At 46.6% G+C, this 128,580-nt stretch overlaps 9 protein-coding genes across 15 annotated transcripts in view; 1 reads left to right on the top strand and 8 right to left on the bottom strand.

The window, feature by feature from the left end:
- Positions 1–736: 736 nt before the first annotated feature.
- ndufb7 (NADH:ubiquinone oxidoreductase subunit B7) lies at positions 737–3,898 on the bottom strand. Its single transcript, XM_080518603.1, has 3 exons — positions 3,647–3,898; positions 1,765–1,933; positions 737–934 (listed from the first exon to the last, which is right to left on the bottom strand). The coding sequence occupies exons 1-3, from the start codon at positions 3,756–3,758 to the stop codon at positions 847–849; spliced, it is 369 nt and encodes a 122-aa protein (XP_080374729.1). The 5' UTR covers positions 3,759–3,898; the 3' UTR covers positions 737–846.
- Positions 3,899–10,494: 6,596 nt separating this feature from the next.
- LOC308147751 (transitional endoplasmic reticulum ATPase-like) lies at positions 10,495–20,247 on the bottom strand. Of its 2 annotated transcripts, XM_080520081.1 has the most exons (19): positions 20,107–20,220; positions 19,893–20,039; positions 19,439–19,550; positions 18,768–18,940; positions 18,276–18,418; positions 18,031–18,161; positions 17,035–17,166; positions 16,853–16,955; positions 15,885–16,016; positions 15,663–15,800; positions 15,475–15,587; positions 14,446–14,610; positions 14,114–14,236; positions 13,827–14,039; positions 13,384–13,565; positions 13,160–13,289; positions 12,898–13,056; positions 11,677–11,828; positions 10,495–11,593 (listed from the first exon to the last, which is right to left on the bottom strand). In XM_080520081.1, exons 2-19 carry the CDS (start codon positions 19,907–19,909, stop codon positions 11,509–11,511), a joined length of 2,403 nt encoding a protein of 800 aa, XP_080376207.1. In that variant the 5' UTR covers positions 19,910–20,039; positions 20,107–20,220; the 3' UTR covers positions 10,495–11,508. The 2 variants fall into 2 exon arrangements, with proteins under 2 accessions (XP_080376207.1, XP_080376206.1); XM_080520080.1 differs by having other exon boundaries at positions 19,893–20,247.
- A 3,744-nt stretch (positions 20,248–23,991) lies between these two features.
- On the bottom strand, positions 23,992–35,630 carry samd1b (sterile alpha motif domain containing 1b; the record flags this gene model as incomplete). The annotated part of the gene is made up of 7 exons (XM_080516662.1): positions 23,992–24,135; positions 24,236–24,350; positions 25,615–25,732; positions 25,814–25,850; positions 31,697–31,809; positions 32,250–32,478; positions 34,437–35,630. 7 exons carry the CDS (start codon positions 35,628–35,630, stop codon positions 23,992–23,994), a joined length of 1,950 nt encoding a protein of 649 aa, XP_080372788.1.
- Positions 35,631–39,412: 3,782 nt separating this feature from the next.
- Positions 39,413–56,390, bottom strand: LOC308147259 (cAMP-dependent protein kinase catalytic subunit alpha-like). Its single transcript, XM_080519365.1, has 11 exons — positions 56,018–56,390; positions 53,974–54,035; positions 52,138–52,266; positions 50,450–50,548; positions 47,275–47,357; positions 46,980–47,106; positions 45,894–45,989; positions 44,342–44,464; positions 42,218–42,277; positions 42,018–42,122; positions 39,413–39,668 (listed from the first exon to the last, which is right to left on the bottom strand). Exons 1-11 carry the CDS (start codon positions 56,061–56,063, stop codon positions 39,543–39,545), a joined length of 1,056 nt encoding a protein of 351 aa, XP_080375491.1. The 5' UTR covers positions 56,064–56,390; the 3' UTR covers positions 39,413–39,542.
- Positions 56,391–57,935: 1,545 nt separating this feature from the next.
- Positions 57,936–62,563, bottom strand: LOC308145621 (histone chaperone asf1b-B-like). The gene is made up of 4 exons (XM_080517093.1): positions 62,339–62,563; positions 60,992–61,107; positions 60,673–60,849; positions 57,936–58,880 (listed from the first exon to the last, which is right to left on the bottom strand). The coding sequence occupies exons 1-4, from the start codon at positions 62,445–62,447 to the stop codon at positions 58,683–58,685; spliced, it is 600 nt and encodes a 199-aa protein (XP_080373219.1). The 5' UTR covers positions 62,448–62,563; the 3' UTR covers positions 57,936–58,682.
- A 23,447-nt stretch (positions 62,564–86,010) lies between these two features.
- Positions 86,011–100,112, bottom strand: LOC308149342 (sodium/calcium exchanger 1-like; the record flags this gene model as incomplete). 5 transcript variants are annotated; one of them, XM_080521043.1, is made up of 7 exons in its annotated part: positions 86,011–86,387; positions 86,634–86,909; positions 86,987–87,092; positions 87,951–88,075; positions 88,923–88,991; positions 91,819–91,967; positions 98,455–100,112. In XM_080521043.1, the coding sequence occupies 7 exons, from the start codon at positions 99,969–99,971 to the stop codon at positions 86,011–86,013; spliced, it is 2,619 nt and encodes an 872-aa protein (XP_080377169.1). The 5 variants fall into 5 exon arrangements, with proteins under 5 accessions (XP_080377169.1, XP_080377170.1, XP_080377171.1 ...); XM_080521044.1 differs by having other exon boundaries at positions 86,993–87,092; XM_080521045.1 differs by lacking the exon at positions 88,923–88,991 and having other exon boundaries at positions 86,993–87,092.
- Positions 100,113–103,849: 3,737 nt separating this feature from the next.
- Positions 103,850–115,032, bottom strand: aftpha (aftiphilin a). The gene is made up of 11 exons (XM_080516647.1): positions 114,854–115,032; positions 111,402–112,019; positions 110,398–111,347; positions 109,808–109,956; positions 109,561–109,690; positions 109,157–109,213; positions 108,176–108,316; positions 107,791–107,854; positions 105,277–105,360; positions 104,920–105,043; positions 103,850–104,774 (listed from the first exon to the last, which is right to left on the bottom strand). Exons 2-11 carry the CDS (start codon positions 111,985–111,987, stop codon positions 104,603–104,605), a joined length of 2,457 nt encoding a protein of 818 aa, XP_080372773.1. The 5' UTR covers positions 111,988–112,019; positions 114,854–115,032; the 3' UTR covers positions 103,850–104,602.
- A 1,712-nt stretch (positions 115,033–116,744) lies between these two features.
- Positions 116,745–119,408, bottom strand: LOC308144324 (ras-related protein ORAB-1). 2 transcript variants are annotated; one of them, XM_080515417.1, is made up of 6 exons: positions 119,264–119,408; positions 118,617–118,689; positions 118,434–118,529; positions 118,260–118,355; positions 117,819–117,950; positions 116,745–117,703 (listed from the first exon to the last, which is right to left on the bottom strand). In XM_080515417.1, exons 1-6 carry the CDS (start codon positions 119,275–119,277, stop codon positions 117,506–117,508), a joined length of 609 nt encoding a protein of 202 aa, XP_080371543.1. In that variant the 5' UTR covers positions 119,278–119,408; the 3' UTR covers positions 116,745–117,505. The 2 variants fall into 2 exon arrangements, with proteins under 2 accessions (XP_080371543.1, XP_080371542.1); XM_080515416.1 differs by having other exon boundaries at positions 118,260–118,529.
- Positions 119,409–120,009: 601 nt separating this feature from the next.
- Positions 120,010–128,580, top strand: part of spred2a (sprouty related EVH1 domain containing 2a) — a gene marked incomplete at its 3' end in the record, with an annotated part of 9,421 nt that continues 850 nt past the window's right edge. Inside the window, exons 1-5 of the mRNA XM_080494252.1 lie at positions 120,010–120,098; positions 120,430–120,604; positions 120,725–120,914; positions 121,061–121,125; positions 121,269–121,421. Of these exons, the coding sequence (XP_080350378.1) occupies positions 120,073–120,098; positions 120,430–120,604; positions 120,725–120,914; positions 121,061–121,125; positions 121,269–121,421 (609 nt within the window). The 5' untranslated portion in view covers positions 120,010–120,072. The remainder of the gene's footprint in view (positions 120,099–120,429; positions 120,605–120,724; positions 120,915–121,060; positions 121,126–121,268; positions 121,422–128,580) is intronic.

Here is a 128,580-nt window from a genome sequence, read left to right as displayed (position 1 = left end):
CCAGCCTCATTTGTTCTCATTGATTCGGGGGAGTTGCTCCCCCTGGTGGCGCCACTTCGTGTTCCTCCAGTGTAATTAACATTCTGCAGCCTCCCGATACTGTCGGCCTGGAATGAACCAGTCGGCCTGAGTGATGGAGTGGTGGATGGAGTGGTGGATGAAGGAGTGTGGTCTTGTGTTGCAGCTGGGCTCCTGGCTGGGCTTCACCCTGATGACCCAGTGTCTGCCAGTGGCCTTCTTCACGCTGGTGGGCTTCATCCAGATGACGGTTTGGGCCAAAGGGAAGCACCGCAGCTACCTGAAGGAGTTCCGCGACTACCCGCCGCTCCGCTCGCCCATCCTGCCCTTCGTCCTGTAGGACGGCCCGGCCGCCGCCCCCCGCTAGCCCCTCCCCCAACCCAACCCACACTGGAACTTATAGACTGAAGAGTTTGAGGCGTCTCCCAGTTTCTCCTGCTAGCAAAGCTTCCCGTCCTGCTCCTCTATAGTGAAAATCTCAAACGCTTACAACAGCTCTAATTCTTCCTTCTTTTTTTTTTTTTTTTTAATGGCAGAAAAACTCATTCTGGCTGGTTTCTTGATATTTGTGTCCCACCGCCATCAAAACAAACCACCGGACCCTGATGTTCAGAGTTTACTCCTCTTAAACTGATCGGTCATGAATATTTATCTGAAACCAGAAGTGTGTTGATGTCTGAAGTAATTTATTAAAAAAAAAAAAAATTTAAACCGACTGTCTTGTGTCTATTAAGCAGAATCCGTCACATTGAAGCGACTCGAGGTTTTTAGAGTTTTTAACATTATTGTTTATTGGTTATGTACAACGCAGGATGGCAGGATGTTGCTTCACGCAGCTTCAGCCTGAGTTTGGATTCTCTTCTTCCTCAGCTGCAGCCTCCTCTCCCTCTCGTACTCCTTCATGCGCATCACGTAGCTGCAGGCACAAACACATGGTTGTGATAATGATAATGAATGAACCATTATTTGAGCAGGTTTAGTACGACAGGAGTGTGACTGTGTCACTCTGAGCTTCACATTAACACGCAGTGTTCAGCAGGCTGACCGACAGCTGAAGCAAGTCCAACAACACACATGCTTTTATTGTGAAGTGGTTTTCCTAGACAGGGACATTTAAATATATTAGTTCCACTTGTCTTTCTTTAAACCTGCAGCTCTTTGGATCTTCTGTAGTGTAGTTTTCACTAAATTATACATAAATACATTTTATTTACACACCAGTTACTCTCAAAATGTTTAAAAAAAAAAAAACAACTAAAATGAGGGGGAAAAGCTCAAATAAAAAAAAGCCAAATTGCTTTAAAAAGGGATAAAGTTAGTTAAATGTCTTTCCGCCATCAGACTAAATCTCCCCCTGCAAATAATTTTTACTGTTTTGGTTCATTTCATCCTTCCTGTGCCGACATCGGTCACTGTTGAGCCTTGTAAATATGATTACATAATTGTATTCTTTTATTTGGTATTCCACTATATTTCTATTCTGTGTGGAGCGTAAACAACTTTCCCTCTCAGATTAATTATTTATTTCTGTTCTAAAATGTCACAATTGTCCAAAAATACAAGAAAAGGATGAAATCTGCAAAATCGGTTAAAAAATGATTCACAAAATGTTGATCACACTAAATTGTAACTGAAACTTCACAATACAGTTTTTTTTAACGTGTTTCAGTCTCATTTTAAAAGGTTAAATATGTTTTGTGGCTCCAGGGAAGTTTGATTTGATGGAAAGTCCCAGCAGACACTCACTCCTGGTGTTGGCAGTAGTCCCAGCCGTGTCTCTCGTGTTTGCAGGCCAGGAAGTTGGGCCAGTTGTCTCTCTTGCACTTCATGAGCTTCAGCAGGTAGTGAGCGCAGTAATCTCTCTGCTCCACCGGCAGCTGGGCCAAGTTCATCTGCTCCTGGGACGCAACCATCGCTGACAACGGCAGGAAACACAAAACAACAGGCTCAACCGGGGTGGAATGTGGCGCGTCTCATCACGACACCAGGTCGGCTGCGGGGCATCAAAATCTGCCGGCACATTTCAAATTCAATTTTGTAGGAATTCACACACGGAGCCGGTTTCAGGACTAAAGTTTGCTTCAAATATTCTCTAAAGCAGGAGTGTCAAACTGATTTCAGTTGAGGGGCCACATCAACCTGATCTGACCTCTGGAGGCCCAACAAGTCAAACATCACATGTTAAACTGCAGATATGGACAAATGCAAAGTTTTTCCTTCTTTTGATTCTTTTGTAACGGCAAGAATTTGCCCGTCTATTCTGAAATATACATATTAAAGAAAATCAGATACTATTATATTTGCAAAAAAAAAACCCTCAGTCACCTTTATCTGGAAATTGTATTTTTATTCAGGATTAAAACAATTTGTCATCATCTGGAAGTTGTTTTGAGTTTACGTGTCTAAAGTATCACTTCACATAAGTTGGACTCATTCTTTTATTGTGAAAGGGGTTGCGTTATGTGACCTCCACAGATGCTTTAATGTTGGGAGTCAAATTCTGACCGAGGGCGGTTTTCAATGTCATTTTTGCCAATCTGGTGTTTTTAGATCAGCCTCTGTCAGTTTTCATTTTTCATTTTCGTTTCATTTTTCGGATTAGATGATCTGGTGGGCCGGTTCTGGCCCCCGGGCCGCATGTTTGGCACCCCTGCTCTAAATCCGTCAGCCAACACTCCTCTGGGTTGCTGGATGTGCCAGACCCACAATCTAAAACTTTAAACCAGTGTCTGCAAGGAACATCCGTTTGCTGTAAACCGTATTTATACACCAAACAAACCATTTTCTTAACACAATATTAAAATACAAAGCAGATTCATCGTGTTTAAAGTCCCATTTTTTTTGCAATTGATTTAACGAGCAGTTTCCTCCAGAGAGATTCCTCTGCAGTGTTTGTTAATGCAGCTCACCGTTTATAACATTATATATATTTATATCATTTCGATAAAACCTGCAGAGGTGTGGCCTCCTATCAAAACTGTGTTTTTAATGCTTTTAAACAGCGCCGTGCTCTTCATCATAAAGACAAAACTTATAATAACACACCATATATATGAGTGAAATCCATATTTTATTAAACTCTCGTTACAGCTGCACACACAATGAATAGAAGTTGAAATAAACAAGTGTTTTGTGAAATTAAATAATTCATATTACATAAAGGGTTGAGGTCAGGTGGAAATTGCAGAATGATATTAACAACACTATTTACTAGTTAAATGGACATATTGGTCCTTATTGTGAATTCGTATTAAATGTTTTTGCATTATTTTGACCAATACATTGATTAGAAAGGCAAAACTAATACATTTGTACATGATAATGTCATAAATCTCTATAAACGTTGTTTATCTGCCGAATGTGACAGATTAACCTTAAAATGTTCGCTGCAGAAAATACTGATTGAATGTGATTAAAAATGTATATTTCCAGGACCTTTTAGAAGAGAGTCCTTTATGATTTACTGCAGTGTTTTTAACATTTGTACAAACTCAATGCTAAGCTAACGTTAGCTGAACCCGACTGGAGCAACCGAATCTGCATCTTGTCAACTTTTGTTCATAAAGACTGAACCAGAAACATAAAATCCGTCCCTGAAGTCTGAATTCAAGCCGTTTTGCGGACTAACCTCTCTCCTTTCGGTCCTCGAAGCCGAGCTGTGGGTCGAATTCGAACTTTTTGTCCGGGTCCGGCTCCGTGTCCCTCTCGGTGACATAGCGCCTGACCAGGTGAGCTCCCATCGTGGGCCACAAGCTCCGGACCGAAAACTAAACTCTGTATGAATTCAACTGTTTTCTAAATGTTTCTGCTTTCTGCAATTCGGTCACCTCCACAGAACCCTGCACCACTTCCGTGTGTCGCCGCGCTTCGCTCCCCAACGGACGCAACTTCCGGTTTGAAGCACAAACGTTCCGCTTGTCGGTGAGCGGTGAGCGGAGATACAACAGAGTGGATCAATAAAGCATTTCACTCTCTCCAACTCATTAAGTGGTTGATAACGACTATTAAGAATAAAATAATATATTGTATATATTATGATATAGAATTTTATATATATATAGGTCTTAATAAAGTAATAAAAGTTGTATATATATCCAGGGCCGCCCCTGGCCAAGTGGGGGCCCTAAGCAGGATTTTATTTTGGGGGCCCCCTTCCAAAAACATAATAATAATAATAATTATTATTATTACTAGTATTATTGTATTGACGTTTGGAAGCCATCTCTCTCTCTCTCCTCTCTACCTGTAAACAACTGCCTGCCGGCCCATCTGACCGCTGATTGGTCAGATGGTGACGCTTCGCACTTTCGTCTCTTTTCTTTTTCTCTCTCTCCTGCCTCGGGCTGACTTGGTGGCGGTGCTCTATGCGCCTCTCGGCAAAATGCACGCGCATCCTTTGCGCATTTGCAGATTATGATGATACTTTATTGATCCCGAGCGAAATTCAATTCACTTGCGCAAAATGGGGACCCCATGGATCGCGGGGCCCTACGCACAGCGTGTGTTCTGCGTGTAGGGAGGGGCGGGCCTGTATATATCCATCCATCCATCCATCCATCCATTGACTACCGCTTATCCGGGGCCGGGTCACGGAGGCAGCAGTCCCAGCAGAGTTGCCCAGACTTCCCTCACCCCAGACACTTCCTCCAGCTCCTCTGGTGGCACCCCAAGGCGTTCCCAGGCCAGCCGAGAGACATAATCCCTCCAGCGTGTCCTGGGTCTGCCCCGAGGCCTCCTACCGGAGGGACATGCCCAGAACACCTCCCTGGGGAGGCGTCCGGGGGGCATCAGAAACTGGTGCCCGAGCCCCCTGAGCTGGCTCCTCTGGATGTGGAGGAGCAGCGGCTCTACTCCGAGCTCCTCCCTGGTGACTGAGCTCCTCACCCTATCTCTAAGGGTGACGGAGCTCCTCACCCTATCTCTAAGGGTGACGGAGCTCCTCACCCTATCTCTAAGGGTACGCCCAGCCACCCTACGGAGGAAGCTCATTTCAGCCGCTTGTATCCGGGATCTCGTTCTTTCGGTCATGACCCATAGTTCATGACCATAGGTGAGGGGAGGAACGAAGATGGACCGGTAAATCGAGAGCTTGGTCTTTTGGCTCAGCTCCTTCTTCACCACGACGGACCGATACAACGTCCGCATAACTGCAGACGCTGCACCGATCCGCCTGTCGATCTCACGCTCCGTCTTCCCCCCACTCGTGAACAAGACCCCAAGATACTTGAACTCCTCCACTTGGGACAAGGGCACTCCACCGACCTGGAGGGGGCAAGACACCTTTTTCTGGTCGAGAACCATGGCCTCGGATTTAGAGGTGCTGATCTTCATCCCAGTTGCTTCACACTCGGTTGCGAACCGTGTCAGTGCACGCTGAAGGTCCAGGTTTGATGGGGCCAACAGAACCACATCATCCGCAAATAGCAGAGATGAGATCCTGTGGTCCCCAAACTGGACCCCCTCCGGCCCCCGGCTGTGCCTAGAAATTCTGTCCATATATGTGATGAACAGAACCGGTGATAAAGGACACCCCTGCCGGAGGCCAACGTGCACTGGGAACAGGTCTGACTTACTGCCGACAATGCGAACCAAGCTCCTGCTCCGGGAATACAAAGACCGAACAGCCCTCAACAAGGGACCCCGGACTCCATACTCCCGGAGCACCCCCCACAGGACATCTCGGGGGACGCGGTCGAACGCCTTCTCCAGATCCACAAAACACATGTGGACTGGTTGGGCGAACTCCCACGAACCCTCAAGCACCTGGTGGAGGGTATAGAGCTGGTCCAGTGTTCCACCACCAGGAGAACCTGGTGGAGGGTATAGAGCTGGTCCAGTGTTCCACCATCAGGAGAACCTGGTGGAGGGTATAGAGCTGGTCCAGTGTTCCACCATCAGGAGAACCTGGTGGAGGGTATAGAGCTGGTCCAGTGTTCCACGACCAGGACGAAAACCGCCTTGTTCCTCTTGGATCCGAGGTTCGATTAACGGCCGGACCCTCCTCTCCAGTACCCTGGAGTAGACTTTCCCGGGGAGGATGAGGAGTGTGATCCCTCTGTAGTTGGAACACACCCTCCGATCCCCCTTCTTGAAGAGAGGGACCACCACCCCGGTCTGCCAGTCCAGAGGTACTGTCCCCGCCCGCCACGCGATGTTGCAGAGACGAGTCAGCCACGACAGTCCCTGCACATCCAGAGACTTAAGGAACTCTGGGCGAATCTCATCCACTCCCGGTGCCTTGCCACCGAGGAGCTTCACAACAACCTCGGTGACTTCAGCTTGGGTAATGGACGAGTCCACCTCTGAGAACCCAGCCTCTGCTTCCTCAATGGAAGACATGGTGGCGGGATTGAGGAGGTCCTCGAAGTATTCCTTCCACCGCCCAACAATGTCCCCAGTTGAGGTCAACAGCTCCCCACTTCCACTGTAAACAGTGTTGGTGGAGAACTGCTTCCCCCGCCTGAGGCGCCGGACGGTTTGCTAGAATTTCCTCGAGGCCGACCGAAAGTCCTCCTCCATGGCCTCTCCGAACTCCTCCCAGACCCGAGTTTTTGCCTCCACCACAGCCCGGGCTGTGGCTTGTTTGTCCTGCCGGTACCGTCGATTGCCTCGGGAGTCCTGTGAGCTAACAGTTCCCGGTAGGACTCCTTCTTCAGCTTGACAGCATCCCTTACTTCCGGTGTCCACCACCGGGTTCGGGGGTTGCCGCCACGACAGGCGCCAGAGACCCTGCGGCCACAGCTCCGAGCAGCAGCTTCAACAATGGAAGTGGAGAACATGGTCCACTCGGACTCAATGTCTCCAACCTCCCTCGGGATCTGTGAGAAGCTCTCCCGGAGGTGGGAGTTGAAGGCTGCGCGGACGGAGGGCTCGGCCAGGTGTTCCCAGCAGACCCTCACAACACGTTTGGGCCTGCCGAGTCTATCTGGCCTCCTCCCAGTCCAGCGCATCCAACTCACCACCAGGTGGTGATCAGTTGACAGCTCTGCCCCTCTCTTTACCCGAGTGTCCAAGACACGCGGCCGGAGATCAGATGACACGACCACAAAGTCTATCATTGACCTCCGGCCTAGGGTGTCCTGGTGCCATGTGCACTTATGGGTGTCCATAAGTGCACATGGCACCGATGTGCTCGAACATGGTGTTCGTTATCGTCAAACTGTGACTAGCACAGAAGTCCAATAACAGAACACCACTCGGGTTCAGATCGGGGAGGCTGTTCCTCCCAATCACCCCCTTCCAAGTCTCGCTGTCATTGCCCACGTGGGCGTTGAAGTCCCCCAGGAGAACAATGGAGTCCCCAGTTGGGGCACTATCCAGCACCCCTCCCAGGGACTCCAAGAAGGTTGGGTACTCTGACCTGCTGTTCGGTGCATAGGCCGAGACAACAGTCAGAGACCTGTCCCCTACTTGAAGGCGTAGGGACGCAACCCTCTCGTTCACCGGGGTGAACTCCAACACATGGTGGCTGAGCTGCGGGGCAATAAGCAAGCCCACTCCAGCCCGCCGCCTTACACCGTGGGCAACTCCAGAGAAGTGGAGTGTCCAGCCCCTGTCGAGGAGCTGGGTTCCAGAGTCCAAGCTGTGAGTGGAGGTGAGCCCGACTATATCTAGACGGTATCTCTCAACCTCCCTCACAAGCTCGGGCTCCTTCCCCCCCAGCGAGGTCACGTTCCATGTTCCAAAAGCGAGAGTCTGTGTCCGGGGATCGGGTCGTCGAGGCCCCTGCCGTCGACTGCCACCCAATCCACACTGCACCCGACCCCTACGGAAGCCTCTGTAGGTGGTGGGCCCACAGGAGGATGAGGAGGAGGGGCCCGCGTCGTCCCTTCGGGCTGAGCCCGGCCGAGTCCCGCGGGCAAGAACGCGGCCACCAGGCGTTCGCGTGCGAGCCTCCACCCCGGGCCTGGCTCCAGGGTGTGGCCCCGGCTGCGCCAAACCGGGCAACGTCACTTCTCATATATATATATATATGTATATATATATATATATATATATATATATATATATATATATATATTAACTTTTATCACTTTATTAAGACCTCCCCTCCAGCCCTGTGCCATCCTCTCCTCCTCCTCCTCCTTCCTGCTGCTAAACAAACAGAATGTCTTCTAATGTGCAGCATAAATGTAAACCATTTTAAAACTAATCATGAAGAAGATCCCTCATTGGTCATGATGGAGCATCTCACCATAGAAATATTCCGAACACTGGTGGAGTATTGCTGATGACACATAATCAAAAACCTGACCCAAATATTTATAGTACTGGGAAATAAAGAAATATTATTGGAAATGTATCTTTAAATAAAAATCAACATGACATCAGTCCTCACCTGCTCTTCTTTCTGGATCTATTATAATCAATCATATGGTTTTCAAAGTTCACCACACACCCTGAAGCTCCTCTCCTGTCTCTTCCCTGGATGGATTACACTTCATCTCATCATAAAATGATTTATGTTTAAAAGCTATTAGGAGCCAATCCACATTTCACTGATCAATTTAAGAGCTGAACTGAGCGTCCTCAGTCTCTCCACCTGCTTCACTCCTCCATGTTCTATCCTTCTCCTGATGACACATTTTACACTTGATATCTAATATAAAGTCATACATGTTGATAAATGTTGGAGTGATGAGGTTGTTCTCCCTGTGAAGTATAACATTACTCACACTGACATTATTCTTAAAGAAAAAACAACTCTTGTTGCAGTTTCAGTCTTTTATTCCGTGCTGTACTGAAATAAGATGTGAAACTATTGTGTCCATTGTGGATGATACTCAGGGACACTGACAAAGTTAGCAGTTAAAGGACCAATGACTGTCCCAGGATTAAGACTTCATTCAACACATTTTGTTCATAAATATTAATGTAAAGGAACAACATGATAAATATAAATAAAAATGAACCATATTATTTGCAGCGTTCCCTACAAATTGATTTACCTGGTTCAATAGAAGTCCTGTAATTGAAATGCTGTTGTCCACTCAGAGCGGCTGAGGGAGGGGGCGGGGTTTAGACAGGAAGCTGCGCTGCATCGTCAAAAGTAAAAAATTTCAACATCAAATATTTTTCTCCTCCGCGGTTCTATGATTATTGTGGAGGACAAATGCGCAAGTCTCCAATATTGGGAAGGACATGCTCCCCGGTTCCAACGCCTATGAGAATCACGGATTTGATTGGTGCAATGCATTATGGGAGTTGGGCTGGCAGCGTTTCAGATGTCTTTGTCACCTCATTGCTGTCAGATATTGTATGTTGCCCGAAAATAACCAATTGTACCAAACAACATTGAAAATTCAAACCAAACATTGAAGTTATTGATACATTTGACCAACACATCTTGAAATCAATTCAATTTCGAGGCATTAAACTTCAGGTTCCTCAGAAAGAACCTTCCTACCTGGTGTTGACACAAAAATCTCAGTCCTACCATAGACTTCCAACATTTTTCTTTTTGACTATAAAGAAGTGCTCTCGGCCCTAAATGTATGTCCCCTATGAAGGGGACATAAATAAAACGTGTCTCTTTCTCTCTTGATTTAATTCCAACGTAAAAGCCCAGATTAATATGTTTGTGATTGTTAACCTGTATTAGTTTGTTTACACACATTTGACTGCTTTGTTCTATGTTCTCTTTGTGATTGATGATTGCATCCTTAGCCACCACTGCAGTTTGTAAATGATGTTGTTCAATAAAAATAAAAAATTAAAATAAAAAATGTCCATGTTGACTCTCCTCACCGACACGCCCACTTCTATTAGACCAGGTAATAAAACTCCGTCCTTCCTTCAGGCTTTCCAATAAACAATAGATTTTGCATATTTTATTACTTTTATCTTATAAATCCTTTATTTCTTATTTATACTCCTTTGAAGCCATTCTTAAAAATAGCAGAATAGAATAGAATAAAATGCTTTATTAATCCCAGAAGTGACTACTTTTTCATGAATTGCCTTGTTTTAATGTATGACCTGTTTTCCCAAAAATTCACTGTGAATTGCTTTGTGTCAGACTGGCACTATATGAATACCCTTACCTTGCCGTGCCTTGCCTTACCTTGCCTTGTGAGTAGCAGACTTACTGTAGCACTGAGCTGAGAATGTCTGTGTGTCAGGTGACTTGGTAAAAACAGACTAGGTTGTAGTTCACATCATTCAACTTGGCTTCGTGTGGAGATAGCAGTGTTTACTGGCACTGATGATTCAGATTTGGGAAAAATCGAGACTTTTCCAAAATGTATAATCTGGGTCACGACAAATAAGTGTAGATTTTCAAGGTATTAGTCACTATTTCACTGGTCGGGCTCAAGATGAACCTGGAATGTTTATGGACCCTGAACCAAAACGAGTTTCACTACTGTCATGTTAAATGTACCTTTTCACTACTTTACATGTCAAGAAATTAAGTGAAGAATAATGTTATTTTAAATAAACATTTTAAAAAAATGTAATAAAAAAAAAAGAAAGACATTCAGGTAAATTCTTTATTGTCAGTTAAAAACAAATACATTGTAAGACAATATCAGACAAAAGCAACACTGATTAAAACATTATGGTGAATATTACTGGTTAATTCATCACTTAATCATCATTTTCATTGTTAAGATTCATTAAAATACAATGAAAACAAATAACATCTGGAGCTGTTGTTTTAACATCAACACCTAAATTAACTTTTTGCCTGTTCTTCATGTTTTAGTGATAGAGAGAGAGAGAGAGAGAGAGAGAGAGAGAGAGAGAGAGAGAGAGAGAGATTCATTCATGATGAGAGAGGTGTTTTTTATTTATGTCAAACTATAAATTTATTACTGACTAGGATTTCAGACACAAACATCTTTTAAAAACAAACAAATGGACACGACACAGAAATAAAGAGGTTGAAGATTAAAACTGCGAGAAAAGATCTTTTTTTACAGACGAACACAAAACCATCATCGATAGATGCACCGTCAGTGAAAGAAGAAAAAAGTAAGAAATGATATGAAACAGCCACAGAGACGATCACAGAACCTCTCAGACACAAAAACACTTCCAGAGCAGCGGAACACAATTGACACATTTGGACATTTATTGTTGACGTATTTGCTTTTAGTTCTTTGATTTGTCTAAATGTTTTCCATCCAAACAGTGGAGAAGTTTGTACAGATTACTGGAAACACAACTTGACAATATATAATAGTAACTGCTTACTATAACTTATATTAGTTATTTTATGTAGATTTGTGTTGTAAATAAAACTGACAGCATCCAAATATTCAGCATTCCATAATTTGTAAAGTGATTAGAAATGAAGACAAATAAATAGACTTATTACATGTTGAACTCATCCATACACACACCAGAAAGGACTTTTATCATTTGAAGCTTGATGTTTGACTGAAACCTCAAAAAAAAACTTCCCTATTCACACATTTCAATTTCTTCTTCTTCTAAACAAAACAACAACAACACAGCACAGTAATTGACGTCTCTGTGGAGTTTGGGTCACTGATAGAGGTCGTCGTCGGCCCTCGGCCTCCCGGCTCCAGACCCCTGGTCCCCAGACTGACCGCCACTGGCCGACGGGAACCTGCAGAGTCACACCTCACAGGTAAGTGAAGACTGCAGCGCAGACCAAGACTGACGTTGTTTACGGCGAGTCTTTGTTTGTACCTGAAGTTTCCAAAACCTCGGCTCTGCTGCAGAGTCTGAGCAAACATCTCGTATTTGCGGATGTCGTTGTCGCTGACGGAGCGTCGGGCGAATCTCATGGCCTCCTCGAAGTGGTCCTTCCTGATCTCTGGGACTGGATCCAAGTCCTCGTCCTGGAGACCCAACAGAGAGCAACACTGTGTGTGTGTGTGTGTGTGTGTGTGTGTGTGTGTGTGTGTGTGTGTGTTCCCAGTCCAAAAGCCATAAGTTAGAAAACACACAGCCGCCCTGTACTCCCTCAGTACGGAGCCCAGGCAGCCTGGCACCCCACTGAGATGTGATTCTGGGTATCGAATACAAAGAGTAATCCTCCTTTATACTTGTAACTGTGGTTCCAACTCTTCCTCCAGAGCTCCGGTCTGGACCGCCTCTGAGAAAGGTCCAACTGTGATCTGTGATTTACCAAAACGTCCCAGTGAAGGCAAACGCTGTAGGACACTCCTGCCACTAACATATTGAGTCTGATCTTTCACAATAAAAGCTTGGGGCAGTTTAACAGATCAGATCTACATACGTGTCTCGGTGGTTTTGTTTGGCAGTTGGAGAAGAAATCCTGAGAGCCTCTGGCCCCGTTTCAAGTGAAAATGTTTTGTTTTCTTTCAGAAAATAATTCTCATTTACGACTCGGCAACGTTTTGAAAACGATGTCTGTTTGCATGTGAAGGACAGAAACCCTGAAAACACTGTAGTTTACATGTCGGTCCACTCATTGGTGCTGTTAGTTTTAGTAACGACGGCACACACATTAACAATGAGAGAACACCCACACGCCAGTGGACAGGTTTTATTTTGACAGCCACTTACAGTGACTGTCAAAATAAAACCACCAGGGTGGTATGTTATTACAGTGACTGTCAAAATAAAACCACCAAGTTGATTGCAGATAGGTGCATCAGTGTGACTGTCAAAATAAAACCACCAAGTTGGTATGTTATTACAGTGACTGTCAAAATAAAACTACCAAGTTGGATTGTTATAACCCCTTTATTACAGACTTCCTGCTGCTAACTCAACTCAAAGCACTTTTGTACTTTCAGACAAACGTCCTGCTGGTTGTTCATTTCCAATGTGATTATTTCTTATTGCTGCTGTGTCGTGGCACTTTTACTGTTGTGTGTTTTACTGGTGTGTGTGTGTGTGTGTGTGTGTGTGTGTGTGTGTGTGTGGGGGGGGGGGGCTGACCATGGGGATACCAGGTCTGCGTTGCCTCTGGCGCTCGGCCTTGATCTCGGCCTCGATGGCTTCGCGGATCGCCAGCTTACAGGCCCGCTGGCAGATCTCCGTCAGGTCGGCTCCGGAGAAACCCTCCGTGATGCGAGACAGGTAATCCAGATCCACGTCCTGCAGGCGGAAGAGAAGACGAAGCACAAGAGACAGAAACTGGGGCTGAACACTCGTTCTGTCTTTACGTGTGCAGAGCTGGTCAGGCATGTCTTCCACTGACTCGTGCAACAGGAGACTTGCGCAGGTTGGCGTTGAGGATGGCTCTGCGAGACGGTTTGTCAGGCAGCGGGATGTAGATGAGCTGATCCAGCCGACCCGGCCGCAGGATGGCCGAGTCGATGATGTCTGGTCTGACGGGGGGAGAAATCAGCAACTTAACATTCTCCATGATCGAGACCAGAATGAAACGAGGCGCTGTTCAGAGACACGGGGAGCGCTGAACACCTGTTGGTGGCACCGATGATGAAAACGTTCTTCTTGTCAGACATGCCGTCCATCTCCGTGAGGATCTGGTTGATCACTCTGTCAGCGGCGCCGCCTGCGTCCCCGCCGCCGCCGCCGCCTCTGGATTTGGCGATGGAGTCCAGCTCATCAAAGAAGAGGATACAGGGAGCTGCCTGTCTGGCCTGACCAACCACAGAATTAGTTTTAGTGACCAACAACTTTACACCAAACTCATGAATGACTCACACTCTCATTTTTCTCCACTCAGTCAGTCCACCTGTGTGGAGGAAGAGACTGATGACGACACGAGGAAGAACGAGACAGAATGAGGTTCTGACGGTTCGTGACAGTTTTTGTGTCTGTTGGAGTACTGTCATTTTAAAGGCGTTGACCAGACTGTGACTTGGCCAACACTGAGCTTCTTCCACTTCCTCCACTCTCACCTTATCAAACACGTCTCTGACGTTGGCCTCCGACTCTCCGAACCACATGGTGAGCATCTCCGGCCCTTTGATGGAGACAAAGTTGGCCTGGCACTCGTTGGCAATGGCCTTGGCCAGCAGGGTTTTCCCACAGCCGGGGGGACCATAGAACAAGACTCCCCGAGACGGAGTCATGCCAAACTTCAGGAACTTGTCCGGATACTCGACCGGGTACTGAGGAGAGCGAGGGCGGCGTTGGTAAAGAGCGTGGCCGTGTGCAGAGCGGCTTCAGGCTCAAGTTCCTCTACCTGGACCAGCTCCTGGAGCTCCCTCTTGACCTCGTCCAGCCCGCCGACGTCCTCCCAGCTGACCTGAGGAACCTCCGCCGTCGTCTCCCTCAGAGCCGAGGGGTTGCTCTGGCTCAACGCCCACTGACGGAGGACAACATTGCTTCAGGGAGCGGAATCGCATGGATATTCATTCATGAACTGTTATTGATGTTTTGTCTGAGCATCATGAAGTTCTCCCAGTCCGACTCTAAACACACACACACACACACACACACACACACACACACACGGTCTGGACGAGCCGAAGTTATTCCGCCTGAACGTTTGCAGTATGTGGGAGGGTTTCGTACTTGGAAGTCGTCCATGGTAACGGCCAGGGAGTTGAGCAGGTCGGCGTCGATGGTCTCGTCCTCCAGATCGATGAGGGTCATCTTCTTGCGGATGGCTTGTAGAGCGGCTTCAGAGCACAGAGCCGCCATGTCGGCTCCAACGTGGCCGTGGGTCTCCGTGGCAACCTGATGGGTTTTGGTTGTTTTAATGCAACTTTGGAATAGATGCCAACAAAACATGTTTAGTTTCTCTTCAGAATAAAAATGTTTTAAATAAAGAAACTATTGAGCTGAGCTAAAACATTTTTAAAGTTTATGGCTTCGACTTATATACAGTAACAAGATGTTGCTTCTGAAAGAAATTGCTAACCAGTGTTAAATTGATGATAAATTATGGTTTCCTGTCTATGTTAATCATTTGAATTAGACTTGGCAAGATGCAGCGAGACGTCAAGGTACTCGTCTGGCACAGCCTGGGTCTCCATTCACCTGGGGGTGTGTGTGTGTGTGTGTGTGTGTGTGTCTGTGTGTGTGTGTGTGTGTGTGTGTGTGTGTGTGTGTGTGTGTGTGTGTGTGTGTGTGTGTGTGTGTGTGTGTGTGATAAAATGTGAATTTTTAATAACTCATACAAATTCAGATTTTAACATTTCTTTTTTTTCTTCCTTGAGTCAAGATTTGATTTACAAAAGCTTTTTGTAAGAACTGTCCATCCTTTAATGAAACTGATATTAATCTTTTCAATTCCTTGTTTTCTGATCTTCATGTGTCTCACATATTGAAAGTCCTTTAATATTTAAAGTTTACAGTTGAGGATTCAGAAGACGAGAGATGAGACTGAAAATCCTCACAGTCGAAGAACAAACTGAGGATTATGGCTTTGTCATCAAAACAAATATTCTATTTGCTTTTGAAACGTCATATTAGCTTCTAACCATGTTTGCTTGTAGTATTTATGTTTTTTTAATGTGTACTTGATGAAATGTGTCTGTGAAGCCAATTCTCTGAATAAAACTGCAGTTTTCAGTGTCAGTATTAATTAGTGGGACTCGCCCTCTCCAGGTCAACATCTTCTGCCAGTTTCATGTTCTTGGTGTGGATCTGCAGGATCTCCAGTCGACCGGTAGAGTCTGGGATCCCGATGTCGATCTCGCGGTCGAACCTGCCTGGAGAGAGAAACAGCGGCTCCCTGTCAGTGTGTGGGTTTCAGGCCGTGTGAGCAGCAGCAGGGCCGTCCTGACCGAAGCGCCTCAGAGCGGCGTCCACGCTGTTGGGCCGGTTCGTTGCTGCCATGACGACCACATGAGCTCGCTGCTTCAGGCCGTCCATCAGGGTCAGGAGCTGGGAGACGATGCGCCGCTCCACTTCTCCATGAGTCTGCACGTGTGGGGGGGGGGAAAAACAACAACAATGGAAGTTGTTGCATATATTGACAAAAAAAGGAAAGACAGTGCAGTTTCACCTTTCTCTCTTGGGAGCGATGGCGTCCAGCTCGTCGATGAAGATGATGGCGGGAGCGTTGTTCTCCGCCTCCTCGAAGGCCTTTCTCAGGTTGCTCTCCGACTCTCCTGCCAGTTTGCTCATGATCTCCGGGCCTGGAGGCACAACAAGCTCACTTCTATGTTCCAGAACACTTCTGTGACCTACCAAACTCATTTACCCGACATCAGTGAGCAACCGAAAGACAATAGAATCAAGTTTTAATAGGAACAACATCATCATTATTAAAGTCTGTGTTTTATTGAATCTATGTTCCAAATCCATAACTAAAAATTGAAGTCACACAGTAATTATCTTGGTTGTCTCTATTTCATTACCAGTCTTTCACTTTTTCACCACCTCCACACACGTCGCACATCAATGTAAATAAGAGAAGTTAAACAAAGAGATCTGTAGAAAAATGCAAATGTACAAGTTTTAAATTGTTAGTCACACAGAATAAAACTAAACAATAGGAAAATATAATGCATCTATTTTTCTTTTGTCACATTGTTTGAGATTCAATTACAAGTAAAAATATGCTAGAATTAATAGCTGCTAAAATGAATCAAGTACAAAACATACCATTAAGTACTACTTTCTGTTGATTATTGCATATCCTACTGCTGGGCATTAATGTGCATTTGGGGGATGAGGGGCAGACGTGGTTATGTGGGTTCATGAAACACTTTTCTCTGCCACTTGCAATTAAACCAAAATCACTGGAGGATTTGAAAGGCAGAGAAACAGGCTGTCCAACAGACCTGCTGCTCATCCCACACATGAATTTCCTTACAAATGTGGTTCCATGTAAATGGGAAATAGAACAATACAACATTCATTGTCTTTAAGAAGTGTTAGAAAAATAAATCAATTCACCAGTTATAGTTAGCTTTATTTCTGAACGGTCAGTGAGGGTCTCGCTGGCTCTACGAATAAAAGAAGGTCTCACCATTAATGAGGAAAAAGAAAGCGCCGGTCTCGTTGGCGACGGCTCGGGCCACCAGGGTCTTCCCGGTCCCTGCGGGGCCGTACAGGAGGATTCCTCTGGGGGGCTGCGGGAGGGAGGGGGGAGGAAACAGGTCAGGGTGCAGTGGAACAAAGCCACGTCATGAGGGGACGGGTGCATCCTACCTTCACCCCGATCGCTTTGAACAGTCCGGGGTGCCGGAGAGGAAGCTCCACCATCTCTTTGATCTGCGCCAGCTGCTTCCGGCAGCCTCCGATGTCGTCGTAGCTGATGTCATGAAGAGTCTCCTCTTCATCCTGGCACCGGGCGCAAACCAACACCATCACAATGGGTCGTCTCACAACTGCATTAGTCTGGTGTTCTGAAAAGTGTTTTTAGTTTGGTGAAGGTTGAGCATGAATCTCTGGCGGTGCCTTCCTAACCCGAACCCTTTGATGTTTTCCTCACATCACTTGAAGCCACAGGTCCACTGCCCTCCACATGGAAACTACTTCTCTGTACTACAACAAGGGTTGTCCTGATTCTGGAAATGCCACTGAGGTTTTGATCAACTGGAGCTGTGGTCTGACGAGTTGAGTTACAATGAATGAATGAATGAATGTGTCAGCGTTACTACATGAAGTAATCTTGTTTCCATTCATAAAAGTTACTTTACAAGCTTTGGAATACTAACAAGGACACTGACTTTTAGATATTATTCAATTGGATTATGATGGATGGAGAGAAGAAATGTGTCATTACTCACAATACTCATTACTACAACGTGTCATGTGTCAGCACCACACCAGACCTGACGGGACCCAATACCAGCCCAAAGAACCCCCCACCCCACCCCCCACCCCACCCCAGCTTATGGAGGCACCACAGGAAAAAGGAAGAGAAGCCCCCCCCCCCCCCCCCCCCCCCCCCCCCCCCGCCAGAGAAGGAGAAGGGACACAGAGCCCCAGGGGCCAAGAGAGGAACACTTTTCGAAAGTTAGAAATTTCAGGTAAATTCAGTCATCTATTCATTTGTGAGATCTATCGTGGGTTTTTGTGCATGAATATCCATATTTCTGCTAAATCAAATAGTTCTGGGAACACTGACCCCACATGGGGCACCAATATGATGATGATAGCTCTCTCGCTCTCTCACTCTCTCTCTCTCTCTCTCTCTCTCACCTCTCTCTTGATTGGCTCGCCCTCACAGTAGATGACAGTGTCTGGGGCCACGATGCAGTGAGGGCTGGGATCCGTCTCCACCACCTTGAACTCCACGGCCCTCATGCTCCCCCTGATCAAGAAAACATCGCCTGATGGCACAGAACAAATCCCGTCTTACCTTTACAGCAATATTCATCATGTGAGGTTTTCGGTTTGTTTGTTTGACTGTGATCACAGGATCTGTTTCCATGTCGGTCAGACACCTTTGTGGATGGGCCGATAAGCCTCCAGAAAGTAGGGCTTGAGGAAAACCTCAAAAAGGTTTCCTGTGAGGCCCTGGATGGTGTCATCAATGGGCAGGACGTGGATCTTCTTCCCATACTTGATATCAGGACAGGCGTGAACACTGTGATCACACACACACACAACACAGCACACATTGGGTGGAAGCAACAAACCACAAATATTCTTTAGATACCTGAGTAAGTTTTGAAGTATAGCTTGACCGTGACATTTTCACTGAATTCCAGTCAAAAATGGCTTAAAATATTTCAGTGTACATAGAAAGAAGGTGTTGGTTTTCTCTGAATTAGATGTCCTGCTGCAACAAGTCAACTTACACTGTAGATACTATTCAGATTAACTTTCTGCTACAACTTTGAAACCTGTTACAAAAAGCGAGGTTTGAATTGAAATTGGAAACGTATAAAGTAGGAAAGACATCATATGAGATATTTCCTAATGCCTGGATCTACCTGACGATGTCTCCGAGTCGCACACGCAGGTTGCTGCGCGTCACGCGGTTGATCCGGATCTTTCCGTCTCCGCAGGTTTCATCGGTCAGGACGATGCAGATCGTCTGCCGCCGCTGGCGTCCTCTCAGCACCGCCGTGTCTCCTCTGAAGAGCTGCAGCTCCTCCGTCTTGCTCTGGGACAGACCAGGTCACACTCAGACCTGTTACATCTTCACTGCTAAAATAGAGGCACGAGAACCTTTTTAAATTTCAACTTTTTTTTTTTTTTTTATTGTGGCGCTAAATTTTACTTTAAAAAGTCTTTGTTTTCACTCAACTATACCAAAAAAAAAAATAACCCTAAAATTTTTTTTAATTTCAACATAAAGACAGTTTTCATGATACCTTCTGGTGCAAAATACAGAGAAACGTCCAAAAATATTCTCCTGTGTTCATCCTCAGTCTCGTGTTATCTTATGTCCGCTGCTCTTCAGGAGACTTTAATAAAACATTACAAAATGTACAATTCGCTTAGTCATATTCTGGAATTGCAGCATCTTGCAGGCTGGTTTTGCTCCACAGACCTGATGTGTGAGACACATCATGGTTCTGTTGCTTTGACTTGCATCTGTCACTGGTAACCTGACGGGAAGGAACTGTACACACACACACACACACACACACACACACACCTGTGACAGGGTGACGATGCTGCTGTCCTCGTTGAGGGATTCGTCCACGATCAGCCTGTTGGGTCTGTGTTTCTGCTTCAGGATGGCGGTGGAGAGATCTTCTCCCTTCAGGCTTCCAGAGAAGAGGAACGTTATGACGGCCACACGCAGGCTCTGGACACACAGCTCCAGTTTCCCCATGTGACACCGGGCCGTATTTAGACCGTCTGTTGCTCTCCACGCAGCGACAATTGGACTCTACCAACAGTTGAGAGTCTCTCGTTCTCACTCAGCCGTTGGTTTGAAATGTTTGCGTCCGTTTGCAGAATGGATCTGCTCCGATTCATCATATGAACTGCTTTCACACAAACAACTGCAACTACTATGATCTGAGAACTGTTTGCATATGCATGAGCACACACACACACACACACACACACACGCACACACACACACACACAGTAGTTCTACTCACTCTGTGCTTTCTGGCATGACGGCTCCTTTTGGTCTTCCAAGAGTTCAGGCGTCGTCACTTCTTCTCCCGTCAGCCTGAGAGATTCAGAGGTCGACCTCACGTCTCATCACCACCAGAGATTTCACATCCGAGTCCGTCCGACCCGTCCTGGTGAGGTTTTGAAGCCCAGAGGTTTGACAATGCAGGTTTTTTGATTGTTTTTTTTTTTTTTTACCTTTCTTCTGTTGCTTTAAAGTTCAAACCTGCCACTTTTTATATTCCAAGCTGCGGACTCCTGTTTATCAGAGGCAGTGCGTTGCGCTCATCTGTTTCCCTGTCTTATTATAACTCCATCATGGTGGCACATGCTCATGTACAGAGATCAGCACCACTTATGCTGGAGACAGTCCCAGAACAGATATAGTTTAATATTCACTCCTCCCCCAACACTCACCGACAGCGAGGGCCAGGAGCCATCAAGTCCAGAGAGGCACTGAGCAAAACACTCACACATACATTCCTTGTTTTATCTCCACCAGTGAAAAGTGCCAAAGTAGTAAAACAGTATTTCTAATTTCTTGATACACGATATGCCTTTTCTTAAGGCCAGATTGTTTCTCTTGCTTTGACCTTCTGACTGTAAACATAAATCTTCCCCCAGGTTGAGACGAGCGTAGTGGACAATGTGAGTAAAGTAGAGAACTCTGTTCAGTTGTAGGGATTGGATGTTAAAAGTTGTGATTTGGCAGCACAGAGACATTAAAAATGGAGAAACACACAACATTTCTACGTTTATCTGGAAAGTAACTGTATTCTGGAAGACTTGTTGCTGAAATCACATTTAAGGAAATAGTTGCAAGAGACAGTATTTATTAGCAAACATGCACCCATTAAAGTCCGAGTGAAATGAAAAGTCGACCTCCAAAACACTCAGGTGTCGCTTCTAGGGACATTTTTATGCTAACTGGCTGAAGGGTAAAATGTTAAAACAGGCAATCTGCCAGAAAATAGCTGATAAACGTTGGTATTTCCTCTGCTGGGCGGAGCTTCTGACAATAATAGAGTGACATCACTGGTTGTGCACACGCCCAAGTTGTGTTTACATTATGGAGGATCAGAGTTTTGACCACGAAGAGGCTGAATTTAACCATATTTCATCATCATCATCATTTCAAACCCAGTGATTGATGAAGGAGACACAGAAGGTGGTTCTGCCATCGGTGACTCCGTCTGGAACATGTTTGAGGAAGCAGAAGACGCTTCGTCCTCCATTCGTCCTCGTCTCCTCAGCAGCCGCCAGTTTTCACCTTTGAGGCTTTGAGGCTCCTGACTTTTGGCAGAACGACTTCCTGGATCATGTCGAAGAGCTTTTCCCACTGCGCGGAATCACCGAAGATGAGTCCAGGTATTACTTGGTCGCCTACTAGCCGCCCGAGCTAGCGGCTCCCGCTAGCTGCTAGCTGCGCGAGCTAGCGGCTCCCACCGCCCGTGCTCCTTTTCTCCTCTCTCAGTCTCTTCCAGGCTCAATCTTTCGTCAAGGCTCATAAAACGCAGACTATAACTTCAAAACACTGTTAAAACTTGGATATTTAAGAGGGAAACAAGCCGATATAAACACAACAGATGGAGATCTGCACAACTCTTGACGTCACGCCCACGAAGAAGGATTCCCCCGACTTCCTCAGCTGGAGATTCAAAATTCAAATAACTTTGTTATGCGACAACAGTGGTGGGGCAGAGTCGGAGAAACCTTAGAAGTAGAACCCCAACTATCGTTTTTTGTAAAGTCGTGTATTACATTTCACTAGGACTTTAAGTCTTTAAAGTCATTTATTAACTTTGGTTTCATTAGTGTCCAGTAAAGTTGAGGTGAATTTTACACGGGTCTAAAGCCCATTGAGAGATTTTCTTTAAGTAAATAGAGAAATGTGTGTGATTTTTGACAGCTTTATGAAAGTAATCAGATTGAACAGCTTGTTACAACTGAAGGGAAAGTGTAAATAACTGATTGTAGTATGTTGTATGAGTGTGTATTGTTGCTTTTTGTCTTTAATGCATTTCATTGTTCCATTTTAAATGTCCGACTTTATTTATGTGGCATATCTACAGACGGCACTTACAATCTTGTTTTTAACAATGACAAAAAAGACAATTCTGATTCTAAATTCCTGAAGTTTATAAATATCCTTCAAGAATATTAATATATTTTAGGAAGTAACCTAGAAAGAATACATGGACACACCCAAACACAAAACACTCTCCAGGCAACAAGAACAGCAACAACAACATACTGGTATTTCAATGTAAACTTTTATTACTCAAATTGTCCTTTAATAAAAAAAACAAACAAAAACAAGAGAAAAGGCTTCAGACGTACTGTACATTCTGCTAGTGAGAAACGGGAAGTTCAGATTTTACAAATGGGACTGAAATGGTGTTGAAAACAGAGAGGCGAGAGGTAGAGGAGGTTTGAAATCAGACCGTGGATCTGATCTGAACATAAACACAATAAAAACAATGTGTTGGAAAATGCACAGATGTGTCAAATTAACAGTAACCCAAGAGTTGGAATGTCTGCAGTGATAGTTGAGATGAAATGACTGCTTTTGGTTTCTGGTGATGGCCATTAAAAACGTGTTAAAAAAAAAAAAAGCGCTGGTGGTGAGAGATTCACTGATTTCCTCTGCGACGACATCGTCTCTCAGTCGGAAAATGTAATCCCCATAATTCATAAACAAACAATGCATTAAAATTAACACAATTTCAATATATTTACATTCGACCGAGCAGCTGAGTTGATTGTTCTGCTGATTTGGTTCAGTTCGCTGGTGTAAGTTTGATCAACATTCCTGCTGGTTTCACAAAGACACTCTGGCTTTTAGTGCCTGAGCAGATTGAAATTCACACTCATGATCTTCAGACTGGCCTCCTCAAAGCTCAACGCCTCAGAGAACACGAGCCACAGAGCATAGTAACGACTGCTGACACCAGATATCTCTTTCAGGAAACACAGTAAATGTATGGGTTTAAGTGACAGACAAAAAGAAAGCGGGGGTCTATAGGCAGAAAAATGTCAAACATCCTGGTTCTGCAGAGCATCAGAGTTCTCATCTAATTACATGTTTCAGCTGTTCTATCTTCATAATACAATACATGACTTTGCTGCCAGCAGTTAGTTTTTGGTCATTTTGCACCAACTCGTCTTTATTTGTTGATCGTCGTTTCGCTTCGTAACTTCTTACTCTTCCTTCAGCAAAATAATCCAGATCATGTTTATAAAAGATGAAGAAGTCCCAACAGACGACTCCCAGTTTATTCAGATGGTTGGTTTTCAAAGCTCAAGTCTATACGTTCCGTTCACGTGACTTCAGGCTACAAACATTCCGTCAGTAAGTCTGTCCTCAGGACATGAAACACAAACGGGTCCAATTCCCGAGAAGAACCTCCAAACTGTTGGTTTTATACATATTGCATCTCTTTAGACGGCTTGAAGAAGCACCTTGCCGATCGGTCAGTTGATCTTTGTGAAACCAGCCCCGGTGAGGACCAGGAAACACGCGTGTTCAACACGTCAGGCTGCAAAACAACAACAAGCAGCCGTCAGGTGCAACAACCTCAACGGCACCAATGATCACTTTATTGCTTGAACAAGCAACTGTGTGCAGGAGGTCACAAAGCTCAGCGCGGGAACAGGATGGACGCCGACCACTGAAGGTAACTGGGAATGTGTTTGACCTTCTGGACCTCCAGCTGGTAGCAGCTTCACCCAACATGTTGTGCAGACAGACGGAGCGACGCAGGACCAGCGGCACAAAGACATCAAGTCTCATCGACCCAAACCAATTCAACCTCCGAGAAGAAAAAAAACCTCCATCGCTGAATGGAAGGTGCATGAAGGTTAACTCAACACAAACCTGTACAAACCAGTCAGTAGAAAAATGCAAAGTGCTTCGATTTTGGTTTAAAAAAAAAAAAATAAAAAGTAAAAAGTGTACTTGCATGATTGTTTTGCATCTCTGCTGCTTTAATGAGTTTATTTCCTCCATCAGTTTGTGCTCCATTTAGTAGAAATGTGTGTGTGTGCTTGTGCGTGTGCGTGTGCGTGTGTGCGTGTGTGTGGTTAGCAGTCTTCGTCCTCGAAGTGTGTTTTCTGCAGCAGCTTGACGTGGCGCTCGTAGATCTTGAGGGCGGGGCCGAGCCTGATGGACAGGCCGGTCAGAACGTCGTGACGCTGCATGAGCAGGAGAGACTTCCCGTCGATTTCCTGACCAAGAGAGAGAAGCAGAGCCTGGTGAGGGTCGACTCTCCTGAGGAGCCCGCCTGTGGCGCCCCCTGTGGGTGCCGAGTGAGGACTGCAGGCTCACCTGGGTCCTGAAGGCCACAGCCTGCTCGGGGAAACCTGCTGCTGTGAAGTAACTGACCACGTCCGACACCGTCCAGTCCACCGGGCTGCCGCTGCCGCCCTCCGTCTTCATCAGCCTGGAAGCAGGACGAACAGGGAAGACTTTTATTGTGGAAATCTGCTGTTTATTTCTACGATTTCTTCCATGTGTCCAGGCCGTCAGACCCAGTCCTGCTCGTCTCCACGTCTCCTGCCCCACCAGGCTGGTCCTCAGTGACCTTCAGGACCTTACGCTGGCCAGGAAGGAGACGTGGGGACATGCGGGGCTGCCGCCTCCAGGACCTGACCTTACACCCTCATACACTTTAGTTTATGTTGGTGTTGTTCATCCTGTTTGGTCCTCTGGCCTTCTGTTGTAATCTATTACTGTACATGTTGCCATTACTGTTGTCACGCTTATATTCAACAAAAGAAAAAGTACTCAGTTCTACTCTGAAGGAATTTAGAAAATCATGAGAAATGGTTTACTTAAATAACTAATTGAAGCCTTGAGATGAAGCAAAATACAAACATGCAAAAAAAGGAAAAAAAAATATTTAAACCTATATATATATATATATATATATATATATATATATATATATACACACACACACACACACACACACACACACACACACACACACACACACACACACACACACACACACAGAGGTTTAAGACAAAGATACTCAGAAATAAAATTGCATTGTCACTCTTTGTGATTAATAATAGTAATTATTAACTGACACTTAATCATAAAGTCAAATACAGTAACTCCTAATTTTAGACAAACACATTCATACAACACTTTGATAAGTAGGACAACATGATTATTATAGTAGACAGGAAGAAAAATAATTCTATCAATAAGTTTATGATTACTTTGTCCTTTTATTCAAATTACACAAGTGACAAAAGTCCAAGGTGGACCAGAGACGACAGCAGAAGGACCGTGAGAGGAGACGAGTCTGAGGGAGGAAGTAAGATTGTGAGTGCAGCTGTAGTCCAAGTTGTAAGTGTGTGAAATGTTTCATTTGTGGACAGATTCATGTGGTGTGGAACAGAATGAGGAACGTGTTGTGTGTTCGTCCCAACCAGGGCCTGTCAGCCTCTCAGGCTCCCCTGAAGCTCCGCCCACTCCCCCAGCTCGTCACAGCCTCCAGAGAGACCAGTGAGCAGGGTGGCACAACTAACTTGTAAAAGAAAGCAACTGAAATCCAGATTTGTCAGCGAGTACCAAGACAAACACAACATGTTTGTTCAGGACTGTGTTCTAGCAGACGTGCTGGTGAGATTAAACTGTGGAGGAAGTAAGAGTGACTCTTCAACTGGTGCAGCCAGCGTCAGGTGTGAACTCACCCTCCGCCTCCTCCGCCTCCTCCGCCGCCTCGCTCCTCAAGCAGGCCCGAGTCTCTGGGCGAGGCGGTGGGAGTGAGCAGGCACGACGACACGCCCACCTCCATCTTAAACGCCGAGCCTGTTGGAGGCACAATCAGACGATTGTGAATGAAACCACCAAACTCTCCTGAGCCGACATGTTGAGAAGAGCAAGACTCACTGCTGGAGGACGAGGAACCTCGGCCGTCCTGCTGCTCCTGAAACACAACAACCACATGACGCCGTCAGAGAAGAGAGGGAAGATGTACAACCTCCGTCTGGAACGAAGGGCGAGAAGAGCTGGAGCACAACTGCACCGGGACAGAAGCTTATCTGCTGTGTGGAAGTGACGGAGTTCAACCATGGAAGTGACGGAGTTCAACCATGGTAGAGAGGTAGTTAAACCATGGAAGAGAAGTAGTTAAACCATGGTAGAGAGATAGTTAAACCATGGTAGAGAAGTAGTTAAACCATGGTAGAGAGGTAGTTAAACCATGGAAGACAAGTAGCTAAACCATGGAAGAGAGGTAGTTAAACCATGGTAGAGAAGTAGTTAAACCATGGTAGAGAGGTAGTTAAACCATGGTAGAGAAGTAGTTAAACCATGGTAGAGAGGTAGTTAAACCATGGAAGAGAAGTAGTTAAACCATGGTAGAGAGGTAGTTAAACCATGGAAGAGAAGTAGTTAAACCATGGTAGAGAGGTAGTTAAACCATGGTAGAGAAGTAGTTAAACCATGGAAGAGAGGTAGTTAAACCATGGAAGAGAGGTAGTTAAACCATGGTAGAGAGGTAGTTAAACCATGGAAGAGAAGTAGTTAAACCATGGAAGAGAGGTAGTTAAACCATGGTAGAGAAGTAGTTAAACCATGGAAGAGAGGTAGTTAAACCATGGTAGAGAGGTAGTTAAACCATGGAAGAGAAGTAGTTAAACCATGGTAGAGATGTAGTTAAACCATGGTAGAGAGGTAGTTAAACCATGGTAGAGAAGTAGTTAAACCATGGTAGAGAGGTAGTTAAACCATGGAAGAGAAGTAGCTAAACCATGGAAGAGAGGTAGTTAAACCATGGTAGAGAGGTAGTTAAACCATGGTAGAGAGGTAGTTAAACCATGGTAGAGAAGTAGTTAAACCATGGTAGAGAGGTAGTTAAACCATGGAAGAGAAGTAGTTAAACCATGGTAGAGAGGTAGTTAAACCATGGAAGAGAGGTAGTTAAACCATGGTAGAGAAGTAGTTAAACCATGGTCGAGAAGTAGTTAAACCATGGAAGAGAAGTAGTTAAACCATGGAAGAGAGGTAGTTAAACCATGGTAGAGAGGTAGTTAAACCATGGTAGAGAGGTAGTTAAACCATGGTAGAGAGGTAGTTAAACCATGGTCGAGAAGTAGTTAAACCATGGAAGAGAAGTAGTTAAACCATGGAAGAGAGGTAGTTAAACCATGGTAGAGAGGTAGTTAAACCATGGTAGAGAAGTAGTTAAACCATGGTAGAGAGGTAGTTAAACCATGGAAGAGAAGTAGTTAAACCATGGTAGAGAGGTAGTTAAACCATGGAAGAGAGGTAGTTAAACCATGGTAGAGAAGTAGTTAAACCATGGTCGAGAGGTAGTTAAACCATGGAAGAGAAGTAGTTAAACCATGGTAGAGAAGTAGTTAAACCATGGTAGAGAGGTAGTTAAACCATGGTAGATAAGTAGTTAAACCATGGTAGATAAGTAGTTAAACCATGGTCGAGAGGTAGTTAAACCATGGAAGAGAAGTAGTTAAACCATGGAAGAGAAGTAGTTAAACCATGGAAGAGAAGTAGTTAAACCATGGTAGAGAGGTAGTTAAACCATGGAAGAGAAGTAGTTAAACCATGGTAGAGAGGTAGTTAAACCATGGAAGAGAAGTAGTTAAACCATGGTAGAGAGGTAGTTAAACCATGGAAGAGAAGTAGTTAAACCATGGTAGAGAGGTAGTTAAACCATGGTAGAGAAGTAGTTAAACCATGGTAGAGAGGTAGTTAAACCATGGAAGAGAAGTAGCTAAACCATGGAAGAGAGGTAATTAAACCATGGTAGAGAGGTAGTTAAACCATGGTAGAGAGGTAGTTAAACCATGGTAGAGAAGTAGTTAAACCATGGTAGAGAGGTAGTTAAACCATGGAAGAGAAGTAGTTAAACCATGGTAGAGAGGTAGTTAAACCATGGAAGAGAAGTAGTTAAACCATGGTAGAGAAGTAGTTAAACCATGGTAGATAAGTAGTTAAACCATGGTAGAGAGGTAGTTAAACCATGGTAGAGAAGTAGTTAAACCATGGTCGAGAGGTAGTTAAACCATGGAAGAGAAGTAGTTAAACCATGGTAGAGAGGTAGTTAAACCATGGTAGAGAAGTAGTTAAACCATGGTAGAGAGGTAGTTAAACCATGGTAGAGAAGCAGTTAAACCATGGTAGAGAAGTAGCTAAACCATGGAAGAGAGGTAGTTAAACCATGGTAGAGAGGTAGTTAAACCATGGTAGAGAGGTAGTTAAACCATGGTAGAGAAGTAGTTAAACCATGGTAGAGAGGTAGTTAAACCATGGAAGAGAAGTAGTTAAACCATGGTAGAGAAGTAGTTAAACCATGGTAGAGAAGTAGTTAAACCATGGAAGAGAAGTAGTTAAACCATGGTAGAGAAGTAGTTAAACCATGGTAGAGAGGTAGTTAAACCATGGTAGAGAAGTAGTTAAACCATGGTAGAGAGATAGTTAAACCATGGTAGAGAAGTAGTTAAACCATGGTAGAGAGGTAGTTAAACCATGGAAGAGAAGTAGTTAAACCATGGTAGAGAGGTAGTTAAACCATGGTAGAGAAGTAGTTAAACCATGGTAGAGAGGTAGTTAAACCATGGTAGAGAAGTAGTTAAACCATGGTAGAGAGGTAGTTAAACCATGGTAGATAAGTAGTTAAACCATGGTCGAGAGGTAGTTAAACCATGGAAGAGAAGTAGTTAAACCATGGAAGAGAGGTAGTTAAACCATGGTAGAGAGGTAGTTAAACCATGGAAGAGAAGTAGTTAAACCATGGTAGAGAGGTAGTTAAACCATGGAAGAGGGGTAGTTAAACCATGGTCGAGAGGTAGTTAAACCATGGTAGAGAGGTAGTTAAACCATGGTCGAGAGGTAGTTAAACCATGGTCGAGAAGTAGTTAAACCATGGTAGAGAGGTAGTTAAGCCATGGAAGAGAAGTAGCTAAACCATGGAAGAGAGGTAGTTAAACCATGGTAGAGAAGTAGTTAAACCATGGTAGAGAGGTAGTTAAACCATGGTAGAGAAGTAGTTAAACCATGGTAGAGAGGTAGTTAAACCATGGAAGAGAAGTAGTTAAACCATGGTAGAGAGGTAGTTAAACCATAGAAGAGAAGTAGCTAAACCATGGAAGAGAGGTAGTTAAACCATGGAAGAGAAGTAGTTAAACCATGGTAGAGAGGTAGTTAAACCATGGTAGAGAAGTAGTTAAACCATGGTAGAGAGGTAGTTAAACCATGGAAGAGAAGTAGTTAAACCATGGAAGAGAGGTAGTTAAACCATGGTAGAGAAGTAGTTAAACCATGGTAGAGAGGTAGTTAAACCATGGTAGAGAAGTAGTTAAACCATGGAAGAGAGGTAGTTAAACCATGGAAGAGAGGTAGTTAAACCATGGTAGAGAGGTAGTCAAACCATGGAAGAGAAGTAGCTAAACCATGGTAGAGAGGTAGTTAAACCATGGTAGAGAGGTAGTTAAACCATGGAAGAGAAGTAGCTAAACCATGGAAGAGAGGTAGTTAAACCATGGTAGAGAGGTAGTTAAACCATGGTAGAGAGGTAGTTAAACCATGGTAGAGAAGTAGTTAAACCATGGTAGAGAGGTAGTTAAACCATGGAAGAGAAGTAGTTAAACCATGGTAGAGAGGTAGTTAAACCATGGAAGAGAAGTAGTTAAACCATGGTAGAGAAGTAGTTAAACCATGGTAGATAGGTAGTTAAACCATGGTAGAGAAGTAGTTAAACCATGGTAGAGAGGTAGTTAAACCATGGAAGAGGGGTAGTTAAACCATGGTCGAGAGGTAGTTAAACCATGGTAGAGAAGTAGTTAAACCATGGTAGAGAGGTAGTTAAACCATGGAAGAGAAGTAGTTAAACCATGGTAGAGAGGTAGTTAAACCATGGAAGAGAAGTAATTAAACCATGGTAGAGAGGTAGTTAAACCATGGTAGAGAAGTAGTTAAACCATGGTAGAGAGGTATTTAAACCATGGTAGAGAAGTAGTTAAACCATGGAAGAGAGGTAGTTAAACCATGGTAGAGAGGTAGTTAAACCATGGAAGAGAAGTAGTTAAACCATGGTAGAGAGGTAGTTAAACCATGGAAGAGGGGTAGTTAAACCATGGTCGAGAGGTAGTTAAACCATGGAAGAGAGGTAGTTAAACCATGGAAGAGAGGTAGTTAAACCATGGTAGAGAGGTAGTTAAACCATGGAAGAGAGGTAGTTAAACCATGGTAGAGAAGTAGTTAAACCATGGAAGAGAAGTAGTTAAACCATGGAAGAGAGGTAGTTAAACCATGGTAGAGAGGTAGTTAAACCATGGTAGAGAGGTAGTTAAACCATGGAAGAGAGGTAGTTAAACCATGGAAGAGAAGTAGTTAAACCATGGAAGAGAGGTAGTTAAACCATGGTAGAGAGGTAGTTAAACCATGGTAGAGAAGTAGTTAAACCATGGAAGAGAGGTAGTTAAACCATGGTAGAGAAGTAGTTAAACCATGGAAGAGAGGTAGTTAAACCATGGTAGAGAGGTAGTTAAACCATGGTAGAGAAGTAGTTAAACCATGGAAGAGAGGTAGTTAAACCATGGAAGAGAGGTAGTTAAACCATGGTAGAGAGGTAGTTAAACCATGGAAGAGAGGTAGTTAAACCATGGAAGAGAAGTAGTTAAACCATGGTAGAGAGGTAGTTAAACCATGGAAGAGAGGTAGTTAAACCATGGTAGAGAGGTAGTTAAACCATGGAAGAGAGGTAGTTAAACCATGGAAGAGAAGTAGTTAAACCATGGTAGAGAGGTAGTTAAACCATGGTAGAGAGGTAGTTAAACCATGGAAGAGAGGTAGTTAAACCATGGAAGAGATGTAGTTAAACCATGGTAGAGAGGTAGTTAAACCATGGAAGAGAAGTAGTTAAACCATGGAAGAGAGGTAGTTAAACCATGGTAGAGAGGTAGTTAAACCATGGTAGAGAAGTAGTTAAACCATGGAAGAGAGGTAGTTAAACCATGGTAGAGAAGTAGTTAAACCATGGAAGAGAGGTAGTTAAACCATGGTAGAGAGGTAGTTAAACCATGGTAGAGAAGTAGTTAAACCATGGAAGAGAGGTAGTTAAACCATGGAAGAGAGGTAGTTAAACCATGGTAGAGAGGTAGTTAAACCATGGAAGAGAGGTAGTTAAACCATGGAAGAGAAGTAGTTAAACCATGGTAGAGAGGTAGTTAAACCATGGAAGAGAGGTAGTTAAACCATGGTAGAGAGGTAGTTAAACCATGGAAGAGAGGTAGTTAAACCATGGAAGAGAAGTAGTTAAACCATGGTAGAGAGGTAGTTAAACCATGGTAGAGAGGTAGTTAAACCGGAACCCTATATGCACCGTGTGTAAAACTTTGTGGTGTGGGAAAAAAACCTCAAAGCCTCGGCTGTTGTCTCTGTACGCACCCAACCGTGGACGAGTTCTCCGTTAAGACCCCCCCCCACCCCCACCCCCACCCCCACCCCAACCCCCCGACGTTTACGTTTTGTGGACGAGTTCTCCATTAAACCTTTTCAACTACAAATAGTGTCTTTAATCCCATCATTTTATTTTTACCTTTCCCCTCAATCTATCTTGCATTATATGTTGTTCACCTGTTATTTTACTTTACTAAGTTCTGCAGGGAAGAAAATACAAGTAAATGTTTCATTCTTCACCTGTTATGCAGTAGGAGTAGCAGTAGAAGTCACAGTGTTGATAATATATGTAAAAACAAAATACTAGAAACAACTAGAAACAAAAAGAACAGATGCACGTGGTTTACTGACCTGTGTGTCCGTATGGAGCCGCTCGTCCTCCATACTACCGTTACACTGAGACGGCGACGCTCCCTGAGCCGGCGGAGACTCCGTCCTGGGGCGGAGGTCAAGCGTGGACGACCCTGAAAAACCAGCAAGTGACAGGAATGAGTCCTTCACAGTATGACAGCAACCGTCATTCACCTAGTTAAGATCAAACCAAAACTGATGACACATGACTAAAATGAACATACACACAAGAGCATTTTAAATTATATTAGAAAGCATTTCTAGTGTCTCTTCTCCTTGGTGTGTGTGTGTGTGTGTGTGTGTGTGCGTGTGTGTGTGTGTGTGTGTGTGTGTGTGTGTGTGTGTGTGTGTGTGTGTGTGTGTGTGTGTGTGTGTGTGTGTTAAGGCTTTAACAATGAAACATCCTGCAGTTACAGTCTAATGATGAAGATTATATATGATATAAACAACAACGGTTGCCTGTTCAATTAGTGTTTCACACACACACACACACACACACACACACACACACACACACACACACACACACACACACACACACACACACACACACCTTTGCCACTCTGCTGCTGGGGACTCTCCTGCTTTGATGAAGTCTGGATCTCAGCATCTTCTTTGGATTTCTCAATGAGCCCTGATTCGGTTGCCATGGTTACCAGGGATAGTCCTCCCTCCATATCAGAACTCCGGGGATCCTCCTCCTCCTCCTCCTCCTCCTCCTCCTCTTCCTCCTCTTCTTCATTCTCTCTCAGCTCATTGTCTCGGACGGAGGGCGACGGCTGCTGCAACGACAAAGTTCAACAAGGAATCAGTTTCCGTTATTGAAAAACGGCAGGAGGGCGAGTGGAGCGGAGGAGCGGCAGTGATTTCATTCCACTTCAATCCAAGTTCGGTTCAGTGTGGCTCTTTGTGATTTGGTGTTATTCGCTCTGCCGCACGTCTGTAGGGCGGATAATGTTTCCCAATAACACCAACCGCTTAGGAGAGACAATATCAATAATAACAAAAACCCTCTCAAGTTTACACCACCAGGGAGGAGAGAGAAGAGGAGAGAGGGATGGGGGAGGAGAGAGGGGGAGGAGAGAAATGAGGGAAGAGAGAGGGGAGAAAGGAGAGGAGGGAAGTGAGAGAGGAGAGAGGAGGGTGAGTGGAGCGAGAGAAGAGAGGAGGGATGAGAGAGAGGAGAGAGACAGGAGAGAGGAGGGAGGAGAGAGATGAGAGAAGAGAGAGGAGAGGGAGAAGAGAGGAGAGGGAGGAGAGGGAGGAAGGAGAGGGAGGAGAGAGGAGGGAGAAGAGAGGAGGGGGAGGAGAGGAAAGAGAGAAAGAGATGAGAGAAGAGAGAGGAGAGAGAGGAGGGAGGGGAGAGGAGGGAGGAGAGAGATGAGGGAAGAGATAGAGGAAAGAAGAGAGGAGGGGAGATAGAAAGAGGAGAGAGGAGGGTGGAGAGAGGAGAGAGATGAGAGGAGAGGGAGGAGAGAGGAGGGAGGAGTGATGAGAGGAGGGAGAGTTGAGGGAGAGGGAGCGAGGAGATGATACAAAAGACTGAAGGAGGCAGGACGGAGGGATGGAGGTGAAGCTCCGCTGTCCCCAAGAAACACACTGTATATTTTGACAGCGGTTTCTTATTCTTCCTTTGCAGTGTTTTCTTCCTGCTGCTCTCGAGGCTCCATCAGTGACAAACTTGTGTTAAAGTTTCCATTCAGAGCGTGTTTCACTGGCCGCTTGTAAACCTTCATCATCACTTTGGATAAATATCTGGTGTCGCATCGTAACGTTTGAAACAGCGGAGCTTTTAATATGCGTGCTCGACTGTTACGTGCACGGTGCGGTGCGCGCACATTGTTGGCGCTCCAGTAGAAAATAAACTAGATAAATAAATAAATAGGAAATAAATAAACCAGAGATCCCCAGAGCACCGGCAGAAAAAAATCTGGCGCCGCCACTGGGGATGCGGGATGAGAAGTGGGGGGATCTTAAAAACCAAGCGGAGACTGCGTGACCGTGCGTGATGCCAGGCGGGTTTTGGTGCGAGGGTTTTCCGCCGCTCTGCGCGGGGAGCGCGGCAGCGACACGTCTCAAGTTTAGACAGACACAGTCTACCGCGACAAGCCCGACAACCCGCGCCCTGCGAAAGTTCCTCCTCGCGCGGTAACGACCCCCCGAGACAACACTGATCCGGAGTCAGACGGGACTCGTGCACGCGCAGTGCAGAGACGCTCTTTATGGTGCGCGCGCTCGTCCCGGGAGCCGCCTGCTCTATGTAACCCGCACCTTTTGTGCAGGAAGCAGAGACAGAGAGAGAGAGAGAGAGACAGAGAGAGACAGAGAGAGAGAGAGAGAGAGAGAGACAGAGAGAGACAGAGAGAGACAGAGAGAGAGAGAGAGAGAGAGAGAGAGAGAGAGAGAGAGAGAGAGAGAGAGAGAGAGAGAGAGAGAGAGAGAGAGAGAGAGAGAGAGAGAGAGAGAGAGAGAGAGAGAGAGAGAGAGAGAGAGAGAGAGAGAGCAGACACAGTGGCATCCCGCTGACAATAAAGCGTCTCTGTCACTTTTGCGCCGCAAACCTCGAAGGTTCAATAAGCAAAAATAAAATCACGCAAAAGACAAATAATGCAAAAGCAAAAACGCGTCCGGGTGCGGGGCGTGCGGCTTTAAAGCAGTGGTCGTTAATGTACCGGGGAGCCGCTCTTCACCGTCCCCTATTAAAAACGACGGGACGTGTTGGAAATGTTAAGGTACCCACCTTCGTGGCCGTGTGTCTGTCCTGCACTGCGCTCTTTGCAAGTGTGTCGGCGGCGGCGCTCCTCGGCGGCGGCTCCTCCAGCTGCGTCCCCCTCAGGGGGAGAGTGATGTTCCCGCAGCGCGTCCTGCGCAGTCTGCCCCTCGCCACTTCTCTCTCCATCACCACTTTGACTTTGCCTCGGGTCAGCTTCTCCTCCGCCAGGCGCTCCTGGCTGCTCAGGTAGCCCAGGATCTCCTTCAAGCCGAGCGGCTTCATGTGGCCTCTGGCTGCCGGGGGGGCGGCGGCGGAGCCCCCCCGGAGGCTCCTCTCGGACAGTCTGCGGACGGAAGCCACCAGTCGGTCGCCCAGGTCGGAGTTGGCGCGGTTCCCCGCTGCTCCGCCGCCTCCTCCTCCACAGGCTCGAAGTTTGGGCTTGAGGGGCGCAGTGTGCTGGAGCCCGTGAGGCGGAGCCGCGAGGCTGCCGCCGCTGCCGCGGACGCTCCCAGAACAACTTTTGTTCCCGCTGTCCGCTGCGGGCGCGCCGGGCTCCCCCCCTCCGCCGGCGGCGGCACCGTCCGCGCTCGGTGTCGTCCTGCCCACTGCAGCCGCCTCCCGTGCGCTCGGACCGGGCGATGGGCATTCCGCTACTCCCTCCGCTCCTGACCTCCGTTCTCCCGGTGCACTTGCTTTCTCCTCCTCACAGCCGCTCCCGGCAGAGCAGCCCGGTGTTGCGCCACAACCGAGGCGCCCGTTTCCGCTACTCGGGCTGGAAGCTGCAGCGGGCTTCAGCTTCTGGCCGGCTGATGTTCGTGCGTCTGGGCTGGGCGCGGAGTCCTCCTCTCCCTCCTCCTGGTCGCTGAAGCTGTGCGCACTGTCGCCGTTGTTGTTGTTGTTGTTGAGGTGGTCGTGTTCGGTCCGCTCCCTCGCCTCCTCCGCTCCGCCGCCGCTTCCAGCGGCCGTAAACTCACTCTTCTTTCGGCTTTTCCTCTGCACCTTCGCCGCGTTCCGGTACGAGATGGAGCCCTTGTAGCTAACTTTGAGCACCGTCTGCTCCTGGATCAGTTTTTCCAGTTCTGTCCTGGTTCGGTCCGGGTCTGACCCGTGTCGCCTCCGGACCATTCGACAGATCCGCTCCAGGTCCGGACGGGCTTTCCTCGAGCGCAGGGAGTCGATCGTCTCCAGGATCCACTCTCGGTACTTATTGGGCTCGGACATCTTCCCTCCTCCGGGGCTGCGGATGCGGCTTGGCCCGAGTGCGTCTGTTGTTCCACGAGTGACGCGGAGTCGAAAGCTGGAAGCCAAAGTGCGATCCCCGGCCGGAGGACGAGGACGGAAGCCTCGCTGGTAAAACGCCACAAATGTGCGCTTAAGGTGGACTGAAGATGGCGCCTCGTCTCCGCCACAGACGCAAAAATTGCATTTAAGGTGGAATTGAAACGCTTGCGGAGCCCCGAGCCGCGTTCTTTGTTCACAATCTTTAATCTGAGCGCCTCCGCGGCCGCCAAACGAGCCGCTTTCCGCCACAAAGAAACACCGATGCGCAGTTTTCTGACGCGCGTTCTGGCGCATGAGGCTGATCCGGGGCGGGTGGCGGCTCCGCATCAGGCGGCCGTGATGGATGTCCGACCTCGAGGCTAAAACATCCCCGTGAAAACATCTGGAACACCTCTAGTCACACACTTAGGCGTGAACTTGGCGACCAGAACGGCGGCGGAGCCACGAAGCGCGCGCACGCACACACGCACACGTCACAAGGAATTTTACAAGTAAAACTTTATTGGAATGATACTCATGTTGCAAAATATTACACTTCGTGTTTTTATGTCACTGTTCCCGTGACTTTAGACGCTTCCCTTTGCAGTGTGTGTGTGTGTGTGTGTGTGTGTGTGTGTGTGTGTGTGTGTGTGTGTGTGTGTGTGTGTGTGTGTGTGTGTGTGTGTGTGTGTGTGTGTGTGTGTGTGTGTCATGGTTTACGTTAGGGTCTCGTTTCCCTAAAAAGTGCGACAGTATGTACCAGCATCGTGCCTGCATTGAGAGGAAGTTGTATCACTGCAAGAAACATCGAGGAGACACGCAGTTATAGTTTTTTTTTGTTGTTGTTTTTTTTTTTTCCAGAACATTTTGATGATTTGTCAACATTAAACCCGACATGGAGGAAATACAGCGGGTGGGAAGTCTCAATAAACGATGCAAAATGACATAAATAAACATAATAAATTGTAAATTAATTCATCACAGCCAGCCGATCAGCTTGTAGTTTTCTATCAATACGGGGTTTTTGTGGTTTCATTTATCGGGAAAAAAATTTTTTTGTGCAATACCTATTTTTTTCATTAAAAAAAAACAATTAAGACTATGATTAAAAACAAACAAACACAATCCTTTTGGTTGTAAGTGAAAATGTGACCACCAGAAACAAACGTTTGTCCCATTTTTATCAGAATTTCTGGGAATTAGTTTGTGAATTAGTATAACTTTTGTTTCTGGAGAATATGCAAAACACAAGCACAATATCATAAAGGTTTTAAGGTGTGAGCCATACATTATATATATATATATATATATATATATATATATATATATATATATATATATACACACACACACACACAGACACACATATATACTGTATATATATACATACATACACTTGTTTTATAGAATGTCACATTTCTTGTCGATATCAACCGTCATATGAACTCTGCTCCGTAGATCCATGAACCTTTTAATCAAAACCAATAAATTCATGTGCAGCTCAAACTTAGTCAACTACAACCTGCACTGGGCTGCTCTTAACTTAAAGATACGGCTGGAGCAAATGAAGAGGCAGCCTTCACCTCAGCATTCGTCTCAGCCTTCACCTCAGCGGTCATCTCAGCCTTCACCTCAGCTGTCATCTAAGTCTTCATCCTCAGCCTTCATCTCAGCCTTCACCTCAGCGGTCATCTCAGCCTTCACCTCAGGCTTCACCTGAGCTGTCTTCTCAGCCTTCACCTCAGGCTTCACCTCAGCCTTCACCTCAGGCTTCACCTCAGGCTTCACCTCAGCCTTCACCTCAGCTGTCTTCTCAGCCTTGACCTCAGGCTTCACCTCAGCGTTCGCGTCTGTTTCTAACTGTTTGTAACGAAGCGTTAGTGAAGCCGTGGCGTTGAGACGGTCCCAGCCTCAGTGACACTGTGCTTGTGTAATTCATACTCTTTAGTTATTTTCAGAATAAAAGAACCGATCCGGTCTGTGGTTTTGCACCGACAATGGCAGTTGTGCGTGGACGGGCTCTGGACCGCCACGAGCAGACGAGGGGGTCCGAGGACTAAAACAACTCAACGCTGCAAATCCCCTCATGTTGGGCCGTTTCAAACATCATTCCATTTTACAAATGAGACACAAACAATTTCACGTCACAAAAGTGTAAATCTGACAGAAGGCTTGTTGTGTTTTTCTGTCGGAACCAGTTTGGATGAGGAACGTGAGGAAAACCAGAGCGCCTGCAGGAACCAATCAGAACCTCTTAGCGAAGAAGGCATGGTGACGTCTGGAGCCGACCGGGGGTCACTCAGTTTCTACGTCTTACGATAAACTCTGCTTTCAGCGTTTTGCCGTCACACCGCACGGACGCCTGAACTCTGCACTTCAGATGAGTCGATGTGGCGATAAACACTGAGACTGATCGGTTTCTCCTCAACAGAAGCTCCATCAACGTCCGGCAGCTGCACTTCATCCTAACCTCTTGTCGGAGGTTCCGTCCTCTTTGCATCGTGACGTCAAAGATCGTCACAGGAACATCTCAACGTGGCCGCCGTGGCCTGCCGAACCGTCACGCGGAGCGCGGTTGTGGTTGGTAGTGTGTGAAGAGGAAGCGGCGGTGGAGACGGACGCAGAGGTGAAGCTACGCAGACTGACGTCAGTGACTGATGCTGGCTCGCCTTCGGGGGGGCGCCATCGAGGGGCGGGGAAAAAAACATCGGCTCAGCACTTCAGAATGGACCCGGGCGCAGCGAGACAGGAAGTGCTCTCATGAAGACGGGAGTTCACAAAATCAAATCTACTGGAAAGGCAAACAGTGGAAGACGAGAAACCAAAAGCGGAACTCTCCCCCGTTCCCTCCCGACTGAATCCGGAACCGGAAAAAGAAATTCCACCCTAAGCGTGCCGTCACTCGGTGCAGCTGCTCGCCTCGCGCTGATCAAATGTTAGTGATATGTTCAGACCTGAGATACCGTTACGTCACGGTGTTTCTTCACCATTAACACTGAGATAGTTTCACTCCCTTATTCATGTTTCCTTGTTTGTTAGCAGTGTCTGATAACACGTAGGAATGGAGTGTGGCTCAGACGACCAGAGAGACACACAACGGTTCTCTACCAAGTGATTGAAACCTCAATCTACTGTTTTTCTCCTCACGGCCCAATGTGTCTGAAGCGTCGGCGATGTGAGAGGGTGAACGCTCAAATGTTTGCGTAAAAACAAATCAACACCTAAATGATGTCATCATGACGTGTGTCTGCGTCACGACTTCAGTCTCCTGCTGTTTGCTGAGCGACTCCACCTTCAACCTGCACTAGACTCTGGGACGAAAGACTGACGGGGATCTGATCTGTTGTTTATGTGGTGGAGGGGAGAAATAAAGACAACAAAAAAAGATTTAAAAAAAAAAAGGGGGGGGGGTGTTGTGGATAAAAATGTGTCGAGGCAACTGTATGTCTGGGATCTCGCCACCTCGGACTCTGGAGCAAACCTTCGTTATAAAGGGATCAATAAATAAGACGGAATCATAAATAAAAGACAACAAAAATGCAACTGAAAAGGCAACACTGCTGGTTATCAGTCTCCTTCCTCTCCTCTCCTCCTCTCCTCCTCCTCCTCCTCCTCCTCTCCCCCTCCTCCTCTCCTCTCCTCCTCTCCTCCTCCTCCTCCTCTCCTCTCCTCTCCTCTCCTCTCCTCTCCTCTCCTCTCCTCTCCTCTCCTCTCCTCTCCTCTCCTCCTCACTGTGTCGCTGGTGCTGGTTTGGACGGGAGACGGCGTCTCTCCTCACGTCTCCCCCTCGACCAGCCTCTCGGTGACTCTCCCTACCTCCAACCCCTCTTCCTCTCTTCCTCTCTTCCTCTCTTCCTCTCTTCCTCTCTCGCTCTAGAATTCAGCAAACTCCTTGGCACATTTCTCAGTGAAGGAGACGCGGATGTCCTCCTCTTCGTAGTCGTCAAAGTTGCTGGTGTCGCCTGGACCTTTGAACTTGGGGACGAATGGAGCCTCCACCTGTGTCCACATGGAGACATGATGGTTAAAGCTCATGATGGACAGACGACACACACACTGTGGACACACACACACACTGTAGAGACACACACACACACACACACTGTGGACACACACACACACACAATGTAGACACACACACACACAATGTGGACACACACACACACACACACACACACACACACTGTGGACACACACTGTGGACACACACACTGTAGACACACACACTGTGAACACACACACACACACACAATGTGGACACACACACAATGTAGACACACACACACAATGTAGACACACACACACACACACAATGTAGACACACACACACACTGTGGACACACACACACACACACAATGTAGACACACACACACACAATGTGGACACACACACACACACAATGTGGACACACACTGGACACACACACAATGTAGACACACACACACCCACACACTGTGAACACACACACAATGTGGACACACACACTGTGGACACACACACACACACACTATGGACACACACACTGTGGACACACACACACACTGTGGACACACACACACACACACACACACACACACACACAATGTGGACACACACACAATGTAGACACACACACACCCACACACTGTGAACACACACACAATGTGGACACACACACTGTGAACACACACACACACACTGTGAACACACACACACACACACACACACACACACACACACACACACACACACACACACACACAATGTAGACACACACACACACTGTGGACACACACACACACAATGTAGACACACACACAATGTAGACACACACACAATGTACACACACACGCACACACTGTGGACACACACACAATGTAGACACACTCACACACACAATGTGGACACACACACACACTGTGGACACACACACACACTGTGGACACACACACACACTGTGGACACACACACACAATGTGGACACACACTGTGGACACACACACAATGTAGACACACACACAATGTAGACACACACACAATGTACACACACACGCACACACTGTGGACACACACACAATGTAGACACACTCACACACACAATGTGGACACACACACACACTGTGGACACACACACACACTGTGGACACACACACACAATGTGGACACACACTGTGGACACACACACAATGTAGACACACACACACACAATGTAGACACACACACAATGTACACACACACACACACACACACACACACAATGTAGACACACACGCACACACTGTGGACACACACACAATGTGGACACACACACAATGTAGACACACACACACAAACACACACAATGTAGACACATACGCACACAATGTGGACACAGACACACAATGTGGACACACACATTGTGGACACACACACACATACTGTGGACACCCACACACAATGTGGACACACACACATTGTGGACACACACACACACAATGTGGACACAGACACACAATGTGGACACACACACATTGTGGACACACACACACACTGTGGACACACACAATGTGGACACACACACACACAATGTAGACACACACACAATGTGGGTACACACACACAATGTGGACACACACACACTGTGGACACACACACAATGTGGACACACACCCACAATGTAGACACGCACACAATGTGGACACAGACACACAATGTGGACACACACACATAATGTGGACACACACACTATGGACACACACACTCTGTGGACACACACACACACTATGGACACACACACACACACACACTATGGACACACACACTGTGGATACACACACACTGTGGACACACACACACACTGGACACACACACTGTGGAAACACACACACACACTGGACATACACACACTGTGGAAACACACACACACTGTGGACACACACACTATGGACACACACACACACACACTATGGACACACACACTGTGGATACACACACACTGTGGACACACACACACACTGGACACACACACTGTGGAAACACACACACACACTGGACATACACACACTGTGGAAACACACACACACTGTGGACACACACACTATGGACATACACACGCTGTGGACACACACACACTGGATACACACACACACTGTGGAAACACACACACTGGACACACACACTGTGGACACACACACAATGTGGACACACACACTGTGGATACACACACACACTGTGGAAACACACACACACTGGACACACACACACTCTGGAAACACACACACACACTGGACACACACACACTGTGGAAACACACACACACTGGACACACACACACTGTGGAAACACACACACACACTGTGGAAACACACACACACTGGACACACACAGACCTTCTTCTGGTAGATGGCGATCCAGTCGGTTGTAGCGAACCACTTGTGTCCCTTGATGTCGTTGACGCCGTTCTTCAGGTTGCCGTAGCGTTTGGTGAGGTCCACCTGAAGACAACACCGAGGCGTTTGAGACAAAGAGACATAGAAGCAGAGGCGAATGGAGGCACCGTGGCAGATCTACTGAGACGCCTGTTGTTCACCTGCAGCAGATTCCTCAGGAGGTCCTTCAGGTCTGAGCTGAAGTGAGACGGGAAACGTACCTGAGGACAGACAGAGGGAGGTCAGGTCCCTCTGGAGAAGACAGAGGACGTGACTGGAAGAACTCCTGAGGCTAAAGCTCCCGTCTGACGGAGCGACCACAGGGAAGTTTTGGTTTTGGGCAAAATATCAAAGTTGTCAACGTGTTAATTCTGCGTCACAACAAAGAAAAAAGCATAAAGTTTAAATGTAAAGGTTATTATTCCCGGGGTTAGCCGGCCCAGGCCCTCCGGAAGAACCGGAACCACAATGTGTCAAATGTACAAGTTAGAAGGTTAATCCCTCCCTCCCTCCCTCTCTTCTCATATCTATTCATTTCTATTTTACTTTTCTATTATTTATCTATTTATATATAATGATAATTAAATAATGATCATTATTTATTTATGTTATATAATTTTTAATTTTATAAATATGGATATGTAATTTATTTATGCTTTAAGTTTAGATTTTAGTGGATGGGTCACTTACTTCTGAATTTGGGGATTGGGGGGGTGAAACAAAAAAAAGTTCTTTCTCAAGTTCCTGCAATAATAATAATATGCATTGTGTTTAATGACCTCCGTTTAAATCTGTTACCTGTCATTTGCTATAATAATAATAATAATAATAATAATGATAATGATAATGATAATGATAATGATAATGATAATGATAATGTTAGTGCAGGCCTTTTAGACTTTCTTCATGTGGTGATATTTCATGTGAAAACCGTCTTTTTTCTACTTTTATGTCCACTTTGCACAAAAAGTGAGGACAATTCAGTCCAGTGGATTGTCCCCACCTTTTTAAAATGTTTCCTGTGGTTGGCACCTGGAGCTCCAATCAATAATCAATAGTGACGATGAAGTACAGGATTCTGTTTGGCATTGGCAGGGAAGATTCTGAAAGTTCTTCATGGGTGGAACCCACGTAAAAAAAAAACTGCCCGTCCCACAAATGCAAGTTGTTTACAAAAGTGTCACCACTGAGGAGGGACACAGTCCGGCGTCCCCACCCTGGATCAGTACTGAGAAGCATCGTGAGAGTCCAGGGCTTCCAGGACCTTCCTGGGAGGCCGGCCAAGGCTCCCTTGGCACACGCGGGCCTGGTTTTACGTTATTTGATCAGAGAGGAGGAAACCAAACCACTGCAACCTTAAATTAGGGGGGGTGGATAAATGACCTTTTTTCCCAAAACCTTCGTGTAACAGGTTTATTTTGACCTTATTTATATATAAAACACACAAGTAACCTGCATTTTCAATTTTGGTTCTGCTACTGCCTGCTACTGGCATGTTTTGATGTACTGCGTATATCACACTTTTGCACGCTTTTTTCAGCTATATATGATAATGGACAATGACTCTGTCTCAACTTTGTGTACAAATATAGTGATTACTTGTTTTATTTTGTTTATTTATGAACTAAAAGGTATGGTTTATACTAGAACACACCAAAAAAAAATCAATAGCATGCACATTATTAATGATTATAATGGCTGAACAGACAGTCTTTCCATCGCGGCACGGAATTCTGTCAAGGTAACAGTGGATCTGTCAGTTGTTTTCCCCAAAACTGTCTTGAGGTTGTTGCCAAATTGTTCTGGTGTTAGCATTGTTCTCTTTCGTCCCACAGTGGCAAATATTCTGAAAACTTGGCTACTTCTACCTAAAATAAACAAATAAAACATTGATTAGCATGACAAATGTGTGAATGTAATATATGATACGTTACTGTTGAGCCATTAAATCACAAAACTTGTCAAAAGTGGCAAAATTCGAGAAATTCGCCCAAAACGCGGTTTTCCTTATATGGCCAGTAGCAGGCAGTAGCAACCTGAAAATCAAAAAATGATATTATATATGTGATTTGTATATAAATAAGGTCAATTTAAACCTGTTACATGCAAATTCTAATTTTATCCACCCCCCCTACTTAAATCCAGAATAAAAACGTAAATCCCTGCAGGTCTGAGGGCCGGCGGAGGAAAAGCAGACTTTAGGTTTCATCAGAAGAAAACATTCCTACTGCTTTCAAAGTAAAAGTGCAGAGTGACGCCATGAGAACGTCCCGGAGGAAGCTCACCTTCCCCGACACGATCTTCTCATAGATCTGGATGGGCTGGTCGGCAAAGAAAGGAGGGTAGCCCGCCGCCATCTCGTAAACCAGGACGCCCAACGCCCACCAGTCCACGGCTTTGTTGTAACCCTGGGAGACACCAGAGCAGCACACAGTCCACTCATTCACAATACTGAGAGACAAGACTTTGAACTGAGTTTCACTAAATAAGCATTTCGATGAAGGAAAAACAAGCTGCTTCTTGTAGCAGGTTTCTCTGAGCCACTGGCACTTTTCCTTCCTCAGTGTCTGTCGTGGTTTACGTTGTTCGAAATCTCCACTTCAGTAAATAAATCAATACCTTTTCATTTCATTACTCCTTTTTTTTTTTGCTCCTGTGAAACTTGCCACTGAAAACCAATAATGTCATATTGGACAATAACATGAGGAATGTGACCATTTCAGAGGTAATAAAGTAAACAAAAACAGTAGATTTGTGATCTAAAGACCCGCCGGGTTTGATCATTCAGCCTGATCTCATCTCAAACTCACTTTTAAATCTTTTTTTTTTTTATGTTTTACTGCTTGCCTCTTATGGAGTAACAGCTGAGCTGCTGTTTACTTGATTGGATTAGAAACATCTGGAAACCAACTTACCAAGAGCACATAAAGTAATCAACTACAGCCATCTTTCAAATAAATTATGTCCCGTAATTTCGATAATATACCAAAAACAATAAGAATGAAAAATATTCTCTCTCTTAGAAGTTTCAGAAAAGTTTTGTTTTCTTACAGATAAACAAAAAGAGGATTTGAGCGCTGCGCTTCCTGGTAATATTCTGCGATTACGCAGATTATGTAACTCTAATTACACATTCTTCCTCATTACTTCGAAAGTCATGCAGGAAGCTGTGAAACAGGAAAATGCCTTCTGAGGAATACCTTAAGGTGGTTTCATTTATATCCTAAAGTTAAAATACTTAAGTCAATACTGCATAACACTGTTGTAATAATCAACAATCCACAGGGTTTACTATTATTCCCACTTCTGTTGGGCGTGTTCCTGCTGAGTGACGGTCGGCACATCAAACTGACGGATCACAGCTTGTTATTAAGCTGCAAGTGTAAAATACAGCAAGTGGACCAATAAAGCGTTTTAGCGACTTGCCTTGACTTCATATTTTATTTTGGATTTCAACATTTTTCTCAATAGTCATTAACTCATTCACGGATTAGCAGCTTTGCACATTGGTCTTCAGCAAAGTGGAAATAATCCAGCCTGACTTCAAGGTCTTGTTGTAATGAAACAAAAAGACCGCCGATGTTGTTTCTGTTCTCGTGCAAAGAAACAATAGAATTTTTCCACTTAATTTCAATATTTCACAGCTAGTAACTAAACTAGTAAATGATTAGTTTTACAAAGCAACTCCAACTTTTTCTCGTCTTCTGTCCTGTAAAACACGTTGACTTGTATGTTCAGTATGAAATGAAATGAATAAAGTTGTTATGATTGATAGACAATGTTGTGGCATGTCCCTCTCTGCAGATGAGGCTGGTGTTTGGACCTGAGGCTGGTCACCTTGCTGAGGATGATCTCGGGGGCCAGGTACTCCGGGGTGCCGCACAGCGTCCAGGTCCGACCCTTCACACGCTTGGCAAAGCCAAAGTCTGTCACCTGCGGAGTGGAGGCCGAAAGAATCAGCAGGAGAAAACAAATCAGACCGTAAACATTGATCCTGGTGGATAAATGAGACGCAAGGCAGTGGACTCAGCTTCTGCTGCAGGTTTCCTTCCCGCCACTAGAGGGCGACACAGTCCGAGCTAGAAATCTGTTCCCCTTTCCAAGCGTTTGTAAAACACAGGATTGTGACTGATGGGAGGAGGAGGCGCGTGACGCTTTGTGGGGTTTGAGAAACATGAGTGGAGACGTGCAGGAATAAAGTGGATGTTGGAATTGATTCAACCGGAATTGAAAACGCGCTTTAATACAAAAACTTGAGGGACACGTGACAACCTACTGCAGTACTGAAACAAAGTACAGTGACTTTTTAACTTTCACCAGTGGCTTAAAAAAAAAAAAACATTAAAAGAGAACAAAACAAAGCTTCGGCTTCTTTTATATAGAATTTAAAACGGGTGTCAAACAGTTATTTCACAAAATAAATAACCTTTAAATAACCTTAAAACTCAAACTTTAAAGTTTTCATTTACTGTGGTGAGTATAGGGGATGAAAACGTCTATATTTCCACAAAACCAAATAATTACAACAGGAAAAGACAACAATCTCAACATGAAGCCATTTTTAATGAATCTTTCTGCTACAACTTCCTGTGAAATGTGCGGAAACTTCTCCTCTAAACTGTAGCTCATCCAGCCTCGTGGCTCTGAGGCTGCTTCTAAAGCAACCAGGTAACTTTTCTTTAATGGCAGCGCCTCGACATCTCCGCTCGGCTCTCAGTGTTTTGTCGTGTCGCCACTCTTCAGAAATGTGGAGTTTTATTTTGAAATCAAATGCTTTCTTTGCATTGTTAACACTTTGCAGGATGGTTTTGGGGCCGGAGGGAGGCAGGACGCCACGACACCGGCAGGAAATACAACAGTTTGTATTTCATTCTAAAAGTACCTCCGAAACTTCCATTTGATGATAACATGTGTTTGTCTCACCTGTATGTAGCCCTGCTGGTCGATGAGCAGGTTCTCGGGCTTGAGGTCTCTGTAGATCAGATCCAAAGCGTGCAGATACTCGAAGGTCAGGACGATCTGAGCGGCGTAGAACCGGGCGTGAGGCTCACTGCGTGGAAAAGCAAACAGAGGGACAGAGAGTCGTTTCGCCGCACGGTCAGGAGACACAGAAAGAGTGAAAGAGTGAGATACGAGAGAACGGAACAGAGAGTTGCTGGTTTATTTGTGTCGGCGCCACAAGACGGATCGTCCCGGTGGAGAACTTCACCACACTGACCTGAATCTGCCGATTCGCCGTAGATGTGAGAACATCTCTCCTCCTGGGACGTACTCCATCACCATGTAGAGGTTGGTGTTGTCCTGAGGACGGGGGTCAGAGGTCAGACACAGAGGAGGATCAATGCTCACACTCACAATCAGCTCCTGGATCATCACATCTGTGCTCTTCAGGTATTTTAAACTAATGTAAGAATAGAAGACTTTTTTTTTTTTTTTTTACTATCAAAAAAACTTTATTGGACGATGATATTTAAAATTAATGTATCTGATGAGACGTTGCTCAGTCTCAATTGTATTTCTCTTTATTAAAATATTAGGCGCTGATCTGGACACTTTATGCTGAAATTATATTTCGGAGGCTGTGGGAAACACAAAGATCTGGAGATCAAGATTAAGATTCTTCATTATTTGTTTTTATGTATTTCTTTCATTTCTTAGTAAAGCTTTAATGTATTTCATTAATTTCTTTCATTTCTTAGTAAAGCACTGTGTTTGAATGGTGCTCTATAAATACAGTTTCCTTGACTAAAGAGGTACAATACTGAAGAAATAAACTGTTGTGAGCGGTCAAAGAGAATCCACTGAGCTGACCCCAATAACCACGTGTTTGACCATGTTACTTTGCGTTACGAACGTTTTTACATCCTGGAGAACGAACTTCAACCTACTAACTCTAAACTCCGTCTGATCGTTTGCTGCCGACGCCTCCATCTGCGCCCTGGACACAGACGGCCTGAAAAGTTTATTTAAGGTGTTAAGGATATTCAATCCCCGAGCATCCAGGTGCTCCTGAACGGCTTAGCCCGAATCAGGGCGTGTTCGAGGTCAGGCCATCAGCTGGTGGAGGAACAAACAACCGCGGCGAGAGTATTAGCGCTGGCGGCGAGGCCGAGGGACAAACCCTGGCCGTGGACGGGCTGAAAGCAAATCCTCCACGAGATTCTCCCCCACGATGAAAAGTCATGATCGTGATCTATTTAAACCATAATATTTCTGATGAAAGTGTGTGTGGGCCTGCACCGTTTTTCACTAAAATCCCTTTTTTTTGTTGTTTTTTTTTGCAGAAATTGCTTGTCGAATTGTTACGAAATGTCGCGGCACACTATTACCAAATGTCCCGGATGTTTTGATGTGGGGGTGCCGGACCATTTACATGCCGAGAATCTAGAAAAAAATTAAGATTGAAAAAATAAAAAAAAGAAAGAAAGAAAAAAGTCTCTTCAACAGGCACAGAATTACAGCTTCCTGCAACAACAATGATCTAAAATCAAAGTGTAAGATGATTTTATAGCTGATGACAGATACGCCAATAGTGCATGTCCCAGTTGGGTGTGATTGGTAAACGGATGAATGTTATGTGTTCATCACACGTATTTCATTGGGTTTGTATTTTACCAACTCTTTGCAAAAACTGTGAACACGAACTGCGTGAAATCTTCAGGGATGATTTATCATCATCCAAGGACCAATCATTTACATTTGGGGATTTTTACTTCTCACTGTTTCTGAATAAAGCCCAAAAAACTGTTCAAAAAATGTCCCATACCAAGTGGATGAGAGAGGCGCCTCATGGAGATCAAAGGAGATCAGCCTCTGATGCCAAGGAGACGCTCCGTGCTCAGTGTTTCACACAGTGACGTAGCTACCTGACAGGCTAGTTAGCATCAATATGAGCTAACGGCTATCATGCTGGAGATGCTAATTCGGTTCGGCAAACAAATGTGGAGTTGGTGAAACGCTCTACCGAGTGCAGCTCTATTTATCTGAGTTTTGAGCGACAGCAGAAACTAAAACAATCTCTTAAATATCCCCAAATCAAATCCAAACACTACCTGAGGAACAGCGTCGGGCATTGAGTGCCGAAATATCCAGATATTTCCTATGTGTGATGGCAGAGACTGAACCAGAGTCTGAACCAGAGTCTGAACCAGAGACTGAACCAGAGTCTGAACCAGAGACTGAACCAGAGACTGAACCAGAGTCTGAACCAGAGTCTGAACCAGAGACTGAACCAGAGACTGAACCAGAGACTGAACCAGAGACTGAACCAGAGACTGAACCAGAGACTGAACTAGAGTCTGAACCAGAGTCTGAACCAGAGACTGAACCAGAGACTGAACCAGAGTCTGAACCAGAGTCTGAACCAGAGACTGAACCAGAGTCTGAACCAGAGACTGAACCAGAGTCTGAACCAGAGACTGAACCAGAGTCTGAACCAGAGTCTGAACCAGAGACTGAACCAGAGTCTGAACCAGAGACTGAACCAGAGACTGAGCCAGAGACTGAGCCAGAGTCTGAACCAGAGTCTGAACCAGAGACTGAGCCAGAGACTGAGCCAGAGTCTGAACCAGAGTCTGAACCAGAGACTGAACCAGAGTCTGAACCAGAGTCTGAACCAGAGTCTGAACCAGAGACTGAACCAGAGACTGAACCAGAGTCTGAACCAGAGACTGAACCAGAGTCTGAACCAGAGTCTGAACCAGAGACTGAACCAGAGTCTGAACCAGAGACTGAACCAGAGACTGAACCAGAGACTGAACCAGAGACTGAACCAGAGTCATAGGAGCTCAGAGGGAAGGTACAGCTTCTTAACGATGGTTCTGCTGCTACGTTTCATAGCGGAGGAGTCAAACTGACTTCAGCTCAGGTTCCACATTCAGCCCAACTTCACCCCCAGTGTCTGGGCCAGTAGTATAGTGACACAACCTGCACATTTTAACTCTTTGTTGTGGCATCTGTGATGAAAATGTCCAAACAATTACTACTGAAAATGACTACAATCTCTACATGAAGCCATTTTTTTTAATCTAAATATCGTGAAATGTCTAAAGCGGTTGAATTGTGCATGTTTTCCCTCTGACAGCTTGTTTCCTTTGAAGGTTTCACAGTTTGCCTGGTGGTTCGTTGGGGAGCCTCTTGGTTTTGGGTCACAGGCCTGATGTTTGACACCAACCAGCTTCAGTTGGAAGGCGAGTGTGTGTGTCGCCACACACCTGCTTCAGAACTCACCAGGGAAGGGCCTTTTTGAACAGTCAAAGTCGTCGACTGATTTAATTCCCTCGATACGGCAGTGGCTGCATTCTGTACTCTCCCATTCAGTACACATTCTCACTCACCATCACATTTCACACAGGCATTTTTGTAAACACACGTCTTCCAAAAGCTTCCAGTACCTTGAACGAGTACTCTAACCGCACCAGGAAGGGGAAGCTGACGGCCTGGAGGATCCTCTTCTCATTCAGAGTGTGCTCTATCTGCTTGAGCTTCACCACCTGGAACACAGGAAGCGGCAGACATTGAGATCATTTAACAAAACTATGAAAGTCAAACCACGTGTTAACAACAACAAAAAAAACACCCCAGTTTTATGTGCGGCACACATTTGACTGTCAAATGAAAGTTTCCCTGCAGTGATTCTGACCTGGACTGGAAACTACTGTCAAGTGTGAACTCCTCATTTCAATGAGGTCTAAATGACTTCAGGGTCCTAAAGGGTTGTTCATTTTTAGAGAGAGAAGGGGATGTCATTTTAGAGTAAAACTACATTTCAAGATGAACGACAGGAGGAGTTGAACAATCGCAGGGGTTAAATTATGGAACTAGCAAAAAGGATTAAATAAAACAAAGCCGCAACATGAAGCAGTTTAAAAAGCTTTTAAAATCACATATCATTAGTAAATATAAGAAAGGAGAACAACAATTTTACCAAGGACAGCAATAATATATAATATGTGTATAATGGTGTAAAATATATTAATACTTAATAAACATGATAAAAACATATACAGTATATTGTGATAGAGAATATTATGAATTGAAATATTGGCACACTATATTTTGCATTTATAATGCAATTGATGACATTTAAATAGTAAATTATTAATAAGATTATTTGTAAAAGTTCTTGTTCAATATTATTAATTTCATGTACACGTCATGTACATTCATGTATACATGTGTATAAACTGAATATATAAAACTTGTGTAGAGTATATATTGAATGTGTATTGTACAAATAGTAGTGTGTGTGTGTGTGTGTGTGTGTGTGTGTGTGTGTGTGTGTGTGTGTGTGTGTGTGTGTGTGTGTGTGTGTGTGTGTGTGTGTGTGTGTGTGTGTGTGTGTGTGTCTATGAGAGCCTTGTGTTTTTTGTCATGATGTAGAGGTGAATAAACATTTGCAAATATTGTATATTAAAAAAAAAAAACAATTCATAAATTCAAATTAAATGTCTCTGGTTCAGTTACTCAGTTACTCTTTAGGGCCACAGACTTTAAATAAATCCACAGGATCAGCAGTGGCTGAGTGAAATAACTGATATTGTGTCTCTTTGAATGTGCTGATTTGATGACATCTTGAATTGTACCAACTTCTATTTATTTAATTAAAATGTATTGAAAGTTTGAAACAATTATTTAATCGTATTTCAAGTCAATCTGAGAATCAAATAATTGGCGTTGAAAACCTTTCTAGCAACACATCTATAGTTGAGGGGCCAATGTCACCACTGAAATATTTCTATTATAACCTTAAATATGACCTTCAAACTTTTCATGTGTTGTGTTGCAGAGTTCTATAAGTGATGAAAATGTCTGCATTTTAACTAAACCAAATAGAAACTCAATAGAAAGTCAATTCTAATGACGTTTTCTGGTGCAAAAGGCAGTGAAGTGTCCAGAAAACTTCTCCAGTAGCTGTTGCATTCTGGGAGGTTTTTTTTGGAAACAGCGTGACTTTCGGGATAGTTTGACAACAACAACAAGTTTTGTTGGTCACCCATTGATTAATTACATCCTGAAGTAGCCAGGTAGGGTCAAATCAAGCGCAGGTGTCCGTGTGTCGACCCCCCGAACCCCGACCGACCTTCTGCTTGTTGAGGATCTTCATGGCGTAATGCTGCGACGTCTCTTTGTGTTTCACCAGCATGACGCGTCCAAACGAGCCGGTGCCCAGAGTCTTCAGCCTCTCGAACTGCTCCAGGCCGGCCGTGTTCTGAACACAGGGAACAAACAAAACCGTCCCGACTTACAATGGAGGAGGGAAGGTGAAGGTGGCGTTTTACACACGCGTTGAGATTCTGCACACACCGGGAAATGATCAAGTCAGTAACCGGACGGTGTGAATCAATTCCACAACAGGATTTTACGAGTGTTTTAATATCGAGATATAAAACCTTTAAGGACACAAGTTGATTCGTGTTCCTTCACCACAATATCAGCAGCTCGCTGATTTCGCCTGTCGACACCAACCAGTTGTTGGTTCTTGTTAAACACTCGTGGCTCAACAGGCTTTTTGGATCAGACCGTTTTTCTGTTGGACTTTGGGAACGTTTCACCTCGAAGCGAAAAAGGTGCTCTTCAAAATAAATGTCCTGAAATAACAGTTGTACCGACGTGAATGGCCTATATCTACATGTTTACGTCATTTTCACTTCGTGGTGGATTAAAGTGTCTCTGTTCCTACCAGGAAGCTGTTGCTGGTGGCAGTTCTCTGCTCTGAGCCACATTCCACTGTTTCTCTGATCGTCATTATTCCAACTTCTCATGTTTCCATAACAGGATGTGCAGAACGACTGCGGCGTTACTTGCTGACATGAGGTATTTAAATGATTCTTCGAAAGTCCAGAAACTACTCTCATGGTGTTCAGAGGGGATTCAGTCACTGCGGCCTCCGTCACCTCCAACTGAAAGCCCTTGACCAGTCTGAAGACCGTCAGGAGGCTGTACAGCCACACCACTTCCTGCTTCAGCGGAATGAAAACTCTCTTTGTGCCGCAGACTGAATCAATCAGATCCAAACAGTAAAGAGCTGCATTTTGAAGAAAATCCACTTTATCCATTTGGCTGCTATTGTCTACAAGTGAAGACAGGCTTTGTTTGTATTTCTGAAACAGATTCCCAACTGAAGCTTTAACAAAATAAAGGTGATGATCTTCACAAGCATTTAATTCCACTTCACTGTCAAAATATATCATGTGGTAGTTTCCTCAGAGGGGTAAATTAAATGGTCATATGATGCAAAAAGTCCCTTTCTAGAGGTTTTCCAACAGTACTAATCTTCCTCATACCAGGACCGACGTCCCCGAGGAGAAGACAGTGTGTCCTCTCTCTCCCTGGCTTGTTTAAGTTTTAAAAGTGTGTTGCTCCAAGCAGCCAATCAGAAATCAAACCCTATATAGTGTCACCGGGGGTTTAGCCAATCACAATCCAGGAAGGCTCCTCCCCTTTGACTCCTCCCACAATCAGGCAGCTCTGCTCTGGCACATGGCGCCACGAGAGGAAGTTCTTCCTCCTCTTCCCATAGATGGGCGTGTGTGTGGGCGGAGCCAGTCCAGCTCACACAGACACAGCAGATTGTGAATGCAGCTCCTAGGATCCAATATTCAAATGGAGGAAAATCAAGGATAAACTTTGAATACCAGGTTTCTGGAGCGACCAGAGCAGGAGGAGGTGAACAGCAGGAGAATGTGACTCCTTTTACATGTTGGGACTAAACAAAAACAAATAAAAAGAAACAAGTGAAAACCCCCGTTTTCAAAAAGATTACACCTAAGCTCAGGTGTAATTTATCCCAGACAAGTTTTCAATTAAACCTACATCTTCTTATTTCTTAAAAACAAAAAAGCATTTAATTTGTATAAAAATGAGTCATTTTTTTTCTGCTGCTATTGAATAAAGACACATGCAGACATGAGCTCACCTGTGCAGGGTTCTCCCACTTTTTGAGGAAGTCCTCTTTGGCTTTTACAAGGAACTCCTTGACTGTGGAGGGAAACATCAGCAGTTTACAGGAGAAACATGTTTTTATACCTGTGTGTGTGTGTGTGTGTGTGTGTGTGTGTGTGTGTGTGTGTGTGTGTGTGTGTGTGTGTGTGTGTTCTGAATGAAAGAACGCACCAAAAGACGCTCCGGTAAACAGCTTCACACTAACATTTCTGCTGATACACTGCCTGAGACTGACGTCTGTGTAAAATCTGTTCGTCACACAAGATAAGAGACGATACAGGAAGTTGTCATCAGGTCAGTTTGTGTTTCACGTTATCAAGCACACTCAGGTTGTATTAAGCTCTAAAATATTTAGAAACTGAAGGAAATGTCTTCCTGGAGTTCAGAGAATGTATTCCGCTTTCTACACGCAGAACAATCTTACAGTGAGAGGAAACATAGATTTCACTAGTGTCACTTTAACTTTACACATGTATATACATTGTATGTTGTTGTTTTACCTTTTCTCCTGTACAGCACTTTGTGATTTTATCTGTGAGAAGCGCTTTATAAATAAACTTTACTTACTTACTAAACTTTACTAGATAATTGAGGCAAACTTAAAGTTAAAGCCATGAAGGGCTACGATGAACTCTTAGCAATTCTCCTCTGAAGCAGGAGGTTAGAAGCTGGAGAAGCGAGCTTGTGTTTGGTGGTATGAATCGCCCTCAGCAAGGATCAATGAAGTATGTTTTTATTCTTTCTAATGCAAATCACTTAAAGGTTCTTTGATGAATAGATCATGAAGTACATGAGTGTAACTGAACGCAGCCCGGGATCCTGACGCTCCCTCCTGTCCAGTCCTCTGTCCACCACAATGTCCTACTTTCTTACATCCAATCAGTCCCAGTTTGATCAAAACAAAACACAGGAGCAGTTTGTTCAGTTCATCTGCAGGATATTGAACATTGCTTTCTTTTTATACAAAGAATTGATGTTTGCCTTTCGCAGGACACAATACGTATATTGCATGTCCAGTAAATTCACTAAGAATATTTTCAGTAATTCCTCCACATATTTATTTCATCTGCACTCTCGGTCAAATCAACTGGGTAAAATAAAATCCCTCAGACATCAGGACTTTAGATCCATTTGGTCAAACCTCTACTGGCGAGGATGAAAACGTTCATGATGCTTGTTTTTTCGTAAAAGAACATGAATCTGAAGTTCTTCTTGGAGTTATTATTCTGAGGATCAATCTGCCATTCCAGGGATACGGAACATCTCTTGGGCAGTTCGTGGAGAGAAGCAACAGTCTCACATGATGCACTGACCTGTTTCATCGCCACGTGAATGAATAGTAGTGAAAACCTTTGTTACTTGAAAAGCCTGAGCTTGATGATATAATGCAAACACTCTGTTAGTGTACAATGAGCAGGCAGAAGCCAGTTCACCTCAAGACAAATGCACACATCTATTATTAATCAGTCCAAATATGTGGTAAACGTTCAAATCTACGAAAACCACTACTCTGCAAACTTCCACCTTCTACATAACAATGAGCTTGTTTAGCAGGCAAACAGGCGCTGTGACACACACACACACACACACGCACACACACACGCACACACACGTCCAGCAGCATCACTTTCCAGGGAGCAACAGGCACACAGTGTTTGGGTAATATGTGACACACAGTGCTGTGACGGCTCCAGGATGTGAGTCCAGCAGGAGGCGATGCCAGGATTTCTCGCACGTTACAGTCGCTGATGCTGTTTTGCAGCTCAGGAACAAACTGACATTCGTGCCTCTTTTACATTTTCTACCTTTACAGAGACTGAATCTGCTGAAATGCACTTTGTCCAAAGGACTGGAATACTGATCGATATTGATGTGAGGATATTACACACGAAGCTTGTGTCTGGAGACCTGGAGGAACCAGCGGGTCCCGGGGCAGCAGGCAGGGGGGAGCGGAGGCATGTTGCAGTGTGAACCGGGTGAGACGCCGGGTGAGGTGTGATCACGTGACCGGGACCCACCGCTTTCCATCTCGCTGCCCTTCCTGGCCGTGGGCGCGTTGCCCATGATGACAACCTGTCAACGGGCGATCCGCGGCTTTCCGGCCGCCCCGCAGCCTCCCGGAGGCGGACTGACGAACGAGGTCCTGGCCGGTGCTTCCAGCGCCGAGCGTCGCTCCGGCGTCTCGGTGTTCCGTCCGCCTGACAGCTGCGGACGCGGCGCCGCCGCCAGACGGGGACGGAGAGGCGGGTTCGCTCCGCGACGGTCCGCCGGTGGCCGGTATGGAGCGGAAATCCTCCGGGACGTACCGGGCAGGTGTCTCCGGTCGCCGCGGCTCAGGTCGGACCGTGTGGCCGAGCTCGGCTCTTTCGGCCTGGACGCGGAGGATCCGGTCTCCGCCTGTCCCTCCTCGCAACCCCCCGACGGACGACCCCCCCCCCCCCCCAACTCGGCCCCCCACCTCTCCCAGCCCGGGAGAAAAACACAACGACGGTACCGGAGGCGGCGATGAGGCCGGCAGTCGAGAGCCGCCCACGGGTAGTGACCGAGCTCCGCTCGTTACCGGGAGCAGCTCGGCGGGGACCGACAGCGACGGGAATTCACCGAAATCAACATCGGCCCCCCGTAGCCGCGGAGACCAGCGCGATGACGGAACTACAGTCGGACCGACGCCCCGCCCACTGGCAAGGACCGCCGCTGATTGACAGCTCTGAGCTGCGCGCTGATTGGCCGTCTGTGCGCGGCGGCTGGTCGGCGGAGCGTTCTGATTGGCTGCTGGCGATCTATCACAGCGGCGGCATCCGACCGGAGAGGGGGGGGGTGTCACTCGATTATTTTCCTCCCGACGACGCACGCGCCCCCTCCTCCGGTTTCCACCGTCCATTGGCTTGATGCGGGCGAACCGTGGGAATCTCGGTCAATCTCGGGTTCCTATTGGCTGTCAGCAGCGATTGACAGACACCCCCCCCCCCTTCCATAGAAGAAAAAGACCCCCACCCCTCCCCCCCCCTCCGACTGATACACGTTTGGCTGAGTGACGTCAACCGCGAGCTATTTTTAGAAATGTTGGTCAGAATTTCACGCACGCGCGGCGCGTCCTCGCTGGCGGCGCTTCTGAACACCTCGCAGACTCTCGTGCACAGAGAGATGAGTTGATCTGGTGGGAATTAATATCTCACGATCTCGTCATGTCGGAAGACGGACACGGTGTGTCTGTGCACCCACAATCCCCTGCGGCCGTTCAAGCACGAGCCTCCTGACGCCCCTCGGCACCTGGATTACATCTGAAGGCAGCGTTACATTTGCATCTGAATACCTACCTGACGGCCATTGATTTCATTCAGTAGAGAAATATGAAGAAACACTCCTATAAATAGAAACGTCAGGTGCACAAACAAAACCCCTGCAGCCTGCAATGATCTGACATCGTCGTTCTGACAGAACTTAATTCACCACGTGCTTCTGCAGATATCACGTCCAACACAAGGACGTGAAGGTAAATCTGCAGCAGAATAACTGGCAAACTGCCAGCACACTGTTGACACCTGAACCGGTGACAAATACACCGTCATGAGATTAAAAAACATTTTATCCCATGGATAGAAACACGCAGTCAAGAGACGTTTCATGGCGCTCGACGGCTCAGACGTGAGGAACGGAGGGAACAGATGGATGGATGGAGGAAGTTAGTCCCTTCAGCTAAAATGGGTGAGAGCAGACAGCCTCCCCTCCCTCTTGTGCTGCAGTTGCCTAGCAACGTGAGGCTGGAGTGAACATGGTGGAGTGATGCTGCTGCATTTTATGAATGAAATTGGAGGGGGGGAAAAAAAGAAAAGAAAAAAAAAAAAGGAAGGAGGAGGCGGAGGCACACGTGCTCCATCTGGCTGCTGTTGCTGTGCGTCTCTGCACAAGAGTCCAGGCTGAACGGAGCTGCAGAGACCAGGTCAACAAAACACTTTATTAACTCCCATCCCTTCTGGTACAAAAAGAAAACACAACCTCACGGTGAAGACAGAAAACATTTAACAGCGAGTCTCCATCATCTGCAACCGTTTTCCTTTACAAGCAGGTATTTTATGCAACGCGACCCTGCGGCGCAGGAGGCCTGTTCCTAAAAGCTGGTTCGGTAATCAGGGGAACCCTTTCGGCAAAATCTTTTAACTCCAAGGCTGCGTTCTGCACACTTTTAGACACCGCCCTCATAATCAGCTCAGCGTTTCCACGGGGAGGCATATGAAGAAGGGAAACCTTCAGGACGACGAAGCGGCTCGTGCTTCATCCACTCCAGACACACGAAGCTCCGCCTCAGGCTTCGATCGCAGCTCCACCTTGACGGAACCGCCGCCACGCCGTCCTCAGGGCTGCAGGGTCCGGGAGCTAAGATCGCCTTCACGTTCAAACTTTTACCTCAAACAGACTAGGAATTAAGGCGATTCTGGCCATGCAGAGTCAATCAAGTTGGGGAGGAGGGGGAAAAAAAAAAAAAAAATATATATATATATATATAAAGAAAAGAAACCAAATGTGGCAGCCACGCAGACGGACGTGAATATAAAAAAGAACGTCCCTGCTGGTGTGTGCTGCTCATGTCCTCTTTGCAGGCACATCAGACTCCTCAAAGTGTCATTTCAACGCTGGTGCCTGGCTGAGGGGCCGCCCCGTCCTTTTACATCCACGCCGTCACGCTCAGATGCAGTCCATGGAGTTTTCTGGCATCAGTCCAAGAGGCGGCATCTTCCCCGGCGTGCAGGACGGAGGCAGCATGCCGCTGATGTTGGGGGACGGATCGACGTTCTCGCCGTCTTCCATCTTGTCCGCTACGCCTTCCCAGTTGATATGGAAGCGGGTGACCCGGGGGTTGGAGGCCAAGATGTTCCTCTGGAGCTGTGAGGGCGAGACGAGGTGCATGTCACTTTGGTTTGACCGGACGGTTTCTCTCAGCAGTAGAACAGATCTCCGGAAGTGAACGTGGCCACGGCAACGGCAGTTCTAGAACTGAATGATACCATTTTATTTTTTTCCACGTGTTCCACCTGTCATGAACATTGATGATTTGAAAGCTTGTAGCATCAGTTCCGTTCATTTTATGGACTCCAAAACTAGCAGAATTTAAAATTTGTCCACTTTAAATGGAGAAGCTGAGAGACAACGTGCCATCATCCAGATGAAAGGTTTGGGGTTTTTTTTTTTAATCAATGGTAAGTTACTAACGCTATCTTGGATTATTTAACAGACAATAACAGCGTAGACTAATAATCGTAGCTCCCTGCTGAACCAGCACTTCTAGATTTCCAATTCCGGCGTCGATGTGAGTCCAGGCGAGTTCACAAGCCTGATGGAGGGGATCGTATTGACAATAGGAAAAGAAGCCGTTCATAAGGAGAAATGTTTTCATCACATTACAAAATTCTCATGAAATTGTAAGAGAATCAAGTACTTTCTGCAATTGCCTGATCCTTTGTGTGGGAAACACTAATATCAGAGCAGGCGTTACGTTTAAAACCGCCACAAAGTGCTGAACTCGATGTTAAGGGTTTGATTGTGAACGAGCTCTGGAGCTCGGCCGACACACCCAGCGCACCAAGTAGAAGCATTTCAGGGAGATGCAGCATTGAGTTGTGTGTGTAATTGTGTATAATATTTGTTTTCACTGATATCTATTCATGTTTACTGAAGCGAGCTGCTGAAACAAGTAAACGTATTTCCAGTCAGCGTTCAGTAAAGGTCTGTTCTGTTCGGAGGACATTTCAATGCTTTACGTCTGGAAGTACTGCAGGCAGCAGGGATGGATTCTCCTCTGGTACTTTGGAGTAATTCAGAAAAAAAACCAACTTCCACTGCTATAGCCCAGACTTTACACCTTGTATCCTGTATACACAGAATGCATTCAACTACGACTAAAAAGGGAAAAAAAGTCATTCATTAGCAGGTCATCAGTCGATGGCAGCACCTGAAATGTTGAATCATCCAATCAAACTGACAAAATACAAGAGACATGAGAATATATTAACACAAATACTAACTTGTTGATTTGATTTAAAGGGACATGGTCAATGTGGGACGGTGGGTAAATTCACTGTGACCTGCAGCACCAAATGTACCTCAGTACTGTGGACGGAAGAATAACCAGCCTGCTGACTAGTTAAAAGTGCAGCGAGGGTTAAAAGTGTTCTGGAACTAGCCAGTGTGAATACGGGCCAGAAACCTAATTCTTGGCAGCAGGTTGACACCAGTCCGGCTCTTTGCCTCCACCCGGATTCTGCATGTTCTCAGATCAGTGTTGGCCTCCGCTTTCCTCACAGTCCACAAACAGGATGTGGGGTTCATTAGTGACCCCAAGTGGCTTGAAGATGCAAGTGAGTGTGTGGCTCTCTCTCTCTCTCTCTCTGTGTTAAAAAGTGGCTGCAGCACCAAACAGAGCTGGACGTTGCTGTACAGAAGATGGATGAACGATGTTGCATGTAGCCTCACATGTTTGAGCACTAGAGGGCAGCAGAATGCAGTTTCCAACTGATCCCACCAGACTGCACAACTATTCTAACACCAATTCCAGTGCCTTCATTCTCCAAATATCACTTTTTAAATCCAGTTCTGTAAATACTGATAAGCTCTTTAAAGTTTCCACTGTGACAGAAATCAGCAGCCGTCATCTGTGGATTTGGTTCGTGTGCAGTACCTGAGCGTAGTCTGGTTTGTTGGGAGGGTTTTCTCGTAGTTCAGGATCTGTGTATTCGTTGTTGACGTAGTAACCAATGCGGATGAACTCCTGTGCGCGGTAGGTGCAGGTTATCAGGACCACAGTCACCCCGACAGCGTCGCTCTCTGGAATCAGCCTGGTGTTCGGAGCGTCGGCCTGACGTGGTGGACCAACACGTACAAGACAAGATCAGACACGACACACCCAGAGACATCAAACACGTTGATTTTTAATTCACGTTTGTTCACGCCGCTACTTGTCAGGAGAAGAAAACTGACGTCAACCTGAAGACACTCACCTGAAACACAAACATGTGTCGACCGGCTGGCACCGGGCCAACTAAGACGGAGTCCAGGACCTGGTCGTACTCCTCGCTCTCCGCTGAACCCACGTAGATTATCTTCCATTCCAGATCTGACAGGACGGAGGGGATAGAATTGGACTTTTCGTCAAATGTGAGGATAAACCGGAGCAGTGAGGGAAAGACTCACGTTAAAAACAGCCCTTTCATTCATTTCATTCAACGACATCTTCATTTTGTTAATGACTCATACCAACACCAAGTTCACAACGACTGTCAAATCCCAAGTGTTGACAGAATAAATCTCCATGTGCCGACAGTGTTTTTGACCCAACCTTGACTAACTCCCAAAATAAAATGTAAACAGAATTTTGTTGAACTCGAAGCAGCTTATAAACCACCAAGTATTACAACTCCACATGTCAGTGGCCTGATTTATATACACCTCCGTCGATTATATTATAGTTGAATTTAGACTACTGCTGACATGTCTGTAGTCAAGAAGTGCCAGAAATGTGTTAAATGCTAGGGCATTTTCCTTCCAATTCAAAATGTCATGATATACAAGAAACGTGATTACAATGGGGAGTTGTATTGCAGTCTAACTGACAAAGGCCAGTGAGCAGAGAAGGTTCCGGTCTCCTGCAGCACATCTACAGAATCTGAGGGGTCAAACTGAGGCGTCACGTTTTGTGTGTCTTGATATGCAAGACCTTACTTTCCTTTGTGGTGTTTGACACATAGAGTTCCCTTTCAGGGATTAACACACTGATCTGATTGACACATACAAGATGGCTATAGTACAAAACACCAAGTTGTAAAATATATTGTTTCTTTACTTTGGCACTGAAAACAACTTAGGGTCGCTTCCTGTCGAGGACGGAGTTAAAACATTGAACAGGAGGGGGTTGTTTATGTTCATGTTTCCTGCGCTTCAGTTCGCGGTTTATTCGCACCGGTATGTTGGCGCAGCTGTTCAGCCGCTTTTTTTTTTTCGCATTTCGCGGTAAATTCCAGGGTTGGCTTGTTGCTACAGTAACGGAGCCCGCCGACCAATGAGCGTCGACAAAAACATGACAAAGCTGGTTCTTCCAGCCAATCGCTGCGGACTGGAGGCGGGGCTTCCGCCACGAACGCGCCAGCGCCAAATTTTTAACGCCTAAACACATGAATCCTTCAATAACGGCCGAAAGGGACGAATGTTTAAATATCAGAGAAAACGACGCGCCTGAAGATTGAATGAGTCTCATCGCAGAACATTTCAGGAGAACAGAACCAGACCGAGCTGAAACTACAAACTGGTCAAACAGTAAAAGTCGCAAGCAAAGTGAAGAGAACACCCACCTTCTGGTAAATCCTCCATGCATTCAAACGTGATTTCGAACTGAAACGGGTTTCCAAACGGACTCGGGTTGTCCAGCACTGCGACGTTCAACACTTGAACCTTGGCCATGACGGCAGTTTTCTCTCCACCAGGAACCAACGACTCCTTCTTTCCTCGAACTGGTCCAAAGAGTCGCTCTGCACGTTGTTCCTCTCAGATCCGCGAAGCTGCTCGCTCCTCTCTCGACAGTTTATGTTCACACTGCGGAGCTGAACCAGCGGCCGGAAGCGCGTCACTCGTCTCCTGCTTCTTCTTCTTCTTCCTCTGCTTGTGGCGGAGCGCGCGGGCGGCTCGGCTGGTGCTGCCCCCTAAAGGCCCACGTCCTGAACAACAGGGCAAGGCAAGCGTTTTACATCCTACACTTGCTGTAGGATATACAGACAAATTCTAAAAGCTTTACAAGGGAATCAAGGAAATACATTCAAACAACGCGATTATGAATCTTTTTCGCTCAACAACATTTTCTTTTTTAATTATTTACAGTTTGTATGAACATTCTTCAGGTTGAGCCTCTCTTTAACAATGCTGTGTGTCAAAAAACTAAATCATTCATGTGTTCTCAGAAATCTGTATGATCTGTTAGAGAGACGCAAGAGACACAGGAGATCGTTTTTGTTGTTTTTATGAATCAAATGTATTATTGTCATGTTTGTGTTTATAGTTTTCACAGTGTACCATCAAGTAATACAACTTCTGTGAAGAATAAACCTTGTGGACATCAGTATGACTCGTGGGCTCAATGACCCGGCAGTTACAGTGAAAACGTGGCCGAATCCTTCTTCTGCGGTGACTTTGAGGCGTGCGGCGACTCTGATGCATCCTGGGCAGAAAAGTTCAGGTTCAGCATCTTGTACAGCAGTGGAATTACTGTTCCAGCGTGCGGTTCTGCTACATCCTGTGGTGAACTGTCGGACTTCAGCGTTGCTTCATCCTCGGCAGCGGACTTAAGGTTTCAACACGCAGTATTCTGTCTTCCTCGCGGTGGACTACAAGGTAAAGTGTTCCTCCTCAGGTTAGACTGTGCCACTTTAAATTCTACCTCCTATAATGGATGGAACGTCCTACATCAAGGTAAAAGGAAACTGAATATTGCATAAAGAATAAGGTAAAAAACAACAACAAAAAAACGATCTAGACCAGTGTTTTTCAACCTTTTTGAGCCAAGGCACACTTTTTTCTTTGGAAAAATCTGGAGGTACACCACCACCCGGAAATGTCCAAATGTTAAACTCTGTAGCCTCTATTACAGCTTTTTTCAATTGTTTACACGCAATTCTGAAAACCGGGTTCTTTTTTTCAAAATATAATCACAATTATCCAAACACAACACTCAATTTGCATAATTCCTAGATTGTTTGCAAAATGACACATTTCAGTCAAACCATACACATATTTGTGAAAATGCTATTAGTTTTCATTTAACCAACACAGTCCTCAATGATCAGACACTGTCGCAGCCAGTTTCACACTGCTGGGATAAATAAAAAACACATTTGTAAAAAAAATTATTGTAGGAAATAGTACGTGCTAGATGTGTGGCCAGACATGTAAGGGATCATTTAGAATGTACACAAATAGATGTACTATAAACTTACCAGGCGCTGCACAACACTGATGCTGCAGACTGAATATTTCAATACTTACAGTATTTCTTATCATAATCAGTTACAGTAATCAACCAACAATGAAATCAATGGAACAAATAAAATCTGTAGACAAATAAAAATTACTGCATGAAGTACATACACTTTGACTAACACGACTGTAAAAGCAACAAGAATACTGTAACTACTCATCTCTCCGTCAGGCTGGATCAGGCCATAAGATGTCATCATCACGTGTCTTCATTGGCGAGGCTCCGTTGGAAGAATCACCTCGTGTGACGGATCCACCCTGCAGAAGCTGCTTCCATAGGATCACAGGCTTCATGTCCTGAATGAGGGGCCGACGGTCATAGACCCACAGGTCGTATACTTCCACCGCCATGCTGAAAACAACTCTTCTATTGGGTTCAGGAAGGGGGACCATGGGGGACGGTATAAGACTTCAAATTCAGGTTCTCATGGAACCAGTTCTGGACCAGAGCGGCCCGATGGAAGGAGACATTGTCCCAAACGACAATGTACCGCACCTGGTCCACTTGGTTTAATGCTGGGACAACCTCGTGCAATCTGTCAAGAAATGCAAGTATTAGATTTGCATGATAGGGTCCTAGATCTTCCTGGTGGTGGAGGACCCCATGTTGTGTAACAGCAGCGCCAAGGGTGATGTCACCCCCTGGCTGCCCTGGCACATTGGGGATTGTCCTGTGTCCAATTACATTTCTCCCTCTTCTTCTTCTTCTTCTAGCTCCTTCCATGTTTGTTGAAGACAGGTGAACTCACCTGCTGCCTTTTATAGCACACCTGAGTGCTGCGTGTTCCAAGTGTTTATTCTTCATATATGTTTGTGAATGTAAGCATGTGTTTATATATGTACCTGCGTTTAAATTGTATGCTGTGTGTGTGTGTGTGTGTGTGTGTGTGTGTGTGTGTGTGTGTGTCATTTCACATAGCATTCTTACTGCATATAAAATCTATTTTTAATACAGAAAAATATTCTTAGGTGGAACTCTCTATAATATTGGATAAGGGGTAGAATTTGATCGGTTTTACTTTGTGCTTCCGCCATGTCTGCACACGTGTTCTGTAGAAAAAAGACAAACTAAAGAGAAGCGAGGAGACGCTCTTCCACTTGTTGTCGCCTCGTGTGTCGTGATGAAGACGTATCTGGAGCAGCGCTTCCTCAACATCGGCAACAAGTAAGAGCACAAAACTAAAGTCACCTCAACAAGTGAACACTAAAGAGTTTAACATTATGACACCTCAATTATTCTTTATTTATATTTATTGATTTAGTTTACTTTTCAGGGACCGTGTGCAAAAACATTTATCTTGAAGAAAAGATGTTTTGTACCAGATTTTAGCCGTAGCTCATTTCCATCTGCAGGAACACAACTTAATGATACATATTTACTAATATAACATACAGTAAATATGTATAACATTAACAGTAACCATTAAAATGTAACACCTGCTTTCATAGAAATGCCTACAGATATTAAAAATCTTATGGAACACATCACAATACACATTCTAAATATAAACTATAGTCAAATCGGTAACACTATTATGAACAACAATGGAAATTAAAATTTAAACAAAATACTAAAATACATCACAGTGGACAATTAAAATAGACTAATGCGACACAGCTGGCTTTAAATAATGTGATTTTGTTTCAGTTTGGAGAAAAGGTGTTCCAGTCTACAGGCTTGGACTGGAAGATTCCAGAGTTTGATGGTTTTAAATGAAAAGGCTCTTTAAAGGTGGAGAATCTTTTGGGGAATGAAACAGTTTCTGTAGCCGTGGAGCTAAATGTTCTGCTTGTTTGTTCAGAGTAAAGTTTGATGAATCTTTTCAGTGGCGGTGGAATAGTATTGTTAACCATGTTGAAGATGGTTTTGTTTTCATAGAAGGGATTTGTTCAGGCTTGATTTGCTTGTTCCATGTTTATTTCTCCCTACACCCTGGTGATGAAATACTAGATAACTCAGGTACAACATGACTGCTCAGGTAAGAATCAGATATTTGATATTTCACCAATCGATCAGCAAGCTGTGATCAAGAGACACACTTATTGTTTCATGTGAACAATTTTTAATGGAACAAGAATTTGTTCTTGTTAATAATAGAAGACTAGAGTAGATGCCTCCTCTGTCAAGTCTACTTGCATGATCAATACAAAGGATTAATCAGTTCCTGGTTTGTAATCTGAAAGAATCTAGATCCAAAACGACTAAAATATAATTTTGTTTACTGTTTGTGTATTTACTGTCAAATCCTTTTCTTGTTTTTTGTTGACATGTTTGATAACGTTTTGGGATGTTGCTGAATCATCTAACAACATTTCTTCATATTTACAGAAATGGACTACGACAGATCACAAACTGATCTTCTGTGCTATTTGGTGCCGACTTAACATCTGTTGGCTTTCAGGAATGGACAGTTTGGGATTAAAGCAAATGTAAAGTCATTTATTGCAAACAAAGTGGCAGAATTTAATAAATCACAAACTTTCATTTAATTGTGTTTTGTAGGCTGAACAATATTCGCCCTTAGAGAAGATAGCGTTTGTGCCTTTAATTGGTGAAAATCTTGTTTTGAAGGGCAAATTGCGGACTTCCTGTCGGATTTAGGGAGAGCGTATCAGCATGTGACTTTTAGGTCTTGATGAGATGAACAATTGAGTTTTGGTTGATCTCTCTTTGACAATACTACATTTTGTGAGTTTTTGAGCATGTTTAAGGGTTCAAATTTGGGCGTAATGATGCAGCAGAATAAGAAATAATAACAAATACAATAGGGTCCTGGCCTTTCGGGATCAATCTCTTTTACAATTTCTAGTATTTTAACTACTTCAACTTCTTTAGTAATACAGTTTAGCTTTCTTCAGCACCAGCTTTGTAATTTCTTCAGGAAATACTCTTTCATGTGTTTTGTCATTTCTTTGTGTCTACTTTATGCTCAGTGAATCAACTATCAACAACAGTGATGATGGCACCAATGGTTCCTTTGGAGGATGTAGTTAAGATGGCGGCGCGTGAACACGCAGCGGCTCCTCTCTCTCCCGTCGAATCGGCATTTTTGTGTTTTTTGTGTCATGCCCACACGTGCATATGCCCGTCCCTGTTGTCCTCGCTACACCGGAGACACCTGAGACGCACCTACTCCCGTGAGGTTCTGCTCAACATCAGCAGGACCACTTTCACAGAACCTAAACCAGCTGACGCGGAAGAGATACGCGACCGCGGTCTGCTCCGGGAGCCGGCTCATCCACCGACCCCCACTCCCGCATCCAGCCCACAGTGGAGGCGCCACAGACGGTGCATGAGGAAGCAGAAGAGGGGGAAGTGCGGAGGTATCCGAGCTAGGCTAGCGGCTAGCCCTCACCGGCCGACCATCCCTACCATCACGCTGGCCAACGTTCGCTCTCTGGACAACAAAATGGACTATATCAGACTCCTCCGCACAACTTCCAAGAGCGTGAGTGACTGTTGCGTTCTTGTGTTTGTGGAAACATGGCTGAATGACGGCGTACCGGACTGCGCTATCCAGCTAGCCCGGCTAACATGCTACCGGGCAGACAGAGCGCTCGTCGAGGGGGGGGGAAGACTCGCGGCGGGGGACTCTGTGTTTACATCAGTGATGCCTGGTGCCGTGACGCTGCTGTGGTCTGTAAACATTGCTCATCACTGGTGGAGCTTATGGTCATTAAATGCCGGCCGTTCTACCTGCCGAGGGAATTTAGTGCCATACTGCTGGTGGCAATTTCCATCCCGCCTGGCTCCAACAACAACAGGAGTGAGGCACTGAATGAACTCCACCAGCACATCAGTGAGCAGCAGACAGCCCACCCAGATGCTTTCCTCATCCTGGCTGGGGATTTTAACCACGCCAACCCCAAAAGCATGTTTCCACAACTCCATGGACACATCAACTTTCCAACAAGGGGAAACAATATCCTGGACAATGTCTACACCACACACAGAGGGGCCTACAAAGCCCTCCCCCTCCCCCACCTCGGAGCCTCAGACCACTCCACTGTCATGCTAATGCCATCTCACCGGCCTCTGGTTAAAGTCATCAAACCAGTCAAAAAGCAGGTTCAGGTGTGGTCGGAGGGGTCGTCAGAGGCACTCTGGACTGGAGCATGTTCAGACAGGCAGCCACCTACAACAACACCACAGACCTCCAGGAGTACACAGACACCGTCACTTCCTACATGAGGAAGTGCATGGAAGACGTCACGGTCAAAAAAACCATCTCCATCCGGGCCAACCAGAAGCCATGGTTTACAGGAGAGGTCCACAGGCTCCTGAGGGCTCGGAACGCTGCCTGAGGCTAGCCCGGGCCAACCTGGCACGTGGCATCAGGTTAGCCAAGAGACAGTACTCCAGGAGGATCGCTGACCACTTCAGTGACAGCAGAGACACCAGGAACCTGTGGCGGGGGATACAGACCATCACAGACTACAAGCCCTCTCCACAGACCTGTGACAACTCCTCCTCTCTGCCTGACCAGCTGAACCACTTCTTCGCTTGCTTTGAGGCAGACAACAACACCCCGGCACAGAAGACCCCCCCACCTCCTGGCGACCAGGTGCTGACGTTATCCCCGGACAGCGTGAGGCGATCCCTCAGAGGGACCGACGCACGCAAAGCCCCGGGTCCCGACCACATCCCTGGTGGTGTCCTGAGAGACTGTGCCGAGGAGCTCACAGATGTCTTCACGGACATCTTCAACACCTCACTGAGCCAGGCTGTTGTCCCCACGTGCCTCAAAGCCACCACCATCATCCCGGCCCCCCACCTGCCACAATGACTACCGCCCGGTCGCACTCACCCCCATCATCATGAAGTGCTTCGAGCGGCTAGTCATGCAACATATCAAGTCTGCCCTCCCCCCCACCCTGGACCCTTTCCAGTTTGCATATCGGTCCAACCGCTCGACCGATGATGCCATCTCCACTGCCCTCCACTCAGCCCTCACCCACCTGGAGACCAGAGACTCCTATGTCAGAATGCTGTTCATTGACTTTAGCTCAGCATTCAACACCATCATCCCTCAGCAGCTCAGTCAGCGGGGGCTCCACCCCTCCCTGTGGAACTGGCTGCTGGACTTCCTGACGGGGAGACCACAGGCAGTTCGAGTCGGCAGCAACACCTCCAGCACCATCATGCTCAACACAGGGGCCCCCCAGGGGTGTGTGCTGAGCCCCCTCCTCTTCACTCTGCTGACCCACGACTGCTCACCATCATCCAGCTCCAACCTCTTCATCAAGTTTGCGGACGACACAACTGTGGTGGGTCTCATCAACAACGATGAGGACGAGGTGAGGCACCTGGCCATGTGGTGCAAGGACAACAATCTCTGCCTGAATGTGGAGAAGACGAAGGAGATTGTTGTGGACTTCAGACGACGACACTCCCAGCATGCTCCACTGACCATCGACGGTGCTGCAGTGGAGCAGGTCAGCAGCACCAAGTTCCTGGGAGTGCACATCTCTGAAGACCTGTCCTGGAGCAACAACACCGCATCACTGGCCAAGAAAGCACACCAGCGCCTGGACTGCCTCCGCAAACTAAGGATAGCAAGAGCCCCTCCCCCATCTTGCACACCTTTTACAGAGGCACCATGGAGAGCAAGAGCCCCTCCCCCATCATGCACACCTTTTACAGAGGCACCATGGAGAGCATCCTCTCCAGCTGCATCACCGTGTGGTACGGCGCCTGCACCGTATCCTGCCGCAAGACTCTGCAGCGCATCGTGAGGGCAGCCGAGAGGATCATTGGTGTCTCTCTCCACCCCCCTGCGGGACATATACAACACCCGCCTCACCCGCAGAGCCATCAGGATCGCAGGTGACCCCACCCACCCCTCCCACCCCCCACAGCCTCTTCAGCCTGCTGCCGTCAGGGAGGAGACTTCAGAGTCTCCGAGCCAAAACCAGCAGCTCAAAGACAGTTTCTGCCACCAGGCAGTCAGGAGACTCAACTCCCTCCCTGCTCTGCCCCCCCTCCCCCCTCTGCCTCTGCCCCCTGCCACAGCCACCCTTACACCCCCCCTCCCCTCCGGCACCTGACATTATGCCCCCCCCCCCACTGAGCGAACATTACCTCAGTTGTACATGCCACTTTACTTTACTGTTTATATGTTTATAAGGTGTATAGATTTTAGATGTATAGATTTTTAAGTCTTATAATTGTTCCTAATATATTATTACGCTGTGCACTGTGGGTCTGAGAGGACCGGAATTTCATCTGGGCTGTATGTCATGCATTCGGCACATTTGAAAAATAAAGCTGACTTTGACTTTATACTTCATCCCGGTACACGGGTTCTACGGCCCAGAGGATCCAGTGTTCTACGGCCCTCAGGATCCAGTGTTCTACGGCCCTCAGGATCCAGTGTTCTACGGCCCTCAGGATCCAGTGTTCTACGGCCCTCAGGATCCAGTGTTCTACGGCCCTCAGGATCCAGTGTTCTATGGCCCTCAGGATCCAGTGTTCTACGGCCCTCAGGATCCAGTGTTCTATGGCCCTCAGGATCCAGTGTTCTACGACCCTCAGGATCCAGTGTTCTACGGCCCTCAGGATCCAGTGTTCTATGGCCCGCAGGATCCAGTGTTCTACGGCCCTCAGGATCCAGTGTTCTACGGCCCTCAGGATCCAGTGTTCTACGGCCCTCAGGATCCAGTGTTCTACGGCCCACAGGTCAGTGCCTTCAATTCTTTGAATTTAACCAATGAGATATGATTAATTACCAAATTCAGTTATTGGGATCAGATCAGAAGTGAAAAAAGGCAGATTGCTGCATCCGTAGGTCTGGACAGAATCTAGATATTAGGTATTATTAATGTTCTGATACTTCAAGCTTCAACATTTACAACATCTTTCTGACCGTCCTCACCATTGTCCTGAGCTTTTCTATTTCATTTGTTTCATTTTCTGTCACATTGATCCTCTATCCTCTGTTTCCTCCTGTCTTCTCCTCCATTGCCATTCTCTCTATCTGATCACACCTCTCTGGACTACTTGTTTCTGCTCAATCCTGCATTTTGGACTTGTTTATTTGTTTGTGTGCATGCTTGCTTATATCTTGCAGTTGTTTCTGTGTTGCTTGTTTTAATGGCTGCATCCTCATAATCACCACATTTTCTACCTCAAATTGCAGCAGCAGAGCATGAGCCCAGCTGAAGGGCTGCAGCAGCAGCCTCAGTTTGAGGGGCCTCAGGAGGCGGAGAAGCTGGTGTGGGATCAGCAGCTTGAGGAACCAGAGCCTCAGCAGCTGGAGAGACCAGAGGTGCTGGAGGTGCTGGAGGAGCCTCAGCAGCTGGAGAGGCCAGAGGTGCTGGAGGTGCCGGAGCTGTCAGCAGTGCCTCAGGAGTTCAAGTGGCAGGAGGTGCTGGAGGTGCATCAGCAGCTGGAGAGGCCAGAGATGCTGGAGGTGCCGGAGCTGTCAGCAGTGCCTCAGCAGTTCAAGTGGCCAGAGGTGCTGGAGGAGCCGGAGCTCAGCCGAGGGACCCGCAGAAAACATCGGCAGTTGGTGAATCTCTATCAGTGCCTTCACGAGTCTCAGCAGCCTGAGGGGACCGAGGAGCCTCAGCAGCCTGAGGAAGTGGCGGAGGATCAGGAGCTGGAGGAGCCAAAGCCCGGCCGGAGGGGCCGGAAAAAACAGAAGAAGAAGAAGAATCCCAACATCCTCAGTAGCTGGGATTGCTGGGAGTGATCCAGTAAGTAACATACTCAGACAATCAAAAGCTGGATTTGGAGAAAGACACTTTGAATACCTGCACTGTTGTTGGACCTCTGTCACCCTGTGTGAAACTGTTGAAGAGCTGTTCAATATGTGGCCTTTAAAAAGTCAATTTCTCACTGTGTGTTTGTGTGTTCAGGCTCCTTCTCAGACCTTGGAGTGGAGAGAGCAGAGCTACAGAGGGAGTCATATAACCAGAGAGTCCAAGTCCAGAGAGGTCCCTCTTGGTCAAACCCCAGATCCCCTGCCCAAAAAATAAAAACCAAAATTACAAAAAAAAACATTACATTGATACTTGTGGTCATTAAAAATGTCATTGTGGCAACCGAACGAGTCGGGGTTTGAGCAACCATAATTTATATTGTTTTCTATTTTCAACTCTCAGTATTCATTCCATTTTAACTTTCATTCTCTCTCATACACTCGTCCTTTTCATTGGATCAGCTTTACTCTGCGCTGTTCCCATATTGGTACTTGGCGTCCCGAATAAACCCACAAATATTACGTCCTCTCGTCAGAGAACAGGGCGCCTTCCCAAACAACGGACTCACTCCACGCATCTGTTACAGGTCCCAAATTTGGGCTGACATAACAGTCGATTCGCAATCTGAAAATGGGCAACAAAGGGAGCACAAATGAAAACCCATGAGCTGCCGTTGATGGTCGGATTGCATTTGCTTTTTTACTTCACTTGATCTCAAGTAAAACAGTGCACAACAGAGTGATTTTACCACAAACTCCTCATGACATGACTTACAAGAAAACATCTCTTTTCTCTGAAAATTCACATATCCCTTATTTATGTCACCTATTACTTTATAGTGTTACACCAGGATTACTCAACTGTTTTCCATAACTACTTTTAGTTAGTTTAAACTGGACTTACACTCAACACTGTTTCTAGCTGTAATCAAACACATTCTCAACTTAAACATAACATTGACAACAAGAAGAAACTCGACATGAACGATACATTAACATACTCATTTAGACACACTGACAAACTGTCTGTGTTTGTAGCACTTAGCGTGACGCACATGCGGCTAACACTTAGCTTTACCATCGGCCGAGAAATAAACACACAGGCACGATCAAATTTCACCCGACACGTGGTACTGGCTGACAAACTACATGTAAATATCTTACAATTGCTATTTTGGTTTTATTCCACCGTGTACTGACCTGAAAATGGGCAACAAAGGGAGCACAAATGAAAACCCATGAGCTGCCGTTGATGGTCGGATTGCATTTGGAGTAGTGATGATCAAATTTGAACGAATCGTTCAAAACCTGCGAGTCACTTTACTGAACGGTGACTCACGAGTTTTCACGTTCATTAACTCGTTCACTGAGTCATTTTTGCTACAGCCTCCTTGTAGCTGGGCCGCTAAGCACAGCAGCTTCCGGCTCCTGACATTCACATGAGGCTTTCAGCACACTCGAGTCAGCTTGGAGGTGTCGTTCAGCACGAATGACCGACTCACCTTCCCTCAATCGTTCAGCTCACATGCCCGAGTCAGCTCGCTCCAATCGTTCAGCTCACATGACCGACTCCCCTCGAAACTCGAAAGAGTCGTTCACTGAATCGGTCAGTAGCACTTCCGCTGTATCGTTCACCTCATGAGCGGTGAGCCCTCCCCCCCTCCCTCACCTGAAAATCTGCAGCGGCGCTCCGCCCAGAAAGTTTCTGAGTGACAGCGGAGAAGAAAAAAAAATACATTGTTTGTTTCACAAAGCTTGAAGAAATAAATACACAATAAATTATGTTAAAAATACGACTTTGTTGCCTTCAATGCTGTCCCCTATAATTAGTTTCACCCTTTGAAAATCACGTTATTTATTAAAAGAAGTAAAACTATTTTTGAGAGTTGTGAGAAGAAAATCAAAATGCTGGAAGTGAAAGGTTTCCTATCTGAGCAACTCCTTCCTGAACGGCCGACCTTCTTGTGTGGTGGAGATCTGGTGCCCCAGTGTTCAAAAACACAGTGGAGGTTATGAAAACCAAACTGTGCATCGTGGCAACATCAGTGCCTTCAGAACGGATCTTTTCCATTTACTTTGGAAGATTGTTTACGAGATTTGCACTAATTCATAATTTGTGAAACGCCTTCATTTACATTTTGCACATAGTTATTTTATTCGTATTTATTCATTTAAGTGTAAGTTCCAGTTTCTGTTTACTTTCTATTCCAAATTTTCGTTTTTGACGTTTCAATTGTGATGTTTCACATTTACCTTTGAGGTTGTGACAGAAAAAAAAATAAACATTTGCATTTTAATAATGTTTTATCTTTCTGTCTTTTTTCTGCTAAAAGCAGTTGTAGCTGTAACGCCAGCTGCTAAGCACAGCAGCTTCCGGCTCCTGACATTCACATGAGGCTTTCAGCACACTCGAGTCAGCTTGGAGGTGTAGTTCAGCTCACATGACCGACTCCCCTCGCTTCAGTCGTTCAGCGCACATGACCGACTCCCCTCGAAACTCGAAAGAGTCGTTCACTGAATCGGTCAGTAGCACTTCCGCTCTGTCGTTCACCTCATGAGCGGTGAGCGGTGAGCCCTCCCCCCCTCCCTCACCTGAAAATCTCCGAGTGACGGCGGAGAAAAAAATAATACATTGTTTGTTTCACAAAGCTTGTAGAGATTAATACATGAATAATACATGGCTAAATACACAATAAACAATGTTAAAATACCACTGTAGCGTGTATTGTGTTACATTTAATATTGTCCCCTATAATTAGTTACTAGTAAAAAAAGAAAATCAGAATGTTGGAAGAAAAAACTATAAAAACATATGTATACATTAATATATACTGTATATCTGCCATTCTGGATGCCAGGTATTTATTCAGTTTAATCATTTGTCTAATTTATTTTCTGATTCAACTAAACCTCAAAAACAACACACATAATCTAGAATAAGGAGACCAGGATCACTAAAAACTAATGTGTACTTATTGTTTATTTTCCTCAGAAGTGTTTCATAATTTTACTATGAATACATGATTCTCCCCCTGGTTCATGTCACAGTTCAGTTGAGCCTCCAGGTCCTGGAGCGGGTGGAAATAGTGCGCATGCGCAACTGAATCAAATGACTCAAATGAATCACATGACTCAAATGACCGATTCACTTGAGTGAACGACTCAAAAACCCGTGAGTCCGTTCGAGGAGTCGGGTTTCTCATCACTATTGGAGAGAAAGAAATCACGTCCGCGGGGGTATTTTATACCTTTTGGCTGGTTTCGGGTTTCCAGTGGGCTCTGGGTCATGTGGACCAATCCTGACGGAGGGCCCGCCCTGGACCTTCCAGCTGGTGAGGGAGCTCTCAGGCTCCCCCTGCCGTTGTCCTCTAGTATTGCACCTTGGAAGGGGGGTGATCCGGGGGGTGATCCGGGATCAATGGCGAACTTTTCCATTCTGACCATGTGATCTCTTTGTTCTCAAAACGTGGTCTCCCCTCCCCCTTCCATGAGGTTGAGTGGCCCCCAACAGCAGGGAATGAGTGATGATCCATTCATTTTAAGAAATTCCCACCAAGCTGTGAGCGATGTGTTTATATTGATGCTTTTAAAGCAGTTATGTTTTTTGATGATAGGACTGAAGAAAGGAAGGTCTCTGATGTGGAGATCTTCACAGAAGGTTTTTTCAATGTCCAGCCAGCCTTCATCTAAGTTTCTGATTAATCCATTTTACAACATAAAGTCATTTATTGGCAAGATAATAATTATAGAAGTTTGGAAGTTCTAAGCCTCCTTGGTCCTTGGTGTTCTGCAGTGTTTTTAAACTTATACGTGATGGTTTGTTTTTCCATAAGAATTTTGAGATATGGGAATCCAATTTATTAAACCATGTTTTTGGTGGTTTTGTTGGGATCATTGAAAAGATGTAGGTAATTTTAGGCAGGACCATCATTTTAATTGTTGCTGCTCTCCCCATAAGTGATATAGGAAGTGTCCTCCACCGAGTGAGGTCCTCTTCTATTGTTTTAATGAGGGGGGTGTAGTTTAAGTGCACCAAGTCTGACAGTTTGGCTGAGATATTAATACCTCGTATTTGATGTTCCCTGGTTTTAGTGGGGTATTTGGTGTGTGCTGAAAAATAGAGTTAATAGGCAAGACTGATTTTTTAGGCAAGACTGATTTTTTCTAATTTATAGAATATTCTGAAATTGCAGAGAATCTGCTTATTAACTCTATTGTTTGTGGAAGAGAGGTCTGTGCGTTTTGTAAGAACAGTAATACATCATCTGCATAGAGACATATTTTATGGGTTACATTTGCTGTTTGTATTCCTTTTATGTAATTGTTCTGTCTAATGGCTGCTGCTAATGGTTCAATACAAATTGCAAAGAGAGATGGTGAGAGTGGACACCCCTGCCTGGTGCCTCTCTTGAGATTGAACCTTGAGGAAATTTGATCATTTGTTTTAACACAGGCACTGGGTGAAGTGTATAATGTTTTAATCCAGGAGAGGTAATTTTGTTCAAATCCAAATTTCCGTAGTGTAGCGAGTAGAAATTTCCAATTGACCCTATCAAAAGCTTTTTCTGCATCTAAGGAGGTGATAATGGCCTTTTGTTTATTCTGGTGGCAGTGGTCTATAAGATTAATTAATCTGCGTGTGTTGTTAGTGGAGTGTCGTCCTTTAATGAACCCAGTTTGATCAGGGTGTATTATGTGGGGTGTAATTTTTTCTATTCTGCTTGCTAAGGTTTTACTGATTATTTTAAGATCTACATTGATTAGTGATATTGGGCGATAGCTAGATGGTAGTGTAGGATCTTTATCTGGTTTAAGCAAAAGATTGATATTTGCACAGTTCATATGTGGGGGAGAGATAAAGATTCTTTAATTTCCTTAACTGTTCTAAAAAAAATTGGTGAGAGTAAAGGCCAAAATTCTTTGTAAAATTCAGTGGTGTATCCATCAGGTCCTGGAGCTTTACCATCAGGCATGTGCTGGAGAGCTTCATGCAGTTCTTCTACTGAGATGGAAGCTTGACCATGGAACATTGGATCTGTTCGTCTTTTAATTTTGGGAGGTCAACTGTGCTTAGAAAGTCTCTATTTCAGATTGTGAAGGGTCAATTTGTGAAGAGTAAAGTTTTTTATAAAATTCTCTGAAAGTAGTATTTATTTCCTGAGGGTCACAAGTGATTTCACCATTTTGAGTTTTAACTGAGGGGATTGTACATTTTTCTTCATTTCGTTTTAGCTGATTGGCTAAGAGTTTGCTGGATTTATTGCCATGTTCAAAGTTCTCCCAGCGTAATCTCTGTAGTTGAAATTGTGTTTTGTGTTCAATTATTTCATTCAACTCCATTTTTAATCTCTTTAACTCCGTTAATAAGCGGTCGTCATTGGAAGCAGCATGAGCTGTCTCTATGGTCTTGATTTTATCTTCTAATTCTTTTTCCTTTATTTTTTCCTTTTTGGTTTTGTATGAGGAGTAAGAAATTATTTTGCCTCTCATGACAGCTTTAGTGTCTCCCAGAGGACACCGGGAGAAACACCAGGCAGATCATTTGTGTCTAAAAAGAGTGTCCATTGTTTTTTAAAGAATGTGAGGAAGTCTTGATCCTTGAGCAGTGAAGTGTTAAATCTCCATTGTCTACTAGGAGGGGTGAGTGTTCTATTAGTGACCGTCATAGTGACAGGTCATGGTCACTGATAGTGATGGGGTGAATCTGTGTGTCCGAGGTGTCTTTGATCACTGATTTACTCACCAGAAAGTAATCTAAGCGTGAATAGGATTGGTGCACTGCTGAGTAGAAGGTGAACTCTTTAAGAGTAGGATGAGAGGTGCGCCAAGCGTCACAAAGGCCATAGTCACTCATGTACTGCTGGATTATATCTGATGATTCCCAGTGTCTGGTGTTTGCTGCTTTACTAACTCTGTCCATTTGTGGATTGAGGGCTATGTTGAGGTCTCCTCCAACTATAAGTGTTTTGTCAGAGTGTTGAGAGGCTGGTGAAGAAGTAGTGATAGAAGGAGGGGTCATCAACATTTGGGCCATAGATGTTTGCGATACACATTTCCATGTTCTGAAGAGAGATATGAATAATTATAAATCTTCCCTCTGGGTCTATGGTTGTATCTTTACGAGAGAATTGCTTTTTATTGCTGATTAATATAGCTACGCCTCTCTGCTTGGATGATGATCCGCATCCACATTTGCTTTACCAGGCCTGTACTTGATGTTAAATCTGAAATCTGCGAGCTCTCCCACCCACCTATGCCCCGTGGCATTCAACCTTGCTGTGCTCATGACATATGTCAGGGGATTATTATCTGTATACACCGTAAAATCTGGGGCATAAAACAAATAATCCCTGAACTTCTCACAGACGGCCCATTTAAGGGCCAAGAATTCCAACTTCCCAGAATGCAGGCAATAGTTTTTTTTCTGCCGGGGTCAGAGTTCTTGAGCCGTATGCAATGACTTTCAGCTTCCCTCTCTGTCTTTGATACAACACGGCCCCAAGTCCTTTCTCGCAGGCGTCCGTGTGCAACACAAACGGCAGTTCAAAGTCGGGGTATGCGAGTACTGGTGGATTGGAAAGAATGTCAATGAGCTGTTTTAGGATGTGGTCATGCTCACCTGTCCAGCAGATGGGGGTCTGGGAGGGCAGCTGAGGACCCTTGGTTTTCTTTTGCTTGAGTTGCGTGTTTTCAGGGCTTCCTTTGACTTGTAAAAGGCTTTACAAAGGTTTGGCGATTCTGGAAAAATCTTGAATGTAGATACGGTAATAACCCTGAAGACCCTGCGTAGTGCTTCAACGTGGTCATAAAAACTTTTGGAATAGCAAAGGATATCATCCAAGTACGGGATACAACAATCATCACGCAGGGTGTTCAGCATCTCTTCCATACTGCGCTGGAAGGCCGCAGGTGCATTACTGAGGCCAAAAGGGATCCTAACCCACTCGTAAAGTCCCCAGGGTGATATGAAGGCGGTCATATGGCGGGACCCTTCGGCCATGTACCCCTGATGGTAAGCTTTACCTTGGTCGAGAATACTGAACCAGTTGTGGCCGCCCAGTGTGGCTAGCAGGTCTTGGATACGTGGAAGCGGGTGGCGGTCGGGCACGGTCTTCTGGTTTAATAGTCTATAGTCGATGCAGAGTCTGAGTGTGCCATCTCGTTTCCTCACACATACCACAGGCGCAGAAAAGGGTGACTTGGACTTGACTATCCATCCTTTGGCAAGCAAATCTTGGATGTACTCTTTCACCTCTTTGTATAACGGCTTAGGGATTGCTGTGTATGTGCGCTGGACTGGAATGTCATCCTTCAGACTGATAGTCATTTGCAAACTTGGAATGTCACCAATGTCACCATCCTCTTGGGCAAAAACACCGGATTCTTCCAATAACATTTGCTTTACCTCACACTGTTGATCTGGTGTTAGGTGACCAATGTCCACTGGGGGGTGCCAGCAAGATGTGTTTGGTGGCTCCTGGTCTTGACTGGATTTGGGCACAGAGTCAACCGTGTGAATAGAGACTGGTGTCATTGCACAAGCTTCTTTGGGAATGTCTGTCTCAACTATCTTGGTGATGGGCTCAATAGAACCCAAAATTGTTGAGCTGGGCAGAGTCACATTTTGTGTCGAGTAGTTTGAAATGGGTATTTTGACAAATGGCCTGTCTGTCTTTTCTATCTGTAAAAGTCCTGCTCCAACACTAAGTTGTTCAAGATGGACATTATCTAGTACAGGATCAAACAAAACAAGTGACTGAGTAGAGCTAACACTCTCTGAGACCCTGCACTTAATGTAAGCTACTTGACTGGGATAGACAGTTACACCTTTAAAACCCACTTTTACAGTAGCTGACTCATCTACAGGCCATTTCCGAGTCTGGATAAAGCTTACTAAGGCACTTGCATCAGTAATGTCCGTCCCCATAGCTCTACCAATCAGCTCAATAAGTTTGTGATTCCCTCCATTATCCTTAATGAACTCATGAATCACATTAAAGCCGACAATGGGTCTTTCCATCTTGAGACTACTCACAAGGAAAGGCACACGTATAGATAGGTCTGGGTTATTGTTGCCCTCCAGGTTAACAACTACTTCTACCCACCCATCATAAGGCACTGAGTCACCCGTTACTGCTTTCACATTAAGATCATCATCCATCAGTTCGCTAATCTGTTGTCCAGGTAAATACTTATTTAACCAAGCGTGGTCTAACAGACTTACCCCCGCCCCCGTGTCTAGTACTGCTGTTACCAGATAACCTGCCATCATGCACTTAAGAAGAGATTGGTGGCCGACTAACGGAGCTACTAAACCACGTGGCGTATCTTCGTGAACAGTCTCTTGTGAATTGACATTTTTGGTTTTCTTGGCCACATGTTTCTTTGAACCTTTTCTTTGAGAGGGACTGTTGTGATTTGTCGATCAGGGGTGGTCCCTCTGCCCTGACCGGCCCCAGTTACCCGACGGCTTGGTTCTCTTCAGGCACCCGACGGCACGATGTCCTTCCTCTCCGCAGACAAAGCAGTGGTTACAGTTTGGATTGGCTTGAGAAGCACATTTTGGACAGCTCCTTCTCTCTCGTTGTGGCCTTCTGTCCAGCTGAGGTTTTGGGTCTCTCTGTTCAGGAGAGGGGACAAGCGCTGTTATTGCCTTCAGATTTTCCATGGCTTGGGTCAGTGCTTCAACCTGGGCACTTAGTCTTTGGAGTGTGGAGTCATTATCAGTCTGGCTCACTTTTACATTCTCCTTTGTTTTCTCTTTGGATTCAGCATTAGTTGTGTGGGCATGACTTACTTTTGGGGCGGAGCTGCGGCCAAGTGTACGCTTCCTTTCACTTTCCTCCGTTGTAGTCTTGATTACTTGGCGTAGCAGCGCCTCATCACTCACGTTAGGGTCGCCTGAGAGGGTTTTTAAATCTCTGCGAACACTGTCGTATTTCTCCCCTATTCCCTGACAAATAGTGTTGAGAAAAATGCACTGAATGGTGGACATGTCATACTGGACAACTGAATCTGGTTGTTTCATTGAGAACAGGATCTTTTGCTTCAGTCCTATCATCCTGTACAAGAACTGCTGAGGTGTTTCGCTTTCATGCTGTTTGGCACACATCAAGTCTTGGAAGAGCTCTGTGCTACTCTTTTCACCAAGGTGGGACTGCAGGAAACTTTTAAGCTCTGTAACTGTAAGATCATCTTTTATTGTTAGCATATCTCGAAAGTTCCCAGGCTTTACTGCACGTAACACTCCTCTAATCACTTCATTCTGCGTGTGATTCCCTCTAAGAGCCTCATCCATTTGCTTACAGACGCTGTTATAACTCACTTCGGATGTTGTGTCACTTATCATCCCCCCATGTATTTTGAAATCTTTGCGGGAGAGCAGTGGCAAATCTCTCATGGCTATCATACTTCCACCAGTGTGGCTAGGAAAACTGTGTTGAGGGGAGTAAAGATGTTGGGTGGGTTCACAAGCTGGAAAGAGTGAACCCCCTGTAGCGGGTGCGACTGGTGCTCGAGTATTTTGCTGGTTGAGGGGATGACTGGTACTAGGTCGTGCTGGATGCAGTCTTCCTGTGTCTGGGGAGGCTGCAGTGGACAGAGTTTGGTTCAACTGGGCTGGAGTGCCAGCATAACAGGCGAGCGATGTCTCAATGCCTGTGTCGCTGGTGCCCCCTTGTGGCTGAGCAGGGTGAACTACTTGTTTGTTTGTACTTGGTTCAACCTCTGGAGACGCTAAACCTTGTTCACGACTTGCTATGGCCCCATCTATGATGCACTCAAGTCTCTCTAGTAAAGGGAGACCTTGGTCCTCCCGGCCCTGGACCGCATGGCATGTCAGATAGTTGGTAAGATACTCAACACAGCTTTCTTCATCATCTTGACTCAATTGACTGGAGTCGAGTCCTTCAACATCTCCAAGAGAAGTTACGATGAAGTGGGCCTCATGAGCGGTCAGCTGGTGTAGCTTCTTCTTGATGTTCCAGAGTCGTTGTTTTCTCTCGCCGGACGACATCTTGCTGGACGCTTGGGTTTACAGTGTTGCACTCTTTAGGCTGGTGTACCCTCTTCACTGGTCACTGGCCTCTTTGCTGTACACTGGATTACCCCTGGCTCCGAGAACACACAGTATTGGAGGTCCTGGCGTTCAGTATCATTGGATCAGCAGCAACACATAGGCGTACGGTGTGCTGATCCCGGACGAGCCCCCACAATCTGTTACAGGTCCCAAATTTGGGCTGACATAACAGTCGATTCGCAATCTGAAAATGGGCAACAAAGGGAGCACAAATGAAAACCCATGAGCTGCCGTTGATGGTCGGATTGCATTTGGAGCGACACCGGAAGCGCACCGCAAAAACAACCCGGCGCAACACGTCACACCCAAGGTTCCACCTCACCTTAGTTCCCCAATAACAATTCTAAATTCAGGAATACACCATAGGATCTATACAAATGTGAATAAATGCAAACAAAACTCAAAATGCTATTTTCACCTCAAATTGAAACAAAAAACAATGTGGTCACATATTTTTAAGTGTGCCACACATCCAAAATAGAAATACTTCATTTCTACAAGCGCGGTGGAAACGTTCAACTGCATCACTTCAAAAAATAATCCCTGGTTCATTTCAAGGGACAATTTTTCAACTCAATTTCTTTTCCGAATGTGAATTGAGTGTCACACTTTCGGTTCACATCCAAAAAGGCTTTCCTGGGAGATAAACATGCTGGAGCAGCGAGCACAGACTGCTGAATCTCATTTGCACGGAACTTCTGTAAAGTTGTCAAGATATTCACAGATTCACATTTCTGGCATCAGTAACGAACAAAATGTCACACAAACGAAGCCTGAAGGCCTCAGAGCAGATTCCTGGGACAGAGCATGGTCTGGGTCGCCCACGACTCTGGTTGTTTGTCCAGCGACTTCTTCCTCCCAGATTGTGCTCAAGTCTCTCTGAGTGCTGAATGGAAGTTTGCCAGGGTTCTTAAAGCACGTGAGGATGACGACGGTACGGAGAGCAACAATACAGATCAGAGAGCGCAAGTTAGGAAAAAATGGTGAACGCCTCAGAAAACCATCCGTTCTGGAAAGACCCATTCAGAAGTTAGTGGTTCTTGTAGAAAGCGGTTAATAATTCCACATAAGACCAAGAATAAGCCAGTTTTTGAAAAACCTATTCAGTGCTAGAGAAAGATAAGTGGGTGGTTATTTAACTCCTTTCAAAAGGAACAATTTAGTGTTGGACTGTTGTTAATCACAATTATGCAGGTCAGTTTCAGCAGGCAATTTAGGAACCTTCACCAATCATATTGTCTGGTTTTAATGAGTTTTGAAGGTTATTGCAAGTTACTTAGAAATTACCCCTGATTTAATCCATGGAGTGTAACATTATCATGAGTTACTGTTGGTGTTTGGTTATTGAATAATCATTAGAATAATTTGGTGGGAGTGTAACTGACTCTGTGTAAGTGTCTTTTGGCTTCCATGACAACACAGGAAATTCGTCATCTTGTAAATCGAATTTATTTAAGAAAGCAGTGCCTTTTTTTGTTTGTTTGATTTGTTTATAAAGTTGTACTGAATGTCATGTGACTCAGGGAGATGAGTGCGCCAGCAGAGAGATCAGAACCTTTATATGTTCACAGAAATCTGTATGATCTGTTAGAGAGAAGCAAGAGACACAGGAGATTGTATTTGTTGTTATTATGAATGAAATGTGTTATTATTATTTCAAGGTGTACCATCAAGAATAAACCTTGTGGAGATCAGTATGAATCGTGGACTCTCAATGACAAAAGTCATCATAAAGGCAAACAAAGAACAATTTATTTGTTGTAAAAGCTTTCTTAAGAAATGATTAAACTCTATTGTTTGATAGACGTCCTGAGCAAACGATCATGTTTGAGGGCCTGATCTAAAGGAGCAAGTCTGTCAGGTGTTGCATGAAGTTTGTTCCACAGGTGAGGAGGTAGGAACTAAAAGCTGCTTCAGGGGTCCGGATGTTTCATATTCTACAAATAAATCTGAGATGTATTTCAACCCGAGATCCTTCAAAGCTTTAAAGGAAAGTAAAAAGATTTTGAAGTTGGTCCTTTGACACACATGATGACAATATGACCTCTGCTTCACACTTCTCATAATTACATAAACATAAAGGTGTTTTCCCCCTTTTGGCTTCATATTTACAGAAAAAAAAGTAGCACGAATTACAGTTTACACAATATGTGGGAATTTGCGTAGCTTTTTTTTTAAACACCAAATGTATATGATCAAGTTTTGTTTGGGTTTTTTCCTTCAAGTACCATTGAAATATTCTGAAATGACAAGATTTAAATTCCTGATTTCCCATGTGTACCTTCTAAATGAGCAAATATCCCAAAACAATTTTCCAACTACACAGGATGATACAATTTATATATATAATGTTTGAGGACAGTTTTTAAAATAAATAATGAATAATTTAACATACACAATCCATTATTTTAACTTCCCCATAAAACCAGATGGTTTGTTTTGTTAAGAAATAAAACATATTAGTGGCCAGAGAAGGAAAAAAGCATAAGCCTATCAAACAACAGATTATGTAATATTTGAACACCATGTCTGTAAGATAATAAAGATGCATTGATGTTTGTCCATCCATCTTTGATATGTTTCTTTATAGCTTCATCCAGTCCAATAGATAATGACGTGGTGTCAAACTTGCTGTGAGAGACGTTTCACATTTACATTTTTGTACCAGCAATCAGAGAGGAGACAGAATTATGTCACTGCACTTTAATATTTGAATAAAAGAGAAAACATGAAATCAGATCTCAGAGCGCCCCCTGTCATCTCCCCAGCCGTCCAATCGGCTGCGATGTCTGCAGCAGCAGCATCTGGAATTCACAGCTTCTGGAATCATCTGATAGCTCCACTTTCTCCTCAGTTCCTCCAGCAATGTCTGGGTGGAGAACTTCACATTGGTGGAACATTGCAGATCCACCAGGTCCTGCAAGTCTTCCCAGGAAGGCCGTTGGAGGTCAGTCCGCTGGAGGTCAGTCCGCTAGAGGTCAGTCCGCTAGAGGTCAGTCCGCTAGAGGTCAGTCCACTGGAGGTCAGTCCACTGGAGGTCAGTCCGCTGGAGGTCAGTCCACTGGAGGTCAGTCCGCTAGAGGTCAGTCCACTGGAGGTCAGTCCACTGGAGGTCAGTCCGCTGGAGGTCAGTCCGCTGGAGGTCAGGCCGCTAGAGGTCAGTCCGCTGGAGGTCAGTCCGCTAGAGGTCAGTCCGCTAGAGGTCAGTCCGCTGGAGGTCAGTCCGCTAGAGGTCAGTCCGCTGGAGGTCAGTCCGCTGGAGGTCAGTCCGCTGGAGGTCAGTCCGCTAGAGGTCAGTCCGCTGGAGGTCAGTCCGCTGGAGGTCAGGCCACTTGGTGCTTCAAAGTCCACACGTAATAAAAGACACACAGTTCACACTTGAGGTTGGAGGATCCATAAAACACTTCCGCGTTGGGAGACGTGTCAATGGATGTATGATCAGGAGAGCCTTTAAAAGCCCAACAGAACCCTCAGAAACATGGTAAAGACCATCTAATATGTTTAAATGATCAAAGAACCCAACAGAACAAGACAGAGTGAATGTTATGACATCTTTTTAAAATCAGTTTTAAACCTCCATCCAAACAGTCAAAGACCAGCACAGGAAACTACTACACCCTACAGACGTTGATCTAAACCTTCAGACCGTGAGATTAACCATTAAAACATTAAAAACTTTTAAAAACTTCCAACTATGTTCTGAACCATTCAATTTATTTGTTATTATTAGTATAGTTATTATTTATTATAGTTTAAGATGTTGTCAATTGAAGAAAATGGAAACAGACATTTTTATAAAATCAGTAGGAACAACTGAAGTTTGAGAAAAGACTTTGTTCTTAACTGTCTTGACATGAATCATCTACCAATCACATATCACACGAACTGAACAAAATCACAAGAAGTTATTAAGAAATAAACTGGTCAGCACAATGAGGAAGGTCCTTCAGGAACCTTCAGACCTGCAGAAACCAGCCAAGATGTTCTGAAGCTGGTTTTGGCCTCAGAGGGACATGACAGAGTCCAAAGATTAATTTTCCCAGCATGTGTCAGATCATCAAAAAACCCAGAGGAATTCATTCAAAATCGCCAAAGTCTGATTCCCCAGAACCTCCAACACTCCCACTAGTTGTCCACCAAAGCTCCGAATGCAGCAACCTGTCAGGTTCTTCAGGAAACTGAACCACCAGAACAAACTCCATCACCTACAGGACTCTTAGAAGCCCTCGATGTGGCAGTAGGCCTCCAGCGAGGAGAAGACGATGTACATCAGCCACAGGCTGAAGAACAGACCAGTGGTTAAGATCTTGGGAAGTCGGGGGCCTCCGAGCTCCCCACCGATCTCTGGCCGGCGGCGGTACATGAGAACAGCGATGCAGATGAAGGCAAAGATGGTGAAGAGGGTGACGGAGAAGGCCAAAGTTCCTGGGTCGACCTTGAACTGGCCGCCTTTGGCCTTGTGGAAGATGGCAGCGATGGACCAAGCCACGCCGATGCCCAGGAACACATTGACAGCGTTACTTCCTGTCACGTTCCCGATGGAGGCGTCAGCATACTGGTCCTGGATGGCGGACACCTTACTGGCGAAGGTGTCTTAGGACAGACAATCAGGGAGAATCAGCTCAGAGAGATTATGACAAGCCGCAGTGTTCACTGTTCCATACACACAACCATAGTCATCTCTATGGAACAGTGCTGCAGTGGTTAGAACTGCGCCTCACTGGCAAGGAATCCCAGGATCGACCACGAGTCAAGGCCATCCAGTACAAACACACAAACATACACACAGAAACCCACACATTCCTTCTCCATGATGCCAGAGTCAAGAACTGAGCATACCTGGTACGGATGTTCCCAAAGCAACAAACACCACAGCGGTGACGGAGTCCTTGAGGCCGACTGTACACCCGAAATGTGACGCCAGGTCTCCAATGACGGCCGTCAGCATTCCGATGACGGAGATGGAGACGACGAAGCACGCCCAGCCGTTCCAGTAGTCTGTGGGAGGAACCAACGCGAACAGGACTTTCCAGAAAACTGTCAGGAAGTGCATCACGTAGTCAAAGCAGGACGGCGGTTTTCTCTCTCCATCGTCGTCGTCGTCATCATCGTCACCTGAGGAGTAAAGAGTCCAGACTCAGGGAGCGTCTTCAGGACAGGAGTGAGACAGACATCAGGCCACCAGAGTTCACATGAACCTGAGCTGACGGTGATGGCCTCCACAAACTGCTCCCTCCAACTGCTGGTTCCAATCAGCAGCGCGAGGTTGGTCTTCTTCAGCAGCTTGTCCACCGTGTTCTGGAACCACAGAGACCAAAGAACAAGTGATGTGGCCAGAAAAGTAATAGAATTGTTTGTGTGGAGTCGTGTGCTGAATTTTAGGCATAATTAATTAGATTATTGTGACGCACATGCACTTTCAGAGGTCTATTATTGGACTTTGTTCTTCTTCAGGGAGAGACGTCCCTGCACTGCGGTTGTCATTGCCCCGAGGTTGGACTGGCAGGCTCTTCCTATCAGGCTGTGTTCATAATATACAGCTTTTATACCAACAGGTGGCACCGTAACAGCCCTCTGTCTTTTCAGGCCTGACATTGTAGGAGATGACCTCACACAATGTTGTGTTGTTTATTTGATTTAGTTTTGCTTTCTGTGACCAGGTCACATTCGTTCAGTTTGTTTAGAAACAGTTTCTTGTAGTAGACAACCAATCAGCTGTTCCTGATGGACCCTGCCACTCTGAGGCCTCAGCTGGATGATGCCTGGCTACAGACCGATGACTCTGTCGCTGCAGTAGAACCAAGTCCACCTGTAAAAGTTCTGTACAGACAATTGTGTCAGTAGACACTATAAACAACTATTGACACACATGTACAAATGACTCTGCGACCTTATTAGGATCCAAACAAATTCCTTCCAAAATGTCTAAGTGCAGTCCAATCATGCTGTACATGATATTCAGGAGAGCATCACATTTTTATACATTCTATCATTGGCAGTAAGTGGGCGGAGTCAGTTATCACTGTATCCTGACGTGTGATTGGTTAAAGTCTTCCTCTCTTATGATTGGCCGATCTTTGTGTGACCCACTGCACCTGATTAAGTCCACAGCAAGTCAGAAGGTCAAACATGAAATCAAACTTTCTTTGCACACACTTTGAACTCATACGACTCCTCGATGGTCACTTCCAGTCGGACGTGTTCCCCCAGCATCGGTCGACCCAGCTCCGCTATCCTTCGCTCCTCCTCCTCCTTCTTGGTCAGGGACTCCTCACTCCTGTCTGAGAGGGAGGGAGGGATGGATGGATGGTTATATGGATGGATGGATGGTTGGCTGAATGGATGGATGGATGGATGGTTGGTTGGTTTGCTGGCTGGCTGGCTGGCTGGCTGGGTGGGTGGATGGATGGATGGATGGATGGATGGATGGATGGATGGATGGATGGATGGATGGATGGATGATGGATGGTTGGTTGGTTTGCTGGCTGGCTGGGTGGGTGGATGGATGGATGGATGGTTGGCTGGATGGATGGATGGTTGGATGGTTGGCTGGATGGATGGTTGGCTGCATGGATGGATGTATGGTTGGCTGGATGGATGGTTGGATGGTTGGCTGGATGGATGGTTGGTTGGTTTGCTTGCTGGCTGGCTGGGTGGGTGGATGGATGGATGGATGGATGGGTGGATGGATGGGTGGATGGGTGGATGGTTGGATGGTTGGCTGGATGGATGGTTGGCTGGATGGATGGTTGGTTGGTTTGCTGGCTGGCTGGCTGGGTGGATAGATGGATGGATGGATGGATGGATGGATGGATGGATGGATGGATGGATGGATGGATGATGGAGCGATGGTTGGCTGGGTAGATGGATGGATGGATGGATGGATGGATGGATGGATGGATCGATGGATGGATGGATGGATGGATGGATGGATGGATGGATGGATGGATGGATGGATGGATGGTTGGTTTGCTGGCTGGCTGGCTGGGAGGATGGATGGATGGATGGATGGATGGATGGATGGATGGATGGATGGATGGATGATGGAGCGATGGTTGGCTGGGTGGATGAATGGATGGATGGATGGATGGATGGATGGATGGATGGATGGATGGATGATGGACCAACCGGTCATGTTGAGGATGCTGGAGGGGGCTGGGTGGTCTCGTCCTTGGACCTTCCTGTAGATATCTCTGCCTGAACGTAAACACAGTTTGACCCAGAGACACATACTGAGAACAACAATACTAATATTGGCAGTAACAACAAACATGAACAATAATAACAAAAACAACAACAATTAAGAAAACAAGCAATAAAACATTTTTTAATGAAAGCAAACATGTTGATTACATTCTTTTGTTAGCTGGCATGTGGAAGTCAGTTATTTTGATCGCCTTTTGTAAATGAAATAAGCAAAGTCACTGGCGAGGTTGTGAAGTGGTGAAGTGGTGGAGTGGTGAGGTGGTGAAATGGTGAGATGGTGAAGTGGTGGACTGGTGAGGTGGTGAAATGGTGAGATGGTGAAGTGGTGAAGTGGTGAAGTTGTAGACTGGTTAAATGGTGAAGTGGTGAAGTGGTGAGGTGGTGAAATGGTGAAGTGGTGAAGTGGTGAAGTGGTGAAGTGGTGAAGTGGTGAAGTGGTGAAGTTGTGGACTGGTTAAGTGCTGATGTGGTGAAGTGGTGAAGTGGTGAAGTGGTGAAGTGGTGAAATGGTGAAGTGGTGAAGTGGTGAAGTTGTGAAGTTGTGGACTGGTTAAGTGGTGATGTGGTGAAGTAGTGAGGTGGTGAACTTGTGGACTGGTTAAGTGGTGATGTGGTGAAGTGGTGAAGTGGTGAGGTGGTGAGAAACAAGCATCCTTTCATCTCAAGATCACTGCACACATTTCCCATGAGCCTCAGCGGCAGAGGCCCAGTGGGAGGAGTCAAGCGGTGACACAGCAGGAAGGTTTCCATTCAGGTCTTTAAGCAGCAAAGCTTGATTCCACACTGCAGGGAGGAGAATCTTACCGTACAGCTTCTTGTCTGTCGAGAGTGAAACACAATACACACGTTACTGCAAACGTCCAGAATGTTGGACAAACAGGACGTCACACAAACTGGACCTGAGGGTCACATACCTGTCGGCACGAATTCACCTGAGAGGGACAGAGAGGTGGAAACAAGACGTCAGTGTGACAACAACCAAACACAGACGATAACTGCTGGAGGATGAGGTAGAGGATGGTCATACAGGTTCAGGAGGGAGGAGGAAGGAGGAAGGGGGAGGAAGGAGGAGGAGCGAGGAGGACTCATGAAGGACGGGAGGACAGAAGAGGCAAAGTGAGGAATTAGAAGTAAAAAAGCTCACCAACTTCCTGAAGCAACAGAGCTGGAAAGGAGAAAGAAAGTAAAGATGAAACAGAAATGAAAATGGAAAAAGAAGGCCTCAGTCCATCCTCTAGACCTCAGTCTGTCCTCTAGACTTCAGTCCGTCCTCTAGACCTCAGTCCATCCTCTAGACCTTAGTCCGTCCTCTAGACTTCAGTCTGTCCTCTAGACTTTAGTCCGTCCTCTAGACTTCAGTCTGTCCTCTAGACGTCAGTCCATCCTCTCGACTGCAGTCCATCCATTAGACTTCAGTTTGTCCTCTAGACTTCAATCTGTTCTTTAAACTTCCTTCTGTCCTCTGGATGTCAGTCCATCCTAATGGATGGACTGAAGTCTAGAGACTTCAGTCCATCCATGAGACTTTAGTTTGTCCTCTAGACTTCAGTCTGTCCTCTAAACTTCAGTCCATCTTCTGGACTTCAGTCCGTCCTCTAAATTTCAGTCCGTCCTCTAAACTTCAGCCTGTCCTCTAGACTTCAGTATGTCCTCTAGACTTCAGTATGTCCTCTGAATGTCAGTATGTCCTTGAGGCCTCGTCATGAGCCAGATGAGACATGTTGGACAGTTCAAAAAACATCTACCAACTACATGTTTCAGTGGTGGTTAGTAGTTGTGCAGGTCAAAAGTCATACATGGTGCAAGAATTTGGACAAAGACAGTTGGTGAGTTCAAAGATCCCAGATGCGGCAAGTGCAACACGTCCTCAACACGTCCACAACACGTCCACAACACGTCCACAACACGTGTGAGACGAACCTCAAACAATCCTGATGCCCCTCACTTTGCCAACTGAAGTCATTCAGCTGTGACTGAACTGTCACTGGTTTGGTCAGAGTCATGGTACTCTGCGCCTTACCTACCATACTGCCACACCTACCATACTGCCACAAGCCCACACTTCTTCAAACCCTAATCCAAACAGTCCTGGAACCAGAATCCCTGTCTGTCCAAACCAGCCGTCCTTCATCTGCTTCTCTGTCCTGACCTTTCTGTCAATCAAGCCCAGCTGGTCTAAAGGGACTCAGTGAGTCCAGTACAGGAGCCCAGTAGGAGACGACAGGTGTGAACTGGAGGGGGAGAGACAGAGGGAGGGAAGAGCGAAGGTCATACGAGACATAGTCTTCACACCTGTCCACCTCCTTCTGTCCCAGCAGGGCGCCTGCAGCTCCACGAAGAAGCTGGACTTCTTGTCGTACTCCTCCCGGTCAATTATTCTAACAGCTATGACCTTCCTGCACACAGCCAGTAGGAGGAGGTGGGCTTAGTACTCTTCATGCATTACACACACACACACACACACACACACACACACACACACACACACACACACACACACACACACACACACACACACACACACACTCAGCAGGACTTCATAGTTAAGTTGTTCTCTGTGGTAACACCAAAACTTCCAGGGTGAGTAAGAAGTGCAGACGAGGCCTTGAATACCTGCAGGGAAGAACAATGGAGCAGGCTGGTAGTGTGTGTGTGTGTGTGTGTGTGTGTGTGTGTGTGTGTGTGTGTGTGTGTGTGTGTGTGTGTGTGTGTGTGTGTGTGTGTGTGTGTGTGTGTGTGTGTGTGTGTGTGTCCTGACTGATCAGGTTTGTCTTTAAAGCAGTTCCTCCCGACGAGGCGTTCAGGGTCGTCTGTACACAGTTAGTGATGCGTTCAGGGACCAGAGAGGCCACGCCCCCACCTTTCTTCTTAGTCATCTCCAGCAGCCGAGGAGGCCCCACCTCCAGGAAGAAGTTCTTATTCTTCTCATACTCCTCATCATCTATGATGTTGATACAGATGGTTTTACTGGAACAGAGAGGAGGAGGAGGAGGAGGAGGAGGAGGAAGGAGTGGAGGAGCAGAGGACAACAGGAGATTGGAAGAAGGAATATAAAAGACAAGAGGAGAGGAAGGGAGCCGGAGGAAGACGGGGAACAGAGGAGTGACAGAGGGAAACTGCTACACAAGAGCAAGACAAGGGACAGATCCTGGAAAAGATGGAGGCCATCAAAGAATTCTAAGCTTTTAACTTTTCATTCTTTTAAATACTCAAATTTTAATTTATTTATTTTGGTGCCTAACTACACTTCCTATATATATATAGATTACAAACACAAATGCCTCACTATATATATATATATATATATATATAGTGAGGTATTTGTAAGTATTTGAATGCCCAGTGATTTTGCGAGTTCTCCCACTGAGACATTATGGAAGGGTCAGAAATTTACGTCGTCTGTGCATTTCCGTTGTGGGAGACAAAAAAAAAAATCAGGAAATCACAATGTTGTGGAGGCTGCGAAAGATGACATGAACGAAGGAGTTGAGTCAAAGAAAAATTCTTCCCCCTGTGCGTCACCTCTTTTCCTCTTTTAACACCTCCCATCACCAACACACCCACACATGGTTGGAGAACCTCCCTCCCAGAGAACCTCCCTCCCAGAGAACCTCCCCCCCAGAGAACCTCCCCCCCCAGTGCACACCACAATGTAAGTCCAGCTCTACTCCACTTATTAATCTGAATGAGTTGCGCCTGTTTAAGCTGGTTAAAGACACCTGTCCACCCATGAACGGGACCACGTATTGCAGGATTTTCAGCACCAGCCTCCTTCCCTCAGTCAGAGCATTGAAGGTGGGTCGTTTGCTGGGTCTTCCAACGGGATGATGGCCTGAAGCAAATGGCCAAGAGAACCAAGGAGTGGTTCCGTAAGAAGAATATCAAGGTTCTGGAGCAGCCAAGCCGTCTCCAGACCTAAATCCAATAGAAAGTCTTTGGAAGGAGCTGAAACTCCATGTTCCTCCACACAGATCTGGAGAAGCTCTGTTGCAGTGTGTGCAGCCCTGGTCAGGAACTACAGGACACCTTTGACATTTGTAATCGCAAACAAAGGCTTCTGTACCAAATCATAGCCCTGATTTTCTCAGGTGTTCAAATACTTATGCGCAGCAAGAAAATACAAATAAATTACTTAAAAATCATACAATGGGATTCCCCCATTTAAAAAAAACAACAAAAAAAACCTCTCTCACAGTGGAAATGTACCTACAATGTAGGTTTCTGACTCGTCCATAATTGCTCAGGGGGAGAACTGGAAAAAATTGCAGGATGTTCAAGAACTTACGTTCCTCGCTGGAAATACACCTTGTCTCCCAAACAGTTTCTCCCTGTGAGGCGTTCAGGGAAATAAAGCAGAATGACACCAACAACCAACTGAACTTCTACTTTTATGGTTTAGACCCAAAATATTTCTGATTGAGGAAGTTTACTGTTCAGACCAAGACTGAGCCGATTTCTAGTGGAGCTGCTGAAGGTTTGGACTGGGAGACATTTACTGTCCTACTGTCTCTCTCTCTCTCTCTCTCTCTCTTTCATTCTCTCACTACCTCTCTCACTCTCGGTTGATGTGAATGTTACCATGGTGACACGATGACAGTATGTTTACTGAACTTATTGAGAGCTTTAGAGTTCCTAATAGTGAATCAATCATAAAAGTTTGTCTCCGAGGTTTGTTCTTATTGAAATGATGAAACACAAACATACACTTTAAAAACCTTTATTTCTTTAGAGAAAGGAGGCAAACTGTACAACAGATGGATTCCACAGTTCAGGCCCTGTCAGGATGTTGGTGTGTCTTTGGTTCCTTATTTGTTCTGATGGTCCTGTGAGCTGCGGCGTCCATCAGGGCCTGTAATAGGTGTTTGTCTCCTTCTCCTGGTGTCTTTTCCCCAGTGATCGGAGGAGTTGGATGACTTCTCTTGTGATGCTTGACTTGAATATGTGAAGCTTCAACTTTTCTTGAGTTACTAGTGACTTTGCCGCATCTCCTGCAAAACGAGCAGTATCACAATCCTCCTGTCAGAACGGTGGAACACAAGAAGATGGTTCCACTTCTCTGACTTGTTGCAGGACGGGACAATGGAGGAGTTACTGCCTCTCACTGGGATTGTTGTCAAGGTTGATGTAGCGGTGGCCAGACCTTCTGCAGTCAACCTGGACACTCCTGTTTCCTGCTGCGTTGTTGTGAAGTGCAGGGATCCTTGATTGCTTCCCATCTATTCAGACCCCTGGTGGCGCTGCCTGGACACTGGGCTGCCTGGACACTGCTGCCTGGACACTGGGCTGCCTGGACACTGCTGCCTGGACACTGGGCTGCCTGGACACTGCTGCCTGGACACTGGGCTGCCTGGACACTGCTGCCTGGACACACTGCCTGGACACTGCTGCCTGGACACTGCTGCCTGGACACACTGCCTGGACACTGCTGCCTGGACACTGCTGCCTGGACACACTGCCTGGACACTGCTGCCTGGACACTGGGCTGCCTGGACACCCAGCCTGCTGGACGCCCGGCTGTCTGGACACTGGGCTGCCTGGACACACTGCCTGGACACTGCTGCCTGGACACTGCTGCCTGGACACTGCTGCCTGGACACTGGGCTGTCTGGACACCCAGCCTGCTGGACGCCCGGCTGTCTGGACACTGGGCTTCCTGGACACTTGACTGTCTTCCTGTAGGACCAGGCAGGTGGTTGGTGCTCCAGTGACTTGGGGCCCACAGTGCCAGGAAAGGCTCCACTTAGTCTTGTCTCGTTGTGGCTTTAGGGTTTGTCAGGGTCACACCGCACTCCATAATTTTTGACTCCTCTGGAATGAATTCAAGAACATCTCCTGAAAAAGGGCAGCTTGAATACTGATCTGAGGACGGAAGAACTATCTATCGATTATGGGAGTCTTCACTACAATTGTTGATATTGACGTTGGCACTGTTGGCTGTTCTCCTCCTGGGTTGCTGAGCAACCAGGTTGCGGTACGGAAGATACAGTATATCTTCGTTTTCTTCTTCTTCATCATTTTTCTCTTCATTCTCTTCATATTTTCCACTGGTTCTTCTGCTTGGAACAGAAAACAACGGCACAAAACATTTGAGTGGATCATGAGCTCTTTTACTAATATGCACAAGCACAAGCACATACACGTATATATTATGTTGTTACACAATATTTTAACTGTTGACTATTACCTAACATTCAGAACCGGATCTGTAACCTGATTCTGAGTTAGTTATGTCTATTTCCTATCCATGATAGTAGATATTACATCAAAAACTGAGTGTTTGATGAAAATAAAAAAGAAACTCTTTTCAGATTAAAACAAAAAAAAAACTAAACATATTGAAAACATCACGTGATTCCCAACATATTTATTTTCACTCATTTATTTCTATTTAAAGTTCCTCTCCCAAAACAAATCTTTAAATTCTCCTTCCCATAAAGGAGTGATTCTATCCAGAGAATAAAGTAAAACACCAAAACCAGACCATCTCCTGTCGTTTCCTCTCATTTCAACCTGCAGTTTCACAAATCCTTCACACCAAAGTCCAGATGTTTACAGACAAATCAGAATCGGGATCCATCAAACTGTGGATGTTTACTGACTGACGCCATCTTGGGAAACCTGCTGCAAGGATTTCTGGGATATCAAAGATGGCGTGGCGGCAGCTCCAGCCTGAATATCAACATTTGATCAATTTAGGGTGAAAAACATCCAGTGAGTCTTGAAGTGAGAAAAGTGAAACTGATGGTTGATGGTGTTTCCAGTGCGAATCGAGAGCTAAAGAGATCCACTGTACAAACAGGATCTTACGACACGACGCCTCGGGAATCTTCAGCGGTTTCTGTGATGCTGAGACGTCAACAAACTGTGGCTGTCCCGCCAATTTAAAATACTGGAAATAGTGTGATGAGGTATTTCCTTCATGAAGGTTTTGATGGATGTCAACAACTAAACTGGATCTATAGTTTTTATTCTCTGAGGATTTTGGGAGAGGAAGTTTAACAATGTAGAAAACGTATTTCAACCTTACCTTTCATTGCCACTGGGCCACATGTAGCTTCGCTTCCTGAAATGTCCGTCCGTCCACGCCTTAGACAAAATCCCTGAAAATTCAAACCCTGACTTTGTGGGACAGAAACACGTCGGTGACATTTGTAAAGATATAAAGGCTAAAAAAAAAGAGAGAGAGAAAGAAAGAGTCCCGTTAAGGAATCTGGTGTTGTGGTGAGAATGTGGTTTCTGGTGTAAAGGGCTAAAGACCTAGTGAAATGTAAAACACTACTTTGCTTAAAAAACGATAGTTGGGGTTCTACTTCTAAGGTTTCTCCGACTCTGCCCCACCACTGTTGTCGCATAACAAAGTTATTTGAATTTTGAATCTCCAGCCGAGGAAGTCGGGGGAATCCTTCTTCGTGGGCGTGACGTCAAGAGTTGTGCAGATCTCGGTCTGTTGTGTTTATATCGGCTTGTTTCCCTCTTAAATGTCCAAGTTTTTACAGTGTTTTGAAGTTATAGTCGGCGTTTTATGAGCCTTGACGAAAGATTGAGCCTGGAAGAGACCAGAGAGGAGAAAAGGAGCACGGGCGGAGGAAGCGGCTAGCGAGAGCTGGTAGTTCGCACGGCTAGCGGCTAGTGGCTAGCCGTTAGCGGGAGCTGCTAGCTCGGGCGGCTAGTAGACGATCAAGTAATACCTGGACTCATTCCGCGCTGTCGGAAAAGCGCTTCGACATGATCCAGGAAGTCGTTCTGCCAAAAGTCAGGAGCCTCAAAGGTGAAAACTGGCGGCTGCTGAGGAGACGAGGACGAATGGAGGACGAAGCGTCTTCTGCTTCCTCAAACATGTTCCAGACGGGGTCACCGATGGCAGAACGACCTTCTGTGTCTTCTTCATCAATCACTGGGTTTAAAATGACGATGATGATGAAATATGGTTAAATTCAGCCTCTTCGTGGTCAAAACTCTGATCCTCCATAATGTAAACACAACTTGGGCGTGTGCACAACCAGTGATGTCACTCTGTTATTGTCAGAAGCTCCGCCCAGCAGCGGAAATAGCTGTTTATCAGCTATTTTCTCGCAGATTGCCGTGTTTTAACATTTAACCCTTCAGCCAGTTAGCATAAAAATGTCCTGAGAAGTGACAGCCAGAATGTTTTGGAGGTCGAATCTTCATTTCACTAGGACTTTAAGTGTTAGAAAGTCCCGTCTCCTCCTCCCTCTCCCCGTTACTCCTTCACGTTATCGTCTGGCAGCTCTCTTCCTTACATGGTCGGTTGGTGTTGACAGCAGGTTTCTGCTCTTTGTCGCCTCGTTCTGTCAGAGCTCCTCGGGGAGGTCTCTGCTGGCCAGCGGCCATGTCTGCAGCCTTGACGCTGCTTCATCTCCGTTCTATCTGCATTTAAACAGCCAGAAGTCCTTGCCACTGGAGACCAGAGGCAAACACTCCAACCATCGTCAGGAAAGAACCTCTAACTACATACGATACTGGGAAGGGAACTCATGACCAGCACATTACCACTTTACCAACGTCTTGAATTGTTCCTAAGCGCTTCAGTTGTAGGGAAGACGGCTCCTGTTCAGTTTGTTGTAACAACAGCTGATGCTTTATGCTTCCAGGCTGCAGCTGCATCACCTCTGTGGATATTATTATCATGGACAGGAATGTGATGTGGTCACCGTCTCTTCTGTAGCCTCCTGTCATTGTGTCCCGTCTTTGTGTACAAATTCTGTTGTATTTGTGTTCTTTGTACCGTGAGTAGCTTCACACCTCCCAGTCACCTCAGTGGGCCTGACGGGACCTCATTGCCATGGTAACCAACAAGTGGCTTGTGTATGTGTGTGTGTGTGTGTGTGTGTGTGTGTGTGTGTGTGTGTGTGTGTGTGTGTGTGTGTGTGTGTGTGTGTGTGTGTGTGTGCGTGTGTGTGTGTGTGTGTGTGTGTGTGTGTGTGTGTGTGTTCTACAATGAGACTGGAACTTCTCCAAAGCCAAGTCTGAAACTGGTCTGAAACAAGATCAATTAGTCAGTTTCAGTTCTAAACTAGTTCTAAATTAGTTCTAAACTAGTTCTAAACTAGTCGCTTCAAACCAGCCTGACATTAGTTTCAAAGCTGACATGATATCCGTCCCAGGACAAGTGTGGAACCAGTTGTAAAACAGTAAGAAACACTCTCCCTTCTACTGGGTTCCCACAATTTTTGTGCTGATTGTGGAATGGTTTGAGACTGGTTTTGGACTGGTCGTAGACTGTTTGAGACTGGCTTTAGACTGGTTTTAAACTGGTTTTGGAATGGTTTAGTTGTTGGCCTATCATTAGCTTCTTATTGCTAACAGAGAGACTACTGATGGTCCATTTGAATCTGCAGGATGCCTTCAGTGTTTCTTATGTGGGAATGAGATGCTCCTGTAAGATTCTGTAGCAGGTTTGGTTTGTTATCTACACATTTCAAATAATACTCACAAGATTTCATCATTTTCGAACTCCAGAACTCCATGTGTGTCCTCGAAGTCCTCCCCGCCCCCTTTAGCTGTCCCTTCTGTGGTTTTGTAAGGTATCACCACGACACCACGAGCCCCTGAGCTCCGGACGACCTTTACCTCCATTACTCCAATACTCTCGCTCACAGTCACCATTTGCTCCTCGAAGGTGAAGATCCCTGCGTGATCGTCATCAAAGATAGTGACTGTAGCTGTGCACGGCAATCCCAAGCCTGCAAGCCCATCCATGTGGTTTGTTTCACAGCCATTTGAGCCCTCCGATAGGACCCTCACATTGCTGAGGTGAACCAGGAAGTGCTCGTCTTCTTCAAAAATGTCATCGTCGATGATGTCCACGCGGATCTCTTTCTCAGTCTCCCCTGGTCTGAACACTACTGTCCCTTCAGTGAACTGGTAGTCTGAGCCAGCATTCGCAGTGCCGTCTTCAGTCCGATAGTCCACGGCGACGGTGCGCATCAGGTCTCCACCACGTCGGACCACGTTCATCGCCACACTGCCACTGTTCTCAAGACACTGATATGTCCCGGGATCAAAGAATACCTTGGAGGAGAAGTGGTTTGACGACACCTCGGAGCAGATGTCCAACTGCACGGCCCTTTTAGCCTGATCGGTGGCGTGTCTCTTCAAGACGTTACCAGCTCCGGTCATGATCCGGGTTGTTTGGCATCGATAGAAAGCCCGACTCTTCTGCTGCTGTGTTAAAACTTGGTAATTGGCAAGTTCCATCAGCTGCCCCGTTTCCTTCTCTGGGTGTTTCTGCTTGAGCTCCTTCAGGATCCTGGCCACCTCCCTACGGGCCTCCTCCTCATCCAGCTCGGGCCCCACCTCTCCACTCACATCCTCTCCACGAGAGTCCAGTACCTTTCCATCCATTTCTATGTCAACCTTGGGAGGGAGCTCACCCTCTGTCTCAATAATCATTCCTTTTCGCTTTCCAGCTCGGTATCGTTTGTACACATACTTATAAAAGAGGAGTCTGCGGTCGGCCACGTATGCTAAGCCAACACAGATTGGGAAAAAGAAAAGTGTGAGGAGCCCCTCCCATATTTCCACGACCCCTGGTGAAATGACGGCCAATATCAGGTATAGCCAGATGTAGGCGAAGATGCTCCAGGATGCGGTGATGAAGAACACCCGCAGGTGCTTCACTTTCCGGGTCTCGCCCTCGGGAATGACGGACACACATAAGCCAATGATGACGAACATGTTAAAGGCAGCGCTGCCTACTATGGTGTTGGGCCCGAGCTCACCAGCAGTAAAGTTGTGACCACACACTTCTACAACGGAGAGCAGAATCTCCGGGGCAGATGAGCCAAGCGCCATCAGGGTAAGGTTCGACACCGTTTCATTCCAGATGCGGACGGTTGTAGTTATCTTCTCACCATTGGGTTTCTTGATGGTAATCTGTCTTTCCTGAGACGTTATGACCTCAATCGATGCCATGAAGCGGTCAGCGATGATGGATACACCAAGGAACATGTACGCCAGCCCCACGAAGTAGATGGCTGCCCTGGCAATGCGGTCGGTGAAGCCGGGGTTGGTCGGTTGCCACACAGGTAGGATGACGCCCTCAATGCACCCTGTGCTCCCACCACATTTGGTGTTGTTTCTGGCTGTGACGTTGGAATTCAGCTCCTGAGAGGAGTGTCCTGCAACCTCTGAGGAGACAATGGCCAGCAGGAGGAGCAGCAGCAGGTTCATGGTGGCTCGGCAAGTCCTGAAACCTGCAGGCCGAAAAATCAGTCATTAGCAATTAAATGTCTCTCACACAAGGAATTATACCCTTTGAATGACCCCAAGTTGAAGTCTCACCACAGTTACACACAAACTCTAACAATCAAAATGTGAGTGTGATGATGACTCCCTCCAGGAGACGCTTTCTCTCAGTTCCGTGAAAACTTTTAGCAGAAGCTCTGGTGTTTACAGATACAGATACAGTTCAGCATTTTGTGACTCAATGTGTATTTAATGTGACATCAGACAGTTTCCACACTTCTCAAATGGAAACATCACATTTCAAGGATTTAAACATGTCCTAAGTCTACAAAGCTTTTCAACCAATACCCACCACCAAACCCAAACTGGAATCTAAACAGTAGCAAGTCAGTCCCAATCTACAGCCAAACCAGAACCAATAGTAAAAACCCAGTAACAAAACAGAACCAAACCAACATCATACCAGCACCAAACTAGTACCAATCAGAACAAACCCAGTACCAACCCAGTGCTAAACTACCATCAAACCAGTACCAATCCAGTACCAAACCAGGTCTAAACAAGAACCCAACCAGTACCACACAAAATCCAAATCAGTACCAACAGAACAAAACCAGTACACAACTAGCACCAACAGTACCAAATGAAAAAATCAAGCCAGAACTAAAACAACAAAGCCGGCGCCACACTACCATCAACCCAGTTCCAACCCAGAACTAAACAAGAACCTGACCAGTACCACACCAACACCAAACCAGTACCAACAGAACAAACCAGTGCCTAAACAACACCAACGGTACCAACCCTGTATTAAACCAGCATCAAACCAGAACTAAGGGGGGAAGAAGAGAAGAGTTGAAGAGAATGGGAGAAGTAGAGGTGAAGAACTGAGGAGGGGAGGACAAGAAGGGGTGAGGAAGAGAGGATATGTTACCTGATGAGAGCAGAAGGAATACGACAGCCTCCAAACAGATGAGAGCAACACTCCTCTGTTCTCAGTGTACATCTCACTCCTCCTCCTCCTCCTCCTCCTCCTCCTCCTCCTCCTCCTCCTCCTCCTCCTCCTCCTCCTCCTCTCTCCCTTTCTGCAAGTACTCCCCAGTGATGACACGAAGCTTAAACAAAACGAAGTGCTTGTGTTGTGTGGAATAGTCCTATAGAGCCACGGTGCCACATGCACCCACCAGGAGGTCAAAGTCATGTTGCCCTCCAGAGGGGCAATAAGACAGATAGCAGGAGGGAAAGCCAGAGACAAAGTTTGAAAATAGAAAACACTCACTTAACAATCACTCAGGTCCAGAGTGATAAAACGAAATGTAAGATGTGACATTCTTATGAACTGAAGTGTATTAATCACCATGAAAATCCTCCCAGTGACAATCAACAATGTGGTCATGCATGTTTGTGTAAATGACAATATTTTTGAAAACAGTCTGTTCTGTTTGAAAACATGGAGGGGGAAATATCAGTTTTTGTGACTAGCTGGCGACGTGGAAACATGGCCTCAGTGGGTCTTGTCCTCCGAACTAACAAACTGCCACATTAACACGGAGAGCGTTATCACTAAAGGAGGCCAACAGGAGGCCAACGAGTGAATCAAACCCACTGAGCAAGAGGAGGAGGCCCCCGGAGGGGCAGAGGACAGAGAAGCCATCCCCAATGCTAATGCTAAGCGAAGCCACAGAACCAATTCAAATCGGGAAAGGTGGCTTTGGTGAGGACAACAATTAACATTCTGTGAATGCCATCACTCTTTCAGCTGAACAGTTTCCAATACGTGAAATAGTCGTAACTCGATGAAGCAGCAGGGACGTTATGCAGCCGCCAGATGAAACAGGAACCACGACATTACGTAGTAAAAAGTAGTAGAACCCAGTAGTAGAACCCAGTAGTAGAAACCTAGTAGTAGAACCCAGTAGTAGAACCCAGTAGTAGAAACCTAGTAGTAGAACCCAGTAGTAGAACCCAGTAGTAGAAACCTAGTAGTAGAACCCAGTAGTAGAACCCAGTAGTAGAAACCCAGTAGTAGAAGCCCAGTAGTAGAACCCAGTAGTAGAAACCTAGTAGTAGAACCCAGTAGTAGAACCCAGTAGTAGAAACCTAGTAGTAGAAGCCCAGTAGTAGAACCCAGTAGTAGAAACCTAGTAGTAGAAGCCCAGTAGTAGAACCCAGTAGTAGAAACCTAGTAGTAGAAGCCCAGTAGTAGAACCCAGTAGTAGAAACCTAGTAGTAGAACCCAGTAGTAGAACCCAGTAGTAGAACGCAGTAGAAACCCAGTAGTAGAACCCAGTAGTAGAAACCTAGTAGTAGAACCCAGTAGAAACCCAGTAGTAGAAACCTAGTAGTAGAAACCCAGTAGTAGAACCCAGTAGAAGAAACCCAGTAGTAGAACCCAGTAGTAGAACCCAGTAGAAGAAACCCAGTAGTAGAACCCAGTAGAAACCCAGTAGTAGAACCCAGTAGTAGAACCCAGTAGTAGAACCCAGTAGTAGAAACCTAGTAGTAGAACCCAGTAGTAGAAACCTAGTAGTAGAACCCAGTAGTAGAACCCAGTAGAAACCCAGTAGTAGAACCCAGTAGAAACCCAGTAGTAGAACCCAGTAGAACCCAGTAGTCAACCAGTCCCCCCTGCTTTCATCACTTGCCGGTGTCGGGACGCTGTTGTGTGCAGTGTGGCAGTGGAAGGTTCCTGCAGCAGGAGTGGAAGCGGCGTTGTGGTGCTGAGGTTCCACCTCTGGCCCCGACGCAGCAGCAGTGTGACTCGAGGAGCGGGAGCGTCCTTCGATAGTCGCTCTAAATTTAACAGAAACACACTTTGTTCTAAACATGGCTGCGATGGAGCTCTGTTCTGCTTATCGGCCCTCGCCCGCCAGGCCATGGCCATACAAGGCTCTTCGGGGCCCGGGGCCGTCCAGCAGCTCCTCGTCCCAGTTGACAGGGAGATAACGGCTAACGGCTAACCGCGGCCCGGCGAAGGCGACAGGCCAAGATGGGCAGGAATGTTGGGAAGTGTTGGGTCAGAGGCTCCACGCTGGGAAGGTGACCTGCGGACCCGGACGTCACCTCCTGGAAAACACAATGTCCTCCTCTGTCAGAGCCTCCCCGTGTGTGTGTGTGTGTGTGTGTGTGTGTGTGTGTGTGTGTGTGTTGAACATTTGCAGGTGAAACCATTAAAACCACAGCTTGCTGTGTGACAGCGGTGTGTTGCAGCCTGAATCTGAGAAACACAACAGACCTCAGCTCTTTCTGGATTTAAACACTTTCTTTAAACAAATCCACGACAGTTGCTCAGACCTGAGGATCTGTCATAAAATCAGTGGGGAGAAAAATATGGAAGGATGTGAGATTAGAATCCGATTATGGTTTGCATGACATTTGGTTTGGATAGTTGCTGCTCTCACTGGCAGCCTGATCTATTTGATGGCTCTGTTACACTTTATCAAAACCTATTCCAGTAACATGTTATTCAATTGTAAATGTGAAGTACTTTGTGTGTGACGTGGCCAGACAGGGGTCTCCCTGTCATGTCCATGATTCTACCATCATGACCACCGTTCCACCAGTGCCTATGGATAATGTATGGCTGCTTTATGTCTTCACAGTAAAACTAGACCCTTCAAACACGAAGCAGACACAAAGGATTTTCTCTTAAATTACTTTTATTTTTTGTGTCGACTAAAAGTAAAATGTACATGAATCCAAACATGCACGCTCACCCTTTGACAGGCTCTTATAGTGACTCAGCGTTTTTCCATAGGAATTCCCCAGCATTGACAGCCCAGTTTAACTGTAGTCTGAAGCCACACACACACACACAGACACACACACACAGACACACACACACACACAGACACACACACACACACACACACACACACACCAGACATGAAGAAGTTGGTCCCTTGGATTCCTTCAGAGCTCGCGCTCAGACAGACGCCCTCCTGTGGACACTCGGGGGAACTCCACACAGCAGAGCCGCTGTGTTCGAGGTGTCTGGTTAAATTGAAGCTAGCAGCTAAAGCTAACCGTGGAGGTGCTGCTTGTCGTCCGTGTGCTCCGACTCTACGTCGCACAGGAAACACCGAGCTGGACTCTGCAGGCAGTGTGGCTTCAGTCCATAAATAGAGCTTTAAATAGATTTATTCTGAAAGTCTGCACTCCATTCACTTCCTCACACTGCCCCGCCACAATAAGCATCCAATCATACGCTAAAACAATAGAAAGAAAAGGATCCCTGATTATGTACACGATGACGCCCTTAACCACTTTGTCCTCCTCTGATAAATGCTTCGCTTTATTTTGAGAAAATCAGGAAAAAAAAGAAAAAATGAGGTAAATCAAAAGACCAAAAGAGAAGGAAAAAAAGAAGACGGTGTGATTACAAGTGGGAGGGTTCAGTTGGATGAGGTGGGCGGAGCCAGTAGCTGTGAGGGCGTGGCCTGGCAGCCCAGCGGCGTTAGCGTGGCGGGAAACATAAGGACTTTGGCCTGCATGAAGGTGAGATCAGGTAACACCGCGATGACCTCCAACGCCTCCTCGCTCAGGTTCTCCTCTCGCCTGGGCTTCCTGTGCTCGCACACACACACACACACACACACACACACACACACACACACACACACACACACACACACACACACACAACACATGATCACACTGCAGTAGCTCAATGGTGTCATACAGGCTGGCTGCTCCCGGCGTGACCTCTGACCTGGTAGACGTACTGGTCTTCTCCATGGTGGACATGAGACGGGCGAAGGCGTCCGCCACCCTGCTGGCCGGACCGCCGGCATCCATCTTGGCTGTGGTCAGTTCAAAGAGCTCCGGGTCTACACCTGAGGAGGAGGAGGAGGAGGAGGAGGAGGAGGAGAGGAACAGTGTGAAGGAACCAAAGAAAACAATTGGAGCTGAATTTCAAACAAACATGTGATCAGAGGAGGTTCATCTGAGGAGGAGCAGACGGTCAGGTATGAGATGGATTCCAGAATAGATCTCAGAAAAGAAGAACAGGGTGAGGAGGAAGAGTGTGAGGAGGAGCAGAGGAGGACGAGTGTAAGAGGGAGCTGACCTGGGATGGAGGCGGAGCTTCCACAGGTTGAATCCTCCACAGGACCAAAGAAATCCAGATTTAACAGAGACGAGCCTCCACTGGCTGCAGAGCCAGGGGCGAGCGAGGTTAACAGAGAGAGGGAGAGGCGAGCGAGGTTAACAAAGAGAGAGAGAGGCGAGCGAGGTTAACAGAGAGAGAGAGGCAAGCGAGGTTAACAGAGAGAGAGAGAGGCGAGCAAGGTTAACAGAGAGAGAGAGAGGTGAGCGAGGTTAACAAAGAGAGAGAGAGGTGAGCGAGGTTAACAGAGAGAGAGAGAGGCGAGCGAGGTTAACAGAGAGAGAGAGAGGCGAGCGAGGTTAACAAAGAGAGAAAAAGAGGGGCGATCAATGTTAACACAGAGAGAAAGAGCGAGGGAGATGATCAAGGTTGAGAGAGAGAGAGAGAGGGGAGAGAGAGAGAGAGAGAGAGAGTGAGAGAGAAAGAGTGAGAGAGAGAAAGAGAGAGAGAGAGAAAGAGAGAGAGTGAGGGAAAGAGTGAGAGAAAGAGAGAGAGAGAAAGAGAGAGCGAGAGCGAGCGAGAGAAAGAGAGGCTAGCGAGGTTAACCCAGAGAGAAAGAGCGAGGGAGATGATCAAGGTTGAGAGAGAGAGAGAGAGAAAGAAAGAGAGAGAGAAAGAGAGAGTGAGAGAAAGAGCGAGAGAAAGAGAGGCTAGCGAGGTTAACCCAGAGAGAAAGAGTGAGGGAGATGATCAAGGTTGAGAGAGAGAGAAAGAGAGAGAGAGAAAGAAAGAGAGAGAGCGAGAGAGAGAGAGAGAGAGAGAAAGAAAGAGAGAGAAAGAGAGGCTAGCGAGGTCAACCCAGAGAGAAAGAGCGAGGGAGATGATCAAGGTTGAGAGAGAGAAAGAGAGAGAACGAGAAAGAGAGAGAACAAGAAAGAGAGAAAGAGAAAGAGAGAGAGAAAGAGAAAGAGAGAGAAAGAGAAAGAGAGTGAGAGAAAGAGAGAGAAAGAGAAAGAGAGTGAGAGAAAGAGAGAGAAAGAGAAAGAGAAAGAGAGAGTGAGAGAAAGAGAGGCTAGCGAGGTTAACCCAGAGAGAAAGAGCGAGGGAGATGATCAAGGTTGAGAGAGAGAAAGAGAAAGAGAAAGAGAGAGAGAGAAAGAGAGAGAGAGAGAGAGAGCGAGAGAGAGAGAGAGAGAGAGACTACAGTGGTGCAGTGGTCAGACGGGAACACTTCATGCACAGAAACACATTTGGCAGATCAAACCAGTGATTGGTTGAAAACACCTCTGGGACGATAAATCAATTAATTACACGATGAATTAAAATGAACTGGATGATTTTAAGGCCTCGACATAGAGACGGCTCTATTTCATTGTTTGTGGGCAGGATTTTTATTCAAGTGCAGTTTGTTTGTTTTATTTATTAAAATTATTTTAAAGTTCTTGACATTCCAATTCCAATGCTAAAAAAGATAAATAAACGTTGATTAATAATGAAGTATTATCGTTACAGTTGTGGTTAATCTGGTCTCAGGAAAATGTTGACAATATCTTTTATCTGCAATCATTTTTTGGACAATTTATCGTCCAGCAAAATTAGTTATTGTCACAGAGTGGAGCACCAATGAGCTGCATTCTGCACCATTACTCTCATTCATTACACTGCTCCCTCACCTCCTCCCTCACCTCACACACCTCCTCCCTCACCTCCTCCCTCACCTCCTCCCTCACCTCCTCCCTCACCTCCTCCCTCACCTCACACACCTCCTCCCTCACCTCCTCCCTCACCTCCCTCACCTCCCTCACCTCCCTCACCTCCTCCCTCAACTCCCTCACCTCCTCCCTCAACTCCCTCACCTCCTCCCTCACCTCCCTCACCTCCTCCCTCAACTCCCTCACCTCCTCCCTCAACTCCCTCACCTCCCTCACCTCCCTCACCTCCTCCCTCACCTCCTCCCTCACCTCACACACCTCCTCCCTCACCTCCCTCACCTCCTCCACCTCCCTCACCTCCTCCCTCACCTCCCTCACCTCCTCCCTCACCTCACACACCTCCTCCTTCACCTCCCTCACCCACTCCCTCACCTCCCTCACCTCCTCCCTCACCTCCTCCCTCACCTCCTCCCTCACCTCACACACCTCCTCCCTCACCTCCTCCCTCACCTCACACACCTCTTCCCTCACACACCTCCTCCCTCACCTCCCTCACACACCTCCTCCCTCACCTCCTCCCTCACCTCACACACCTCCTCCTTCACCTCCCTCACCCACTCCCTCACCTCCCTCACCCACTCCCTCACCTCCCTCACCTCCTCCCTCACCTCCTCCCTCACCTCCTCCCTCACCTCACACACCTCCTCCCTCACCTCCTCCCTCACCTCACACACCTCTTCCCTCACACACCTCCTCCCTCACCTCCCTCACACACCTCCTCCCTCACCTCCTCCCTCACCTCACACACCTCCTCACACCCCCTGCACCTCCCCTCCCTCCACAGTGGTGTCCTGCAGTGGTGACAGGGGGCGGAGTCACTCACCGTCCAGGGGGTTAGTAAGGCCACTGCTGCTCCAGTCAAACTGGATGGGTGGGAGCGCCTCCTGCTGGACACAGAGACAGGAGGTGAAGACAGAGAAGCACCACTGAGTCACAGTGCATGAAGAATTAGTGTGAACACATCAAACCCAGAGCAAACAAAGTCGAAATGACATGCAGCCAATGAATCAGTGTGTTTTCTCAGGAGGCAGAACACTCCTCCAGGAGCACAGCCTGGGGAGAGGGTGCAGTGGAACATGGCCTGTGGGGAGAGGGTGCAGTGGAACATGGCCTGTGGGGAGAGGGTGCAGTGGAACATGGCCTGTGGGGAGAGGGTGCAGTGGAACATGTCCTGGGGAGAGGGTGCAGTGGTGGAAGCACTGGCTGACCTGGGCGGGGTCAGAGGTGGAGGAGCTGCTCTCTGCAGGAGGAGCAGCAGGAGGAGCAGCAGGAGGCGCTTGACCAATGGAGGTGATCATCTCTGCTGCAGAAACAGGCTTCACAGGCTCTTTGGTGGGTTCCAACATTCCCTGGAGACCCAAGTTCAACATGAAACTAAATGACCATAGCTGTATCGTGTTGTGTCACATCGTATCGTGTTGTCTTGTATCGTGTTGTATTGTATCATGTTGTATCATATTGTATCGTGTTGTATTGTATCGTGTTGTCTTGTATCGTGTTGTATCATATTGTATCGTGTTGTATCATATTGTATCGTGTTGTATTGTATCGTATCGTGTTGTCTTGTATCGTGTTGTCTTGTATCGTGTTGTCTTGTATCGTGTTGTATCATATTGTATCGTGTTGTATCGTATCGTGTTGTCTTGTATCGTGTTGTCTTGTATCGTGTTGTCTTGTATCGTGTTGTATCATATTGTATCGTGTTGTATTGTATCGTGTTGTATTGTATCGTATCGTGTTGTGTTTTATCGTGTTGTGTCACATCGTATCGTGTTGTATCATATCGTATCTTGTTGTCTTGTATCGTGTTGTATCATATCGTATCTTGTTGTATTGTATCGTGTTGTCTTGTACCGTGTTGTATTGTATTGTGTTGTATCATATCATATCATGTTGTATGGTGTTGTAGCATGTTGTGTTGTATCATATTGTATCGGGTTGTGTTGTATCATATCATATCGTATCGTATCATGTTGTATTGTATCGTATTGTGTTGTCTCATCTTGTATCATGTCGTGTTGTATCATATCATATCGTGTGGTATCATGTTGTATCATGTTGTATAGTATCGTGTTGCATCATATCGTATTGTGTTGTGTTGTATCATATATCGTGTTGTATCGTATCGTAGACTGATGTAAATTGATGTGTTTGTTGGACAGTGATTATAGTGAGTTCAGTGGACTCACCAGGCCGGCGGCGTACATCGGCACAATGACGGGCTGCTTCTTCTGTCCTGTGAAAAGCTGCGCACGCACGCACGCACACGCACACACACGCACACACACACGCACACACACACGCACATACACACACACGCACACACACACACGCACACACACACAAAGAGAAGAAAGAGGGAGTTAACACACTCACTGTGACCCAGAATACACACTCAGCTGAGGTGTGTGTGTGTGTGTGTGTGTGTGTGTGTGTGTGTGTGTGTGTGTGTGTGTGTGTGTGTGTGTGTGTGTGTGTGTGTGTGTGTGTGTGTGTGTGTGTGTGTGTGTGTGCGTGTGTGTGTGTGTGTGTGTGTGTGTCATTTTGCAGGGTAAGGCTGTGGATCAGTGGTTGGTGCTCCTCATGTACTCACGATGTTCCTGGTGTCGATACCGAGGCAGCAGAGCAGCGTCTTGTTGCAGTGCGAGCCGCCCCACTGGTACCGGAGGCCCAAGGCCTCATGGATGTCCTGAAGCTGCGGCCAAACTCCACCACACTGTGGCCTGCAGAGGTCAAACACTAGTGTAGACCAGGTCAAACTGTTTAACACCTGAAGTCCAACGACTCAACGCTGAAAGCCGAGGACAGGCTGGACACTACCGGTCCAAACAGTTGCTCACCTGATGCACGTGGGGCGCTGCGCCTCCTGGGCTCCTGCTGGAGGCTCCAGCAGGGTCTTCAGGGTCACCACCTCCTCCTGCGCCAAGTGTTCTTCACTCTGAGGGAAGCTGCTCTGAAACAACTTCTCCAACCGGCCCAAGAGCGACACCTGCAGGAGCACCGGCACATCACACCAGACAGCCACAGCATCCAACATCATACAGCCAGCACAATAAACATTCAACATCATCCAACACACATCTAACATCATCCAATCAACTTATAGGTTCACTCCCATATCTCTGCACATATCAAAGTGTCCCTGAGCAAGGCACTGAACCGCAAACTGTTCCCAGTAGACTAGAGCGATGGCACCAACCCCCATTAGCATGTGTGTGTGTGAATGGATGAATGTTACTAAAGGTGTAGAGCAGGGTGGGGCCTGCTAAGGCAGGAGAAAAGTTCAATCGAAGTGAAATCCAGTTACCAATCGTCCCACATCAGGCATCCAACCATCAACCTGCTCATCTAACATCCACAGTGTGTTTTTGCTGAATAAACTCTGACCTATGTGGATCTTCTGTTTCTAGTCTCGTCACATCCTCCTTACCGTTGCTCCGTCGGGCCGCCTCACTTCATCACTGTGTACAGGAGTGTCAGCCTCCTGCTCCTCCTGCACCTCCTCCTCCTGCTCCTCCTGTCTCTTCTCTCCAGGAGGATCCACAGTCTGCTCCGTGCTGAACGCCGCCCACGACTCCCCGTCCTCCTGCTGCTGCCCTCCGAAGGCGCTCCACTCGCCAGCGCCCTCGCTGCCTTCGGCCAAGTTGAAGTTGCCAAAGCTGTCGCTGGCTGGGAAACTGGCAAACGTTCCTCCGCCCTCTGTCTCGCCACCGCCACCGCCACCGCCGTCGCCACCGTGGTATTTGGGGGAGTTGAAGTCACCGAAATCGTCGTCCTGCTCAGCGCCGACGCCATCCCGTGCAGCGGTAGAGCTCGTCCCCGGGCTCTGCTCCTCCTGCTGTTCAAAATCGGCAAAGTCTGGACCAGCAAATGATCCGGCATCTCCGAAGTCTCCAAAGTCCTCGTCGTCTTCTGCGAGCTGGCTGTCGTCAGCAGGAGTCGCCGTGTCGCCCGGCGGCGGCGGGGATGGCGCCGAGGCCGTGGTGCTCACGTCGCCGAACTCCTCCAGGGCCTCGGTGGACAACGGACGTCCCAGTGACGTCTCCGTCTCAGTTTCCGTTTCATTCTCAGAGCCTTTGTCTTCCGATGGAGCAGCGTCGCTGTCAGCAGGCGACAGGTCGCGGTGGTCTTTGAGCTCGTCGGTCCCGTCCTGAGAGAAACGTCGTTCCCCGTGCTCCTGGGCGGCCGCCGTGTCGGCGCCACGGCCTCGGCCCGGGGAACAGCAGCCGTTTGGAGTGTCAGCAGGACCCAGCGAGCACACATCAGCTCCAGTTCTGTCTGTGTCTGCCACCGAGTCCTCTGAGGTCGCTTGCTGCTCCTCCGAGGCGGCAACCTCTGGCCCCCAGCTGCCCCCCGAGTCTTCCACCTCCACCTCCTCCTCCTCCTCCTCCTCCTCCTCCCCCTCCTCCTCCCCCTCCTCCTCCTTCGTCCGACTGAGGCAGACCTCTGCGCTCGTAAAAACAGCAAAGTCTGCAAACTTCTCCTCCGGGCTGCCGACAGAGACGTCCACCGCGTCCTGCATGGAGCTTCCTGTTACGTGACAGTGGACGGAGCTCTGTGAGGACGGACTTCCCTCCACAGCAAAACCGTTCGTAATAACTTCCGGCCCTCCCCCATTGCAGTCGGCGGTTTCACTGCTGCTCAAATTTTTTTCCGGCCGGTCCGGGGAGCCTGAGAGGACTTTTTTAATTTCAGTCCTTTCTGAGACGGCGCTGTCCGGCCGACCAGCCGGTGTCACACCGTTGGCCTTGGACAACTCTTTCCTGTGGATGTGTGTGCCGTTGGAAGTGCTGTGGCCCAACGCCGACACGCCTCTGCCACTGAGCAGCTCCGGCGGCGAAGTGGCCGTCAGAGCCTGAGTCTGGTTGAAAGTAGTGGGCGTGTCAAACTCTGTGAAGCTGATGCTGTTGGGAACGCCAGAAAACGTCCCAAAGTCTCCAAACTCGTCCTCCTCTTCCTCGGCGCCATCCTCCATGGGCGGCGGCGAAGACGAGTACATGCGGATCACATCTGGCTCCATGATTGTCCCCCGGTCAACTGGTCCGGCTACACCTGGAACACAGAGGCCGTCATTCAGCAACAACCTGCACAGGTACGAAGAGACAAAAGAAGATGAGCTCCGACAGAAGACAGACTGACTGACAACCACATGGTGGCGCTCGTCTACCTTCCACCATCTGGAATTTTATCCAACTGATGGAAGGAGCAGAACGGGTGCTGTGGAGACGTGAGGACAGAACACATTATGGAGGCTGGTTCGGTGTGTCAGGAAGAATGGAGGAGGAAACAATTTGTGACGAGAACATTGTGCTTTATTGTGAAACCAGCTGAATGCTACAGACCCAAAGGGAGCTGATGACTACTGCCGCTTACTTCCTGTGAAAGTGACCTTCTGTTTATCTGGCACAAACATCCCCCGAGTTCTTAAACCAGAAGTTAAACCGGTTTTAGAGCCAGTGTGTGGCTGCTGCTCAGCAGAATGAGTGCTGCCGGCCTGCTCACTGTGTCAGCAGTGGGCGGGGCCTGGGCCTGTCTGGCAGGTTGGTTTACCTGACAGAAAGCACCTGGAAACAGGAAGGCTCCACCCACACTGAGCTGGACTCCCAACACACACGTTTTAAACTTTTATTGGTCATGTGACGCAAAGACTGGAAGAGGCTGCATTTCCTGTCTGTGAGCTGGAGCTGCAATGCTAATTTGGCTAATCAGGAGAGACTGTTGGGAAGAGACACGTTGCTCTAGCACACCTCTCTGCACATAACACCTGTACCATGAGACTTCATACCCCCTCAACTAAAGGCATCATAACACCTCAACTAAAGACTTCATAAAACCTCAACTAAAGACTTCATAACACCTCAACTAAAGACTTCATAAAACCTCAACTAAAGGCTTCAAAACACCTCAACTAAAGGCTTCATAACACCTCAACTAAAGGCTTCATAACGCCTCAACTAAAGGCTTCAAAACACCTCAACTAAAGGCTTCATAACACCTCAACTAAAGGCTTCATAACACCTCAACGCTTCATAACACCTCAACTAAAGGCTTCATAACACCTCAACTAAAGGCTTCATAACACCTCAACGCTTCATAACACCTCAACTAAAGGCTTCATAACACCTCAACTAAAGGCTTCATAACACCTCAACGCTTCATAACACCTCAACTAAAGGCTTCATAACACCTCAACGCTTCATAACGCCTCAACTAAAGATTTCATAACACCTGGCTGCTAGGCAATAGTGTAACAATAACAGCAGTCAGGGGGTAATAACATCAGTCAGCGGGGCAATAACATCAGTAAAGGGGTACTAACATCACTCAGAGGGGTACTAACATCACTCAAAGGGGTAATAACATCACTCAGAGGGGAAATAACAGCAGTCAGAGGGGTAATAAAATCAGTCAGAGGAGAAATAACATCAGTCAGAGGGGCAATTACATCAGTAAAGGGGTACTAACCTCAGTAAGGGGTAATAACAGCAGTCAGAGGGGTAATAACAGCAGTCAGAGGGGTAATAACATCAGTCAGAGGGTAGTAACATCACCCAGAGGGGTAATAACAGCACTCAGGGGGGTAATAACAGCAGTCAGAGAGATAACATCAGCCAGAGAGGTAATAACATGTCAGAGGGGTATTAACATCAGTCAGAGGGGTAATAACATCAGTCAGAGGGGTAATAACATCAGTCAGAGAGGTAATAACAACATCAGTCAGAGGGGTAATAACATCAGTCAGAGGGGTAATAACATCAGTCAGAGGGGTAATAACATCAGTCAGAGGGGTAATAACATCAGTCAGAGGGGTAATAACATCAGTCAGAGGGGTAATAACATCAGTCAGAGGGGTAATAACATCAGTCAGAGGGGTAATAACATCAGTCAGAGGGGTATTAACATCACTCAGAGGGGTAATAACATCAGTCAGAGGGGTAATAACATCACTCAGAGGGGTAATAACATCAGTCAGAGAGGTAATAACAACATCAGTCAGAGGGGTAATAACAACATCAGTCAGAGGGGTAATAACATCACTCAGAGGGGTAATAACATCACTCAGAGGGGTAATAACATCACTCAGAGGGGTAATAACATCAGTCAGAGGGGTAATAACATCAGTCAGAGAGGTAATAACAACATCGGTCAGAGAGGTAATAACATGTCAGAGGGGTAATAACATCAGTCAGAGAGGTAATAACATCAGTCAGAGGAGTAATAACAACATCAGTCAGAGGGGTAATAACATCAGTCAAAGAGGTAATAACATCAGTCAGAGAGGTAATAACATCAGTCAGAGAGGTAATAACATCAGTCAGAGAGGTAATAACATCAGTCAGAGGGGTAATAACATCAGTCAGAGGGGTAATAACATCAGTCAGAGGGGTAATAACATCAGTCAGAGGGGTAATAACATCAGTCAGAGGGGTAATAACAGCATCCGTTCTCTCTCTGAACTTTCTCTGGAACTGATGCTAACTTCAGCTAACGGTCATTCTGTGACGTGCTAACCGGGTTAGGGACCGCCAGGTCCGGTTCGGCCCTGCGCTGACAGTCGGTGTGGGTGTCGAACAGCTAATCGATGGATCGGATTAAAGCTTCGAGACGAACCAAGAACTCAGCGGCGGCCGAAGGCGGCTACGGAAACGAGGAGGCCGACCCAGGGCAGCAAGACAGCCGATACCTTAGGTCCACCGTGGAGCGGAGCGGAGAGGGAGACCCGGCACCGGGCCAGAGCTCGCCGGGTCCGGAGACCCTGTGGGCTACCTCGGCTCCACCGAGCCGGGATGTTATTTACCGGGACCGACGCCCGGTAAAGAAATATAAAGTCCTGAGAAGTGACAGGGCAGCTAACGGAGCTAACTGCGCAGCTAGCTCGCACCCACCACAACAAGCAGCTTTAGCTTGAGCTCCGTCGTCGGGCTCCGACTAACAACGGCTGTCCGAAGCACCGACACCAGGAGCGGGGCTGACCGTGGCAGGCTGTCCGCTGACGTCCATGACCCGACGGAGCGTCCACAGGCTGCGGAGAGGGCTGTACGGCTCGATCCGGCTGAAGGTTGAGTCAGCCGGCGGCTGCCTCCCTGACTCAATGTCCCAGCATGCACTGCGGTGCGCCGTCCAGGTGGAACGAGTCGCTCATTTTACAACAGTTCACCTGAAAGTTAAAACTAGAACCTCTGAAAGCTCCTTTATAAAGAGTATAGGAGTAACTATATCACTTACTTCGTGAATTAACTCACATTTCTGATTAACATTTACAATTCGGTTTTTGTTACTGAAGCGGTCACGACTTATTTCTGACAAAAAGGTGACAAGTTACTTCAACCAGCCCTCCAACACAAACGACCAGATGTCTTACAGGAAAAAAGCTGTGTTTTTTTGGTGTACCATGGAATAAGCTTATAGGACAAAATGCTAACTTAAAATAAAGTTATTCGCTAACGCTGCCAAATAATGCATTTGTAACCTTAATATATGGTTTTCTTTATAGAAAACCAGATATGAAATTGAGATGGTGCTCAGGGGGTCGCAGATTTAAGGGTTAGAGGTGGACCAGAGAAACCTAATGGCAGAAAAACAGTAGTGTCTTACTATAAAGCATAGTAAAAAAGCAAAACAAGTTAACATTTTTAAACTAGTAATTCAATTTGGGTTTATGTAGGCTACTCAATTTTGTGTCAACTTTTGGAGAGTCGTCTTATCTTCCTGCTGGACAGGAGAAGTGCAGGAGGCTTGACCTCAGAGTGTCCGTGAAAGTTTGACACAGAGGATAGAAAAGATGCTCTCACCACCATAAAGAAACTTTATGAAAGTCTTCTTAATGGGAATGACAGAAACATGCATGTGTTAACGTAACAGAACATTTTTACGTAAACTAAACAGTACTCTGTTTTACTGAATTAATGAGATAATTATCTCATAATTATGAGAAAAATTAATTATAACAACTAGTAGTCTTGATGGGATTGTTATTGGTTTGTCAACTTTGCGCAGGCACCTCTGGAATCTGCAGCTGTTTAGTTTTCAAACCCGCTTGGATCTGTTGGATGTAACTGGTCTGGTTTCAAATCGAGCCTTAAGAGTGCAGGTTGGAAAAACTGGAGCTATGCAGAACTCTGCGGGTGCCGGCACACACACACACACACACACACACAGACACACACGCACACACAAGCCTGGATTAACTGTTCAATCAGACAAACAGCCCACTGTGTGCAGAACCAGGCCCCCTGCTGGATGTTTGTCACAGTAAACCTGCAGCTCACCTGAGAAAACAGAGACCATTCTTGACCAACTCAGACTTTCCACCTTCTACGCCACATCTCAAGAATCAGTTTAATTCACCTTGGTCGACATCCTAACTAGCATTTTATTCAGTCTTATGATCAGTCATAAAAATAGTTTTTGTCTTTAGTCGACCTGCATTTTGTTATTCAACCATACTTTCCTTTGCAATATTTTCATGACACTCTAGAAATGACAGTTCTTTCTTACCTCATCTCTTATCTTGAGTGTGTGCAGCAGTAATAAATGTCAGGTGAAACCAGAAGAAAACCTTCTGCTGTTGCTCACAGATGACAAACATCCAACCAGAAGGGGATGACGCAGCAACAACCAACAGCGAGTCAACAGCTGATGTGTTGAGCAAACGAGCAGCTTAATGTTAACGTGATGGGATTGTGGATGTTTTGCTGGGAGTGTGTACCTAAAAAAGGGATCTGTGTGTGTGTGTGTGTGTGTGTGTGTGGAAGAAACACACAGCAGACAAGCAGCTACCAAACATCTCCTTTATGGTTTTAATAGACACTCAGTATATAGCCACAAAAACGTCCCGCCTGCAGCCGCCGGTCACGTGACAAGGTCACACGGCTGCAGCTTCCTGTCTTCTCGTCCATGAACCACAAAGTCAGTCTGCACAGGAGGGCGGAGCTGAGGGGGTGGGGTCAGGGCTGCCACCTCTCCTCGCACCCACAGGAATGTTAATCGCTGACACACAGCTGTCAGGGCACATGTTGATGACAACGATGATGGTGGGATAATTCAGCGACAAAGGCGTATAAACGTGAATCTCCTGCCGCAAAGGCACGTGGTTTGGACAGGGTGGGCGGGGCCAGTGGGCGGGGTCTGGAAGCACGGTGCTTCTGGGCCTGTGGGGGAAGCAGTGGGGAAAGGTCATGAAGGATCCTCAGGGTCAAAACTCGAAAGGGGGGGGTGCTGTGTGTATGTGTGTGGGGGGTGCCTGAGGGGCGGGGCTTTAAGGTGAGACCCTTGGGGTCTGTGTGGTGGTCCACAGGGTCAAAGATTGAAAGGGTGGAGCCTGTGAGGGCGGGGCAGGTGGGGGCGTGGCCTACGGTTTCAACGTGTGCTTGGTTTGGAGGGTCAGAGCTTCACTGGACTGAGTTGTTTGACTGACATAAGAAGTGGGCGAGTTGGACGCTGAGCGTGATCAGCGGGGGCGGGGCTTAACACCCTCAGCGTGTTGCCTCTGCCCCCCTCCCTGCCTCCCTCGCTGTGGGTTAAGGGGGTCCGGGGCTTCAGCAGCAGCCTCCAGACGAGGTGTTGACCGGCTTGCTCTGGATCTTCACGTTGGACTTGTCAGAGGACCCGGCCGTGGCCCCGGGGCCCATCCTCTTCTTGATCTCTGCCGCCATGGTCATGAAGGCCTGCTCCACGTTGGTGGCGCTCTTCGCGCTCGTCTCCAAGAAAGGAATCCCCAGATTATCAGCAAACTCCTGCAAACACACACCACCAGTTAACCCAACACATCACTACTGAAGTGGAGCAGCTCGGTCGCAGTTGCATTAGGTGTGTAATAGTTGTGTAGCAGTAGTTTTGGAGTTGTGTTACCTTGGCCGTTGTGTAGTCCACCACCTTCTTTGTCGTCAGGTCGCTCTTGTTGCCAACCAGCAGCTTGTTGACGTTCTCGCTGGCATAACGATCTATTTCTTGCAGCCATTGCTTGACGTTGTTAAAGGACTCCTGAGGGGCAGCAGGAATGCAAAGAAGAAAAAAAATTTGTATTTTATGGAAGCTCTTGGAGAAATGACTCCGCTCCTTTCAACCTTCCTGCTCATATTGAACATGAACCACACAGATGAGCAACATGCAGCCACAGCGCAGCGAGAGAGAGCTGCTGGGGTCAAGGGTCAAGCTCAGGGACACACAGTGGTGACCCCTCATGAAGTTTTGAGTGTCAGTTTGACTTCACACAATATTAAGCCACACAGAAACAGGAGTGTGAGTGACTGGCGGAGGAGTGATTACATAAGGCGGGGGAGAAGTGCTGACCTGGTCGGTCACGTCGTACACCACGATGATACCGTGAGCTCCTCTGTAGTAGCTGGATGTGATGGTGCGGAAGCGTTCCTGACCAGCCGTGTCCCACTGTGGACAGAGAGCAGAGAGGTCAAAGGTTGCAAAAGGCGGGATGTGGAACTGGGCTGTGTTTCGGTGGCTCCTTACGATCTGCAGCTTGATGGTCTTCCCGTCCAGCTCGATGGTCCTGATCTTGAAGTCCACTCCGATGGTGCTGATGTAGCTCTCTGTGTAGGTGTCATCCTGGAACCCAACATACACTCGGACAGCTGCAGGTCAACAGCACTAACAAAGCTTTACACAACCAGAGACACACACACACACACTTACCGCAAACCGTAGGAGGAGGCACGACTTCCCCACACCGGAGTCACCGATCAGTAGCAGCTTGAACAAGTAATCACTGAGGAGAACACAGCATCACATCAAAATGGCCTGACATTCATCTCTCTCACGCGCACAAGCACAGGAGGACCGACACACACACACACACACACACACACACACACACACACACACACACACACACACACACGAACACTGCATATTAATAATTGTTCCATCGGGTGTCAGACCTGCTCAAACCAAATCTAGTCTCAATGTAAACCCAAACTGAACTCTGCCTTAAACTGCAGTGTGAGCAGGATTAGATCCCGGAGTAAATCCCACTGTAAACACGGCGGTCTCATGATGTGACGCGTTAGCTCGCAGTTAGCCTGTCGGCAGGCAGCAGTGCTAACGCTTAACTCAGAGGGAGCGGCCACAAATCGACAGGAGACGGTGAATTGGTGGCACGGTAGAGGAACTAAGTGCGGCTCCGAACGTGTCAACGAGCCCAAGTGACGATATGAACCCCGGCGGCTCGACGCTCTCGGCCGGGGACAAAGCAGCTGACTGTTCGTCGGCTAGCAGCAGTTTAGCTTAGCTTCCCCGGCTGAGCTGACAGGTCGTAAAATGACATTCAAACTGGCACTTACTATTCCGGATTCATCGTCGACTCCTGCTCGCAAAGACGGTTTACAGTGAAAAGAGCTGGAGGCGGTTACGGGTGAAAATAAACTGGCGTCGAAATCCCGAAAAACAACCGATTTTGATTCCGTTGGAGTGATCACCGCAGCCACAGCAGCAAAACACAAGCAAATATGGCGGCCTACCCGGAAGCACCGCGCGAATGGGCTTCTGGGAAATGCAGTCTCGCGCGTGTGTGTGCGTGTGTGTGGATACAGGTGCTTGAAAAACTTGATCACTCTAATTATTATTATTATTATTATTACTACTATTATTATTACTATTATTATTATTATTATTATTATGTGATGATGGCACGTGACTCTGCGGTCCTCGGGGTCTGACGTCACCCACGCCGCTCTGCCGCTCGCGTTGAAACCAACATGGAGTGAGGAGAGATGGGGCTGGTCAGGGACCATCCTCACCGACACCAGTGCACCGTGTTCGGTCACAGCGTTGCTGCCCTGTCCGCAGGGGCAGGAGGAGGAGCGGGGACAAAAAGGGCGGAGGAGGAGGTGCAGGTTTGCTGCGGCTATTTGGATGATTGACCAGGGCAAGGAGGAGGAGAATCACACGAGTAACCAGGTACCACACGACGGCATTACTGAACCGAGCAGGGAGCGGCATAGAACCGGAGCCGCCGCTCCTGCCGCCTTTGCCGCCTCTGACGCTCCTGCCGCCTCTGACGCTCCTGCCGCTCCTGTGAAGAAAACATGAAGACAACGCGTCGCTTTGCTGCGGCGGAAACGCGTTATTACAGTCGGTGAAACGAAAAAACATGACCGAGGACACGCGTCCAGACCAGTGAGTACAACACGCGCGCACACACGAATCACATGTCTGATATGTTGTCAGGAGGGGGTCCTCCTCCTCTTCCTCCTCCTCCTCCTCTTCCTGATCCTCCTCCTCCTCCTCCGAATGAAGGAGGTTATTCGAGGTAGGAAAGGAGCGTGTGAAGCCTCCTGCAGGAGTGAGATGAGGCTGATGTAGGGGGGAGATGATGTTGGCTCCTGCAGGAGGTCAGGAAGAGGTCATCATCACCTTCATGATGAAGAGAGTGATTATGATCAAGATGAAGATGACAATGGAGCTGTTCTCCAAAAGTATGTTCCATAACCTCCCCCCCCCCCCACAGAGACAGCTACATGGTGCGAGTGAAAGCCGTGGTGATGACCAGAGACGAGTCGAGTGGCGGCTGGTTGGCTCAGGACGGTTGTCTGAGCAGAGTGAGCGTCTGCAGACTGCTGCCAGGAGGACAGCCGGGACGCTACGTCTTCTTCATCTACGCAGAGAGACTCACAGACAGACAGGTGTGTCCTCAGACAGACAGACACATGCACACGCACATGCCATCATGGTGTGTGTGTGTGTGTGTGTTTTTTTTTTTTTTTAAGGGTTGCCATGGTGACCACCTGGCGTTTCCTCCACAGGTGATTCTAGAGTGTTTCCTGAAGAAGGACCTTGTGTACACCAAGGCCACGCCCACATTCCATCACTGGAAGGTGGACAACAGGAAGTGTGGTCTGACCTTCCAGAGTCCGGCGGACGCCCGGGCGTTCGACCGCGGGGTGAGGCGGGCTCTGGAGGACCTGACTGAAGGTGATGACCTCAGCGAACACAGTGTGTGAGTGGGGTGACGGCGATCAGTACCACGCTAGCTTCTGGGGGTGTGTGTATGTATGTGCGTGCGTGCACGCACGTGTGTGTGTGTGTCATGCTGACACGTGAGCAGGACCTCTGATCTCTGCGAGTCTCTCTGCTCCCAGGATCCACCACGTCCTCGTCCACTCTGCAGAACGAAGCTGAGCTCGGGGATGACGATGTCTTCACGGTGAGAACACGACACGGTGTGTGTGTGTGTGTGTGTGTGTGTGTGTGTGTGTGTGTGTGTGTGTGTGTGTGTGTGTGTGTGTGTGTGTGTGTGTGTGTGTGTGTGTGTTTCGCTGACGTCCCGTTGGGTTCCTCCTCCTGCAGATGACTGACAGTTCTTCCAGCTCGTCTCAGAGGAGAGAGAACACGACGCACCCTGTTGCCCCGCCCACCTTTTGTGACGCTCGCCGGCACCACTGCATTCTGGGACATTTCTATGAGCAGCACCGCCCGTCAGATCACTGTTTTCTAGAACAGGTGAGTGTGTGTCTCACAATTCTAACTCATCACCACCATACAAAGGTTCCCGTTGACTCTGGCGACTGAGGCCAGCGGCTTCACTGTGTTCGTCTTCTTTTTGCAAGATTTCGGCAGGTTTGTTTCCTCTGCGTGTCTCCCATGCTTCCTTTTCTTATTCCTAATGTTTCATATATACTTAGGAAGTTATGAGCGTGTTCTGCTTGGAAGAGTTGGACAACCTCTCCTGGGCTTCATGGTCCTTCCATGGCGTTTGACCCCCTCCAGATCCACGTCAGCACAGTCTCAGTATGAGACGTCAGACTGACCAGTACTGTGGAGTGGAAGAATGAGGGCAGCTGTACTTCCTGTAATGAACCAAACCTCCCGACAAAATCTGCAACCCAATTCAACCCCTGGTTCTCTTGGACCCGTGTGTTTAAAAAAAAAAAAAGATATAAAGAAACAGAATCCAAGCAGGAATATGCTTGTTTTCTTTCTTTTTCTTCACAAACTAATGCTGCACTGTAGAGCAGAGGCGACTCCACCTACCTGGTATTTTAAAAAACTGTGATATTTCTCTGTGTTTCTTGCGTTTACACCAATACCACTTTTTTTCCAAAACAAGTGTATGAGTACTTGCATTTGAGTATTCACCAATACGAGTACTGAGGCCAATGCCCTCGTTAATGTTTCCCACAGATGTTATTTGAACAACATTCCTCCATTGTGATGTACTGGCGTTCAGAGGACGCGTCGTCTGACCACGGTCTGGAGACCGGAGCAGGAGGGATTAACGCTTTGTCATGAACTGAGAACTAACATTTAACAAAGGTATTTCAAGAAAACTTTGTCAGAAACTGCAGGGTTTCCTCTTCATTCATTTAGGAGTGGTGGGGCTGTGCTCCTCACTGGCGCTTTGCACTGACGTGGTATCAGTGGAACTTTTATGAGTACGAGTACTCGTGCCTGCTATCGAACCCTAATTTATCCCTGGTTTACACATAAACCAGATACGACTCACCACAAACGATGATTCCTGAAAACTCCGCCCACAGTGGAGATTGAAGGCTCCTGCAGACTCCCTTTATGAAGCCATGAGAACAAGATTTAAGTTCAGCAGTGACGTCAGCAAGCTGCTGAAAAAAATTGTTTCTTTGGCAGGACTGTTTATATCCCACAAGATGCTGCCGAACTTGCAATGGTGAAATCACTTGTGACCCTCAGGAAATAAATACTACTTTCAGAGAATTTTATAAAAAACTTTACTCTTCACAAATTGACCCTTCACAATCTGAAATAGAGACTTTCTAAGCACAGTTGACCTCCCAAAATTAAAAGACGAACAGATCCAAGGCCTAGAAGCTTCCATCTCAGTAGAAGAACTGCATGAAGCTCTCCAGCACATGCCTGATGGTAAAGCTCCAGGACCTGATGGATACACCACTGAATTTTACAAAGAATTTTGGCCTTTACTCTCACCAATTTTTTTTAGAACAGTTAAGGAAATTAAAGAATCTTTATCTCTCCCCCCACATATGAACTGTGCAAATATCAATCTTTTTCTTAAACCGGATAAAGATCCTACACTACCATCTAGCTATCACCCAATATCACTAATCAATGTAGATCTTAAAATAATCAGTAAAACCTTAGCAAGCAGAATAGAAAAAATTACACCCCACATAATACACCCTGATCAAACAGGGTTCATTAAAGGACGACACTCCACTAACAACACACGCAGATTAATTAATCTTATAGACCACTGCCACCAGAATAAACAAAAGGCCATTATCACCTCCTTAGATGCAGAAAAAGCTTTTGATAGGGTCAATTGGAAATTTCTACTCGCTACACTACGGACATTTGGATTTGAACAAAATTACCTCTCCTGGATTAAAACATTGTACACTTCACCCAGTGCCTGTGTTAAAACAAATGATCAAATTTCCTCAAGGTTCAATCTTGAGAGAGGTACCAGGCAGGGGTGTCCTCTCTCACCATCTCTCTTTGCAATTTGTATTGAACCATTAGCAGCAGCCATTAGACAGAACAATAACATAAAAGGAATACAAACAGCAAATGTAACCCATAAAATATGCCTTTATGCAGATGATGTATTACTGTTCTTACAAAACGCACAGACCTCTCTTCCACAAACAATAGAGTTAATAAGCAGATTCTCTGCAATTTCAGAATATTCTATAAATTGGAAAAAATCAGTTGTCTTACCTATTAACTCTATTTTTCAGCACACATCAAATACCCCACTAAAACCAGGGAACATCAAATACCTCGGCATTAATATCTCAGCCAAACTGTCAGACTTGGTGCACTTAAACTACGCCCCCCTTATTAAAACAGTAGAAGAGGACCTCACTCGGTGGAGGACACTTCCTATATCACTTATGGGGAGAGCAGCAACAATTAAAATGATGGTCCTGCCTAAAATTAACTACATCTTTTCAATGATCCCAACAAAACCACCAAAAACATGGTTTAATACGTTGGATTCCCATATCTCAAAATTCTTATGGAAAAATAAACCATCGCGTATAAGTTTAAAAACACTGCAGAACACCAAGGACCAAGGAGGCTTAGAACTTCCAAACTTCTATAATTATTATCTTGCCAATAAATTACTTTATGTTAAAAAATGGATTAATCAGAAACTTAGATGAAGGCTGGCTGGACATTGAAAAAACCTTCTGTGAAGATCTCCACATCAGAGACCTTCCTTTCTTCAGTCCTGTCATCAAAAAACACAACTGCTTTAAAAGCATCAATATAAACACATCGCTCACAGCTTGGTGGGAATTTCTTAAAATTAATGGATCATCACTCATTCCCTGCAAACTCACACCTTCTGGAACAATCCTGACATCCTGCAAAAAAAGAAACCAATAAACTTCACAAAATGGAAAAACAAGGGAATAAGAAACTTGGAACACCTTCTCTCCAATAACTCTTTTATTCCATTTAAAGATCTAATAGAAACGTATGGTATCAGTCAAAATAACTATCTGGAATATCTTCAGCTTAAGTCAATAATACAAACAAAGTTCAAACTAGAAGAGATGAACCTAAACTGACCTCAGACAGTGACAAACCTCCTGAAGATCTCAGCACCAAAACCACTTTCTAAAATCGTTTCAGTCCTGTCATGTTCCAATACCACAATATCCCTTCAAGCTCCAAATGGGAAGAAGATCTAAACATTAACATAGAACCAACGCTTTGGTCACAAATCTGTAGAAATATATTCAAAATGAGCAAAAACGCCAATATACAGCTTATACAACACAAGGTCCTACACAGAGTTCATTACAGGACAAAGGATGTTCAAGATGGTCTCACTTCCTCTAACATATGTTCAAACTGCACAGCTAATCTACCTGATAACTACCTACATGCACTCTGGCAGTGTACACCAGTCCAAACATTCTGGCAAAAGATCTGTGAAGATTTATCATTATGGCCTGGACCCCCCCCATTCCAGTTTCACCTGCACTTTGCCTGTTAGGTGATCTCACAGAAGTTAAAAGAGAGAAAAATGAATCCTTCACACTCCTGGTCTCCTGAAGCGTCGCAAAGAAGGCAATCCTCATGAACTGGAAATCAAAACATAATCTTAATATAAAGTTATTTCAAAACTTACTCCTAGACCACATCACATTAGAGAGAATTTCTGCTGGTAGGAAAAATCAGTCGGCTCAATTTGAGTTGACATGGTCCCCAATAATTGAATACACCATGTAGCCCTGTGGGGGGGGGGGGGGGGGTGGTAGTTCCGTCTCGGGGCTCTTGGGGCCATCTGTGGCTGGGGCGTTGTGGCTTGGGTGGTTGGCGGCCCTGTGATCTGGGGGGGTGCTGGCATCTATCCTGGGGAGTGGCGGCCTGGTCTGGGGGGTGCCGGGGGGTGGGTGTGGGGGGCGGGGGGGTCAGCTCTGGATAGGGGGTGGTTCTGCTGGGGTGGGGTGGGGGTGATGGGCGTCGGACCCCGGCCGGGCTGCCTGGCCGGGGTGGGCGGGTGTGGGGCTTCGGGGCCTTGGGGGCTGGGTGCCCTCCCGGTCCTGGTGGGGGTGCCCGCTGCGGCACCGGGGGTGGGTCCTCCCTCCGCCTCCCTCCCCTCGCTGGGGCGGGGGTGGCCCCTGCTGCCGAGCTCCGGGTCTGGCTCACCCCTGGATCGGGGGGAGATGGAGGGCAGTAGGGGCTCCGGGTTTGGATGGACAGCTAACTGGAGATGACCCCCGGGGGGGGTTATATGGGACAGGGGCCGGGGATGTGTGTGTGTATGTGTGTGTGTGTGTGGGGGGGGACGGTGAATGTGAGCGTAGGTGTATGTGCGTGTGGGGGTGTGTAATATATATATAAGTATGGGCGTGTGTATGTGTATGTGAGGGTGCGGGGGGAGGGGGGGTCTACGCTCCCTAGCTGCTGGCCTCCGGCCGGGCTCGTGCTGGGCCATGCGGGTCTTAGACTCTGCTCTTCGGCCGTCGGGTGGGGTGGGGGGGGCTTCCTGTCCGGGTCCTCTTGTGGTGCCTTGTCGGAGTGGGTGTTGGTGCCCGTGTTCCAGACCGGCCACTTCGGGGTGGGGCGGGGTGGCGCGGGGGGTCCAGCTGGGCCAAGTCCCAGCGACGGGGGGACCATCTCCCTCTCAGCCCCTCCTACCTTACCTCACCTTACCTCATTTCAACAATAGGGACCAGTGGACGGGGCTAGGGTGGGGGGTCCAGGCCACTTAACTGTGGTCTGCCCCTCCCCCGACTTTGCGCCGCCCCACAATTTTAACTACACTTAGTCACGCAGGGTCCTGAGGGGATCAGCTGGCTTTCGGGTTCTGCCGCTGGCAGCGGTAGAACGCCCCCCCCCCCCCCCCCCCCCCCCCCCCCGGCTACCCCTCAATTTTGAACCACACCCTAGACACCTACATTTGCACCACCTCTTCAAAACACAAATACACACATCCACATGCACCCAACCCCCCACAGGGTGGAGGGGGGGAGGGGGGTGGGGGGGGGGGGCTCCCCCCCAGCACCTCCCGCTGTGGTCCCGCCGTGTTCCGGGGTGAGTGCGGCTGGAGTACGGGGGGCACGCTAGCTCGGGCGTGGCGCCTCCGGGGGGGCTGGGTAGTGGTTCTCCCTCCCTATTCACAGTTGGACTGGTGAGGACCGAGATCCCGTAGTGGCCTGGTGGGGGCCTGGCTGGCGGCCTGGGGAGTGGGGGGCACCCCCCTCCCAACCAAATAAATGTATGTACGTATGTCAGTATATATGTAGATATGTATGTCTGTGTGTGTATGTGTATGCTTGGTGTGTGTATTTGTGTGGGTGTGTATGTATGTCTGGGTGTGTGTATGCGTATGCTTGGTGTGGTGGGCTGGGATTAGGTGATGGGGATGGGGGGGGGGAAACTGGGGCTCCTGGGGGTTGGAGGGTGGCTGTCCTCCGGCCGGGCCTGGCTGGGCCTTCGCTCTTCCTGGTCTGGGGGGGGGGGCTGGTCTTGGCTTGGCGGCTGGGGCCTTCTCTGTCCCGCGGGGCTGGGGGGGGGTGGTGGGGGGATGGCCCCCGGGGGTGCGGCGGGCGCCGCTGTCGGGGCCGGGGGGGCTCCCTGCCCGCGTGGCCTGGGAGCGCTGCACTGGCCGGTCCCGGCTTGGCGGCTTGGGTCGGGGCCCGGGGCTCTGCGCCCTTTATCCTTCTCCTGTGGGCCTGTCTGGCCTGGGGGGGGGTCCCTCTCTGCGCGCATCCGTCTGGTGCCTTCTGGGTTGGGGCGTGGCTCTCCGGGGGGGTTTGTCGGGGCCTCCCTGGATCCGGTGGTCGCTGGGTGCCGGAGTGGCGGCGTCCGGCCCTGGTGGCCTTGGGCCCTGGGGGGGTGCTGCGGGCCCCCCCACAACAGTTCCCTTCACATCCAGAGGACAAACCACACACACACACACACACACACACACACACACACACACACACACACACACACACACACTTCCACTCCTCACTGACGAGATTGTTCTGTTAATTATCAAAACCAAGTTGTTGTTTGTTGTTGTTGTGTTTGTTTGCTTGTATATTTATTTATTTATTTATTTATTTATTTTTGTTTTATGTCCTTTTGTTTTTGCTTTTGTATAATTGTTGTCATTATTTAGGTCTTTTGCTCTGTTGTTGCTCAGGCTGGTTTAATCTCATGGCAGTTGAAATTATTTAGATCACTGTGGTCAATGTATTATCAAAAGAAAAAAAATGTATGTAGCACTAACAAGGGTATTGTATGTTTTTTTCTTTTCTTTTTTTCTTTTCTTTTTTCCACCAAGTCTTTCTTGTCTCTCCTCTCCTCTCCTCTCCTCCATCCTCTCACCCCAACCGGTCCGCAGATGCCGTCACCTCTGAGTCTGATTTCTGCAAAGGTTTCTCCTTGTTGGGGGAGTTTTTCCTTTCCACAGTCGCAAATACACCTGCTTGCTCATGTGGATATGTTGGGTTTTTCTATTTTTTCTATAAAATAAAAATAAATAAATAAATAAAAGAAAAAAAAAGAAAGAAAAAGAACTTGCAGGCCACGCCCCCCCACTGCAGGCCACGCCCCTCACAGCGTTTTCACTTTTCAACTGCACAGTTTCTCTCTCTCCTCCTGTGCTGTCAGAAACATTTCTCTGAACTGGTTCAGTAATGAAAGAGTTTTTATACGAGCCTGATGTTTGTCTGGTTTTAACTGCAGGAGCTGAAGGCTTTTAGTGATGCGTTCAGGTGCATCACGGCGTTTTAACGAGCTGCGACGCTCAGACAGTAGTGATGTTAGAAGCTAAATATGATTAAAATATGAGTGATGGTGATCAGTGAGCTGGAACCATGAGCAGCTCGCGTCACTGCAGAGGTTCCGTCTTGTTCCTATGGAGAATATTGTGGCCCTTTAGAAACACTCTCTGTCTCCGTTTGCCCCCAAAGAGGAGGACGTGGAGATTTACATCACAATCAGTGATTGTGGTTCTTTTCCAGGTTTGTGATTGGCTAGCATGGCTTCATGTCTCTGGTTACACTGCCCCCTACAGGACTGGCTGCTCATAGCAGCTCTGAACCAGGTGGATATGAGGGTCTGAGTCAATTAAGTTGTTTTTTTTTTTCAAAGCAGGGATGGAAATATCAGTTTTTGTAAATCCCGCGGGACTTGCATATTCGACATTGTG

Source organism: Blennius ocellaris, assembly GCF_963422515.1.
Source record: "Blennius ocellaris genome assembly, chromosome: 3".
Classification (NCBI taxonomy): domain Eukaryota; kingdom Metazoa; phylum Chordata; class Actinopteri; order Blenniiformes; family Blenniidae; genus Blennius; species Blennius ocellaris.
The sequence above is the reverse complement of the archived record's forward strand: the minus strand, read 5'-3'. Positions and strand labels throughout refer to the sequence as shown.

Bases quoted from the DNA above. Each gene is read 5' to 3' on its own strand.
- LOC308147259 (XM_080519365.1), bottom strand. From the start codon at position 56,063: ATGGGCAACGCGCCCACGGCCAGGAAGGGCAGCGAGATGGAAAGCG. The intron at 52,267-53,973 runs GTGAGCTCATGT...CCCTGTGTTCAG, and splicing joins AGTGGGAGAACCCTGCACAG to AACACGGCCGGCCTGGAGCA. The intron at 47,107-47,274 runs GTCAGTGTGGTG...TTTTCCACGCAG, and splicing joins CGGCGAATCGGCAGATTCAG to TGAGCCTCACGCCCGGTTCT.
- LOC308147751 (XM_080520080.1), bottom strand. The intron at 18,941-19,438 runs GTGTGTGTGTGT...GGTCTGTCCCAG, and splicing joins GCATCGTCACCCTGTCACAG to AGCAAGACGGAGGAGCTGCA. The intron at 18,419-18,767 runs GTAGATCCAGGC...GTGTGATCACAG, and splicing joins CGACTCGGAGACATCGTCAG to TGTTCACGCCTGTCCTGATA.
- ndufb7 (XM_080518603.1), bottom strand. From the start codon at position 3,758: ATGGGAGCTCACCTGGTCAGGCGCTATGTCACCGAGAGGGACACGGAG. The intron at 1,934-3,646 runs GTTAGTCCGCAA...TGCCGTTGTCAG, and splicing joins CGAGGACCGAAAGGAGAGAG to CGATGGTTGCGTCCCAGGAG. The intron at 935-1,764 runs GTGAGTGTCTGC...TTGTGCCTGCAG, and splicing joins GACTACTGCCAACACCAGGA to CTACGTGATGCGCATGAAGG.
- LOC308144324 (XM_080515416.1), bottom strand. The intron at 118,530-118,616 runs GTAAGTGTGTGT...GTTGGGTTCCAG, and splicing joins GCCTCCTCCTACGGTTTGCG to GATGACACCTACACAGAGAG. The intron at 117,951-118,259 runs GTCAGCACTTCT...GCTGCCCCTCAG, and splicing joins TGTACGACGTGACCGACCAG to GAGTCCTTTAACAACGTCAA.
- LOC308145621 (XM_080517093.1), bottom strand. From the start codon at position 62,447: ATGGCCAAGGTTCAAGTGTTGAACGTCGCAGTGCTGGACAACCCGAGT. The intron at 61,108-62,338 runs GTGGGTGTTCTC...CCGTCCTGTCAG, and splicing joins CATGGAGGATTTACCAGAAG to ATCTGGAATGGAAGATAATC. The intron at 60,850-60,991 runs GTGAGTGTCTTC...CCACCACGTCAG, and splicing joins GACACATGTTTGTGTTTCAG to GCCGACGCTCCGAACACCAG.
- aftpha (XM_080516647.1), bottom strand. From the start codon at position 111,987: ATGGAGCCAGATGTGATCCGCATGTACTCGTCTTCGCCGCCGCCCATG. The intron at 109,957-110,397 runs GTAAGGAGGATG...GTGCTCCTGCAG, and splicing joins GGCGGCCCGACGGAGCAACG to GTGTCGCTCTTGGGCCGGTT. The intron at 108,317-109,156 runs GTGAGTCCACTG...TTGGGTCTCCAG, and splicing joins CGATGTACGCCGCCGGCCTG to GGAATGTTGGAACCCACCAA.